At 44.4% G+C, this 127073-nt stretch overlaps 1 protein-coding gene across 1 annotated transcript; it reads left to right on the forward strand.

Annotated features, from left to right (window-relative positions):
* Window positions 1-12941: 12941 nt before the first annotated feature.
* Window positions 12942-78806, forward strand: KAT6A (lysine acetyltransferase 6A). The gene is made up of 17 exons (XM_088152146.1): window positions 12942-13077; window positions 14376-15275; window positions 39576-39684; window positions 41376-41491; window positions 42803-42884; window positions 43685-43820; window positions 45457-45773; window positions 46259-46377; window positions 50720-50835; window positions 51549-51690; window positions 52288-52449; window positions 56899-56992; window positions 60880-61111; window positions 63731-63935; window positions 64346-65062; window positions 66719-67016; window positions 73712-78806. The coding sequence occupies exons 2-17, from the start codon at window positions 14673-14675 to the stop codon at window positions 76333-76335; spliced, it is 6072 nt and encodes a 2023-aa protein (XP_088008272.1). The 5' UTR covers window positions 12942-13077; window positions 14376-14672; the 3' UTR covers window positions 76336-78806.
* The last annotated feature ends 48267 nt before the right edge of the window (window positions 78807-127073 follow it).

Below are 127073 nucleotides of genomic sequence, written 5' to 3' on the forward strand. Positions count from 1 at the left end.
CAGCGTCCCTTTTATTTTATTTATACCTTACTGTTTGAAACAAAAATAAAATAAACAACCATGAAAAACAAAGCCTCATCTGATGGTTGCTTAAAGGGGTCTGCTGCTGTTTCTTAATTGTCAAGCAATGCAATGGAAATTGAACCTCTAAGGCAGTGTTTCTCAACCTGGGCAACTTTAAGACGTGTGGACTTATTTACATTGAACTTTATGGGAAAATTTGATTCGGTTGGCGACCAATTCGGTTTGCGACCAGAATCGTGGAATGAATTAAGTTTGTGAACTGAGGTACTACTAACTCTACCTTTATTGTAAGGTTACAGTAACAGAATCTTGCAAGCCTGAAAGCATTTCTCCCCTCCTTTCCTTTTACTCTCCCGAAAACTAGGAAGGATCCCTTCTGAAATGCTTCCCACACCCCTTTTCCTTCTGGGGGCTGAGATACCTTTTGCATGACAGCGGTCTAGACTGCAGCCATTCCTCCTGTCTCCCAAGGTCATTCCCACCAACCATTACACATGCTGAGCAATTGCACTGCCGGAAGCAGCTTCTGAGTGAAAATCTCCATTCTGACTAGAGACCCTTTACATGTCCCTAGGATACCATGCAGGCAGCCGGGGGTTTTTTGCACCCAGAGCTCACTGACTTCAGAAGTGATGGGGTTCTGCTGCTGCTCCAGAAGTAATGGGAGGAAAGAAAATATCCTGTGTTTTCCTCTGTAGTGCCAGGGAGGTGTTTCCATATTGCCTGAATGCCTGCCTTGTCTCACTGCCCTCTGTGCACCCCCCGCCGAAAGCTGTTGGGGTTTCACCTCCTGCAGTAAAGGGACCATCATGCCTTGCTGCCAATGCAAGGCTGCTCTGATAGGTAACCTGGCCCCGAACCACCTCCCCTTCCAGTAGCTAACTGCTTCTGGTTTCGCTTTCTTCTGTTGGCTGAGAAATGCAAGGGAAATGACAGGGGTGTCAGCAGGGGCTGGTCAAAAAAGTCAAGATGGCAACTATAACAGTGCAACTGAAGCATTGCCTGAGGCCACGCCCTGAAAAAGGGTGGGGCTTTGATTGCACCATCGTGGCTACCATCCTGACTTTTTTTTACCATGGCCTGTGGACCCTCCTGGAAAAGGAGAAGAACAAGGGAGAAAACGGGGGTGGGGGGAGACTAGCTGGGTTTTAGAGCTCCCCCACTGGCTAGCCAGAGGGAAGACTGGCCGGCTTGGCATGGCACGCCCACACAAGCGCCCTACACAATCGAGCCAGAGGGGGGTGCTGTAGGTCCCCACTCCTGGGGCCATCGGGGCAGATGGTCAATGGCCTTCTCATAGCACCCCTTCCCTGTGGAACAACTTCTCCCAGAGGTCCAATTAGCCGCCATCTTTTTGGCAGACTGGTGAAAACGGTGCTCTTTTATGCGCTTTTGAACAGGGGAGTCTTAATTCGCAGCAGAGATTCCGGCGAATTGTTTTTATGCTGGAAAATGTTTTCGTGTTTTAGCATTGCTGGCGACCTATAGCCCGTGAGTAGGCAGCATGCAATTCTTTCGCAAGTAATTAAATAAATGAGTCGTTCAGGTAAAAATGCTCCTCAGAGTTTGGCAGAGGGGAGGCAGTGGCCCTGTGAAGCAAGCCTGAGACTGGCCAGGGTGCTCCGCTGTCCTGTGAGCGAGCGAGCGAGCCCCAGACCCATCTCCTTCACCTGAGGCTTGCTGGAGGAGTCACGTCTTCCTAACACCACGATGTTCTTTTGTTATTGCTGGTCCTGAAGGGCTGGATTTCAGTTTTTGATGGTGCTTCCAGGATCCCCAAACGCAGGTTCTGCCCTTCAGGCTTGACCTTCAGCATCTCTCAGGGCTCTTGTTTGGCAGGTCACCACGGTCTCTGCCTCCTTGCAAGAGCCACTTTTGGAAAAGGGAAAAGGGAGTCACATCACAAGGAGCCGAGCTCTGGAAGAGAGGAGAGGAGAGAAGGGAAGATGAAATGACAGAGCTGGGGGCGTGGGAGCAAAAAGAACAAGCAGAGAAGTGGCTTCTTCTAGGACCTAAAGAGGTAGAGACCGATGAACACCCATTAAGACTGGAAACAATTAATTTAATCTTTGGCGGCAGCTTCTAGCCTTACATAATTAGGAAATGAGGCAGTGGGAATGACCTCCGCTTTTTTCCCCTGTCCCACAACGTTAAACCTTGTTGGATTCTGCAAACCTCGGGACAAGATGGTAGCTAAAAAACAGAATGGAGGGGGAAAAAACTACTTCTTTGTGCAAGTGCTCGGGCTTCCAAGGCAGCCCCCTGCCCGCCCACCCACCCCCGTGCTAACGACGCAAGGCATGGCCTCTACTAACACCAGGTTTATGAGATGGTTAAGAGATCCCGAGGGCCTCGTGAATCCAATGTAAAAGCAGCCGGTGCCCTGAAGTGGCAGCCTGCCATTTACGTTAACTCTTGCTGTGCCGCGCCGACAGATGGAAGGGCACGAAACCTCTGTCTGAACCTGCAAGCCTAGAAGATTCCTTTGATGCCCAGGCCAGCCCTGGGTGAGTTGCAGTGGAGGACGGATCTGTAATTGCTGAGTAGACAAAGAAAAGGTTTCAGCAGCTGAAAGTCACACCTGATGAAACTGCCTCTGGAACTCAGCTGTTACAGGTAGAGACCTTTGGCAGGATACCTACTGTATTTGTGAAAAGCTATTAATGATGCTCCCTCGCTTTTCCTGCCCCCTTCTTTGTTCTTTCCTAGGGCTAGCTATCTGCTCCCCACCCAGCGAAGTGATAGCACCAGCCAGCCTTGGCTGCTCTTGAAAAGCTAAGCAATGTTAGACGGGGTTAGGATTTGGAGGGGAGACCAGCGCTGAGGCTAGACAGGAAAGTTGAAAAAACACCTGAGAAAGGCGAGCTTCTCTATTGTTGCCAAAGAACCAGATGTGGTTGTGTTCATGGAGTTCCCAAGGCTCAGAGGAGTTTTTATTTTTTAACCGTATGACAGCCAAATAGTTCAATCTCGTTTATTGCCTGCAGAGCTTGGATCCTCTCTCTGGCCCCAAATTTTTATTTTGCCTTGGCAATATCCCCCCCCCCTCCGCCCACCCACACTTCATATCTTACATTCGATTATATTTCACCAAGCAGGATATCTTTCACTGCATGATTAGGTCTTCTTTTTTTAAGGGAAAACAGAATCCTTAATGAAGGCAGTTACTTGCCGAATTAACATAGTTTGGTTGCACAAAGGTATCAGATGTGGCCTGGCCATCTGTAGGGTGGGGTCAAAAAAGGTCCAGGTGGTGGCCGCAACAGTGGATCGAATCCTTGCTCCTTTTTTACCTGTGTCACAATGCTTATAAAATCCAGGAGGGGAGGTTGATTGCATGGTTATAGCCACCATCTTGACTTTTTTGACCGCCTCCCCACAGACACCCCTGAAGTCCAGCAGTGGACTCTAGGGTGCGGTGTCAGTCATGCGTCAGCCATCATTTTTTCAGTTCTTCCAGCCATCTCAAAGAAGGTTGAAAGGCTGTCATTGCCAATGAAGATGAAGATGAAATATATATAATAGTATGATTGGGGTTCCCCCATGAATAGGCTCAGTGGGGACTTACCCATCCTTTCCCGCTACGCTTCCACTGCACATGGGTGGTAGAAAAATGAGAAGATGGAATTTCTGAGCACCGTTATGGGAGTGGGGCCTCTGTAAGACTTTCCCTGTTTTGAAACTGGGAAGAAGCAACTCTCCTGTTAGGGAATATGGCTGACCAGAGGACTGAGGATTAGTTAAAATTAAGCCCCTCTGGAGTAGTTGGGAGGGTTGGTGAATTGTGTGATAGCATTCAGTATTCAAACAACTATCTATGTCAGTGTTGTCCAAACTTGGCCACTTTAAGATGAGTGGACTTCAACTCCCAGAATTCCCCAGCCAGCCATGCTGGCTGGAGAATTCTGGGAGTTGAAGTCCACTCATCTTAAAGTGGCCAAGTTTGGACAACACTGATCTATGTGGTCCCTAGGAGTTGAAAATGACTTGATGGCACATAATTCATCCATCAATCAATTCAAACATGCCAACTCCCATCCATTGATGGGGAAAATATGTTGTATGGGCAACCAAAGCCTCCTATGATGAAAAAGCAGGAGCCTCACTCGACTCAACCAAAAATGACTTCATCAAGACAGAGTTGGCATCTACACGTGTTTTCAGGCTATCAGTGGGTCAGAACAGATCAATCAATCAATTTTATTTCAGTCATAGACCAGCATAAGGGTCAGAACAGAAGTGGGGCCAACCAACCAGAAAGGTTGCAATAACTGAACTTTTCTTTTTTATGGTATTTTTTAAATTATTATATTGCGAAGTTTACGTACTGTCCTACACTATATTGTTTCGATACAGTGGTATTTGTAGAATATTCATCAAGTAACCGAACTTGATTCAACAACAGACGGGCCCCCTGGGCTGGAGTTGCCAGGCAGCTTACGAGCTGGGTGGGTGACTCTGCGCCCGTTTCCTATCTCTCCACTCAAGCTATCTCTCAGGGTTGTGAGAATACAAGAGTAGCTTCTGCGTTGATCTTCTGAGAAGGACGCACAATAGAAATGAAATAAATAAGGAAAACATGAGATAAAAGGACGTCCTGGGGTGGCTGTCTCATTTGGGATGGGGGAAGTTGAAGCAGTTTAACCTTTAAACACTGGTCTGGTAGAGGTAACTCAGATTAGGAAGGCTAATCCAGGTTACTTCTGCTGGACTGATACATTGCTAGAAACCTTAATCGGCTTTGCTTGGTTTATATCCTTATTTATCACATTTATAAACTGCTTCACTCACTACACTTCATTCCGTGTGTTGCACTGAGGCTGCAACTGTGTTTTGGAAATTGGGGTTCAACCATCTAAGAGTGGTGGAGTCAATAAACAACTGTTAGGCAAATGTTAGCTATTCCATACATGCATTTATTTCTGTTTATATTTATTTATTTTCAGTTCTGCGCCTTGCTTTGCACCAGCAAGAAACATTAAGTAAATAACCAAAGGGTTAGTGTTTTTTTTTTCTTCTTCTAGAGAGGGAGAACAGTACAGCAAAATTATAATTCAAATGAAAATTATGCAAAGCCAAACAAATTACAGTGTATCTTTTTTAAAAAAGAATAATTTTTGTCTTTATTGACTTAATAAAAGAGAACAACAAACAGAAGAAAAAAAACAATAGTAAAATGAAAAGAGAAAGATAAATATGAGGCCTTACGTCCTCAGGGGATCGAGGACTTGAAGTTACTTGTGATTTATGAACAAATTGCTTATAGATATAGATTATATATGGATGTTTACAATTAAATATGGTAATCTTGCATTGAAACTGGTGTGTAACATTTCGTATACAAATCACAATACATCTTAGCATGCTGTATGAATTAAGTCAATGTGTCGGTAAGAAATAAAATATTTTTTACTTATTGTATGACACATAATCCAGAATCAGAGTTCAGCTCAAAGATTAGCAAAGAAGCTGGTATAACCTCAAAAGGTGGCTTAAGGAAACCTGAACTGCCACATTCCAGATGACTGCTAAGATGGCACAGATACCAGGCACACTCCAAACATGTTGCTATCATCTAACAGTTGCCAATGTTTTGCGGCCCAGATCTAATAGGCCTAAGTGAGAATTTGAGAAGTGATTTGCTTGTTCCATCAACCAATACAGTAAAGCAATTAATACAATGAGTATAGTGAAGCCATTTGTAATGGTCTGTGGGAATGACCTTGGGAGACAGGAGGAAGAGTTGCAGACTAGGCGACTGTCAGATAAGAGGCAGCTGAGCCCACAGAAGGAATGGAGGCCTGGAAAACATCTCAGAAGGGACCCTCCCTGGTTTCCTGGGCTGTAAAGGCAAGGGGGGAAGAGATGTACTTTCAGGCTTGCAAGATGCTGTTACTTTAAAGGTAATATCAGTACTCATGGCTGGTGCTTCTTGTCTGGACTACCTTGCAAGACTGACACCGTTGTACCACTTTCAAAGTGGAGAAGGTCATTTGAACATTTCAGGCAATGTGGAAGACATACACTGATCTACTTCATGGATACTGTCATTTGCATTTGGAGTAGTTTTACTTTGTTGTGAAAATCCAGCTTCAAAATCATGTTAGTTCATAAAAGCATTTCCCCTTGTTTTCTTTGATTATTCATTTCAAGCAAATGATAACTGGGTTGAGCTAATGAGGCAGTGACTCTCTTTATAATATTTTCAGTATGCCCAAATACATTAATGTTTGCATTTACATACTTTTAATTTACATAATATTAATAGACATATGGTATAATATATAGGTTTATCAAGTCTTCTGCCTGGGAAACACCCTTGTCTACATACCGGCTATTTGCATGGTTTACGCTGAATCACAAACCTATCCCCATTTTAGCTGAAAATGTGTGAACCCAGCTTGCATGGTTACTTGATGGTTTAGTCAGTGTTCTGTATACCCAGAAAATTGGGGTCCCTGTGTAAACCATGAAGTACAAGTAAATCTAGCAATACCAAATTGAACAAGAAGATGTAAATATAGGTAACTGATTCTATTACAGTGTACTTGTGAAAAATAAGGACAGACTTGTACTTGGTAGAACAGCCATGAAGTCCTTGGAAAATATTCAGATGCTGTGATGTGTCTACACCCCAAAATCAGAAGAGTACAAGCCATGGTCTTCCCTGTGATAATCTATGGAAGGGGAAATTGAAGAAGCAGGATAGGAAGAGTATTGGCCCTTTTGAACTTTGGTGTTGGAGAAGACTCCTGAGAATACCACAGACTTCCAAGAAAACAAACCAATGGATCATTTAACAAATCAATCCAGAGCACTCAAAGAACAAATGACAGCACTCAGATTATCCTACTGTACTTCAGACACTTCATGCGAAGGTCTAGCTCTCTGGAGAAAGATCTAATGCTTGGAAAGGAGGAAGGAAAGAGAAGACGACCAGCAGCAAGGTGGATGAGCTCAGTTACAGTGGCAATGGGTGCACTGTTGGGAGATTTGAAGCACCAGGTTAAGGACAGATCATCATGGAGAAAATCTATGTGGTCGCTAAGAGTTGACACTGACTTGATGGCACCTAATCAGTCAGTCATTCCCTTCTTGCTCCTAATCATGGCACAAAGATGCCTTTGTCTTCTTCTCATTCCCATCCCGTGAATGAGACAAGCTTCAGTCATCTTTAGCTGTGCTGAGGTTAGATTCGATGTTCACATTTATACTTCTACAAAGTTTAATACCCTGGAAGTTGTCCAATCCAAATTTATAAGAGCTATTCTTGCAGTTTCAAGATGCATCAAGAATGCTGACTTACAGAGAGAGATAGGTTTGGTTTCTGTGCATGCCAGAGCCTGGTATTATCTCATTAATTTGGGGTTAAAATTATTGCTTTTCCCTGTGGGCCTGGCCCCACTGGTTCTCATTTTAAATCAACCTGGCTAACAACAGCTAATAGCAAACTCCAGTCTTTGGGTCTCTCTTTGGAGAGCCTCTGCCCATTAGGGTTTGAAAATGCCAGGAGTCATCTTAAGTCGTGTATGTAGGATATTGATTCCAAACCAGTCTAACCCTCATATCCAACCCCACAATCTATGGATTTTTTTCACATGAGCATGTGCCACCGTCCAATCACTCCTCTATTCTGAAATTTTGCTGAGCCTTCAACTTGGCCAGGTTGGACACATTCCCCTCCACTGTCCTGTGGGGGCATTATAAAAACATACAGCAGTGCATGTACCCATGTGGGGATGGCTCCATGGAGTCTCCAAGCCACATGTTCCTCTGTTGCTCTTTTTACAGGGAACCTCAGATGACATTAATCTATCCCATTTTAAAGAAATACCCTGGCAGAGAGCACAATTCTGTAATGGTCTGTAGGAATGACCCTGGGAGCAGGAGGAAGAGCCGCAGACTAGACCACTGTCATGCAAAAGGTATCTCAGTCCACAGAAGCAGAGGGACCCTCCCCTCCTTTCCTTTAACTCTCTGGAAAACTAGGGAGGGTCCCTTCTGAAATGCTTCTCATGCCTCTTTTCCTTCTGTGGGCTGAGGTACCTTTTGTATGACAGTGGTCTAGTCTGCAGCTCTTCCTCCTGTCTCCCAGCGTCATTCCCACAGACCGTTACAGATGCTTGTCACTTCTTCCATCCAACAAGGATTCTGACACATCTTCCCAGTTCTGTGTCTCTATTTGCTCTATTCATCCCACCTATGACTGAAGATTAGTGCTAATCTTGATGATGGCCGGTATTATTAGTATTCTATTAATATTATTGTTATTTTATCATATTTTACGCCCACTTTTTATTCATAATGTTAGGTGTATGTAGTGTTTTCTGCCGTAATGAAGATTTGTTGTTGCTGTTGCTCATGTTCGTCTTTCTCTGCTTTTTCTGACCAAGAACAGCTTCAAATTGTGTAAAAATCTGTTTTGTCTTTGGCACCCAGTGTTTTGGAGAGCAGTCAAGGCAGTCACTGGGAAGAGAGGCAGTAAGGGCTGGACGTGGATTGGCAATGAGAAGAACAAATTTCAGGCTGATCTAGTTTTCTGCCAGTCCACGAATGGGTGGGGAGCAAGTCAGCCTGAGAAAAGACTCTATAAGCCTTGTTCCCCAAGAGTATCGTACTTTAAAGAGCCAGCCTGCCCATTCATGTTTAAAATGGCAAAGGATACCATTCTCTACAAATACATCTGTTTTGACGTTGTTCCAGGCATCCAGTATTCTCTGGATTTGACATTTCTGTGCTGCTGTTATTTGATTTTGTGTGCTGAGCAGTGATACTTTACCAGCTGACACAGGTGAATTTTAGAGCCTAGGTTTAATTCCTTAACACTCCCCTCCCTTTTCACTGATATGTATGTGGAAATAAGCTATGTTTAAATATATTTTTATTCTATAGTACAGTGAGATGAATAAACAAAAGTAAACAGTAGTAATACCATAATTACACATATGGAGATTAAAATGAACTAAAACGTCAAAAAAAAAAGTAAAGTTTCATATAATATTAATACAGGATTAATATGCAACCAGTCTTTTAATATACTATTAAAGCTAGATCATACAGAAATATACTTCTCCATCTTCTTATTTTTTGTATAATAAAACATTTCTAAAATCAACAAAAGATACTTTAACTGCTTTCTTTTTTTCCCACCTGCGCAGAATGATTCTGTTAGCTGAATCCCAGGTTCAGCAAAAAAGGCAGGGAAATTAGCTAGAGATGTACTTTTTAGGATGTGCTATTTATTAGGGTTATAAGCTCCAGGCTGCAAAAATCCGGAAGGCCACTACGGATTATGGAGCTGGAGTTCTTCATAAAGGGTCAAATTCCATATTTCTGGAATGTTTGCAGCAATAAACTAATACAAATAAAATAAAAAATGGGGCTACCAAATCTTGACAACCACAGGATGGCAGCAAACGGTCACACGTAGTGGCCTTCCGGATTTTTGCAGCCTGGAGCTTATAACCCTAATAAATAGCACATCCTAATAAGTACATCTCTAGCTAATTTCCCTGCCTTTTTTGCTCCAAAATCCTTGTATTGATGCTGGGGCCCCAAATCTTGTCACTCTGTGGCTGCATTCTCATAACGTACTAGGCAAGGCTGGAATGGGTTGGGTTGATTGTGGGAACTCAGCTATGGTCTTTGCGTGGTTAATGTGCCAGCAGTCACGTTAAAGAACTTGGCTGATTTGTCTGAACCCAGACCGTTATGCAAACATGGCAATGGGGCTTTGTTAATTTGGACGTAAAGTTACAATTTTGGGTGAATCTGGCCTCAGGCAGGTCACTGAGCTGCAGAACCCAGGACATCTGCTCCAATGTCCAATGTCCAATCTTTATTAGCATGGGCACCACCACAACCTCCAATGATGGAAGCAAGTAAGAAGTTCCTTTTTATTATTCTCACCAACCTTCTGATGATCTTAACAGGCCAAAGCATCCTCCAGCATGAAAAGAGAGCGCTCAAGATTTCCCTACAGGCCACGATTACTTGCACTAGCCTTGCCTTTCTCAATTGGGATAACCTAGATCCTGGATGAGTCCACAGCCTCTTCATGAGCACCCGCTAAATTTCTTGCTGTATCGGACGCTATTTTAATTCCCAGCCCCAAGTTCAAAAAATTAAATAGGACATCAAAGTGCAACTCTTTAGCATAATCTTTATTTACAAGATAATTTTATAACATTATTTAAAGTCTTTCCATTCTTTTGGGGAGCTGGTGGCCCATCAATACTGTAAATAAGTGAAATGAAAAAAGCATGCACAGAAAAGACAAAAAACGGTCGAGGTAAAGCCTGACAGAGGGCTAAAAAAGATAGAAAAGTGACTATTAGATTGCCTCCTAGTGAATGGTGGTTTGCCAACTGACCACACCCACAATGGCCATTTTGTGTGAACGCCCACAACAAACGGGCATTCAAATGTGCTTCTTGGGACCAACGGAAGATTGCAGACTACTGTACATCTGGTTAAAAATCCAGTCTGGTTAAATTTTTGGACACGTCTGAGAAGACCAAACTTTGCAAAATGTGTACCGTGGCATGTAAACTGCCTATTCCCGCATTAGTGACTGTGTTAAACGCAACCAGTTGCTCATCACCCATGTTATGCCAAGGCCAATGGAGAATCTGAACCCAAGACAGAGGTAAGCCATAATGTGTACACCAAGACTGCAGAAATGAAGCAGAAGTGGTTCCCACGGCTTCATGGTTAAAACTAAAAAGTCTGGAAAACTTTTCAAACTCGCTTGAAAAATACAAACCAGTTAGATGTGAGTGAGGTTTGGCTTTGAGATACCTGTTATTTAGATTGCTCATTGGAAGGATCGATAATGAAGCTCAAGCTCAGATATTTTGGCCACCTAATGCGAAGAGAGATCTCTTTGGAGAAGACCCTGATGCTGGGAAAGATTGAAGGCAAAAGGAGAAGAGGACGGCAGAGGATGAGATGGTTAGATAGCATCACTGAAGCAATGAGCATGAAACTGAGCAAACTCAGGGAGGCAGTGAAGGACAGGAAGGCCTGGCGCAATATGGTTCATGGGGTCACGAAGAGTCGGACACGACTTAACGACTAAACAACAACAACAATCTGGGCTACATCAACTGAGACAGCTACTAGATGGCCCCACTGGCACCCACTGACTGAGGGCCCGCCTGTCTCCCAGGGGGTCTTCCCATCCTGGGAGCTCCAAATAGCCAGCTGGCTTCCGAATCCAATACAAGGTGTTGGTTACCACCTCTGAAGCCCTACTTGGCACAGCTCCTAGCTACTTGAGGGACCACCTGTTTCCCACGCTGTCTCCCCATCCTGTGAGCTCCAACGGAGTTGTCTTGCTTTGGGCCCCATCAATCAAACAGTGTCATCTACCAGGGCCCAGGAGGGGGGCCTTCTCTGTCGCAGCACCAGCCCTTTGGAAGGGCATCTCCCCAGAGATTCATATGGCCCTCCCCACCGTACCCACCTCCAAGCTTTCTTTAAAAGCCCAGCTTTTCCGTGGGGTCTTGAGTTGGGAGAAGCCCTATAAGCTGGAGGGAGACGTGAAAGGCAGCTTCTGCACGCTCAGAGGTGGTTGCTGTTTTTAGGGAACTGTTGCTCTTTTAACTCTGCAAAGTCCTGGAGTGGGCTGGAAGCCTAATAAATAGCAAGGCACAGATGTTCCCCTCCTCTAGTGGCCCTCCAGATGTTTCCAGCCCAAATCTAGCACCCCTGCCTTTCCTAAAAACAGGACCCGAGCCCGGCACTCTCTTGAAAGCCAGCGACAGTCGGTGTACGGTTGGAACTGCGTTCTTTAGGATAACCTTGGATTATTTAAGTTGCGGAGACAGATGTGGTTTTTTTTTGTTTTGGCCTCCCCGTGGCCTTGATGTTACGCTGCCAAGCTTGGAAGTCAGTCCTGTGGAAGCTGGTGCGACCCTTCGGAGCAAAGGCTCCGAGTTCCGGGTGTTTCGGCAGGCGCCGACCGGCCCTCCCGGAGGGGGTCCGCGGAGCGCTTTCGCCCGCCGCAGACGCTCGGCGGGCGTTTCAGGGAACGGAGCGAGGCTCGAGCCCGCTGCAAATAAAGCCGGCCCGGCCTCGCGCGACCCCTCCGAGCCCCCCGCAACGCTGCACGCGCTTGCTCGAGAGTAAGGAGCGCCCTGGAAGCTCGACGGCTCCGGGGCTGCCGCGGGGAAACGGCCCGCGAGGCAGCCCTCCTGCAAGGGACAGGGATCCGGCGCGGCTGCCACACGCGGCTTGCTCGCGGGAAGGCCCGGGGCGATCCGCTCTCGCGTCCGCGCCAGGAAGGAGCCAAGGTCGTGCGCTCTCGCCGACGGGCGGGCTAGCTCGGGAGCGGTCCGAAGGGGGGCCGGGAGGTATCTGTTCGCTTACTCGGGGTGAAGCCTTCCTCCAGCTGGCCGCCGAAGAAGCACGGAGAGGGGCCAGCGACCCGGCCCGGCGGCCGAGGCGCGCCTGCTTTGCTTTGCTTTGCTCTGCTCTGCTTACTCGCGGCTGAGCAACCCTGGATGGCCGCGGACGCCTTACTCCCGAGTAAAGACGGGGAGAGGCAGGCGGCCCTTCTCACGTTGGTGCTGCAGGCTGGGCTGCCCTGCTCTGCCCCGCGGCAGGCGACTTACTCCCGAGTAAAGGCGCAGGAGGGGATCCGGGGGTCCCGCGCGCCTCCTCGCCCGCAGAGCCGCCGCTTGCAAGGCTGCGCGCTGCCCGGGTTCCGAGCCCGGGCCCCGCGCCTGCGCAGATTCCCGCGCGCCCCCTCCCTCCTTCCTCACCACCCTCCCTCTCCCCAACCGCGCGCACACACATACACAGACCGCGGCTGCTCCCTCAACCCGCCGCCCCTCCCTCCTCCCGCTTCGCCGTGCCGCTTTTCCCTCTCTCGGAGAGGCTGTTCCCACACCCCTCCCCCGCGGCCGGCTCCTCCCCGCGCGGCTGTTCCGCTGCCAAGGGCCTCTCCGCCCTCCGCAGCGCTACGGACCCAAGATGGCCGCCGTGTCAGTTTGGGTCTTCGCTGCCGTCCAGCCTCGGGCGCCTGGGCTCCGCCTCTCGTAGGCCCCGGTAAGTCTCGGGCGCCGCCGCGGGGCTGCGGCCGGCCTCGGCGGAGGGGCGGCGCGGCGGCGGCGGGCGCGGCGGCGGGCGCGGCGGCGGCGCGGCGGCGAGCCGGCGGCGGGGGGAGAAAGGGCCCTGCGCGGGCTTCTCGCGTCAGGCCCCGCGGCCTGTTCCGGCCCGGCCGACGCTCGCGCTGCGCCAGGCCCGCCGGGGCCGCGGCAGGTGCAGCCCGCCTTCGCCGAGCGCCGCCGCCGAGGGCCCGGCGCCTCCCGCCGAGCCGGCCGCGCGGCCGGAGCGTCCTCGGGGCGGCTCGCAGGCCGGAGCGGCGGCGGCGGCGGCGCGGCGCTGGGCGGCCGGGGCGTAGCGGGCGACCCGCGGGTTAGGCCTCCCTCCTCCGCCGGGGGCGGGGGCTCGCCCGGCCGCGCTTTCCCGGCGAGGACCCCCCGGAGGAAGCGGGATGGAGGCGCCGCAGGAGCGGGATCGCCCCGGCCCAGCGCGGGGGAGCGCGGCCCGCCCGCGGCTCCAGGCTCCTGCGTGGCGGCTCCTCCGCCTTACATAACGAGGCTGCCTTTCTCTGGGAGGGCATCTCCGGCTGGCAGGGCCGTCGGCCTCCGAAGGGCTGCTCCTGGCCCGCCGCCTCCGGAGACGGCCGCCCGGGGCTCTGCGGGGAGGCCGGGCGCCCCGGAGGGGAGCCGCTCCTCGCGGCCGTCCCGAGGACGGAAAGTTTCCCAGGGAAAGTTAGTTCCGAGAGAGCCTCCTGGCTTCTCCCCGCGTAGGAAACGCGGGGCCGCCTGGAGGAGTTGCGACAGTTCCGACCAGGCTCCGCGTCTTGCGATTCTCCCTCTATTCTCCAATTCAGGACGAGAGTTTAGAAAGTTGCCAGCTGGGTGGCCCCGATTTATTCGCTCTCCAGCAATGTGGATGGTGACACTTGTCCAGGTTGCAGTCTGGGGCTGATTTTCGAGTCTGCTTGGCATGTGGGTAGAAGGAGTTGGTTTGTCCTGTGGCTGTTTCTCCGGGTGTTTTGGAGAAGTTTGCCCCCGTTGTGCAGATTTGGAGTGCCTGGTCTTGATGAATGGCATCTGGCTGCCAAGAGTTCAGAGTTGCTGAAAAAGAGGGCTGATGCATCGCTGTTTAAAATACCAGTTTTGTAATTGCTTTCAGTTTCAGTTGTAGGCCAAGTATTCTTGGATGTAATTTTGTTTTTTTTTGTTTTTAAACAGGGCTGCTGTGAGATAACAAATCGTTCGGTATTTTCATGAAGTCTGATAAAAGTTACTAAACTATGTTTTTTGCTTTTCTTGCAGGTGCACAGTTTGCCTGTCAAACTGGGAATATAAAGCAGTGGAATGAAATGTATTGAAATCTTTTTACCTGTGTGATACATTTTTTTCATCAGTTGTTTGGAGGGGGGGTATTGGAAAACATGAACCAGAAGTAGGAAATACTCATGTTTGAAAAAAGAAGAGCAATTTGGGGCCAAAAACGTGTATGCTATGATTAACTGGTCCTCATTCTCCGATCATCTGTTTTCCCGTTGTGCGAAACTCCTTCAGCATAGGGATAAGGGATAACGACTCTATGGATATAAAGAATTTTTCACCATGGTAAAACTCGCTAACCCGCTGTACACTGAGTGGATTTTGGAGGCAATTAAAAAGGTCAAGAAGCAAAAACAACGGCCATCAGAAGAGAGGATATGCAATGCTGTGTCTTCATCCCATGGTTTGGATCGCAAAACTGTTCTGGAACAGTTGGAACTGAGTGTTAAAGATGGAACTATTTTAAAAGTTTCCAATAAAGGACTTAACTCCTATAAGGATCCAGATAACCCTGGGCGAATAGCACTTCCTAAACCTCGGAACCATGGAAAGTTGGATGGTAAACCAAATGTGGACTGGAATAAACTGATTAAACGGGCAATTGAGGGCTTGGCAGAATCCACTGGCTCATCCTTGAAGAACATTGAACGTTACTTGAAAGGGCAGAAGGATGTGTCAGCTTTGTTTGCCAGCAGTGCTCCTTCTACCTTTCACCAGCAGTTGCGGTTGGCTGTTAAGCGTGCTGTTGGCCATGGCCGACTCCTTAAGGATGGACCTTTGTATCAACTCAATACTAAAGCAGCCACAAATGCAGATGGGAAAGAGAGCTGCGAGTCTCTTTCTTGTCTTCCTCCAGTATCACTCCTTCCACATGAAAAAGATAAGGTAAGAAGTGCATGTTTGCTGAATCTTGCTAGTGGTAATGAACAATACTCAAGTCTACCTTGAAGTTGCTGCTTAGAAACATAACTTGTGAACTATGTACTAGAGTTTTCCAGTTCGGTTCTTGGTTCAGAAACTGACTTTGTATCAAGACCCTATCTTTATCAGATTATCCCATCTGCAATGTCAAGATTATAATGCAGTGCTACCTTGCAAGGTTGTTGAAAGGATTTTTGAGAATGCATATATAAATTCTCTAAGGTGATATATAAGTGATAGGCAGCCTGGACATCTATGTATGTATGTATGTATATAAATTGTAAATTTAGAATGTTTGGAGTTTTTTTTTAAAGGATGGCATAAGGGCTAAATTTATATAGTGCATAATTGTCACTGCTGTGGGCTGGTTGTTGCTATAGACTACACTGGGAAATCAAGATGGCAATTGCAAATAATTTTTATTTTATTTATCATATTTATATAGCCACCCATCTCACATAATTTTGATATTATTGCCAAGAATACCTAATCTTTGTGTCCATGTATCAAAAGCCAAGCTTGACCCAAAGGTGTCCTTACTATTAGTATTTGTGTATATTTTAAAAGAATATACTATTCACAGATATAATATTTGTTACTTGATATTTTTGAGTTATGTTATTGTTCAAGATGGGCTCTGACTTTTCAGTTTTCTCTGAGCTACTAACTTGCATAATGTAAGAAAACATATTCTGTGTTTGCTGTTACAATCTTTCCTCAACAGGACTCAGCTGAAACTGCATTTATAATTTTAGGTTAGTCCTTGGTTACCAGCCAAGTTAAAGATGTAGGTTTATTTTCTACATAACATGCTTTTAATGGTGTGATAAACATACTTTGCCCTGTCCTTCTCTGCCCTTAGTCTTTGTTTGGTATCCTTGTTAATGTTACTTAATAGTTATAATGGTGGCAATAAGTATACGGCTGTGTATTGCTTCAGATCCAGGTGTTTTGGAGCATGAATGTAGCACCTGCCTGCAACTCTTTATCAGCCATGACTTTTCCTGAGATCACATAGCAGCTGCAGAGGGCAATCATGTGATCCTGGGAAAAGATGCAGCTGATTTAAAGAGTACGGATGGTGCTACATTAACAGTGGCATGCAGCTGAAGCACTTCAGATCCAAAGTGCTGCACTTGAATTCCTTTAACTAGTCCTAAAACACAGTTGCTGTCAGAAGTAGGAAGCGGAGAAAATTGGGAGTATGATATGGTAGCAACAGAAGAAAGTTTGAGTGTTGTATTTGCTTGATGATCCCTAGATATAATTCCAGTAGAAGTGGTGTAATGGTCTGTAACAATTAGGTTGACAGCGAAGTGTCCACAGAAGGGAGTTGAAAAGCTACTCAAATCCTTTTGGAGCCCAAGCTTGTTGGATGACGAACAATTGGCTCCTAGACTCAGCTCGCTTTTATGTTGAGTAAGAATAGTATTGGGCAACCTGTTGGGCAGCAATGTGACCATTAAGAATTTTGATAGTGAAGGATGTATTTACTGTAGAGAATTTAGCAAGCTAGGGCTTGAGTGTACATATAGTTGACATGCATGATGTCATTCTGCTGAAGCAGTTTGAAATATTTACAATAGACCCATTCTTAGCTGTTATGGATCCCGTTTCCTTTGTAGAGTTTCACTTTGGGAAACCACGGTTGAATGTGCTGTTCTAAAGAATTCAGGAAGAGCTCTATGCCAATCCTTATTTGTGTAGGACTCTTTCTACTAGGTTAAATTATATTTCCAATAGTTATTTCAAAATGATGACTAATGTCTCCTTAATTTTTAAAGCACCATTGATCTCTGAATGATTTTTCTGTGTATGTCAATTATGGTGGCAGTTTTAAAGGTTGCAGATTCTTTGAGTCTTGATAGATTTGAAATCCAAGAATGAAGTGAATGAATTGCCAAGATAGTAATTGTCTAATTGAATTATGTGTATGGCAAATATTACTGTGTAATCCTGTTTGCAATTTTGGGGGAATGTTTATTTCTTCGTTAGATTTGTATTCTGCCTTCCTCAAGTCTTCTCTGCCTATCTCTTTGCTGGAGCAGGGAATGATGCTCAAGAGCAGTGATGTCCAAACTTGGCCACTTTAAGATGAGTGGACTTCAACTCCCAGAATTTCCCAGCCAGCCATGCTGGCTGGGGAATTCTGGGAATTGAAATCCACTCATCTTAAAGTGACCAAGTTTGGACAACACTGCTCAAGAGGGTGTCTGTCCTGGCTCTTGTTACATTTACTGTCCTATTTAAGTTAAACAGTTCAGTATTTCTGGAAACCTAAGATTCTGACCTTCTGCGGGGAACTAGATTTTGTATGTCAGGCTTATCTCGTTTTACCCCCAGTGTTACAGTCTTGTGAGGTAGATTGGCTTGAGAAATAGCCCTATGATTCACGAGTCAGCAGAATTTTGAATCCAGATCTCCTGGCTAAAACACTTAACTGCCATGCTGTTTTTCTTCTCTGCTGGTTAATTTCCTGTACTGTGGCAATTAATCCTAAATATTAATAGGGTATGATTAAAGAAAAGTATTAAGGAAGCACAGGAATTTAATTGAACAATTCACCTTGTTTTGTGGAAAGGTGGCCTGTACCTTGATGCCTCCATCATTCTGTTATATGTTGTAGCAGCTTGCTTCTGGGCCATATTTAACTACTTATTCTGCATATTTGTCCTGATGTCTGCTATGAAACAAGCAAAGTCTGTGGAATGATGTAGGATTGTAAAATTCCAAAATAGTTTATTTACCTTTTAGGTGTGCACCTATCCTCTGTGGCAGCAGCCCTGCTTCTTCTGAAACTCCCTCCTCCCTTTTCTCTCTCCTTAATGCTTGGAAATTTTTACTAAATGCTCCAGAGAAGAGTGAGAGTTTCAGTTTTGAGGTGGCCATACTGTACTGGTTGTATTACAGTACGCCCAGCAGAATACAGTTGTCATCTAGGGAGCATACGTCTGAGAAAGGAAGGATACATTGCTTTTTCTTCCTAGATAGAGAATATTGTATTAAGTTTACAATCCAAAAGTGTCTTACAGGAAAATTTATACAAGTTATCTCAGTGAATTATCTCTAAGAAGGCCTGCTTGGGATTTGGCATTATGGTGCTTGCTGTTTTTTAATCTAGATCAGAATATAATACTAAACTAAGATGTGGTTTGTTTGGTTTTGGTTTAGCGTGTTGTATGACCACAATCACATTGTTTTATAAACTATGGTTTATGGCTTGCTATACAGTATTGCTTGAATCCTACCATTGTGGTTTATTCAGCAAATTTTGTTTAAAACTATTTCTTAGGCAGTGTGGGATTCCAATCTATAGCGTTTAGGAATTATTGCTAGTCAGTGTAGTAGTAAGCTGATATTTCTCTGTTGGCCAGAGTGTAAAGACTTCTCTTTCCTTTATGGCTATCATGGAAACAAGTGGATGGCTGGAAGAATCTCTCCTCCACCAGCCCTGTCACTCATCACCATGGAATTCCTGTTTGCTTGTGGGCTAGCAGACAAGCTGTTAAAAACAAGCCTAGTGTAAACAGATGCTGAGTTCCAAATCCACATCCAAAATAATTGGCCTTTTATCGAACTGTTTCAAGAAGACACTGCTATACATCTTAGAGAACTGTATGTCTGAACATTTTTGCATACTTTCTGCTAGTCTGTGAGCAGCACCAACACTTAATTTATTATTTTGCCAGTTTAATTTCTCAATTGTCACTCCTTTGAGCATCTTGATACGGAGTTGTGAATGGAGCATGGTTGTGTTTTAAAGTCTAATATAACGGAACAAAGTCTAAAAATCCAGCATATATTTTTATTAACATTGTTTTAGAAGACCCCAAACAACCTCTTAGTAATAATTTCTTAAAGTCCAAGCCCTTAAAGGGTGGGACACGGCACTCACTTTTGAACTATGGAGTTGTCTGGCTGACAGATCTCATCTCCTTTAATAGTTGTGCTGATGTGTTTCGTGGGTTAATAGAGTTGGTCTAGAGTCAGGCAGTGCCAAAACTGAATAAATAAATAGATAAATAAATACTCCAACATAATTTTCAGAGTAAATTTCCCAAGCCTTTTCATTGCCAAGGGACCAGCTGTTAAACATGGCTTTTAAAAAATGTACTTTTGATGTATTATGTGGGACCATTTTTACAAAGTTTACATACTATAATTTGCAGAAATACTAAGTTGCAAGGTGTAGCTGAATTATAGTGTAGTTTGTACAGAAAATACTTGTTTAATAAATAAAACTTGGAAGTTGTTTATGCAAAACTATTTTGTGTATGTTGGTTGATTGGTAGTCAGGGTTCAAGTTCTTTTGTAGAATGATCTTGACATTTTTTAAAACCTGTTTAGATATATTGGATTATCTGAAGTGTGACAAATCTTGAAACTTTTTGATAGAATGTTTTAAATAATGGCATACTGAAGGTTCTCATACAAGGAAAGTTTCATTATTTTAAACAATGATATATTATTCCTGGATTCTTGGGGAAAATTATTTGTGAAACTGAGTCCCTTCAGTTATTTTGTGCATGGAACTCCCATGGTCTGTTTCTGTTGGAAGCTGTGGTCCATAACAGCTGGAGGGACCCATGTTAGGGAAGGCTAGCAGCTTGTATATGCTTGTGTTTTGGAAAACCTCTAGAACCATGGCTCCTATTTTTCAAAGTAAATGTTTCCTTTGGCCTCAGACGCTTCAGAAGAAGCACCATTAGTAAATTATGGAGAATGCATGTTTATGTTGGCTAATAGCTCCATTCATTGCCTGGGAGCCAATGTATTGTGCCAAGGCATAAAGACAACTCTTGTGCTTCAGAACTTAATTGACCTGAAACAGTGGTTAGATGATATTGCTATGTTTGGATCATTGTATTTCAGTTTAATAACCTAAACTAAACATGAGGATGCCTTTACTCTTTTCATGAACTGGCAAACAAACCAGGAAGTCTTCCATTAGCTATAGTTCTTTGTCCAGACAAACTAATAAATTATGATTGCCAGGATATTAATACTTTCCCAAGCCTTTAACTGTAGTTTTCCAGTTTAAGAAGTAGAAAATCTCCCAAGTTTGCTTGCTAGGTAATTCATACTTACCTTATTTCTGGGCTGTTCGTTGAACTGACTCAACTATTTCCAGCATTTCACTTTTCTCTGCAGTTAGTGAGAGTCCAAATATCTTGGATTCCCAACCACCCCAGACAGTATGTCCAATTGCAAGACATTAGGAGAGTTATACTCCAAAATATCTGGAGGATGCCTGATTGCCTTTCCCTGTTGTATGTGGTTGCGTATGCGCTACATACATTTTCTGATTCATTCTTAGTCACTAACCCAAGGTAACACAAAAGATTACTTTATGTGTCAAACCTGTTACAGGTAGCCCCCGGGTTAACAGATGACCCTATTGTAGCAAAATTCGAATTAAATACACAACGGTTTGAGTTAAATACACAATACTACCTATACAGTATTATACAATATTAAACAATAATACTGTTCCGGCTTACATACAAATTCAGCTTAAGGACAGACCTTGGGAACGGAACTCATTCTTAAACTGGAGAGTACCTGTATTCTTTAAATACTTCTAATAGAGTTGATTGAACATCTGAGTTCTGTTCTGTACATGTACTTTAGAACAGTTTTTAAATTACCTTTCTGATCATCTTAATTCCAGCATAGCATGGGGCACCAGATAGGGGAAGGTTGTTGTAAAATTTGACTTCTGACCTTAAGCAGATGTGCTAGAATAATGCCCATTAATAGAGCTATCTAGAGCCTGAAACTGCATTGCCTGCGAAGCTTGTCTTTGAGAAGATCACTACCAGAGGGGAATTATGTGTAGCTACCTACCATGGAATATAGTCTTTTAACATCTTCCAACTATTCCAAATGCTCTGTTACCAGTATAGTGACTTAAACAAGCTTCTTTTAGGCCCCAGCCATGTCCTTGGACTACTGTAGCTTTGAAGTCAAAGATTCACAAAGTCTTGCGTATATCACTAGTGCTTGGTTGTATCCTGTTTGTCAAAAGAACAAGGAAAGAAAAACAATGATGTTGGTCACTTGTAAGCGGTGTGTTTCAGTTTTTGTTGGGGCTACTCATAGCCATAGCCACCTTTGAGTTAGAAGCATAGCAGTCTCTCCCCAGGAATCTGAAATTAGTGGAGGGGGAAACAGGAACACAAGCAAAAAGTATTTTACTGTTTTGCCTCTTGCATTACATGCTCATCTCTGTTTTGTCTCTAAGGAGTGTCCAAGGGAAAGTGGAATAGTATGTTCACCGTTGTGGATTGTCATGAAACTGGGAGATGTTTGCTTTTATGGTCTTCAAAACTGCTGAGTAAATGCTTACTGAGTTTGATGATATGACTTTGTGCCATTAATAACAGGTTTTAGCATAAACTTTTTTTGGTATTCTGATCTGCCATTTCCAAGTGATAGTTTAACTTAATAGAAAGCAATTTTGATTTATTGAAAAAAGTATCATTCCACAGTATTTGTATTAATGTTGCAAGGTATCTGACGCCTCACTAACCTTGTGGAGAGAACAAAAGATAGGACGGTGATCCACTTGGAGAAGGTCTTGATAATTTTTTTGTTTCTGGCACTCTCATGTCCATTTGGTGTCAACTCCTGTTGGGTGTGCTGTAGCATAGTTCTTGATGATCTATACTACCTTAGAACACAAGTAGTTAAAATGGTAACAAAATATGTTGATTTTGAAAATGAATCAAGGCAACTTACCATATTGGCTTAACTGAGTCTAATTTTTCTAATGCATACGTTTCTTAAACAGGAAACAGATAAAGTTTCATTTGAGTAAAGCTCCATTCCCAGTGACTAAATTGAGACACCAGTGTAGTTTTCTGGCAAAATAGGGAAGTAGTTTACTGTTGCCTTCTTCCAAAATATTTTTTTCAACTTCTTGATCTCTGCTGGTCTATGACTGTAATAAAGACTGACTTGATTCAATTTCTTGATCTAGTCTACAGCCTTAGGATTTCCTGGTAGTCTCCCATCCAGGTACAAGCCAAGTCTGACCTTGGTTAGCATTTTGAGATTACCCAAAGTTAGCTAGGCCCTGTCATTTGATATATATGTTACAAATTAGCTATTATAATTAAAATGTTGTTTGCAATAAGTATATATTTTATATTTTTAATGAATATGATCCAAAATTTCTTGGCACACAGCCCTTTTGCATTATGGAACTACAGAATATTTATTGAGTGTATCTATGAATTAAAGATTTTTGTTTGGGTTTATTTGTGAGTTCTAGCAAAATTGCTTACTTAGTCTTTCAGTATGCAAAACTCTCTAGAACCTTAATTGGGTAAACCAGTGTTTCTCCAAAAAATTCTGTGTGTCTGTATTTTAACATATTTGTATCAGATTTCATTTTAAACATGATTATTAGAAGTTTCTTTTATTGGCTTTCGCTTAAAAATCTGTTTTAATCACCGTTTTTTATCCATTCTAAATGGTAGGATGGCGCAATGTTATTAAAATCTTCTGCCTTATTGGCATTTTTGGATGGGTTGCTTAGAGCTATTTTAAATGAACCATTCTGCCAGAGAGATCTTTAGTCATAAGACAGCATAATTCAGATAATTTCTATTCTTCCTAATGAGAGTAGTTTGTAATACAGCTGCAGTTCCTTTTGCCAAAAGGAGAATAGCTAATACTGCTTAGCCCAGGGAGGAAGTAAACAAGCTATTTATATCTGTACTTATAATGCTGGGGATTGCCTCTCTGATTTGACAGGAGAGGTCTTCTCAACCTTTGGACAAAGTTTCCTCAAGACACAACCTACAATGCAATATCTGTGTGCCTCTTAGTAAGCTCCATTTGATTCAGTTGGAATTACGTTTGTGTAGATATTTATAGACTCACATTAACTACAGTATGTCAGAACCTCCGCTAAACCAAGAGAAAATACATTTAGTTTGTGTTTTATTTAGAAGACAGATTAAGGGGAAGGCTTATAGCAGCAAAATGTCTCTTAAAATTAATTTAATTCTAATTTGAGTTTTTGTTAATATAGTAGTTATTAGTCTCTTACAACTGGAAGGCCCTAAACTGAAAGGTATTTTTTTGTGTTAAACTAGGGTGCAGCAGCCAGCCATCACTTAGAGGAAATAGAGCCTTGCACACTTAGCAGTAGACTAAGAATAGAAGCAACTGAAGCATTAGGTGGTTTACACAGCATTTTGAAGGCACTAGTGAGCTGCTTATTTTCTCATAGAAAGTGGAGTTACTTGCCATAAAACAACTATTTTGTGTTTATCCCTGCTGCTTTATTTATTTATTTAAATTACACATTATTTAAAGCCTGATTGATAAAATTTAACAGTCTAAAGTAATATTGTTGGTTGTTTGGACTAGATGGCTTAAATGGCCTATTTCAATTTTTTTATTCCTTTGTTTCCCTCTTTTGAGGTTGGAAGTTGGAGTATTGAGTTATGGTGGTTCTTACCATTTTCTGAGGCTTAGGTTTCCTATTTGTGGTCATGCAAAACTTATTCTTCTCAATAGTGATTGTTCTAAGGGTTCAGTATCCTCCTCACTATGATTTTAAACATATGTAGAAACATCTGGAGGAAATAGTTTTTGGATATAAGCTTCTGTGAACTGATAATTCTCCCTTGCATTAGATCCAGATGATCTGTTCTTATATTTTTGCTTATGATTGGTGGTAGACTGAGTCATTGGGCCAATAGGTCATACCTTCCTTTTCAGATCACCTTCACAGTCTGAAATATATCCAGGTTATGCTGTGAATCCTATTTAAGATGGTTTCTGCTGTCTTATAAGTTATACCTGCTACTGGAAGGTAGACCTATGCCTGGGGACTTCCAATTTAAATTGGAGGAATAAAACTACCTTTAAAAATGATTCAGGCAGTTTTGCTGGTTCCAAAGACTATAATTTGTGTCTCTGACACAATCAGAGATTGCTTAGTTTGTTGATTGTCCATGTATTTCCATTAGATTCAGTATATCAGTTTTGACATTTAAATAAACTAAACATGATTGGGGGGGGTGCCAATTAACAGAAAAAGAAAAGCTCTATATAATATTTGTATAACCATAATTTATGTATTCTTTTTTCCTGTTGGTGTTTGTGTTTTGTTTGGATTTCACTAATAGAAATACATTTTTTAAAAGTTTGTACCTTTCAATCTCTCAAGTTGCCTCAGTCCAAATTTATGGTAGAAAATGTCTCCTTTCTTAAGAATCACCCATTTAATTAAGATTTAGAAGTGAGGGGCTTTTCTTCATGGTCCCAACATTATGAAATTGCTTTCTGAGAGGGATGTATGTACCTCATTATATTAAAAGTTAGTTGCTAATTATTGTCCTCTTGTTTCAGAAAGCTTTTGATCCCTGATTTCTTCTGGTCTCCTTTTTTCTACTTTTTTTTAAAAAATACGTTTTCTCCCTGGTTAATGTACTTTAATCTGACTGTGGGAGAGAAAAATCAAAATTAAAATAAGCAAGAGGTTTGTAATGTTCTCTTGGAATTTTTAGTATTTTAAACAAGTAGGTCGTTCATCTCTATGGCATGTCTAGAATAAACTTTTGAAAATCTCCAAAAGACAGGTGACTTGTTGAAGGCATCTAAGTAATCTCTTGGTCTTTACATTTCCATATAATTAATGTTGCATTTCCTTTGTTTCATGAGCAAACTTTGGAGTCAATAGTTAACCTTGCAGAAAACAGACATACTGCTTAAGAAATAGTTTGTTTTGGATGGAGCCAATATAAAAATTATTTGTGGCTGCCAGAGGAGTGTAATGAGATGAGAGCAGACCTCACCCATGTGAGCAGGGTCTGTTCCAACCAGAGCAGGATTAGATGAGTTGCTGTATTCCAGCTTGTTTATCTGACAGGGGAGTCATGATCTGAACAGATGGCCACCATCTGTGCGTAACTCTGGAAACCCCAGTGCCAGAAAATTAGTCTGAATTTTCTTCACTGGGTTGGTGAACAGGTGAAATGATTCCTAATAACAAACACAATGTATTGTGTAAATGGTATCCATTTGTGGGTTCCCATAATAGTGACAAGAAACAAAGCAACAGGAGGAAGCATAGCCTGGGTGGAATTTTAAACAAAGAAGATGACAGCCCGCTGGCATTTAGTCAGAAAGGCCGAAATACACCCCATCCAGGCAAAGAGGCAGGAGCTGAGGTCCCAAAAAAGGGCACCTTAGAAAAATGCTGCTTTTCCTTGATTAAGGGAATTACTGTAGGAACGGAACTGAAAATGTTGCAGAGTAAAGTACAGTAGTCAGTAGTAGTGGATAAAAAGTTAGTAGGCTAGATAACCTCTTTTTAATAGACTTGAATGCACCCTCTTCATTTGTGGTTATTAAAACTAAGTAGGGAGGAGTTAATTGGAAGGTGATTCATTCAGTCTGCCAATAATTTGCAGTAGCCAACATAGTTATTTGTGGGGGGGTTGGCTGCTATCACTTTTTGTCAGCTATTAGCTTCCAGATTTATTTGCTGGGTTCTTTAAATAAGAATGAGCCATTTATAGAAAAACTGTTAATTGCCCTGTCTCCACCTCCCAGTGATAAGCCTGTTCCCTTCTATTAGCAGTAATTAAACCGGACTATCTGTGATGTATAGATAGTAACAAATAGTTAAGTGTGGTTCAAAACACTGCTTTTAGGTATATATTTAAAGAGTGTTTAATTAAAAACAAGTATACTCAACTTTCAATCTAAAAGATGCTAAACGATCTGTTTATTTCTATGGCAGTGTTTCTCAACCTTGGCCACTTGAAGATGTGTGGACTTCAACTCCCAGAATTCCCCAGGCACACATCTTCATGAGGCCAAGGTTGAGAAACACTGATCTATGGAATTGGACAGATCAGTGTGGTATAGCTGAATCTAATCCCAGGGATAGTTTCAGTCTACCCTTGATTTTTCCTCCATGAGGTTAAGCAGTCCTATGTCTCTGCTTCCTTCTTTACCACTATAGATATGTGAAGCAAAGCTGCACTCTGCCATGGTCATCTACCAGTGTTTTCTCTCAAATTTTTATGATGTCCTAAGAAAATTCAGCTTGATCATATGGCATAGTATATTCTTCTAAACTTGTACAACTTAGAACTTTTCTTTAAACTTTAAAGTTTAAAGTTTAAAGGAGTTATTTCTTCCTTTCAGTGTTCTGTGGCTTAACCATGGTAATTATGTGCCAAAAACAAGCCCGTTCCATGATATATATATATATTAGAAAATTAGGCCTATCTTACTGATTATTACTTTTCCATATTGTGTTCTGAGTGTTGTTTTGCAGTATAAAGGGGAATTGGCAAAAAAGAGGTAGGGTTGTAGTCGGTGTATGCAATATTGCGGGATTGGGAATGTAGTTACTTTAGCAGTTTGTGTTGTCCTCATGCTCTACAAATTCTGTACTTCTTATTTAAAAAGAAAAGGAAGGATTTATATTCCTTCTCTGTGCAGTAACAGCCAAATTACAAAATGGGTGTTTCAAAATGAGTGTAGTACTTTCCATCTGCAGTTTTCTGGCTTGTGTCTGCTGCATTGATAAGTAGTAGACCCTTCTAAATTTCTTTGCATGCCACAGTAAGGCTGGAAGAAGATTGTGGCAAGTTGTAGGAGTATCTTTTTAAAAATGGGCTGTAGTAGGCCTCTGCTTTTTTGCTCTTACATTGAGAATATGGATGGAAAAAAAGACACTTAAGGGCAGGTATAACACAGTGACCTTATCATGGCATTTGCTTTCCTTTGCTGGGAGAGGATGTGATGTTTGGAGTCCTATTCCTGATGTTTATGATTACCTTCTATTTGTTGATTCAGTATTTGGATGCAACTCTGTTGCTACGTGTGTGTGAAACAGCTCCAAGATCATGGATGTTGCACAATTGTCGGTCAAGGTATTGGAGTGCAGAGATGTTATGACACAGAGTAAAGGGGAGTTTAGAAGAAACAAGGGCGTAAGAAGTAAAGGCACCCCCAGTGAGGCTAGAGAAGATGCATGCAGCCATGTATTTACACAAGAATCAGTTGCAAGCTTTGAGGGAGTTAGGGCTTACTGTACGTGTATTGATGTGATAGTTATGCAGCTCTGCAACTCTACTGAGGATGTAGCCTGTATGGTCAGTAGCAAGAGATGATGTGAGCTTCAGGGCAGCATCATCTAGGGCAGTGTTTCTCCTTTGGCCCCTTGAAGATGGGTGGACTTCAACTCCCAGAATTCCCCAGCCAGCAGGCTGGTTGGGGAATTCTGGGAGTTGAAGTCCACCCATCTTAGTGGCCAAGGTTGAGAAACACTGATCTAGGGGGCTGCACAAGGAATCCCTAATATAGACAGTTCTTTATACTGTCAGATTTCCTGTTTCACACCTGAGAGTAGCTCCAGGAAAATAACGTGGTTTATAAAAGGACAGAATCACATGATGACTTGATGTTCAGTGTAAACTAGGCTACTGTAAAATGTATGTTTAAAGTACTAAGCTATCCTCTCTGTCTTTCTCTCCCCTCCTCCCCCTGCCTCCCTCCCTTCTACTTTATGGCAGTGTCATTACTTTGGATATTTTCTATCTGTTTGTTCAGACTGAAGTCCCAAGTTTAAAAACTAATTGTTCTTTCCTCATCATTGCCAGAGGGAAGCTCAGAACCCAGTTACTGTCAGCCCTAAAGTTGTTTTTGAGATGGTTGTTCTTTATGTGATAGAACATGTTCACTGAACCAGTAATAAATGCTTTTTATAGAAATAAGAAATGTTTTTCTCTTCTTGTTTGGCCCAGGAAAAGCCAGTTCATGTTAATAACATGCATCTTTGTTACAGCTGGAGTTAATTTTAAAAATTAACTTGAAAATCTTGGGGAATGTTTCAGTCTTTAGGGGACACATCTTAAGAACTGCAGCTGTTTTAGAAATAGCCAGGCTTTGGAAATCAATTGTGGGAATTAAAAGCAATAAATACCCATCCATTGGCACATAGTAGTGAAGTGACTGGTGCTAGTTTGGAGCCAGTGGCAACAACCCTTTTGTCAATGAGGGTTGATGATATTTATATAGATATCAATAGGATAATTGATAGTTTCTTAAATTCATGTTTTGCATGCTAGTATCTGAGTAAGCTATTGGTTAAATGGTGAAATGTTCATTGCATCCTATCTGTGGATCAGGCTGCTGTGCCCTCAATCATGGATAGGCAGCAAATGTCTAAACTGGCATCCCATTGCCCCAAATTTCAAGGATTCCTCTGCTTTCATTCTTACACGCGCAGCCCCTTTCTTCTGAACTGCAGTGCACTCCTATTGTGAACAGCAGTGTAAAGGGTTGCCAACTTCTTCCCTCATGTAGCGTCAGGGGAGATGAGAGTTAAAGGAGTTTTTCTCTTGGCTCATAATGGGCACTTGGTTCAGAGTGTGTCCTTTTTAAAAAAAAAAACCAGTAATTTAGCCTACCAGAGTTTTAAAATACTGAATGTTGCAGAACAATTAGGTAAACAAAAAAAGCAGCCTTTAAGTTTTTTTAATATAATTTTTATTGAGAGTTTTTACATAGATAAAAGACAAATACAGAAATACATAAAGAAAAAGAAAAGTGCAGAAAACAGTACAGTTAAAGAAAGAGAAAAAAGATAATTAAAGAAGCAACTTCCAACCTTTAGAACAGTTACAAACTCATTATCCCTCCTCCCTCTTTAACATTACAATAGTCCCTTCAGCCCCTTATTCAATCCATTTTCAATCATCAAATCCAAAAATCACCATTTTACTTTTTTTCCATTTTCACCAAAAAGTCTATAAAAGGCTTCCAGTCTTTTATAAAAGTACTTACTGTTTTGTCCCTGACCAAACAGGTCAGTTTTGCCATTTCTGCTAGTTCCGCAGAAATGCATCTTCACAATCCATTCCTCCATTGTGGGTGTTTTAGTATTTCTCCATCGTTGTACATATAATAATCTTGCTGCAGTTACCATATATAAAATCAATCTTCCATTAGTCTTTTCTAATTGACTACCCATAAGTCCCAGTAAAAAAAAAATCTGGTTTCATCTCAATATTAATCTTCAAAATTCTTTGTATCATCATAGGTATTTGTATCCAGATTTTTTTTTCTTTTTCATAAGTCCACCATGCATGGTAAAATGTCCCTTCATGTTTTTCACATTTCCAACATTGACTAGAAGTACCTTTATACATCTTAGATAATTTCGCTGGTGTCATATACCAACTGTACATCATTTTATAAAAATTCTCAAATTATAACACAATGTGAATTTCAGTCCTTTTAGCCACATTCCTTCCCATTGATCCATCTGTATATTACAACCAAATTTTTTAGCCCATTTTATCAGGCAACTTTTAAAGTTTATGTTCCTCTTCTGTTTCAAATCTCCAAAAAAGTTTATACATTTTTACAATCACATGTTCATCATTTTCAAATTCCATCTTGTGTTGTTCAATCTATATCAATCTTTTTTAATCTATATTAAATCTTTCTCTTAATTGTGCACATGAAAACCATTGAAAACTAAATCCCTCTGTGGTTAAGTGTTGTCTTGACTTCATCTTAAGTTGTCCATCTTCCTGTATTAATAAATCTTGATATGTTAACCATTTCTCTTTGCCTGCTGTTCCTTTTCTATAAAATGCTTCCTGTGCTGAGACCAGTAAAGGTATATTTGGGCACAACCTGGGTTTGTATTTGTTCCATATCCTTAATAAAAGCAGCCTTTAAGTTTTTAATTCTAACGTCAGACTTAAGGTTATATCTGTTATTTTAGGTGTGAAAAGAAGTTAATTTATAAACGGTTGTCTTGATCTTATAAAATAATTACAGGCCATTTTAAGGGAAAATCTAGGGTGCTGTACTCCAGCTTTTTGGTTCCATTCATCTGCCATATTCTGAAGAGTCTGTCAGACTCTTTTTGGAGATTAATAGTTGACTTTTTCCTTCCCACGAATTGATATTTCTGAAAATAAGAACTTTTGGTCTTTCTGAGAAAATTCTGTAGAAGGTGAAAGGCTGGATTTATTTCACTGAAATTATTGTATCTTTCATTAATGTTTGGGATACCTACAAGGAAGGTTTGCTCAGGGAAAAAGGACAAGCAACTGCTGCTTAGAATTTGCTGTTTTTTCCTTCATGTATTCGTTTTTGTATTTGTTCTGAGTGGGTATTGCAAAATCCCTGATGATGGTCTTGTGGTAAAATAAATCCAAAAGAGTATTTTTGTCTTACCCTTGTGCAAGAAAATTCCAAGCCCTCTATCCATTTGCTCAATCAGTGAATGATATATGGACTGCTGAAGGTGCAGCTCGTTTCATGAATGTGAAGTGTGTGAATGCTCTCAAACCTAGAGTGCTGGGCTCTAAGTCTGATGATTTTTCTAATCTGGGAAAAGGAGAAGGAAACTATGTCCAGCAAAGGGAGGTCAAAGTAGTAATTCTAGATTAGAGTGATTTGGGCCTTGGAAGGCAAAGCTTGTGTGCTCAGCAGCAGTCTAGCAATTAATTCCAATTGGCTGACATAATCAGTAGGCAACAGGATTTCAGTGAAAGGTGATTTAAATATATTTGATTTTTTAAAATGGATAAACTCCTTCATGTTGTACTTTACAGGAACCCAGAAACACAAGAATCCAGCTTTCCAGCTTTTGCATAGTTATATTTAGGTGGCAGTGTCCCATAAAATCCAGTTACGAAGCATACAGGTAGTCCTCACTTAGCAACTGCAGTACTGCAGTTGGGACTGGCAACTCTGTCGCTAAGCGCCATGTTCGCTAAGTGGAAAATCACATGACCATGATGGGGTTACAACCTCACTTCCCCTTTGGTCATTAAGCGAAGCACCACAGTCATTAAGTGAAACGTGACCGCAACTTAGATTTTACTTCTGCCTTCTCTATTAGCTCTGCTTGTTGCAAGCCAGTTGTGAAGCATGCAAATGGCAATCATATGACCATGGGACACTGCAACAGTCCCAAAGCTTTTTTTAAAAATACTGTTGTAGCTTCAGACGGTTGCTAAATATGGCAGTTGGTAAGCAAGGACTACCTGTACTGCATTTGGTTAACGTGAGTGAATATGTAAGGATTTATCTGGGAGAAGGAAGTTGACAGCAAATGTACCAGTCACTTGGAATTCATATTTCTACTGGCTTCAGTAGTGGACATGGCAGCCTTTGGACATATTTTAGACTTTTTAAAATTATACCAACCACAAGACCACCAATACAAGATGTGGGGAAAAAAATAGAAAACTGTAATTCTGAAATTATTTTAGGGAAATCTTATTTCTAGTATTTTATCCTGCTTTACAAATGGAAGTAAGTCTACCAAGTGACTCAGGAAAATAGTAAAACAAACAAAAATGTACAGAGTCTTCTGTCAGGCCAAAAAGACAAAGCATATAAGAGAAGGAAAGTACAGACAGTCCTCTACTTACAAACTTTTGAGTTACGAACTTTTGCCAATACAAACAAACCTCCAACAACTCCAACAATGAAGATTCTGGAGGGTAGGTCCTGGAAGTTTAAGGTGCACATGTGTACGTATGTGATGCACCATAAACTTCCAGGTGTACATATGTGGTGCACTGTGATTGAACTTACGAACAAAATGAACTTAAGAACAGCCTCTTGGAACGTAACCTGTTTGTAAATGGAGGACTATCTGTAGATTGAAAAGGCAGGTGAAGTTAGTCTGAAAATGCAAAAAAGAGTGAATATGCATTTTGATTGGGTTGGATTCTGGTTGATAGATACAATGTAGCTAGTAGTTGAACCCAGAGTATCTTTTTCTCTTATTTTTGCTTTTCCAATACATGTACAGGTAGTCCTCGGTTAATGACCACTTGTTCAACTGTTCAAAGTTGCGATGGTGCTGAATGAGTAGTACTTACGACTTGTCCTCACGGTCACATGATCACAATTTGGGCGCTTGGCAACGGCTTGCACTCATGACAGTTGCAGTGTCCCGTGGTCATGTGATCACCATTTGCACCCTTCCCTGCCGGCTTACCACAAGCAAAGTCTATAGAGAAACTGGCAGAAAAAGTTATAAGTCACTCCCACCACTTTTTCTCCTGAGGAGCTCTGCTACAGAATACGAGATCCCAGGGATCTTATATCCATAGTGCACGCCTGCCTGCAGCACCCCCTGTGTGTGCACCTGCTTGTTTGGTGCCATAGCACCCCCTCCCCTGCCCAGCCACACTTGTGTGGTGCTGCAGAACCCCCTTTCCCTGCTGCACTCATGCGCCATGACAGCACCTCCCCCCATCTGACTGCGCTCCATAGCAAGCCAGCCAGGATTTGAAACTTCGTGCTGGCTTCCCCATTGACTTTTCTTGTTGGAAGCTGGCAGGAAATCACAAGTCGTGGTCACGTGAGATCCTCGCTTAATGACTGGTGATCCTCGCTCAACCACAGCAGTGGGAACTGCTGAGCTTGCCCTCGCTAAGCGATGTCATATGACATCACGCTTTATGATTACATTGCTTAGCGTCGGAAATTCCAATCCCAACTACCATTGTTAAGCGAGGACTATCTGTCATTGTATGTAGTGTATATTCTCTTTATATTGGAATTGTAATGCTACTCATTGGATAGGGGGGAGGAAACAAGATGGCGATGAGGCTGCAGCTTTAACAACAAGCTCCTGCAAAAAGGTTCTCTACTCTTAAATCCACATATCCTTTAAGTTTTTAAGATTTATTTGTAATATATACTCATTGGATATGCTCATCACCAGCACTTACATTCTTTTCAGGACGTTGGTATTCAGAAAGGACTATTGATTTAACGATGTTTAATACCAATGGTAAAAGGCTGTACTTTCTTAAGCTTAGAATAGGGATGGTTTATTGTGGACTGAAGGTCACATGAAAGGTTCTTGTGATTCACTGAGAAATTGTTTTTGCAATGGAAAATGTTTTTTGTTGGAAGTTAAAATTGATCACATTCACATTGGTCACATTGAAAACTTGAATGTATCCAGTGGGCAGGTAAGCTCTTCCCTGTCTTAAATGATAGTGAGGAGCAGAAATGTTGATGATGTTCCTGAAATATCTGAAGACCTGTTGTGCGGAAAATTTGAGTACCTTGTTTTCTGTTGTTTCAGGGGAGAAGGGAGAGATTAGAAATAACACAGATTGTCCTCGACCTACAACCATTCCTTCAGTGACCATTCAAACTTATGACGGCACTGAACAAATGGTGGTTACAACCGGTCCTCTGAGTTCTGGCTGTCCCAGCACACCCGCAGTCATGTGATCGCAATCTAGGCACTTGGGAACTGGTTCGCACTTACGACCGGTTGCAGCGCCTCATGATCACATGACCATCATTTGCAACCTTCCCTGCTGGCTTCCCCAGAAAGTCAGTGGAGAAACTGGCAGGGAGGGTCACAAGTCGCTGGGGTAAGTCTCCCTCATCTGTGCACCTTCTTTCAGCCCCTCTGGACTTGCTCTGGCCACTCACGCACCCCTCCCACACCCTTGTACCCTTGTCTGCCGTACCTCTCACGCACCCCTGGCACCCTCATGCACCCGACCTGCACCATGCCTCTCACACACTCACCCAACCTCCGCACCTCTTGTGCACACCCTTGCGTAGCCTTATGAACCCTCTCCAAGCCTCACCGAGCCTCTCGCGCACCCTCCCCAACCCACACTGCATTTCTTGCACACTCCCTCGCACCCTTGTGCACCCTCCCTGACCTGTGCCACACCTCTTGTGCATCCCTCGCTCCCTCCCCCATCCAGCAGCAATCACTTACCTGCCTGCTGGCCTACGACTTGCAACTTCCTGCTGGCTTCCCCACTGACTTTGGTTGTGGGAAGCTGGCAGGAAGTTGTCTTGCCTAACGACTATGAGATTTATTTAATGATGGCAAGTGGGACTGCAGGGATTGCCGTCGCTAAGTGATGTGGTTGCACTTTATGACCGCATCTCTTAGCGATAGAAATTCCAGTCCCAATTGCCATTGTAAGTCAAGGACTACCTCTAATAATAATAGTAAATAAATAATAATAATAAATTGAGGGAAATAGATTTTGGAGGATCTTCTTAATGGTAAAAACTATTCGACGGTGAAGTAGATGTTCTCAGGGGATCATGGATTAATAGATTAATCCATGGATCCTTAGTGGGGACTTTTTTGGTATTCAACATTGCTAATTTCATGGAATATTTTCCCTTAGAGGGTTTCAGGAGAAGACTAGTTCATTTTTTGTCCAAGATGTTTTCCTGTAGCGGATCAGTGCTCGAAATAAACTCTTTCATTCTGACTTCAATTTCTTTGTTTATGACTGAAGGCAGCCAAGAGGTATTACATAACTCCTGCTTTATTGTATATTTTATTTATTTATCTGGCTATCATTCTGGTTGCTGTAAGAATGAAAAGTAGTTTAAAAATATTTTTATCCTAATTGTTTTCACCCTGAAATAGCAGTTGAAGTGATAAGGAACCCCATCAGGAACCTCATGTGGTTATATTTTCAAGGTGGAGGAACTTAGAAGTGCCATGAGAATAGCGCGTTTGAGAATGATGAGGAATTCACAGATTCTTTCAGTGACCTGTTTTCAGAAGCATTCTGTAAAGATTGAAGAGCAATTAGGCTAAGCATAACCTTACTGGACCTAGTGCTCTGTAGATGTGTTGAACTACAACTTTTGTCATCCACACCATGCTAGTTTGAACGATAAAGGTTGTAGTCAGACACATCTGGAGGTTCAGTAAAGTTATGCTTAGGCTGACTGCTAAGCGTAACTTTACTGCCCTCCAGATACAATTGTAATTTAACTTTATCCGGAGGGCAGTTGATGTAAGACTAGCACAGTGGATCAAGCAGTATCTTGTTTGATTCAAGAAAGAAGCAAAGAAGAAATGATTGACTTGGGAGGTTGCAGTTATTTATGAACTTATTGAGTCAAATATGGTTCTCTATAATGTATTTTAAAAGTACCTGGATTCCCAGAAGAGTTCTTCATAGCTACTTCTGAGGCTGTGGACCTGGTGTCAGAATTGAGTAGCATTTTATGTACCCTGCAGCAGGAGATAAAAAAGGGACTGATCTTAAAATCTCTGCATGTGAAAAGGATTCTGTAGTTTCCAGGGGTACAGTTGGCCAAGGAGAGAGTTCAGGCATTGTCAGAGTGTTCTGAGATTTATGATACTTTTAATCTTGAGACTTTAAAAGGGGATGTTCATTTGAAAAATTCGCCAGCTGCACACAAGCTGGTATAAAGACCCTTTATGACTTGGAAAGCAGGATCAATTTGAAGAAGCTAGCTGGCGATGTTTTCGCTGCCAGTCTTTCTAACCTGTCTCCACCACAATAATCTGCACTAATAGTAATGCAACGGCAGGAGAATTAGGAATGTTTTTTGATGATCTAAGTAAATCTTTGAAGAATGATGCATCCAAGGTTAAATTTCTACAGAGTAAAAGTGATATATAGGAGGGAGAAATGTTATATCTGCCCTCACAGAGTGACTTTCCAGTCCATACTTGTTTTCTGAGTACATAAAAGTAATCCTCCTCAAGGTACTTACAATGTGTAAACATTAGTGCCTGTCTTTCTTTTTTTTAACTGGGTGCCCAGACTGCCATTGCTCCCTCTTCCACTTCTGTTGTTTGCCTAAAGCAGTTAAGAAAACGGAAGGATGGAAACAGAACAAATGCAGTAAATTGCATAATGTGGAAAGGACCTCTTTCTGCAGGCAGGATTTGATATTCCAATCTGCATCTGGACTTATAATTCCCAAAATAGATGAAATGAGCCCTTACGCCTGGAGAAGAGAATTGTTGGCTCCTACCTCCATGCATACATTTTGCTTCCTTTCCATAAATTGTTCTCTTTTCTGCGTTTCTCTATGGGAACAGTTTAGTCTTTGCTTCTGTCAAGCCAGTGGGCTTCCCAGACAGCTTTTGTGTTATGTGCTGAGAAGCTGGCAATCCTTAAAACAGTCTCACTCTTTCTCTGTCTCAGACTCTTCCCTTTCCTTGTTCCCCCCTCCCATTTTCCCTTCAGCTCTGGTGACATTACATTCGATAGATGTGCTTGCAAGGAAAACAGCAGAGAGAGTTGAGTGCCTGCCAAACTCCCTTTCTGCCGTCCCTTGTCTTTTTTCCCAGGTCTTCAGTTGTGTACATTTATTTCTTTCCTCGGTGTCTCTAGATTTCTTTGCCGCATGCATATATCACCAGGGATATCTTATACCCCTTCCTATAATAGTTGATTCAAAAGATTACTCTCCCCAGGCTTCCTTGCCTACTCTCTGTAATTACATGTATCCTAACTGCATCCTAGTAACATTCAATACACTTTCCTTCTGAATGTACTGGCGTTGATTGGACTTGTAAAACTGTTAGTTTATTATTCAGTGACTCCCTTAGGGATGACAGCTAGAGGAAAGCTTTATGCTGTGAAAAATGTTTTCCTTACCCTCTGTTGTGAGTCTTTCTCAATTTCTCCTTCAGAGTTGCTTATTTGTTGGCTAGCTAACCAAAACAGATGGGAAAAGAGTCAGGTGAGGTGAAAGGAAAAGGTGAGATGGGAGGCAGAAGTTTTGATTTGACCTTTCCCAAGAATGTTTTGAGGGTGCAAAAGATAGGACGTTTACTTATTGCTATCATCAGTTGGTGGAACAGATCTGTTAGTGGTTATAGTCCTTCCTTCCTTGGCTATATTATGACCCACCCACTTGCACCTTACAAACATTTCATTCTGATCTTCCTGTAGATTTAGTTTGGTGAACTGCCTCGTATTCTACTTATACAGCAGATTTACCACCTACAAGGAGGGGAGATTTACAGTTTGATAAATGTTGGATTGGTATCACTATTTATTATCTTTATTAGAAATTCATCTATATCAGTAAGTTTTGGATGGGTTGTGTTGAAACATCGCATCACTGAGAATGAGGAAAAGGGGGACACCCAGATTCAGCACACAAATAACTTTAATATTGGTCCTCTGTATTATACAAGGATCGGTTTGGGGTTTTTTTTGTGGGTTCAAGATCTCCAGCAGAAATTAGACATAGTACATTCCATCTCTACTTTGTAGGTAGTGTTTTTTAGGAGTCATCCTCTTCTTTAAATGGCTTTGTGATTAACCCAGTGACACTGAGGTAGGATATATGGCTGATAGTATCAGAAACTGATTGATATGGCTGATGTAAAGTGCTAAACCATTTGATTTATAGCTAAGCAGAGTGAGCTACCTTGTGTCCTGCAGGCCACGTCTGTCCCATTATTAGGTACAAAGTGGCCTATGATTTGCCAAATCCTCCTCCTTGTCTTTAGCTACCTTTACCTGTGAGCCTCTTGAGTTAGGGGGAGAATATACTTCCTTTGCCAAGTTCTTGGTCAAGATAGTGCAGGTGCCATGGGAGAAAATGGTCTCAGGCTTTGGCTTATGTTTAAGCACTGTGCACAGGTAGTCCTCAGCTTACATCCATTGGTTCAGCGACCATTCAGTTATGGTGGTGCTGAAAAAATGGACGTGTGACCAGTCTTCAAATTTCCAGCCATGGCAGCACCCCTGCGGTCATGTAAACACAATCCGTGTGCTCGTGTGCCCAGTTTGCAATTAGGACATTGCAGGGAGCTGTGGTCTCATGACCACCATTTATGACCTTCCCTGCCAGTTTCCCACAAGCAAACTCAATGGGGAAGCTGGCAGGGAAGGTTGCAAGTTGCTGCTGTAAGTGACTCCTGCTTTTTCTCCCGCCCGCAGCATCCTGCCCATGCACAGACTGCGCTGGCCCTCTCAGGCCTCCCCCAGCACCCCCCATCCTCCCAGGCAGCACCTCCACACTCCTTACCTGGGACTCCCTCCACTTCCAGCTTAAAGACCCGCATGTCTTGGGTTTATGATAGCAATCATCCCAATTGCTGTTGTAACCAAGGACTACCTGTATTAAGTCACAAAAGACGAATGCCAGACGTTTACATAACATTAAAGCTTTTGCTTTGTTTTACCGATACTTTCTACCATTGAGTATGCCTTTTGCATTTACCCAGTAAAAAAGCTTTTGTGCCCTGTGACATCAATACCAGATTTCTTGCACAGGCACATCTAGTTCAGGTCCCATCAGTATTTATGTCAGTTAGGTTTATCATCCCCATACCTATAATTTGGCACTTGCATTTAATATCTTTTCCATTTGTTTCCCATTCATCCAGTCTACAGGAAGGCCATCTGCTCTTCTGTCTGCTTGTGGTTTCACCACTCTGAATAATTTAGTTATTAGAAATCTTTGCTATCTCTGTGTCCACCCTACCTCCAGATACCTTATACATGTGGAATAGTTTAGTACTGCTGGAATTACAGTTTACATTCTTCTACAGTGGAAGAGATCTATAAGAAAAGTGGGCCCTAGTGGCTGTGTGGAAAGCTAGCTTGGAAAAGCTGGAGCTACTTGTATGTCCTGGCTTTTTCAGTCTTTAAGTAGTTTTATAGGAGCATCTCAAAATATTAAGTAGTTGGACTATCAAATTTTAGGAAAGTAACCTTTGCACCTGACTTTTCACGTGTTTCTTTTTTGTAATAACCATTATCTCATGTATTCAACCTGCAGCTTTGAAGAAGAAAAAAAAGGATATAAATGTACAGAACTTACATTTATTTTGACCCACAGATCAAGTAAAAGCTCTTGGTCACAACAGCTGATGCTGGATGGCATATACTGAATGTGGATAGAGGGTGTGGCCACTAATCACATTTGTATCTCACTTTTCCTCCAAGAGTTTGCAGTGCAGCACATGGAACTGTACTTTGTTTTAATGACAACCTAGTGCAGAAAGTTGGGTTGAGAGCATAACTCTCTCAAGGCCCCACCTAGAGATTGGCTCTCTTCCACTCCCAGTTGGCATTTGTTGGTACTGTAATGATTCTAGCCAGAAATCTTGATTTATTATGTCTTCTCAAACTACTGACTTGAATCCTGCCTGGATTATGAGGGCCAAAAGGAGCCTTTTGCATTGAGCCAGCTTTCCCTTTGGACTGAGGTGCTACCAACACCTTTTTCCATATGTTTGCTCCTGCCATTGCTTTTTGGACCTAGCTTCCTTTAACTTGGGGTTCATTGTTAGGTACTTAAAATTTCAAAGTAAGAACCAGTCCTAGAACCCAAGTTCTTCCATCCCCGATTACTTTAGTGTGGAAGTTAGGCTTCTTTGCTGTAGTACCTTTATGCAGTATTTTGCAAACATGCTAATTAACGAAAGCCTGTGCTCTCTTTCTCCCCCCACCCCCCTTGCAGCCAGTTGCTGAACCAATCCCCATCTGCAGTTTCTGCCTTGGTACAAAAGAACAAAACCGAGAAAAGAAACCCGAGGAGCTCATCTCTTGTGCTGATTGCGGTAATAGTGGTAGGTGACTCTCTGTATTTGAGGCAATGAGATTTATTTGCACTGGTGACGTTCTGTCCGTTCATCTGGTTGGAACCACCCTATGTTTGGCCTTTGTACTTCCTTAGGCCTGAATGCAAGTAAGTGTTTCTAAAGGCAACGGGAATAATTATACCTTCCCCGCACTGTCGTAATGCTCTCATCTGCACTGATCGCTAGATGATTCTATATCTGTTGCAGAGAAGGACCAGACATCAGCACTTGTTTTAGCTGTATTATTTCCCAGCTATTCAGGGATTTCCATTTGAGTTTCAGTAGATATCATGCATGAATATACTAATGTATACTGTTTTAAGCCAGGTGTTGGTCCATTGTCCTTGTTGATCAGAATCCAGAAGTTATAGTTGTGCATCAGTTGATACAAGATAACTATTTTTGTTCTACAGGTAGTCCTCGACCTCTGACCCTTCGTTCAGCGACTGTTCAAAGTTACAGTGGCACTGAATGAATGGTGGTTACGACTAGTCCTCAGAGTTCCAGCCGTCCTAGCACACCCACGGTCATGTGTTTGTGATCTGTGTGCTTGGCAACCAGCTCGCACTTATGACTGGTTGCACGTCTCATGATCGTACAATTGCTATTTGCCACCTTCCCTGCTGACTTCCCTAGAAAGTCTGTGGGGATGCCAGCAGGGAAGGTTGCAAGTTGCTGGGGTAAGTCTTCCCCACCTGTGCACCCTCTCTTAGCCCCTCTGGGCTTGCACCACACTGGCCATTAGCGCACCCACATACACCCTCCCCGACCCATGCCATGCCTCTTGTGCACTCCCTTGCATGCTCACACATCTCCCTGACCCACACTGTCTCTCTCGCATACTCTCTTGCTCCCTCCCCCACCCCGCAGCAGCCAGTTACCTGCCTGCTGGCCGGCCTGGGACTTACAACTTCCTGCTGGCTTTCCCACTAACTTTGGCTTAGGGATTGCCATCGCTAAGCGATGTGGTCACACTTTACAACCACATGACATAGCGATGAAAATTCTGGTTCCAGTTGCTGTCGTAAGTTGAGGAGTACCTGTAATTATAAAAAAAGATACCAATTTACCTGCACCAACAGGTAAACAGAAAGGAGCATTGGATGGTCTTCAAACTTACAGCAAAAACAAGAAATATGGCTTCCTCAAAATAGGTGACAAGTTATTCCATTATGAGCAGTATTTTTAGTGCCAGAAAATGTTTCTCTGTCCAAAAGTACTGTGTACTGGAGGCAGGTGAAAAAAATAGATAAATTTAACAAATGTTACACGATTGGTACTTTAAATTTTTGCCAGATTAGGATTAGAAATTTTTAAAACATATGTTTAATTACAGTATATACCTCGTAAAAACTATTCTTTATACGCCAATATGAGTCTAATGTGAGTCACAGACATGTTTAAAGCTTTTGGGTTCAACCATTCACAAAAATCTTTCAGAGCTAAACTAGACTCATTAAACTAAAATTAAAGTTCTTGGGCAAAAAACCATTTCCTTTCAAAAACACTTCCTGTGAATTAATGCAAAGTGCTAAGCATGGGTTGAACTGTTCTGACAAACCAGGAGTCCTCTCAGGAAGTCAGGAGTGAACTGCGTTAGAGCCCGTAACTTGTGCTTTTACTAAGGGTTGCTGTTCTTCCTTGGCATCATGGAAACTGCTCTTGTATCCCTTGTACAGGTCATCCATCCTGCTTGAAGTTCTCCCCAGAATTAACGGTTCGGGTGAAGGCTTTACGATGGCAGTGCATTGAGTGCAAGACATGCAGTTCCTGTCGAGATCAGGGCAAGAATGCTGTGAGTACCTGGGCTGAATGTTCATCTGCAGTGTCAGTGTTCTGGAAGTTATATCAGACTATCTTGGTCTGGAGAAAACTTTGAGTAAGCTCTTTTACGGAATTCACCTGATGTGTACTCACACTTCTCTTTGTGATTTGACTTGGCAACCATCATGCATATCTCTGTAACATCCAAGTGAGAGCTCTCTCAGATGCTCTGGGGCTACTTGGAAGCTTCGACTGGCCCAGAGTGTGGTGAGAGTCTGGCTGGAGCTTTCTGCAGGAAACAGTTGTATTAAATGTGTTGCTCCCAGCGTGCTTCTGGATGTAATCCAGAGCTCTGGAGTTACTTTCTGAAGCTCTGGAGGGCTTTGTATCTTATGAACTGCTATATCCCCTGCGGGCCTGACCATCTTCTAAAATCATCAAATGCAAGTGCTGTTTTGTGTCACTCTGTGGTGAACAGTAGATGGGTTGGTTGGCACGAGAGTATTTTTGTGGCCCTTGTACTTAGTTTTTCCCAAGTGATCCTTTAATCTTTCCTTTCTAGAAGACATATAGTGGAGAAGGCTGGTGGATTCTACTCAGGGATTTATCTTCAGTTCTTTAAACATTTTCTTATTTAAGATGCTTTTTTAAAACAGAAAAGCAGTACACAAATATGTGAAAATAAAAGTTGACACTTTATAAATAGAGTTAACAAAATATTTCTCATACTTGTTAGTTTAATACGTTACTTGGCACAAAGGTGACAAATGTATTTAAAAGTTAATTTAATATGTAGTATTTCCAAAATAGTGAATACAGTGTAATCAGTAACAATAATAAATCAGTAAACCCATCAAACTGCAACATGAATAAGAAGGATTTCTAATTTTAACTGGTACAGACAGAAGTCAAATCTGAATGAAAACACTTGCAAGGCCTTCTTAATCAGACCCAGTTCTATATCTGGTGGCTCTCTTACTGAAGGTGGTTTTTCGTAGGTTTTCATAAAGAAGGTGGTCTTTGTGGCTGTTCTGCTGATTTTACAATATGAACAAGGCATATGAAATAAGATGTTATTTATGAGAGCGTGGGGGAGTAATTATGAAGAAGGCATCCCCTTAATTCATTAATTGGTTAGTTAGATGTATATCCTGCCTTTCTTCCAGGAGTGCAAGATACCGTGCTCCCACCACCAGTTTTATCCCCTCAACAGCCCCATGAGTAGATCACAGTGGCTCCCTTAGTATTCTGAGCCCTGGCCAAAAGTGTTGGTGACATCCAGACTATAACTCTTTGAGTTTGCACATACAAGACATTAACCAGAAACATCTGTGCTTTACAGGATAATATGCTATTTTGTGACTCATGTGATCGGGGCTTTCATATGGAGTGTTGTGATCCTCCTTTGACCAGGATGCCAAAAGGTAAGGAGGGGCTGAACAATGATGCAGGAGGAAAAGGTAAAGCTTTCCAGATTACATGGAAATCTTTAGCACACAAGATAGAATTGATAGGTAGAACAATTTATACATTTGCACTCCAACACAATAAAAGATACTGCCTTTATAATAAAGTAGCTAAGAAAATGCTCTACTTGCAGCTGTCCTTAAAAACTACCCAGAAATTAAAATGGATCCAAAATGCAGCAGCCGGCATACTTTTTGGCTTCCATTGTTGGGAGTATATAACTCTGGTTTTGTGGACCCTGCATTGGTTGCCGATTGGTTCCCAGGTATGATTTAAGGTGCTGGTTTTAACCTATAAAGCCCTTTATGGCTTGGTGCCTGGATAGCTGCAGGACCACCTACTCCAGTGAATAATGACCTGAATGATAGGGAGAATCTGTTACTGATCCTACATTTTCGGAAGATCTGGGGTACTAAAGCGAGGAGGCCCTCACAACAGCCTCCCAGTTGAGATCAGACTAGTCCCCTCATTGAAAGCTTTTAACAACAGTTGTTCCAGAGAATTTTCTCCTGATCTTAGCATGCCATTCTTCATTTTCTAACCTTATACTTGGTAGTTTTCTGTTTGGGTGGTGGTGTTTTACTGTTTTTATAGTTGTTATCCTGTGGATGTTTTACTCAGTTTTTATATTCTGCGTAAGCCGTCAGGAGTCTCTGGATTGCACCAAGGTAGAAATATGGAAACCAAACAACCAAGACTATATTGCTCTGGCCTTAGCTATATACCTGGTATTATGATGAGGTTCTGTATCTTGCAGGCATGTGGATATGTCAGATATGTCGGCCACACAAAAAAGGAAGAAAACTACTCCATAAAAAGGCAGCACAGATTAAGCGGCGTTACGCCAACCCAATAGGACGTCCCAAAAACAGATTAAAGAACCAAAATGCAACGTAAGTACTCTGAAGCTTGGAGTGTGATAGAGATGATGCAACTTTGTTGTTGGAGGTGTCCTCCTCTTTGCAAATTTAAGACACAAATGTCTTGGTAACTACTTTGGAAGAGGTTAGTATTATCTAAATTTTAAATAGGTTTTGCTTTTAAACACAATTTCCTATTTGCTTTTGATTCACTTAATTCTTTAATATTCAAAGTTGACATTGCTTTGGTTTCAGCATTTCTTCCATTTCTGGCTTTAGAGCTTGCCTAATGAATGTACTACCTTGGGAAGATTTAGGTGGGAAACACTGTCTACAGAATGACATCATTCAATATTGGTATTTCTTAATTCTCTCTTCTAAAAGAATACTGCTGCAAAAGGTAGATTTTGCAGAACTAGAGAAAAGCTACCCTTATGTTAAAGTCCTTCAGGGAGTTGGATTTCAATTTTATTTAGAGTCATTAGTGAGCGTTGATTTTTAGGAAGAAGATTTGAACATATACTCAGCTATAACAGCTTTTGAGTTAGGGATGTACATTAAGTGACAAATATGTTTTATTTTGAACTTTGAACAAAACAGTCCCACTTGAAACATTCCATCAGAATATTTCATTAGAATAGTGAAGTTGCATATGTTCTGCTAGAACAAATCTTGAAACAAGCTCTTAGAACATTCACATTTTGTTGTAAGCTTGGAATACTCGACATGGCCTGTCTTGAGGTTGGAACAGCTCTTTTCAAAGCTCTTAGAAAGAAAACAAGTTTTGCTCTGTGTTTGGAACACTCAGAATGTTTTCTGCACCCCTATTTTTTGAGGATATGTGTATCTTCTGTATTGCAACCCCTTCTAGCTCTCTTAAACAAGACCGAGAAGAGTTCTAGTAAGGTGTTGATCTCATTAAAGGAAACCATTAGCTTTCATGCAGCCATATTATCTCTCAAAGGCTCAAAACTTGCTGCAATGATGAAATCTGAGCAATACTTGGTTCAGTGTTGCATTTGAATGATTAGATGCTTGTCAGTTAATGCAATGCAAAAAGACTGGGAAGCTATGTAAAGGATAAACATTCATTCACGGATGTGCGAAACTCACTGTTCCAAAATGCATGCAGAATATTGCAAACCTATTCCTGTTCTGGATGAGTTACTTCTAGAAAGCTATCAAACCATCTCTGAACAGCTGGACTGGGACATTCTGGGAAATACTGGGATATTCTGTCCCTAAGTGGTTAGTTTTGCACACAACCAAAATCAATGTTTCTTAATTCAGAAGCCTTCTTTATGGATCCTAAGATGCTTGGTCATAAAAACACATTTTTAGTATCTTACAAAAAATGAAGTGTGCAACATTTGCTGCTGTTCAACATGTGGCTGTTGTATTTTATGTTTATTCAAAAGATCCATGAAAAATCAGCACCAGGGGCCATTTTGCACTTTAACATGGAGGTAATCTCTGTATTGAATATAGTTGGATTTGATTCAAGTAAATTTGCAGGGATTATAAAGTATAATTCTCAGCCCAAAGAGAAAATTTGAAAATATGTTCTGTGAGTCAACTACTGTTTGCATGCTTGGTTAATACCTTTGTGTCTTCTTTCTGACAGCTTTTGCTAGTAACCTTTCTTTTTCCTCTCCAATTATTTGTTCAGATCAAAAGCCCCCTTCAGCAAAGTTCAAACGGGACCTGGTCGGGGCCGTAAGCGTAAGACTCCCCTATCCAGTCAGTCAACTTGCTCATCAGAAGGGGGTTACTTGGAGCAAGTCGATGGTCTGGAATTCTGCGGGGATGCCAGCATCACCTTGAAATTCAACAAGAAAACCAAAGGGCTTATTGATGGCCTTACCAAATTCTTCACCCCGTCCCCTGATGGGCGTAAAGCTCGAGGAGAAGTAGTGGACTACTCTCAGCAATATAGGATCAGGAGAAAGGACAATAGGAAATCAAGCACTTCAGATTGGCCCACAGGTAGCTAACAGATATTAACTCTGTATTTTATGGAACACAGAGGTTTTCAGAGTGAACTGCTATAAAGAAACTGATAGCTTTATTTAAAAACTGGCCATTAGAAACAATCTGTTGTGTTATCATAGAAGAATGAGGGCAAATAATTATCTTGATTTATTGCTGCAATTTATTGTTTCAGTCAGTAATACTCTAAGAAGCATCTAAAGTTGGTTGGAATTACTGTCTTTTAAGTAGGGGCCATTGTCATAAATCAAGATAGGGTACAGGGCAGTTTTGATGAAGGGATTTGGTGGATGTAGAAGGAAGAAGAACACTCTCTTTTCAGTAACTAAGCAGAGTCTCCTTTCTGCCAAAATCAAGCAGGATCTGATTGGCATTGATAGTGGCAAGGAAAGGCATGGATGCCATTTGTAATGAGAAATTACTTTGCTTGCTGTTCAGATTGTTGATAATTCATAAAGGAATTCTAAATGTTCTGTTTTTAGACAATCAGGATGGCTGGGATGGAAAACAAGAAAATGAAGAGTGGCTTCTAGGAGGCCCAGATGTCATGGCAGAGAAAGATATGGAGTTGTTCAGAGACATTCAGGAACAAGCACTGCAGGTAAAGTTGAGTAAACTTCCATGCAATTTGTTACAACTGAAGAAGCTCACCAAGAAAGAAGTGCTTACTGCTGTCAAGGAAAGTGAAGCAAATCATTTACACAAGATTTTCTGAGAATCAATTAATTGTGATTTTGATGCAAGAAGGCAGAGTTCCAGGGAAAACTTAGAAGATACTATGGCATGGCTCAGAAACATGGGCCTGAGGATGCAACTGAATGGTGGTTTAGGGAGACTTAGCTTTTAACCTTCCATGCAAACAATAAATAATAGTTTTGCTTGTTGAAGAATTAATATGGAATTACTACTGTTGGGTTGAGCACACTTTGGTTGGGCACTTCCTTGCGCCGCCTTTTGTAGTGCACAGTGAGTTGTATGGGATCTCTCTTGAGATCTTTGAGTACAGTTTGCTTGTTGCTTCTCTTGATAAGGGACAGCAGTTCAGTAAAATGTTTGGCAATCTCTAGCATATTTCATGTTTTTGGAATACTTGCTTGACAGCCAGACGTTATCCTGTTTTAGTGAAGGCAGGATCGATCACATTGGAAAGCTATGAGAAGGGGGAAATTTTGGCTGCATTTGATGGAGAAGAGGTCTGTGACTTCATCTGGAACTAACACAAAGGAGGAAAAACGACTAAGCTTTTAAAGTATGCAGACTTGAATGAACTGGTTAAACTTGCAAACTTCTCCCATCTTTACTGGCCAAACAGCTGCAAGATGAAATACATATCTCTGTTAATGTGTGATGTCTAGTCCTTTGAAACAAATTGTTTAACATCTATAGCAAGGTAGAAGCATGGGGCTACTGAGAAAGCAAACACGTCTTGCAGCCTTTAAAAACATTAGGTCTGTTGCTTCACGCTAGAACGTTGCAAAGAGTCTAATTGGTTTGTTTTGGCAAGGACTGGGTTAAGTGCAGTTGAGTAGCTGACGCAGTCCGTCTCTAGGTAGAGCAGAGGGCCGCACCTGAGCAAAAGGGAATTCACTCAGCAAAAGTGCAAGAATGGCTTGCTGAATTGTTGGGGAAAGGCTGAGTTTGTCAGACAGGAATAATCTAGAGCAGTGTGTGTAGCCAATTTGGAAATTGGCCATTTTGATGGAATTTGGGCCATCTGGATGGGATTTGGGCTGTTGTGATGTGCAAACAGTTGTACTGGAACTGGGACTCCACCTTTATTTCGGATGTTCACTTGGAGGAGAGTTTTGTGGCTGTTGGGAAGGCACAAACTCATGAGCTGTTATCACAGGTATAGTGAGCAGTCTGCCTGCTTGAAGCATCTCTGTGTATGGCTAGAGTAATTCTGTTGGCCAAAAATAGAATATCTGCAGTTTCCTTAGTGGGATTATAGATTTATATTCTTTCTCATGGTTAAAAACAATTACGTATTCTCCATTCCTGTTAGGAATGAAATGGCAATTTATTTCAGTAGGGCGTATTCTACTGTTTGCTAGAACACTTGCACTTGAGCAACTAACTTAAAGCAGATTCTAGAATCAAACTGTTTTTTTAATTTACCTGTTCTGTGTCCCCCCACCCCAAAAAAGAGACTTTCTTAAACTGTGATGAAAACAAATTGTCTGGTTTGATTTGCTCTAACTTTATAAGAATAAAGCGGTCAATCCCTCAGGCTTATTTCTTTTCCTTTTCCTTTTTGTAAGAGGGCCCTGGGAATCAGTCGGTGAACTCTGGCAAAGAGATGACATTTGAAGAAACTGAATTTGCTATTGTGTGCAATATGATATAGTGACAGAAAGCTTTTGTTGTGCAGTGCTGTGAATAGGTCTAGCAGGTTGTATTCTAGTATATCAGGTAAGTGTGAAGGCAAGGCAAGGTTTTGCAGAGGCAGTGTTAACCTTATTGCTACTTTGAAATGTGAAGTAAAAGAGATGTAAGTAAGGCATGCCTATAAACTCTCATGGAGAAATGGCTCTGCTCTGAGGTTGGTAAGGGAATATACAGATTGCTTTGTTGGATAAGATCAAAGGTTATCTACTGTAGCATCCTTTTTAACACTTGTCAGCCAGAGGTCTCTAGCAAGTTTGTGAGCATGGCGTGATGGTGGTAGCTAGCCATTTCCTGTTTTATCCTCAGCGTATGACGATCAGACTTGCTGGTCCTAAATAGAAAAGCTACGTTTAGCTATTAAAAACCATCCTTACCTTTTAGGAGAGAAAATACAATCCATAGTTAAGTTACATAATGTGACATTAAGTTCTATTAAATTGTGAAACTGAATTAGAAATGCACTAGTATCTTAACCAGTTATTGGAGAAGCTCTTCCATATTATTCTATTAGAGGGTGTATGGATTATAATTGTCTTATCAAGGCCATTTATTTCAAAGACTCGTGCTAGGTTCTGAAGAAAACAATCTCAGTTTAATAAACCAGTGCTTCCTAGACTTAAGCTGAATGTTGTGGTCTCTTCACTCCTGCTTTATAATGGAGGATTTCTGGACTTATTAACCAGCATCCTGCCACATCCAACCCAGGAAATTTACTTTAATCTTGGACTACAAATTTGGATAGGAAATTAGGGAGTGAGGGAAGAGGGAACAAATTAGCACATTGTTCACTGTTGATCTACTAAACGTAGGTTTTATAAGATCTAGCAAAAGAAAGGGAGCAGTTTATAGGTATTTTTAAACATTATAGAACTATTTCTTACACCACCAAATTATCATTTGGATGGAGATCAGCTCCAGTGCAGTAATAATCTAAGCCCTAAAATATTTGCCTTTAATAGTCTTCTAAATGAGCCTTGCACACTCTAGCTTAAAGGATGATTGAATCCTGGGTTGAAGGGCAGTCTTAAACCTTTGGGGACATAGTAACTGTGGCTATGAAAATAATTCATGGAACTGAAATAAGAACAGTAGAGGGATTATATGAACACCGAAGGGTTGTTTTCCTGGTTAAAATGCTAAACAATGATTTGGCATGTCATTGTGGTTTGGTTCAGGGCATGAGGGTGGCGAAAATGTGTAGACCCAACCCTTATTCTTTTATTTGAATGTTTCAAAGTGCTCCTGTAATTCCTTAGAAAGAAAAGGGAACATAGAGAAAAAAAGTAAGAAACAAGAAATGGCTTTATGAGTTTCAGCTCTGCCTAAGCTGAACTAATTAGTCCCTACTGAGGAACCCTCTGCACAGGCTTCCTACCCTGAAAAAAAAGTGAGTGTGTGCAAAGGCTGGAGCTTCTGGCTTCAGGTGCAGTGTTTTTAGGGTGCAAGAACTGGACATCTGAAAACCTCTGTGGATTAAGAATACTTTTGGCATGAAGTGCTACACTTGGAGCTCAGATGTGAATACACAGTGCTAAGTAGGAAGACACCTTGGTATCTCAGAAGCAGCTGGAGTAATAAGAGGGAAAAAAACCCCTGTCACTAGGAAAAGCTGTAAAACATTTATAGTCTTTATTGTTTAAAGTTCTCAGTGCATGGTAGAAACTAAACAGGAAAGGATTAGAGGAGCCTGATTGGCATTTTCTCTTCACTTTTCTCCCTCTGCATGTAAGGGCAATTTGCAAGATACAACCATCTCTTGAGAACATCTCGATGGGAGAGAAGGGGTAGGTAGAGAGGAGAAAGAAGGGAATCCTCTGTTTTACAATAAGTAAAACTATAAGTAACCATTAAGGCCAAAATTATGTTGATTACTTGAAAGGCAGATAGATGACCCCAGAGTGCTTAAGATTTTATGGCCATGATTCTTCCTGCAGAAAAGCCTTTTTCTTTTCCAAATGAAGCGGCTTCCCTTCCTTGCAGGTGCTTGTGAGATTCTGGAGTTCTAATGTTGTTTTTACTGTCACAAATAGTGTGTGTAGAGATAGATATATTTAAAAAACTGTTTTCTTTTGTCCTTGTTTAAAAGTTGTATCTATATAAATTGATAATGCTGATTTTTTTCATATTTGTAATTGTGAATAAAGAAGTTATAACTTTTCCCTTAGAGACTTGAACCCATCTGATGGCTCTTAAATTGCATTCAGTACATTATGGCAGTTCCCTCTCAGGTTTATGCTGTTTATTATAGAAGCTCTTGCTATACACTTTTTCCTCTTCACTTTATTCCAGGGCATTTACTTCCTTAGACTGGTAAAGGGAATATCAGTTGCTTTATGATCATTGTTAGTCTGGGTCATTATAGTAGTAAACATCTCTAGAAATATTAAGTATGACCGGGATAAACTTTTTCCTAGCACACGTAATTTTTTACTTTCTCCATTTTTGAGCATTAGTGGAAATTGCTGTTCACATAAACCTTCTGCTTTTTTGCTATGCTCCCAGACCTGCGGAATGATATTGAGTGGGTTAAGATTATTTGTTTGTTTCTTTTACAGAAAGTAGGAGTGACGGGAGCACCTGACCCCCAAGTCCGTTGCCCGTCAGTCATTGAGTTTGGAAAATATGAAATCCACACCTGGTATTCTTCTCCATACCCGCAAGAATATTCCAGGTACAAAGCCCATTTTGTGATGTACCATGTATTGCTCAGTGGAACCTTTTGCAATTGCTGGAAATGAAGCAGCTGTTATTACAGATTTATCCTGATATGCTCATCTTTTAAGTTCTCACCCTCCCCTTTAGGGTGGCATGTCAGTTGGAGAAAGGTGTCAGCAGTGTAATAAGCTTAATAAATAAAGATGCAGATAACATGTTGGAGAGTAAAGTAAAGAATAGATGTTTGCTTATTTTACAATAATCTGTTTCCTAGATTTTTCAAAGATCTAGGGCTTTGAATACTTTTAGTAGGGGCTTTTATATGAGAGGGTAAAGAAGTATACATATTTGATTGTGGCGGTTGGTGTGCAGTTAAATTAGTAAGGTTTGGAGGTATCCAATATTGAGCCTCTGGTTATTTTCCTGTAGCCCTTTTGTGCTGCTAACTTTTGTACTTTGAAAATACATTTCCTACTTTATCTAGTTCTGCTTCCTACTGATCGTGGACAGCCTTGGGTATATTATGAAGTCATCCCGAGCAGTCTTTTGCTTAGGCCTTTGCATGTCTTCACCTGCTCTTGTGTCTTTTTGGTTCAGTACCGTCCAGCGGATATTCACTTAAGGGAATTTGTTGTAAGGGTGAGAACTGGAGGGATTATATCATTTTGCTCTTTTAAAGTGGCTTTTTTCTTTAACCCTGAGTGGGTATAACTACTTCATATTTTGCAGGTTGCCCAAGTTGTATATTTGTGAATTCTGTCTCAAATATATGAAAAGCAGAACTATTCTCCAGCAGCACATGAAGAAATGTGGATGGTTTCATCCCCCAGCCAATGAAATTTACAGAAAGAGTAATGTTTCAGTTTTCGAGGTAAATTTCAGCTGTTCTTAACTGTTGTTTGATTGCCTTAATAAAAGGTGAAACATGCAGTGTAGTCCACAATGAATTTTTCAGAGCAAGTTCTGATGCAAGGAGTAGGAACAGGCTCCAGAACACAGAAATACCGTTTGAATAGTCTCTGGGTGTGTTGTTTGTGGACTCCTGGGCAGTCAGCAATTTTTAGTGAGGAAACAGTGGGCGAGGAATTGGTTAATGCCCACATGCTGTTGCTTCTCTGCTGTAAACTTCTGCCTTCTAAATGGGCTTTTTAAATACCATTTCCAAAAAGAGTTCTGTTTCATGATTTAGGTGTAGCATGTTAGTGACTCTTTAAATAAGGTTATAAATTCTTGGCCATATAAATGAATCTAAGTGGTTGATAGTCTTAGGAACATGGGCTGCCTTTGGGGCCAAAGGTCAGAGTAGTGATGTTTTCCAATTGCTCTCTTTTTCTTAATGCTTGCAAAAATGGATGTTGCCCCTGTTGTTTGCTCTAATATTATTTGGCTTTGGTGGCCAGGGTGTGGTATAGTATTTCATGTGGTTTCCTGGTGAGGATACAGTGAATTAATCTACTTTTCTTTTAAGGTGGATGGCAATGTCAGTACTATTTACTGCCAGAACTTATGTCTATTGGCAAAACTCTTCCTGGACCATAAGACACTCTATTATGATGTGGAGCCATTTCTTTTTTATGTGCTGACGCAAAATGATGTGAAGGGTTGCCACCTCGTTGGCTACTTCTCCAAGGTGAGGATGCAGAGATGAAACCTGGGTTTTGATTTGCAGGGATCCTTGCAGGAAACCTGCATGCGTGTGTTCTTGCACGTCACCAAGAATTGAGCTGAGGCTTTAGTTTCGTTTTGCAGTGCTGGGCAGTGGCTCTTTTCTGATCGCTCAACAGAAGGAAATAAAGCTAGACCTGTGCTGCTTCTGTACCATAAAAACTGCTGTAAAATCTATGGGAAGGAAAGTGGAATTTGGAAATCCATGTAAATTAGGCAAGCTGTGTATATTAAAAGGCATTTCCTTATCTGCACATTTAAGCACGTATAACCATTTTTATATCCTTGTATTTTTGCTATTCATTAGGATAGTAAATGTAGTAAATTTGTAAATTTAAATTTAAAGAATTATTTTTAAAAATGTAGTAAATGATAATGTAGTGTCAAATCCCACACATTTTTCCCCTTGCACCACTTCTGGAACTGTGGCATGACAAGATCTGATGTGTGCAAGAAGATAATTAAATGTTCTTTCCCTATCTCTGCCTTTTTCTTCCTGTCAGTTTTCCATACTATAGTTCTTTGTTGTACTAAGCCGCCTGTCCTGAATCTGTATCTCTGGAAATTACCTTTGAAATTAGTCTGAAGTGCATTCTAGTGGCTATAATTGGGCTGGTGTTTTCAGTTTAACTGGGTGAACTCAAAAGCCAGTTCGAAGTGGTTCTGCAGTAATTCTTCCAAAACTCTGCTGGATTTTAACTACATAAGGGACTTCTGAAGCAGTGGGTGCAATTTTCAATACCCCTTTTAAAACTATGTCTAGACAAATCCAGGGAACTGAAGCAGTTAACATGGCTGGCTTTCTCTTCATCCTGTCGAACTGAGTGTATCCTCCAAGGAGCGTGAATTCCAGCTTAGCAGTTCTGAGGGGAGAAGGTTTTAAATTACTTCCTCATCCCTTGGGTAGTGAAGAGTACAGCTAGTTGGTGAAGTAAACATTCATTGTTAGCACCACCGAGCTCGCTGCTCCTCAAATCAGATGCTGATCTCATTTCAAAGCTTTTGTTTGCACTCTGGAAAAGATGCAGTTGAGACCGAACGTGGCTTTCGTATTCCTCGTGCATAGACAGGGGTCCAGGCATAAAGATTTAAGGGCTTGCCTTTGCATTCTTTTCCCTCCTCCCCACTCCCCCAGCCTCCATCCTTCCATGCCGAAGCTGTTTTGCTTGGAGAAGAAATGTTCAGGGGAGAAAATCATACCATCTGAATCTGTAGTTTCGCTAGTCTACCTACAAAATGGGATATGCACGCTGGATTTTGGTTCTGTCTTAAGGGTTCTGTCTAAATCCTCTGTTTCTTTGGAGGCTCTGCAGATTTTAAATGTTTACTCTGAAGTCCTCCTTTAAAGACAGGGAGGAATGTGTGTGATGGAGATTTGCGTATTTATTTCATTTATAGGGCTGACTAATTGAAATGGCTCAAGGCAGTGTTCAGTAGGTTAAGAACTTCATTAAAGAAAACAGGACATCAGAATCGATGCAGGGCAAAGTACAATAATAGCACTTCAGGAAATACACAAACATTCAAATAGCAACCGTTCAAATGGTTCACAAATTGCCCTAGAAACACTGTTTTCCTAGAGGTTAGCTGGGGCAGGTAGACCTGGGGAGGGTTTCAAATGGGCCTTGGGGAGAAATGCTACTCCAGAGGGTAGAAGCAACAACAGGGAAAGGACACCTCCAGGGTCCCACAAGATGACATTATTTTATAGATGGGCCTGGGGTGTGCCCACCATGCCAAATCGTATAGGACAGGCTGGCATAATTGGAGGCCAGCATTCCCATAAACACTGAGGCCTAATCCTTGAAGGGCTTTATAGAAGACAACCAGGACCTTGAATTGGACCCCAAAACCAATTGGTAATCAGTGCAGCCTGCCAAGTAGAGGTGATATGTGGGTGTACTACTCACATAGTTTCATTCTGGACTAGCTATAGTTTCTAAGTCTACATGAGGCAGCCCCGTATATATCACATTGTGGTAGTCCAAGTGGGAGGTGCAATGAATGAGTGACCCTGTGAAGGGTGTGTTGATCTAGAAAAGGATTCATCTGGTACACAAGCTCTCCCAGCCATAGCTACCATATGCTCTTCCAGCAACAGCAGTAGGTCCGGGAGGACCCCAAATTGTGCATCAGTTCCATCTGGGGAAGTACACAATTTCTGTGCACCAGTTCCTACTTCAGAACTGAAAATAGAAAATCCATGGACAGAACTGATCTCTGAACCCAAAGCTACTTAGTCTTGCTAGAGTTGAACCTGAACCTGTTCTTCCCCATCCAGACCCTAAAAGGGGATCCCAAGACTCTTCTGAATTTCAGAATTCAGCAGCTTGGTTTCCTCCTCTTATGACTACATGAAAACTGATGAAAGCTGTAGAGTATATTTGTTTGTTTATACAGGTACTTCTATGCCACTTCAGTCAAGTGAATCTAAGTGGCTTACAAGTCTGTGATAACACTAATATTGTGGTGCATAACTAAATAATCATTAAGCATACATATCACAATTAGATTAAAAATACGCAGTAGACTACCGAAGCATTCATCACTCATCCCAGGGTTGGAATAATACTTCTCAGTCCCCCTATATCTCTGTGGAACAACCAGGTCTTTACTAATTTCTGAAATGCCCTCATCCCAGGGGTAAGCTACTCCACAAGGAGTGAGCCCTCAAAAAGAGTGCTCACCTCTGGAATCCCCCTGCTGCATGTCTTGGTGGGTACAGACTTTTAATTTCTGTCTTGGACAGAGAGATTCTCTGGGGAGAAAACAACCTGGAAGATAACCAGGCCCAAGCCAGATAGGGCTTTACAGGTTATAACCAGAACGCTGGATTACACCAAGAAACAAACCAGCAAGCAACTCAGCTTCCTGTACTACCATCATATAGCAATAACAGGTTCTTGTCATGCTAGGTTAAATGGGTTTACATTAATGAAAACAAAATATTTTCCCTCAAACAGGTGAAAATAGCATGTCTTGACCTCACTCATAAAGTTGACACCATTCTGTCCAATTGATATTACTGCCCCATTCACTATGGCATCTTGTTTTTTTACATAATAATCCTATTAACTAGTATTAATACTATTAAACATATTAACTACTACTGTAAATATAAAAAAATGAATATAGAATAGGAAAAGGAAGAAAAAAATTAATAAAATTGTGCATACAGTGTAAGAATAGTAGTTGCCTCTAAATGGTTGATAATATTGGACTGTTGGTTTAGTCTCCATAAAATCTTTTTCTCATTCAGCCTTATTGGAGTTTTAGAATCTGCTACGGCATTTCGACCAAAGAAAAACTCTGAAAGATATTTTAATAATATATATATTGTCATTTGGTTGTTTTTGGTAAAATACATTCCTTTTGTAATCTTTCAGAAGTCTTTAAAGTATCAGTAGTAATTAACTGATTAACTGATCAGTAGTTAATTACTGATTGATTAATCCAAAAAAGGTTTCCCCCCCACGCCATTTTTAAATTAAAGGTTATTCCATATTGTCAACTTCTCATGAGATCTAAGATCAAGTTTGTTTTCTACATAATGATGCCTAAATATATTTAGTTTGACTTAAGAAATATAAATACCTCAAAATTCTTACTGTAACTGAAACCAAGCTCTTCTCAGGATTTCAAGGGTGTCAAATAATAGCTCTCCCATTGGGCCCATAATGGTGCACGTTCAGTCTAGTTTTCATTCCCCTATATTAACAAAAGTTAACCCATCGATACAGTTTTTTTTTTTAATTGGAGCTTCTGTTATCAGACATGAGCCATTGTTTTGAGCGAGAGCTGCTTGGCACTTGAGCCAAATCAACGTGACCGCCCCTCATTTTCATTACGTTTATTCTTCTCCACAGTCTCCTGGGTATTTTCATCCACTTCTTAATATCCCCATTTATCTGCTCCATAGCTTGAGATAGCCCCATCTACTGAACAAGGTATTTTTCTGGGAATAATTATCCTTGGGTATTTCATAGAATCCAAACAATAAACATTTCCCAGTTTTTCTCCCCCCCCCCTTCTTAAGTAGGGCACGTTTCTATTTCCATTTTAGAAAGTTCCAGAAAGCGGGAGTGGGAAGACCCTTAGTGACAGACCCCACCGAGCCACAGTCACTTGGAATAAACATTGCTGGACTAGGTATTTCAGTGACCAAACCATATTTAGTCATCTTTTTTTTTCCCCCTCCTTCTTCCCGAATAATTAGAGGCTTGCTGTTGTTCTTCCATTGGAGACGTGTTTTTCACCTGATTTTCTTTGACTTCCCAATGGAATTACTGCTGTGTCTTTGGCTGGAATATTCCCTCTGTATTAATTATTGTCCCAAAGAACTTCTCTTCCGTGTCACAAACCCATGCTTTTAATGACTGGATTATTTTTTTCCTCTTTCTCTCTCTGTTACTAGGAGAAGCACTGCCAGCAGAAATACAACGTTTCCTGCATAATGATTCTTCCCCAGTACCAACGCAAGGGCTACGGCAGATTCCTCATTGACTTTAGTAAGCCCCTTCTTGTTTTTCTGTTTTTTTTTTCCTTCTAAATTTTGTTTTACAATTTATGGAGCTGTGCAATTCTCCTGCAATGTGATTTGGCTCAATATGACTTCAGGAGAGTTATTTATCTGAACTGGCTCTGTTTTGGAATTCTAGAAAGCCTTTTTTTCCCCCTACTGATTTCTGCAAAAGCAAATGTTTTCTTTATTGCATGCGTCTTACATCACTGCCTTCCTTTTTTTCTCCTGTTGCACTTCCATTCAGCAAACATTTAACAATCTTCCTGCTCTGGATCTGAGTCCCATTTTTATCCAAACATGCATTTTGGTAAACAGTTGCTAATTTGTATCATATTTATGTAATAGTGATGGTGCTGTCACATCTCTGTTTAGGTCCAGTTGTGCCCCTTCCACATGGGGAGGCTGTGTTGGTCTAAGATTGGCAGGACTCCCTAAATGTTCCCACAATATTGTGGGGCTTGGGTGCAGGTTGGGACATTCTTGTGTGAGAGGAAATGATGTAAAGACAGTTTTGTGGCATTTCCTCTGGAGCTGGGAGTGGACAGCTTCCCGCTGGTGGGAACTCCTACCTCCAAGCTTCTTCCCTTGTTGCTCTCAGCAGTTGGGTGCCTCTTTTTTTAATGTTTTCCCCTTGCCATAAAAAGCAGAGATGATGAGAGAGCAGAGCAGAGCCTGGCAGCCATTCTGCAATTCCTACTGGCCATCTGGTGGGGACACGGAAAGAAGGAACATCAGCCATGGGGGCTGCTGAAGAGAGTATGAGGGGAGTCCAGTGGCTGGTTGGAGACGCCCTGTGATTGAGTACTAGTCCCAGCCTACCGATCAACAGTAAAAGATTTAAATCCTGTTATATGATCAGAACAGTTCAACTGGAAAACGATAACATTAAAAGCTGTTAATGAAGATGGAAATTAAAATTTCTGTTCAAATAGATGATAATATAGAAGCTTGAACTTGTTAATGAAAAAGATTGAATTTTCACATTATATTGAACATTTATTGTTGAAGTAAAATGCTTCTCAGTTTCGGTATTGTCATAACCGACTGCTGATCTCTGCTGAACTTGGTGTTTTAAAAATGATGAGACTAATACAGGGTAAACAAACAAACAAGCAAACAAACAATAGGCCTAATTGTAAGCAAGACGAGGCAGGCCTTTCCATACCACATTCTTACCACAGAGCGAGTCCTTTCCCCTTGCCTGCCAGGATTCCTTGATAAAGCCGCATGTGGGAGAAAGTTTTCTGTTCATTTCAGTGAGCTGGATGCCTAGAAATAAGTATGCCTTATGGTTATTATTTGCAAACAGATCTCAAACTCTTAATTTGGTGACCAAATCAGATGTTCAGCAGGGGGCTGATGAGGTGTTTGGAGCATGAGTAGAAATTACAAGATAGGAAGGCATGTCCTGCCCTTACATTTGTTTGTTACATAAACAGCCTCTAGAAATAGTTGGAGTTCTTGTGGAACAAGGATTGGGAAAGCAAGATGTCTGGCAGACACAGAACACAAGGCGATTGTGAACCAGTCGGATGGATGTGGTGTAAGGAAAACAGGGTTCATGTTGAACTGGCACAGACAAAACGTTTTGATGGCTAATATTCCATAGCCTTTGATTTGTCCCAAGGCTTTGGATTAATCCAGCTTGTGAAGGAAGAATCGGTGAAATTGTGTAGTTCTGCCTTGAAACCATCGCCGGTAGAGCGAAGAGGTGGATTTAGAGTCATAAACTACTGCTGAGCACAGGAGAAATAAATGTTTGAAAGCTCACATACTGCTTGAGCAGAGGCTTTGGCATTATAGACTTTGATAAAGGAAAAGCGTGCTGGTCACCCTTTTCAGTTGGCCTCAGAGACCAGAAAATCTGATGCAGGTGGACTTTTTAGTTTTTAAGATTAAAAAAAAGAGGCATCTTGGATTGTGCCTGGAAGCCCATTAGTAGCCAAATCCAGTTAGACAGCAAAAGTACCTTGTCTGACCTTGGTGGCAGTGACAGGAAATATAAAGGCAGTGCTTTCTGGAGAGGAAGAGAAGTCCCGTTTTCAAAGCCAAGCCAAGTACCTGTTTACTAAACGTTTCCATCTTTAAATGAGAAGATGCTCATTTGTGCAGACAGCTTCCTATGCAGTGAAAAGTGAGCCCCACATTATGCGCCCTAAAGGGATGTTGACATTTCCATGCTCATTATCTGAAATGAACTGATACGACTTCTAGCTGGAGTTCCAGTTCTTTTCACATTCTTTAAGTAATGGCTTGTTTACCGTCCTGTTGCTGCCTAGTCTGCTGGAAAGCTTGCTGGTCACTCATGATCCCATGTCTTCCAACAAGTCTCTGAACTGACTTTATTATCAGTTTGCTCAAGGTGAAGTGTGGGTTGAAGGCTGGGGAGAAAAACCCTCTCAATTATGAGAGCTTCTCTGTGTTAACTCTGGAACGCTGACCTCGAGACGGGAGGCAGCAGCCGGGGTTTAATTTTTATAAAGCCGGAGTGCGTAATGAATGATGGGCCCCTGACTTGAAGGAGAAGAGTCATTCTAGTTGCTCACCAATTCTTTGTGAGGCCTTGACCCTACCAATATAGCCAGAAAAATCAAGCAGCTGCCCCCCCTTTTCTGTGTGTGTGTGGGTATGCTTGCATCTAGTGACAGTCGCTTATATTTCATACATTGAGAGTTTGACCGCAGTAATATTCTAGACAGGAAGCTGCCCTTCGGGACTTGAAAAAGCAGCCCCTGGCCCTTAATCATATAAACCCTGCAGCTTGCCTTCTGAATTAACCCAGGGAGCTCACCCTAAGGCGATTTGACAAATATGTTTTTTGCAACAGGTTAAAGATTAGCACAGTCACCACGACATAACGCTTTGGTGGCGTGCAGGCCACGCCATTGGTTGCCCTGAAGAAATAACGCGAGCAAAATGCAGATGAAAATGGCTGGCTGGGGAATTCTGGGCATTGAAGTCCACACCTCTTCAAGGGGCCACGGTTGAGAAACCCTGCTCTGGAGTATCAGCTTTTAGAAACAGGTCCAGGAAAGCTTTCCCTTCTACTAGCTCTTTACAGAGAATATTGCTTTCGCTCAGCTGGTCAGCGCCTACAAAAGAGAGGCATTGAGAAAGAGAGAGAGATCTCGAGGCTTACAGATGTACTACAGAATTTTAAGAAGAAAGACTAAAGGGGGCAAAAAGTGATCACGGAGTAGCATATTAAAAGTTAAGCGCGACCATCGTCTCGGGGAATGGAATGTACTGGAAAAGAGGGAGCCCGGATTTCTGCTATTCAGCCAGGCTGCGTTTTGGTGGTAGGCCGCTAATCAGAATGGGAAACAGCTGCCCCCTAGTGGCTGTGAACACAGCTCAGATGCAGAAATGCGTTCTGTCCTTATAACCCACCTGGACATCATTCTCCAGCATTTGCTTCAGTAGAATGGGTGCCAAACCCCTCTCTGTGGCTTGGAAGAATGGCCTTCCTTGGAAATTGAGATTTTGGTTAAAGGGTGTCTGTATCGCTATGGTTCTGCATTTTTGTCCATCTTCTGAAAAATACCAGCCATTATTCATGAAGATCCCTCTTCGGGTCTGGCTGCCTTTCTTGATGGAGCAGCGGGGAAGTTTGCATTTATTTCTGTTTGTTAGAGTTTTATCCTGCCGTTTGCACAGGAGCTCAAGGTGGCAATAGGAATGATGTTGATGCTCATAAGGACCAGAGTAGCAGGTGGTTGGCCATCACAATGAGATAGTTTCGTGTTTTTTCCCAACAGAGAGGTCACTAGCAGTCCTCTAGGGGCCCTGAGGTGCTCCCAACTCTGGGTAAAACCAGGAGAGTGTTGGTGGACATACCAAACCTAGTCCTGAGCGCTTTCTGCTTTCTCTTAGGTTATCTCCTATCAAAGCGTGAAGGCCAGGCAGGATCCCCAGAGAAGCCATTGTCTGATTTGGGTCGTCTCTCCTACATGGCGTACTGGAAAAGCGTAATCTTGGAGTGCCTTTATAACCAAAACGACAAGCAGATCAGCATCAAGAAGTTGAGCAAACTGACCGGCATCTGCCCCCAGGACATCACCTCGACTCTGCATCACCTCCGCATGCTTGATTTCCGTAACGATCAGTGAGCATCACAGCCTGGTTCCTTCTCTCACAGCATCGGGTGGCCTCAGAAAATGGCAGGATTATGTTCAGAGCTGATATTGTGGATACAGAAATCCTGAAAAACTCAAGCATTTTTTTTAAAAAAATCCAAGTTTCTAGCCCTTGTGCTGTGGAGATTACCCTCAAGAGTTTGTTGAAATCTCAGAAATTGGGTGAATTGAGAGACCCAGTGCAGTGACTGAGGGGTTGGACTAGGAGTGGAGAGGCCTAGGCTCTTGGTCTGCTAGGAGAGCTCTTTGGGAAACTTTGGGGCAGTCCCTCCCCCTCAGCCTAACAGCCAGTCTGGTCTGGTGGTGGAGGTGCTGGGCTAGGGGCAAGGAAGCCCAGATTCTGCCCCCCTCAGCCATAGAAGCTCCCTGGGTGGCTTTGGGCCAGTCATACTTTCTCAGTCCAACCTGACTCACAGGATTGTTGTTTGGGGGGAGGGAGAATGGAGGAGGGGGCACTAAGTGTGCCAACTTGTATTTCCGAATGAAAAGCAGGGTATAAATTAACAAACTAAACAATGATAATGTATATCCTGCCTTGTCTAGATATGTGTGCTTTTGAGGCAGCTTCAGAGTAGTATCAAGGTACATTAATTGAAACCTAATTAACAACATCAGTAGTTAGTTACTGATTCCTTCCATTGGGGAAGTGGATAATAAACGGCATAAACGCCATTGGGGAAGTGGATAATAAACTGTATAAAGTGGGACAGATGTTTCCTTCTCCGGTAGCTAGTAGAAGCAGAAGAATTATGCAAAGTAATGCCAGTGGCAGCATTACCCAGTGTTTGCCGTTTGAGAGAGATGTCTGCCCTCTTAGGTGGAGAATTTGATTGCCTGGGTACAGAATGTGGGCACGTGTGGCAGCGATCAGGAGTTCTCTTGGTGGAACTGTCTCACGTCAGGCTGACAGAGGTTGAGCAGGGTGAAGTGCAGGAAGGCAGTTCTGTAGCGTTAAGGAGTGAGCCTTTGGGGTGGTGGAGGATCACTTGGTGATCAGACAGCATGGGGAAGAGGGAACCATACAGAGCTGTGTCCCAGGAAAGAGATGGCAAGTCCTACACAGCTGATGGCTTCCTTATGCTGACTAGTAGACCAGCTCTGGCACATGGGGCAAAGAGCACAGGCTCCACGAAAGCAGACATTTACTATTCGAGAGACTGTTACATGTTCTCATTGTGGAGGCTAAGCAACCTGCAAAGTTACGTCTTATACCCAGGCAATAAAAAAAAAAGTTTAATTCTGCAAAGTGGAAAGCTTGATCCTCCCAAACGGCATAATTTAAGCACTGCTAGTTACAGGAAAGAGCAGAGAACCACAATCTCCACCATATGCTGTCTTGAACTCCTGAATGAAAGTGGGATGTAGCCAGAGAGAACTTGGTGCTCCTATCTTCAAGAACCAGAAAATAAGCATTTCTACAGCATAAGAGCCAGAATCTTGCCTTTTCTTTTATTGAAAATGTTGAGATTTTTAAGAAGGTGAATTTTGTATCCCTGGCCATTCTTGCAGTTTCTGTATGTATGTTTTACTTTAATATCTTTATGTTGTCCTTTAAAACAAAAATGCACAGAACCCTACCACATACTGTTTTCATGCAGTCTCTTAATGCAGTACAGTAATTTTCCTGGCAGATACTGTTTTTTGGTAAATTTTAGAGATAAATTGTTAAAACTTCAGTTGCTTATTAAGTATTAGCATACAAGAGTTCCTCAAGCTTGGGGGACTGAGGATATTAAATTTCTTGTTTCAGGAATTTAGATTATTCCAGTGGGCCATAAGTCTTAATGTATGAATCGCAATTGCTTGGGTTCACACAGCACTCTCAACCATAAGCCTTAATGTACGTACCAGAGTAGACAAGGTCCTACATTGTTCCAATCCCACACAGTATGGCTTAGTGCGTTTTACGAGCCCAACCAATGTAGGCTAGATTCCACATCAAGAGTCTCTGTGACATTTTTAAGGCAGTTTTTATGGTGGGGAGCTACAGGTAGTCCTCGCTTAACGACCCTAGTTGGGACCAGTAACTGTTGCTAAGTGAAGCGGTTGTTAAGCGAAACATCTCGTGACCACCCCTGCTTAGTGACAACAGTTCTAGCAGTTCCAGTTGTGATTGTTAAGCAAATCACCCACGGTCGTTAAGCGAGACATCACGTGACTGTGACTTGCAACCTCCTGCCGGCTTCTCCATTGACTTTGCTTGTCGGAAGCTGGCTGGGAAGGTCGCAAATGGCAATGTGACCGCGGGACGCTGTGACCATTGTAAATGGGTGATGGTTGCCAAGCACTCAAATTGTAATCACATTACTGCGGGGATGCTGTGACCGTCATAAGTATGAAGATTGGTTGCAAGTCACTTTTTTCAGCACCGTTGTAACTTTGAACAGTCGCTAAATGAATGATCATTAAGCGAGGACTACCTGTACTAATGCAGTGCATCAGTGGCAAATGCTTAGTAATGCATCCCTCATTTGGGTCTCCTTTCCACTGGATGTCCCAGTAACCTTTTTTCTCCCTGCATTTCCATCGTTATAACATGAACTTGATGTCATATGACCAAAGCCACTCATTCTTCCTTCCTTCCTCAGATTTGTGATTGTTAGGCGGGAGAAACTTATCCAAGACCATATGGCAAAGCTGAAACTGAACATCCGGCCTGTAGTCGTGGATCCAGAATGTCTGCGCTGGACTCCTGTCATTGTCTCAAACTCGGTGGTTTCGGAGGATGAAGAAGATGATCCTGAAGAAGCAGAAATCGATGTCCCACAGCAGCCACGGGAGAGAGACATTGAGGTCAGGGTGTGATGCATTTATGCATGTATGAAATTGTGGAGTAGTTTATAGCATGGCACCTACGGGTTTGTCTAGCACAGTGTTTCTCAGTCTCAGTGACTTTAAGATGTGTGGACTTCAGCTCCCAGAATTCCCCGGCCAGCATGTCAAAAAGAGGTCTAGTAAATTTTCAGGAATCTGAATGGAAGCAAAGCCTTTTCCATTTTTTCCTTCAAGCTCACTTTATTTGCTGACCCCTTGGAGGGGTTTTTAATTCCGACCTTGCTCAGTGTGATACTGCCCTATCTCCCATGGCTTTAGTTGCCAATTTCCCTAACCCCATTTTTAAAAGATTATAAGCCCCTGGTCTTCAGGAATTAGCGTTTTCACGGAAGCCTGAAAAACAGTGAATTTCTCTTTGTGCCCCCCAGGTAATAAAATGTGTCTCCTGGGAGAGGAAAGAGCGAGAGTCCTGCTTTCTGCTGGAAACTGAAAAAAAACCAGAGGTCCCTCCCGTCAATGCCCTGCGGGCTGGCAAGCAAAGTCTTCCCCTGAGCGGTCTTCCTGCCAACAGCCACACGCCGCGCAGGGGCCGGTGGAGCCGGAAGAACAAAAAGCTGCGGGAGTCCTGCACTGAGAATGACCCGAAGCTGATCTTGGAGGAGAAGTCAGCAATGGCCAGGGGGGGCCGTTGCGGCGAGTGCCAAGAAAAGGCGGCCGCGGCCGCGGCGGCAGCAGCAGCAGCGGCTTCTCGAGGGAGATTTGGGGACAGTGAAGAGAAGATGGCTTCCTCCCAGGGACAGTGTGGCAAATGTGAGGAAAAGACCCCGACTCCGCGAGGGCACTTTGGGAAAGAGGAAGAAAAGCCTGTCTCCTCCCAAGGGCAGTTTGGCAAGGGCGAGAAGCCCTCCATCTCCCAGAGGCGGTGCAGCGAAGGCATGGAGGTGTGGAAAGGTCAGCTGAAAGCCCTCGAGCCCCTGAAAAGCAGGCTCTCCGAGCAGTGCGACAGGATAGCCCGGCGGCACAGCGAGGGCGACCGTGCGTTGCTGAGGCATTTCAGCGAGAGTAGCGAAGACGAAGACGAGGAGCCGGCCAGCCCCTGCTCCAGTTCCCCGCCGGTTCTCACCAAGCCAGCGCTGAAACGGAAGGTGCGTTTCTGCCTCCCCACCCTTTGAGGGCTCAGGAGACGGTGCAGGAAGAAGTGCCAGTGAGCAGAGCTGGGTATAAGTCTGCCAGTGTGCTCTTGGGCACACAGTTCTTGGTGATTTTCATTTCTCCTCCCCAAAGGTTGGTTAATTGGGGTAGGGGAGCAGAAGGACCAGGAAGTGATCATAGTGTTTCTACTGGCAGCCCCTGGCCACTTCTCTAGTATATCTTAAAAGTGGTAAAGGTTAGCAATTTGATATATTCAAAAAAAGTAAGCAGAAGTTCTCAGGAAGCTGAACTCTGCAGCCAATATCACTTTGTTTTCTTTTCTAAAGACTTGTAGCATGCACAAAGATCTGGTATTGCCTTGTTTGCCTATTGTGAATTACACATCTCTACTGTACATTTTAGATGTCAAGGAAAAGCCAGGGGGCTAGATTAAGATGGAATTAGTCGCTCTTAGGTTCCACTGAAATCAGTGAAATATAAGTCATTGTTAACATACTCTATACATCCTGTTGGCTGGGTTCATACAACATGCTAAGTCCTAAACCACCGGGTTAAGAAAGCATAGCTGGGTTCGTAGAATTCAGATAAGCCTTGTGTGGCTTAATATGTTCGCTTGCTTTATACAACATACTAAGACAATGATTGGGCTGCTGCAGCATGCCGTATCACAAATTAGTGAATCCTGGAAGAGGGGGGAAATAGGATCACCTCCCAAAGGCCTTGTATTCCCATATAGCAACATTGGGCATTTTGACTGCTGAAGGGAGTCATGCTTCTGGGGGCTGGAGGTTGCCTGTGGCTGCGGGTCTTTTATGGCTCTGACGCTCAGGCTGTAGGCAAACCAAAAGCCTGTGGGAGGAGAGCTGTGATAGTCTATGGTGACAAAAAATCAGGAGGAATCTGGTAGCACCTTTTCTGACTAATAGAAGCTTATACCTTTTAATAAATGTGTTAGTCGGAAAAGGTGCTACCAGATTCCTCCTGATTTCTTTTGTCAGTGTATTTCTTGGCTCCTTATTTTGAATTAAGTTCTGTTCTACGAATGAACTGTATAAATTGTACCCTCCCCGCATGCTTTCTGCTGAAACTAAGAGGTTTTACAAACCTGGGATACAGATAGAGGCCGCTTGTTTGAAAATAAGGTAAATGTGGCCGTAACCCCATCTAAGCTTCTGGAAAGATGAACTGCACCTCTCTGTTCCTTTGGCCTATCTCTTACGCCTGCGTGGACGTATGCCGCAGCTGCTGCTTCGCCTGCTCTGCTCTGCGCAGCGAAAGCTTGCTCCCGAAAAGAAGAAACAGTCCCCTCTTGCTCTTGCTTGTCCTGCATGTTTGTGTAAATGTCTAGAATCAAGAACACTACAAGTTCCTAGGAAACTAGTACTAAAGGACGTGTGAGTCCAGATTTCATATATGTGATAAGCTTATCAAGTACATACGATTTGGAAAACAGGGTGGCTTTCCCCTGTTTTTTGCCCCTTGTATTGCTGTATCTTTTATTACTGTTTTTAATTGTGAGGAGATCCCTGTAATTGGGTGGATTAAAAAATATAAACAGATGTCAGTGAATTATCAAATAAAATGTGGAGACTTTTTCACCTGTTCCTTCTTTTTTTCCTTTCCCTTTTCCTTTTGGCTGTCTCGTGCAGAAGCCCATTCCCCGGAAGAGACGGGTCCGTAAGCGAAAGTACCACAACAGCAGCGTGGTTACCGAAACGATCTCAGAAACGACAGAGGTCCTGGATGAGCCGTTTGAGGACTCTGATTCTGAGAGGCCCATGCCTCAGCTGGAGCCCACCTTTGAAATGGAAGATGAGGAGGAGGATGAAGAAAGCGAATTGTTCTCTCAAGGATATCTTCGCCGTCTCTCTCCACAGGATTCCCTTAGGCATAGGCCCTCCTTAAAAAGAGGAGATCAAGAAGGAGAGGAATCGGATGATACAGCTGGTATGTTTCCTGATACTTTGACTCGCTGTTTATCTGAACCCAGGATTGTTGATGTCCTCCCTCCCTTAGTATTCATCAAGAATGTCCAAGCTTGGCATTCTGTAAATGTCCAGTCAGTTGTTATGGGGTTTGTGGGCATAGCCTGACCCTATATAATGGTTTGTGGGAATGACCTTGGGAGACAGGCCAAAGAGAGACAACCAAGGGAACGGTCAGATAAAAGGCAACTGAGCCTGCAGCAGGAATGTGGGTGGGTCAAGAGGCTCAGAAGGGACCCTCCCTAGTTTCTTGGGCTGTAAAGGAGATGCGGGGAGAGATGCACTTTCAGGCTTGCAAGATTCTGTTAATGTAGCTTTACAGTAAAGTAAGATTAGCTCATCTGGTCGTATTTCCTGTCTGGTCTACCTCGTAAGGCTGACACCCACCTAACTGCAATCCCCATTCTAACAAAGTTAGTTCTTCTGTTTTTCAACCAAGGAAGAGTTGAAAGATGTCTGCGGGGGGGAAATACGGCCAGCTGGAAAGGGGGAAAAGTGAGAAGCGCTGCTGGGTTGCCCCAAATAAGATGGGTAGTAAATAAAAGATGGGAAGAAGCAGGGAAGCAAGGAGGAAGTGACAGATTGAGGGGGTAGCCAAGATACAGAACTTGGGAACAGGGAAGATCTTGCCCCTACAGGGAGGGAGGCCTGCTGAACTTGTGGGGCAGCAAGAGGTACAGTCCAAAGAGCTGCACTGCCTTCAACACCAAGGACCCTCCCCTTTCAAGGGAGATAGGGAAAACTGCAAGAAATAACTAGCCAGCTGGAGATGCACCGTGCTGAACTCACTGAGGTAAACTCTCCTGCTTGAGGGAGGAGAATTAAAGCCCCCAAAGCAGCTGCACAGTCCAAGCACGAGTTCTTCTGACCTTGGTTCCATCTGATAAGGTTACCAAAACCATTCCTGCCGGCCATCGTTCCCGGCATTTCAGCCCAAAGCTGCTGCTTAAGAGGCCCAGAACGGTCAGGAGCAGGCGTCTCCTGCATCCCTTGGCCTTAGGTTGCCTGTAGATTTTGTTGAGATCCCCTGAAAACCTTTAGAATTAAAATATTGCAAAAGCTTTCTTAGAAAACAGCATACAAAAGATGAAACTTAAGTTTCTACTACAGGTTAGATAGTGATGCCACTGAAGAAAAGGCCCAAGCATATTTTGCACCTATCTCTGTATCCATGTGTTCCTCTTCCTCCTCACTCTGCAACCCTCATCTCATCTGTAACTGAACTATAATTAGAAAGTAGCATGACATATTTTTAGTCCAGTAGAATGTTGCCTTCAAATTACGTTTGTTCAGATCTTCCAGGCAGAACTCCCCTACCAGGAGAAACAGTGTGGGGAAGTTGATCTTCTGTTAATGGGTCCTAGCCCTTCCCCGTGGTTTCCACCCCAGTCTTTAACTGACATCTCAAAACAAACGGTCACTAACCCCTACTGCTTTCTGGAATAAACCTGTCAGGCTGAGTTCTTGGTTTTTTAACTGAGCTAGTCCACTGCACACAAATTGCGTGTGTCAAATTAGCTGTTTTTACTCACACACACACACCAAAAAGTTGTTTTCCATTGATAGGTGTCTCTCAGTAGATCACTTATAGATTGAAAGAAGTTTGGAGCAGCTGCGATCAAGATGGTTTTATGTGGATTGAATAGGTAGAGCATTAATGCATAAGACTCCCACCTTGTAATTTGGCTTTTGATGGATTTCTAGGTCTACCCCCTAGTGAAATGCTGAATTGTTTTCCTGGCTCTTCCCCAACCCCTTACTTTCAGCAATGCCTGAATCATAACACGTTAGGAAACTGTAAAGATGACTCTTTAGATGATCCTCTTGGTGCACTGGTAATACGCTAAATCAGTAGCAGTGTGCCATAAATGTAGATGTAACACCATGTCTGAGAAAGCATTGCTTCACTGCACCTACGTCTATGTTCATATGCAGTCTTTGTGTCTTGGTATAACTGTTTCAGAGACTGCTCTTCAGCCAGGCCTTTGGTGAGGGTTAGTGCCACCCCTTCATTTCATCACACTTGCCATCTTTTATCTTTATTTTTCATGTTTTATTGGTTTTATTGTTTGTCATGAGCCACCCAGAGTTATTGAGAATTGGGCAGCATACAAGTTTAAATTATTATTGTTGTTCAGACAGTCAACCAGATGTTTAGACTGGATTTGGCATTTTTGTCCACCTATTGAGTCCTTCCCACGGACCTGGGATAGGCAGATGTTGTTTGATGGTGTTCAAGGCATCGTCGCAGGATGTGAGCTGTTCCAAGTCAAGCTGCCTTTTGCAATGGACTGATGGTGATTTTGTCAATGCCAATGGTCTTCAAGTCGTGCTCCAGATGTTTTGGGATTGTACCCAAGGTGCCTATAACTATTGGGACTATCTTTGCTTTCTTTTGCCACAGTTGTTCTATTTCTATTTGCAGATCTTTGTATTTTGTGATTTTTCTCCAGTTCTTTCTCTTCTATTCTGCTGTCTCCAGGTATTGCAACGTCCACTATCCAAACTTTTTTTGTCTTTCTTATCAACAACTGTTAAGTCTGCGGTGTTATGTGGCAGGTGCTTGTTGTTTGAATTCTAAAGTCCCAGAGTACTTTAGCTTCTTCATTTTCTATTATTTTGTCTGTTTTGTGGTCCCACCAGTTCTTGCTTGTAGGCAACTGGTATTTCTTGCAGATATTCCAGTGTACCATTGTTGCTACTTTGTCATGCCGTTGTTTGTGGTCAGTCTGTGCAATCTTCTTGCAGCAGCTGACTAGGTGGCCCACTGTTTCTTCCTCTTTGCAGAGGCAGCATTTGCTGTCTGTTGCTGTCTTAATTCTGGCTTTCTGTGCATTTGTTCTTAAGGCTTGGTCTCAGGCAGCCAGAATTGGCCTCTCTGTCTCCTTCTTCAACTTTCCTGCTCTCAGCCATTCCCAGGTCTTGTTATCTGCTTTGCTGCTAGTTTGTTTGTGTACTGACCATGTAATACTTTGCCTTCCTATGTCTCTTTTCTATTCTCCATTTGGTCTTTCTTGAAGGCCAGTTTTGTTTCTTTGGTATTCAGTAAGCCTTCATGGTGTACTAGCTTCAGTGCAACTTCTTCACTGTCCTTCAGATATTCTTCCAATGCCCTTTTTTCTTCTTCAACTGTCTGGTGTACTTGTAACATTTCAGGCCCACCTATGCTCCTTGGTAAGTAGAGTCTGTCAACATTGCTGCATGGATTCATTGTCATTATTTTTCCAGTCTTCCTATCCAGGGCTTTTAGTTCAACTTGAGTCCAGTCCATTATTCCAGCTGTGTATAATGACTGGAATTGCCCAGATGTGAATTGCCTTGATGGCATTTCCTCCACTGAGTTTCGCTTTTAAGATTTACTTCACTCATGATGTATTCACCACTAACCTTCTTTACTTCAATGTGCTTGATGTTGTCAGCTTGAAGGATTTGTAGTGATCTTCTTCATCCAGACTCTTGATGTTATTTCCATAGAGCATCTTGATTTCAGTGTTCACTATTTTTCCCCTGTTGATGGTAAGGGTGGCACATTTGTCCAGTCCAAACTCCAGTGCAATATCTTGGCTGTATATTCGGACAGTGTTGAGCAGTGATTCTATTTCTGATGGTGTTTTTCCATACAGCTTCAGATCGCCCATGTAAAGGAGGTGGGATAGCCTGGCAGATGTTTTTGATGTTTGATAGCCATGCCCTGACTTGTTCAGTATTGTTGACAGTGGAATCAATGCAATGACAAACAGTAATGGTGATAGTGAGTCTCCTTAAAAGGTTCCTCTCTTGATATTAACCTCTCCTAGTCTATCACCATTGACCAGCAACTGTGTCTCTCATTGTGCCATTGATCTTTGCACAAAGCTTCTGATGTTTCTACTGACTCCTGTTATTTCTAGGCACTTGATTATCCAATCATGTGGCAGGGAGTCAGATACCTTCTTGTAATCAATCCAAGCTAATTCAAGTTGGTCTTCGTTCTTTTACAGATTTCCAAAATAATCTTGTCAATTAAGAGCTGATCTTTTGTTCCTCTGCTATTTGGGCAGTTTCTTTTCTGCTCAGGTGGAAAGAGCTTGTTTTCAACTAGATGCTGTTGGACTGTATCAGCTAAAACACCAGTTAGCAATGTGAAAGTTGTTGGCAAGCAGGTAATTGGCCTGTAGTTGCCTGGTGCCGCCCCTTTTGCTGGATCTTTCATTATCAGGTAGTTTTGCCAGATGTTAACCAATCTTCAATTTCACCCCCTTGCAGTATGTTGTTAAGTTGCTTGGCAGTGAGTGGGTGCAGAGCAGTCAGATGTTTCAACCAAAAACCATGCAGTTCATCTTCACCTGGTGCTGATCAATTCGTGATCTTCCTTGCCTTTTTCTCCAACATTTCTGCTGTTATTACAAGTTTTTTCATTTCAGCTTCTTTTTTATTTGTATCCACCTCCTTTATCCAAGCTGCATTCTTGTAGTATTTCTTTGGGTTGTCCCATAGCTGCACCCAGAACTGCACTGTTTCTTTTTTGTCAGATATTGACTGGTTCATTGCAGTTTCTCCATTGATGGATTGGTAGAAATGTTTCTAATTCAACTGAAATTGGAGATTCTACTTACAGTGTGCAATTTGAGCTTCGTATCTGCTGATCATCTTGGCTATGACTGTTATTTGCTGCTTTATTATTTCCAGTGCTTCTTTGATCTTCCTTGTGATATTTCTTGATCCGGTATTTTTTGGTGGTCTTGTTCTTCAGCTTCTTTTCTTTCATCTGTTCTAGCTCGCTTGCATGCTGATCTTATTTTCCAACCTGATATTCAATTTGGTGGTATGCTGTTTGGCTTTTTTTCTTGTTTGTTGATTTTGCATCCAAGGTATTTAGTTATAACTGCAGCTGTGCTGTATATCAGTTGGTTTGTTTCCTGCAGTGAGCTGGTGCTTATATTTGATATTACAGTATTGGCATCTTTTAATATTTGTGCTAGGTATTTCTTTATAACAAGCTTCAATGCAGACAACCTTATTCCGTTGTTTTTCTGCTGTTCTAGATTCTTTGTTTCAGTTCCTCTTGTATTTTAGTTAGCTTTGTTCTTTCTGAGGAGAAGGTAAAGGAGAGAGTGCCTGATTTGGGAATGAAAACAATTCAATAGCTATGCTAGCTTCCTCTACTGCCGACTCCCCCTGGTTTGCCTCTACAATCTGAGTTACTTCTGGCAAGGCTTCGATTTCTGTGCCCTGGGTAGATCTTTGTACAGTGGTACCTCTACTTACGAACGCCCCTACTTACGAAATTTTCGAGATACGATCAGCTCCGGCCCCAAAAATTTACCTCTACTTACGAATTCGCCTCGACTTACAAGCCATTTTCCGCCCGTTCCACGTGGTCCGCGGCCATTTTTCCGCCCGTTCCACGTGGTCCGCGGCCGTTTTTCCTCCCCTGACACGTGGTCCGCGGCCATTTTTTCCACCCTGCCGCGTGGTCAGCGGCCGTTTTTCCGCCCCTGATGCATGGTCCGCGGATGCCGGAATGGATTAACGGTAATTATATTGAACCTTATGGGAAAATTTACTTCGACTTGCGACCAACTCAACTTGCGATCAGAGTCACGGAACGGATTACATTCGTAAGTAGAGGTACCACTGTAGTTCTTCCAGTTCTACTTCTGTGAATACTTTATTTTGTATTATAAATCGACGTTGATCTGCTAGCCTCTGTTCTGTTATTTCTGATTCTGGATGTTCTTTCCAGAACTGGTGTGTTCTTTTCAGATATCCTCTTCTTGTTGGACTTGATTTGTAGTAGCAGATTGTTATTTCTTTGTTATCTGATAACAAAGAAATAAAATACAAATTGTTATTTATATTGTTGTTTACTGTTGCAAATACTTGTATATTTGTGACGGGTAAACAACTTTTCTTCCAGTAGTCCTGAGTCCTGTAGCCCACTTGTCACCAGATGTCCAGGAACTAGAACACCTAGCGTGGTCCTTGTTGACCTGGGCAACGACTGATCTGGTAGAGGTTTCTGTAAATTACGTCTCACCATCTTGTTTATGGGAGAGACCCTCTTCATCTGACTCCTCTGATGAGACCTGTCCAGTGTGGTTGAACCTCTTCTATAGCTCTCATCCTCCTTGGAGCACTCAGGCCCCACAACCAAGTCAAGGTAGTGCCTCACTGGGGAATTATTATTATTTTCTAGAAATGCTTCAGTGTCATAACTGTTGAGTGTAGGGGTTGACCAATCTTATTTGCCCAGTTTCAGACCTTGAAACAGTTGGACAATCTTCCTAGTCACAGTGGCCCAGATTTTGTGTGATTTTGTGAGAATATATAGGGGTGAAAAGTTTACTTAATATGCTCACACTTTACTCAGACAATAGTCTTCAGCAAGAGTGAGAATAAGGGGCGTAGTTCTACTCCCCAAATTCCAGCTATTTCAGACTAAACGTGTCTCTGTCTAAGAAAATGAAAAAGACAAAAATGAATATGATAACAGTGAATGATAACATTATTTCACAGATTTCAGGATTTTGAGAAAATTACCTTATTGAGTTATTACAAATAATCCTCAGTATAAATGAACATTATTGATCAACTATAGAATTTGGTAACGCTAACAATAAGTAATAGTGGATTACTGTTCCAAATTTGACCCCCTCTGTTTTGTATTTTCTTCAGATTCTCCTACTTTGAAACCAGTTTCTATGCTGAGAAAATGTGAAGCGATAGATTCTCCACTCCAGCCTGGCACTTCTACCCCCATGAAAAAGAAGAAGGGCTGGCCCAAGGGTAAGAGCCGCAAGCCCATTCACTGGAAGAAAAGGCCTGGGCGCAAGCCAGGCTTTCAACTGAGGAGGGGAAAAGTTTTAGCATCTGCTTCAGAGGAGACCACAGATCACATGGAAGCCACTTTGAAATCAGGGCGTAAAACAAAAGTGCAGGAAAAGGAAGAGCTGGTTGAACAGAAGGAAGAACTTCTGCCTAGTGCTGAAGAAAGGAAAGATGAAGATGGGCCTCCAGAAGTAGGTGATTTGGGAGAAGAGGAAGATATACCTACTAGAGAAGTGAGAGCAATGTCTCCTGTAGACAGCAGTAACAGCCCAGGAATGGAATCTAAAGAACCTGAACTGGAGGAAGACGTAGAGAAGCCTCAAGTCCTAGAAGAGCAGAGGCCGTCTGAAGAAGAGCAGCAGGAAGTTGAAGAACCTGAGCATGACCAGGAAGAGGAAGAAGAGGAAGTTGCAGCAGTAGCTAACCAGAATGAAGATCATGATGCAGATGATGAAGAAGATGATGGCCATGTGGAGTCTGTCAAAAAGAATGAGCTGGAAGAGCAGGCAGAAAAGGAGGTACTGAAGGAAGAACCAGAGGTCCAGGAGCCTTTTTTAGAAACAAGCACAGAGGACGGTAGAGAAGATGATGCCAAGAATAAGAGTGAAGGAGAGGCAGATTCTGAGGAGGATCAGATATCCCATGAGACATCAGTAGGGTCAGACCCAGTTCCTGGTTCTGAAGATGACCAAGAAGAAGAGCAGCATCCTAAGGAAGGGTTAATTGAGCTCAAGGAAGAAGAGCCGATCCCTCACAGTGAACTGGATCTTGAAACTGTCCAAGCAGTGCAGTCCTTGACCCAAGAGGAAGAAAACCACGAGCACGATGTGGCTTACCAGGACTGTGAGGAGACCCTGGCTGCTTGCCAGAATCTGCAGAGCTATACCCAAGCTGAAGAGGACCCGCAGATGCCGATGGTTGAAGACTGCCAGGCCTCAGAACACAACAGCCCCATCTCCTCTGTCCAGTCTCACCCCAGCCAGTCTGTGCGCTCGGTCAGCAGCCCCAGCGTGCCTGGCACCCTGGAGAGCAGCTACACGCAGATCAGCCCAGAGCAAGGCTCTCTTTCCGCACCTTCTATGCAGAACATGGAGACCAGCCCCATGATGGATGTGCCTTCGGTGTCGGACCACTCCCAGCAGGTGGTGGACAGCGGCTTCAGCGACCTCGGCAGCATCGAGAGCACCACCGAGAACTACGAGAATCCCAGCAGCTACGACTCCACCATGGGGGGCAGCATCTGCGGCAACAACTCCTCGCAGAGCAGCTGCTCCTATGGAGGGCTCTCCTCCTCCAGCAGCCTCACCCAGAACAGCTGCGTCGTCACCCAGCCGATCGCCAGCTTGGGCAGCAGCTGCAGCCTCATGCCGCAGGGCAGCGTCCAGCCCACCGCCAGCTGCAATATCAAGTCTCCCCAGAGCTGCGTGGTCGAGAGGCCCCCGAGCAACCAGCAACCCGCGGCGCAGCCCCAGGCGCAGCCCCAGGCGCAGCCCCAGCAGCCCCCACCACCGCCCCCGGCGCAGCAGCCGCCCCCGCCCCCGCCCCAGCAGCAGCCGCCCCTGTCGCAGTGTAGCATGAACAACAGTTTCACTCCGGCACCGATGATCATGGAAATCCCGGAGTCTGGCGGCACCGGCAACATAAGCATCTACGAGAGGCTCCCCGGCGACTTTGGGGCCGGCGGATACTCCCAGCCCTCGGCCACTTTCAGCCTAGCCAAGTTGCAGCAGCTGACCAACACGATTATGGACCCCCACGCCATGCCTTACAGCCATTCTTCTGCTGTGACTTCCTATGCAACCAGCGTGTCTTTGTCGAACACGGGCCTAGCTCAGTTGGCCCCATCGCACCCCCTAGCCGGGGCGGCCCAAGCACAAGCCACCATGACCCCCCCGCCAAACCTGGCCTCCACCACCATGAACCTTACTTCGCCCCTCCTCCAGTGTAACATGTCCACCACCAATATCGGCATTCCCCACACCCAGCGGCTGCAGGGCCAGATGCCGGTCAAGGGGCACATTTCCATCCGGTCGAAGTCGGCCCCCCTGCCCTCCGCGGCTGCCCACCAGCAGCAGCTCTATGGCCGCAGCCCTCCCGCCGTGGCCATGCAGGCCAGTCCCCGGGCATTGGCTGTTCAGCGTGGCATGAATATGGGGGTGAATCTGATGCCCACGGCCCCTTACAATGTCAACTCCATGAATATGAATACCCTGAACGCGATGAACAGCTACCGGATGCCCCAGCCCATGATGAACAGCAGTTACCATAGCAACCCCGCCTACATGAACCAGACCGCCCAGTATCCTATGCAGATGCAGATGGGAATGGTGGGGAGCCAGGCCTATCCCCAGCAGCCCATGCAGCCCAACCCCCACGGGAACATGATGTACGCTGGCCCTCCCCATCACAGCTACATGAACGCCGCCGGGGTCCCCAAGCAGTCTCTCAACGGACCCTACATGAGGAGATGAGCAAGACGCCCCCGAAACTTCTCGCTCCATCAAGGAACCTTTTATACTGACAAAGCAGAGACAATGGACCTTTTTCCAGTTAAATATTGCTGTAGATCTTAGATAGGGTTTTGTTCCCTTTTGGTTTATTTTATTATTTTATTTTATTTTTTTAGGGGGCCTGGTCTTTTATTCTTTTCTTCTTTGTGGGGCGGGGGGCGGGGTTGGTTCTCTTGTTTGGCATCTTGGTTTTCCCTTCCACAATCTGGAAACGCTTCACCGTTCAGACCCATTTTGGGAACTGGGCTTTGGGATTCTTTTTCTCTTTCTTTTTTGTCGGGGGGCGGGAGGGGGATTGAAAACGTGCACACCGTTATTCCCGTCATCGAACAAAGAGCCTTACTTTGCCAACGACCACCCGGGCAGAGTCCGCGTAAAACAGGCCTCTCGTTTTTAGACGCTGGTCTCTTTCTCCCCTTGTCCCTTGTGCACAGCTCTGAAGGTGGCCCAACCTCAAAAGGTCAGACCCTTCCCATCTTTCTGTGCCCTCAACAGGCAGCTCTGTTGCAGGAACTGGGAGTGGTGCACGGAGCCCAAAGCAAACTTTCGGAGCCTCTTTTGCCCTTTCCCCCAGATATAGGAACTCTGAATAGTTTATATTTTCTTCTCTCTCTCCTCTTTCTCTTTCTCTTTCTCTTTCTCTTTCTCTTTCTCTCTCTCTCCTTGGGTGAAATGAAATACGGTTTAAATGTAACTGAAGTGCACCCATTGCATATATCCAAGCAGGAACCATGTAGTCTAGTCCAGCCGAGTACAGCCAAAACGTGGGGTAGGAGAAACGGAGTTCTCGAGGCCTGGAGGTCAACCCAAAACCCAGCGGCTGGACTTTGCATGGTGAATCTGCTGGAGGATTAAGTTCCTAGAGGCACTTGTGCAAGGCCGTCCCACCCCTGGAAGTTGGGATGTACATTTAAATGGCTGTCGCAGTCGCTTCACGTATATATTTTTAAATTTTTGCTGGCCTGGTTCTAGCATGTGGGGAGAAAGTGCCAGAGGTAGGACTTCGTCCTCCCGGCACCCCCCGCCTTCCCACCCCCTTCGCCTCCCTAGCATCTTTGGAGATTCACTAGCTGGGGTTTTTCCACATTGCCTTGTGTGTGAGCATTTTGGGGGGGGGGCGCGGGAGGATCCCCACATTGCAGTCCATCGTACTGAACCATGAAGGACGCAAGGCCTGCGGGCACGCCATCCGCCGATTACGAGGAGGAGAAAATGTAGCTTATCCTTCTAATGTAAAGTTTTCTCTGTATATTCCTGTAGAGCTACAGACGCACTTAGATGGACTTAGATGTGTAAAGATTTTTTTTTTCTTTCAAAGAAACCTGAAAGGCAGTTTGGAAGGGCCAGAGCTTCAGCTGCACTCGAACGGACTTCCTCTGTACCCTTGAGTATAGAAAGGCAGAATCCTTTGGGCTTCCAGCCCTCGTTTTCTCTGAATTCTTGAGCATGTGTACAAGGCTGTGTAGGACCCAGGACCCTGTAAATATCCACCGATCCAGGCTCACTTCATCTGTGTTGAAAGGTGACCCAGCCCGTCCCCTTCGTCCCAGATCCTCCGCGTTGGCATTGCTTGCTAGCTGCAGATGGGTAGGGGGCTGGTTGGTTGGGGTGTCGAAAGCAAAGCTGTTGGCACGAGGGCCGTAAAATTATTATATATATATATATTTTTTTTCCCGTCTGCTGTTACCTTTTTTTCCCCCCCAGTTTTGGATTTTTCTTTTCTTCTTTTTTTAATCAATTGGGCAGCTCCCTTTTTTCCACAAACCTTTGTGACTGTAGAGCTATTGTAGAGAACCGATGTTCTTTTCTATATTATTAAAAAAAAAAAAAAAAAGTATCCAACACAGTAATATTGGTACCTGTCATTTTTTTTTCCACTTCTGTTTAAGAAAAGAAAATAATAATGTATTTTTAGCAAAATAAACTTGGGTAATCTTCTAAAAGAAATTTTAAAAAAAAAACTCACTGTTAGTGACTTTGATGCCTTTTAAAAAAAAAAAAGAGCTTTTTCATTTCATTCCATCTTTAAAATTTTTTATCTTTGTTGTAGAATATTAAAGACTATTTTAAGAAAGATGAAAATTCTCTTTAAAGAGATCTCTAGAATGTGTGACTAGAGCTCCAGATGCCTCTAAAGCCGCATGTACAAAATGAAGCCGCGTCTATTCCTGTCTGTTTATATTTGCTTTTCCTGTTTTGTAACCTCTTTGTACTTTGTTCTTGGTGACTTGTAAGCTTCAAAAGGGGAAGGGGTGCCTGGGTGATAACCCTTTGTAATTCTCCATGTCATGAGCTCCTGGGCCGGCCGGCCTCTCTTCCTCTCCTTGTATGTAATATCACTTTTTCCCTCCCCCCTTTCTAGCAAGTACTTTCAAAAGAACTCTGTACATTTTAACATAAAAAAAAAATAAATTATGTTGAGCCATTTTGGAGGTCTGGTTTTGCACACGGAATCTTTCTTCCTTTGGCACGTTGAGTCTGGCAAGGGCCCCCGAGTTGCCCCCTTATACATAAAACTGGTCTCTTTGTTGCTGTTGAGGTTTGCCCCTTGTTCACCAGGAAAAATAATCTCAATTTTTCCGTCCCTCCCTTTTGCCCTCCTCGTCCCAGCTGCCCCAACTTAACAGGGCAACATGACGTAGTTTGAAATCTGGTAAAGTTTAAAGGTGCCTGCCTGGTGAACAGACTGACAGCTGCTGCCCACTTTGCTCAAGAGCGTTGCCATTGGGTGAAGGTGGCGTGCCTTTAGCAGAGGTGTTTTCGTTCTAAGTTTTGGAAAATGTTCCTTTTCATTCAAAGTGCCTGTTGCTTGCTTGGCCTCCTGAACCCCCAGTATGAGTAGAGGTTGGAGAAGAACACCAGCTTCAAATGTGAGATCCAGTGGCAGTTTGAAGCCTGTGGAAAGGATAATTACTGGATCAGCCATGAAATGCTGCTGGTCGTTTGCAGCCTCTCCTGCCGTACACCTTGTAAGCCATTGCAGCTGGTGTGGGTGCCCACCTTCCCTGTGTGAGTTATGGGCAAAGAGCACAGACGAGGAGCAGGAGAAAGCCAGGGCGCACTTCACAGGGATCAAGGAAGAGGCTTTTTACGCATTGCTTGAAAAGGAGTTATTTTCAATGGAAAGAATCAGATTTAAAAATGGCATAAAAGAATAACAAAAGCCAAGCATTTGGGACAAGTATTCAGATGTAATATAAGTGCATTAGTTCGTAAGGAGAAGTGTGAAAGTTTTAGACTTTCTTTAGTACAAATAAAGGAAATATGTTAAAAAAACAGAAGGCTAAGAAATGATGGCTAATTCTTAGTAAGACTATTGTAGGTTGAAAAATTACCTTGAGACCAAGAGACCAGATACAGTGCCCAGTTCAATCCAGACTCTTTATAAATGCCACCTACTGTCAGGAGATGGCTCTGAAATGTGAAAAGGTGGCCACTGAGAGGCATCTTGTTTGAAGAAAGAGTGGAACCAGCTAAATAACACAAAGAATCTTTAGTCTTGAATCATGTTGGCTAGGATTTTGGGGTGGCAGGCTCAGCCTATTCAGAGAGTGCCAATTGGGAAGGCTGGTTCAGAGGACAATCAGATTCAAAGGAGAAGTACGTCTGGTGGAAAAGTGTCCTTAATTTAGGCTCACGGTCTGTAACCTTGCTGAGTCTTGGGCACGTCCTGCAACCAAAACTGGACTGCCCAAGCTTAATTTTGCAAGAATGTGAAGAAATTAGCTTATGACTAGGGATGTGTATTTGCATTGTGAAGCAGAGGGGGATTTCATACGCAACTTTCTGGTGTGAGCCAAAAGTTTAACTGGAATCATGGTCATATCCAAAAAGCTGGCCCATATCTCAACCCTCTAAATTACATAAGAATGGAGTATGGAAGATTATTAAGTAGCGGTGATGATGCATTCAGCACATTAGAAGGTACAGAGACTAAGCGCCAATGGTTGAGCAGCAAGTCATATTTACAGGCCTTGGGTCATGATGACTGACCAAGCCAAAACTCACTCACTCTATGGGTTTTTTATGGTAGAAAATATACCTTTTCTTATTTCAACCACTGTCTTCCTTACAAAGTATGTTGGCAAGCATTTTTTTTTAATTTGTAAAATTAAACCTAATGCTCATCAAAAGGTAAGCACTAACCACAAAATTAGGTTTGGTGCTTTGGAAAATAGCAGACCTTTACTTGGATTGAATCAAAGGTTGCGCATGTAAACTTGGGGCCCAGATGGAGGCAGGATTTGTGCCTTCCGTTGATTAGGGTGAGGACACCTTCGCTCCTTTAAATAAAAGGGAGGGTCTTTTTTTTCTTTTCAGTGCCTCTGTATTTATTGGCCAAAATTAGCTGATGTTTGCTTGCATAAGGGTCCCTCATGTTAAATTGTAGACTTTTTTTTCCATTTAAATGTTGTTTTTGCAGAAGAAGTCCTTACAAATTGGGAGGAAGGATGAATTTCTCTCTCCTCCTCCCCCCCGCTTTGGCAAAGTAGATAGGAGAGATAGATGATTGCGCCAAAATATTCTTGAATAAATACAAAAAAGCTACTCCTATGAAAAGTAATTAGAGGGGCATCATGAAAACGTATCGGATCGTTCCTAAAATAGAGGGTCATGTCCAGTTCTGGGCACATTTTAGCAAAGACAAAGTCAAGCATGTCCAAAGGAGAGCAATCAAAATTAAAAGGAGAAAAGAGGAACCAAAGGAGGTGTGCAGGGAAGACCGCCAGGAGATACGACAACCGTTTTCAAGTGTTTGAAGGGCTGTCAAGGAGAAGATGGGGCAGAATTGTTTGGGGTTGTTCCGGGGGACAGGACAAGGAACGACGACAAAGATGATTTTGCTGTGATGTCAGAAAAAAAAAATCCTAATGGTAAAAGCTGTTCAGGGATGGAATAGATGCCTCAGGAGGGGTGGACTCCCTTTGCTGGAGGTGTTTCCATGGAGAATTGTGGTTGGTCGCACAATCAGCCAGATGTTTAGACCGGATCTGGTATTTTTATCCACTTATCAAGTCCTTCCCAAGGACCTGGATAGGCAGATGTTGTTTGATGGTGTTAAATAGATGATGATGATGATGATGATGATGATGATTTAAACTTGTATGCCACCCAACTCTGAGTGGCTCACAACAATACGGATGACCGTCTGTCTGAGATGGTGTCGTCGTAGATTTCTGCACTGGGCACTAGATGATCCCCACGGCCCCAGCCCTTCTGTGACTCTGTTGGCACTGCCAATAAGCTGTCAATGATTTCTCTCATCTGTTAATAATTAATTGTTTCAGTTAGGGGGGGAAAAAGCGCATCAAACAAATCTTTTGGATGAGAAAAATCAGAAATGCTGCAGCAATATAGCTCCGGGGATATTTATTAGTAGAAAAAGCTGCCGTTCCACCACCACCACAGCTTCCCTTCCATTTCCACGGCTGTTCAGGAGGTGCCATTACTTCTGAGGGAACAGAAGTGTAAGCACAGGAGCAATGCCATCTGGCCCAAGGACAGACCAATGCCCTATGGGCGGGTGGGGGGCATGCATGGGGGAAGAAGACCTGCCAGGGCCTCATTCTTCCTTTCATGTATAATTTCCCCCGGACAAACTTTTGTAAAAAGTTATTTGGAACCCCTGGCTTCAATGACTTATTTTGGTGGGAATTATCTGCTTTTGGTGCTCGAAAATGAAAATACTGGCCAGCATTTCCTCTCCCTTCACACCACGTCGCTTTGCAACCCAGGACTGTGAGTAAGCAATTCTCCTCTTCAGCTACGAAACAAGGCTTGCATGTATGAATCGGCAGCACCAGTTAAAATCTTGAAGTACCAGATAATTGGGGGGGGGGGACTTGACTTAGCCTCCCAGAAGAGGTGGGGATGGACCCCAGTGCCCATTTTCCCCAGCCAGCATAGACCATGGCAGTTAAAAGTCCAACACGGTGCCTTCTGCATACGTCCTGCAGGGATTTTAGCCAGTGATGGACCGTTTCCATTTCCTGCCGGACTTCGAGGTGCACAGAGCTCCCTTTGCAGCAGGACCGACTGCTCATCCTTGCACAGCTGCACTGGAGCCACCAGGGGGAGGCAGCGCTTCACGCACCAGCTGCCTGCATGGCGCTGGCACCCCTCCCTCATCATTAGATGCTCCCAGGACTTCTGGGAATTGTAGTCCAATGTATCTGCAGCCCCCCCCCCTCGTTGGAGGAGGCTAGTCTGCAGACCACGGCAATGAACACATCTGGATAATTCAGTCAGGCCGTTGGTTTTCTGCAAGCATCCTTAATTCCCCCCCCCCCAATTTTCTTGCTCCCTTAACTGTAATTCTTGGGGGGTGAAAAGTGACAGAAAAATACATTTTTATTCCCAGTTGTTTCATTCTCTGTACATATGAACAAATTTGGACCGGCCTGTTCCTAACTTTAATCCTATCCTCTTGATAGGCCAGCACACTTCATCCAGTTAATAACATTTGGGACAGGGCAATATTTAGATCTGTACAGGGGTGTCTGCAGGGGAGGGAGCAAAAAGGTCAAGATGGCCATAACCCTGCCCCCTTTTACACGCACTGTAATCTCATGGTTGCGGCCATCTTGACTTTTTTGCCCCCTCCCTACAGATACCCCTTAATCCGGAATTAAGGGTTAGAGTTACGACTCTGCCTCCGCTGTTTCCCTGGGAACAATTCTCTTTTTTTCCAAAGTCCAGATTGCACATTATGAAAGAAGGATGGGGGTTGCTTGGGGGACATCACTAATTGTATTTGTTTGCTCTTTATTCTGCTTTTCCTTCTGGGGCACATTTTTTGTTATTAACTTAATGCACTCGTGAGTATCAGGAAGACAACGTGCTTGCGAAACCTTCAGATAGCCCTAGGGCAGTGTTGTCCAAACTTGGCCACTTTAAGATGAGTGGACTTCAACTCCCAGAATTCCCCAGCCAGCCATGCTGGCTGGGGAATTCTGGGAGTTGAAGTCCACTCATCTTAAAGTGGCCAAGTTTGGACAACACTGCCCTAGGCGTATATGCTGCCTTTCACTCTTCCTGCAGGCATCTTGAAGTCCTTTCCCAACTAGTCAGTAGCCCCAAGTGATAGGAGATGAAACGTAGCTGGGAGAAAGAACCTGGTTTAACAAGCCTAAGATCTCCATTCAAGCCCTGACTTTTCCATTTTTTTTAAAAAAAAGAAGACAATCCGATTAGCAAAGGATGGGACAAACCAAAATTTCCCTTAGCCCTGCCAAGCCAGTCTCATCAAAGGCTGAGTTCATGCCACACATTCAGTCCTAAACCCACTTCAACCAACCGCAATGGCTGTGTTCTCATCAAATGTTATGCCCTCTTCCCCAATCACCATATGGTGGCTTAAGAAGACAGTCTGATTTCATGCAATTTTCTAAGGCGATGGTTGACTTCCCATGACGCACTGAACCACAAACGACCCAACCTCTTTGAGGCTAGACCGATGTGTGGTGCCAACTCGGCCACAGTGTGTAACGCTGGGCTGCCTCTGTGAGCTTTAAGGCGGCGTCTCAAGATCTCCATATTCTGTCAAACTACACAACTATTTCATGGAAATTGATGGCTGGACAACAGAAATTGATTCTCCGTGTCTCTTTTATTGCCAAGGACTAGTTCTCCGACGTTGGAAGGATACATCTATGTCCCCAATTACCCAGCGGATTGAAGATTTGATGTTACTCGAGACTTATAAATGGGTTGCTTATGGACAGATTATATATGGATGATAACAATGAACCATAGTCATCCTTTACTGAAACTGCTCTGTAAAGTCTCCATGTGCACATGTACGAGAAGCTAGATAAATTGTTCCTCTTGTTCTGGTGCTGCTTTATTTTTACTTTCCTTCCATTTCTCCCAACTTTCTTCGATGTTATTAAATAATTTTTAAAAAGTCCTTAGTGGCACGATCAACAAAAGGGCCACTTGCAGTAGATCAGGCAAACAGTATAATGTAACCCCCCCCCCCATTAACCCCTTCTGATACAGAACCTTTGGCACATTTAAAAATAAGCAGCACATTTAATTCCGTGAAGTGAAAATCACGAGGATTGAAAATTTACTGGAAGTTGAACATCCATGCTCTTCAACAGACAGAATTCTAAGCATTCAATATCTGTCTTAAATGTTTTCCCTGACCCATTGAGTTAAATTTAAATTGCCTTTCTGCAAAACCCACATTTTTAAAAAAATTTAGTTTGTTGTTTTTAAAATCATGGTTGAAGAGCTGTAGATCCAGCTGGGAGGGTAACTGCCTAGCATATCTATTTCAATAACATTCAAATATAATTTTAATTGACATTGTTTTACAGGCTTAATACACCCTTAATGTATTGTTTCTCACATTTATAAATTACTTCCACTGTCTTATCAGGAGTCTAAGGAGCTATGCCAAGTATTAATATGACTGAAATGTCTTTAAAGCTTTAACTGAACTTGAATTGTGAAACCCAAAATTCATTTACCCTGGTGATTTGAAGGGTGACCTTATGCTGGTCACCAGAACTTGTGTTATTTGCACAAGTAAGTTGCTTGTTGGGTCAACAATCACATTGTTGAATTGTTTATGCACTTAAAAGTTGAGTTTAAAGACATTAACCTGCTTTCTGGCTATCAACAACCCAGCCGTGGGATAGCAGCCCTGTCCCCGATTATCCATTTGTGCTAATCTCCCCTTTCTCAAGAATTTTAAGATGCTTCCAGATATGTCAAAATTCAGTTCAGACTGAGTGTAAAATCTAAATTCAACACTGTACAATTAAGCACAATCAAACAATCATTATCTGGATCAAGATGCAAATTAAAACACATCCTCGAAAGCAGGCTGAAACACGCACGAATTCCAGGTCTCTGTAAACGCTGGAAGCAGGGGTGGTGGACAGGTTAAATGTGGGGAAGTTGACAAGGTTTTCCCCAGCAGCTCAGCTGCTGAATTCACTTCCAGATGTGCTGGACCCCCCTCCCCTGCTGGCTGGGAATACAGCAGGTTAGTCTAACGCAGCTGGACAGACACATTTAGGGGGAGCTGTTTTGGAGGGTTACATTTATTTTTGTCATCTTTTCTGGCTAACTGCACTGGCAAGCTATCCTGTGCCTTTGCTTAGAGAAACAGCAGTGTGTGTGTGTGTGTGTGTGTGTGTGTGTGATTAGTTGTGAGTCAGCAAAACAGACATTTAATTTGTGTTTGTCAGTTTGGTCAACCTAGTTGACTCACGAACTGTTCTTCCGTGTTGGACTACTTGGAGGTGAAAGTTGATTTGCAAAAGAGCCTTGAACACTGACAGTGCCCACTGGTTGGGCTTCCCTGTGGGCCTACTCTCCAATTTACATGGCTGGAAGCGTCCCAAGAAAGAGTAGGTGTGTTTTCCAACTGGTGTGCAAGACACTATTCCAGACACTGGAAACCAGGAGACTGCGAGTTCCAGTCCTGTCTTGGGCATAAAGTCGGTGGGGTGATTTGAGGCCATTCCTTCCCTCTCAGCCCTAGGGAGAAGGCGGCGAGGACCAACCATTTTCTCCCCCCAGAAAAAAGGTTGCCAGAAAAACCTGCAGGGACTTGTCCCGCCAGTCACCAGAAGTCAAGATTAAGTCAAAGGCACAAAAACAAGTAAAGGATGATAAGATAGAGCCAGTTTGGGGTAGCGGTGAAGGCCCCAGGCTAGAAACCGGGCGACTGTGAGTTTCTAGTCCTGCCTTGGGCACAAAGCCAGCTGGGTGACCTTGGGCCAGTCCCCCTCTCTCAGCCCTAGGAAGGAGGCAATGGCAAACCCCTTCTGAAAATGTTGCCAAGAAAACCGCAGGGACTTGTCCAGGCTGTCTCCGAGAATCAGACACAATTGAACAGATTAAAAAAAAAGAGGATGATAAGTAACATAGGCAGGTATCAAAAAAATTGTGGCTGTGTTCCCAAGTACCCCCCAGCCTCCCTACTCCATTTACCTCTGCCTCTTTAATTGCCAACCTCCCTCCACTTCCCCTCCACAGCCTCCGGCATCCTTGCTTACTTTCAATCTGTTTTTCTGGCCAGGTGAGCAGACTTCTGGGCAAATCGCTGGGAGTTGAAGTCCACACATCTTAAAGTCCCTGAATTCGAGAAACATGGTTTTAGGGCAAAGTATGTTAAAGTGAACAGGACTGAATTACAGAATGCTTTGGGTGAATGTGGAGTTGAAGGTTAGTTGCTGAATTCGGTAAGAGCAGTACGTAATGGAAGAAAAGCCTGTTGAAGAATAAATTGGAATGCTTCGTGAACGGTTCAGGATTGGACAAGGAGACAAGGTTGTCTGATGTCCTCATGGGGGTTTAACATATTTGTACCTAAATGTATAAGAATTATGATTGTGTTGGCATCAGTGGCCAGCCAGTACTGAAGAAGTTGTAGGATTCAAAGAAAATAAGCTATAGAGCAGGGTCAGCAACTTTAAGATGGGTGGCTGGCTGGGGAATTCTGGGAGTTGAAGTCCACCCATCTTAAAGTTGCTAAGGTTGAAGAACCCTGCTATAGAGGAATTTAGCTGTGGTCTTGAGAAGGAGCGGAGACTCAGAACAGACCCACCTTTAAGATCCTTAAAAAGGGGGCAGTAAAGGCTTCAGGCAGACCTTGTCAGGTTCAGTCCAAAAGACTCCATGGGACAGTTCTGGAATTGCTCAGTTACTTTATTAGCTTACACCTGCTAGACAGAATCTCACCAGACTAACTCTAACTCCCAAAGTCTGCAACTAAACACTACGAATTGCTTAGGGTGGTGCCAGTCTCATCCTCTTCACTTTCACACACTCAGGCTGTGGGCTGAGGAGATGCCTGAAATTCCTCCCCATGATCTTGAATCTCCTCATCCAAGTCCTCCATCACAGACCTTCAGGATTCGGTTAATATAACCTGCAGCCATAAAGTAGCATTCCTGAAATTCCTGCGGTGTCTGTTTTTGGACCTGGCCTACCTTGAAGGGTTGGCATACCAGGGTGAATGCCAAGGAGGCTTTTATTTACCTGTAGATTAAGAGAGTTAGAGGAAAAAGAGATTCTGTAGGTCCCTTCGGCTTGTCGGGAAGCACAGGAATGCAGGGGACAGACTCCCTGGAGCTGGCTAGCTGATCCTATTCACTTTAACATACTCTGCCCTAAATCCATGTTTCTCAAATGTGCATAGCACCTTCTGGGATCTGCAGGTCTGTACGGAAATTCAAAATATCTGGGGTTTCTTGCTACTTTTTGTATATTGAGTATAGACAGTGTAAATAACACAGTGCCTGGAGATGGTTTGATGGTACATCTTATCAATGACTTGGATAAAACCCAAATGTTTGAGGAGACATTCCAAATAGGATATTTATTTATTTATTTATTTAGTAGGCTTGTCCCTGCCCATCTCCCCACAATGGGGGACTCTGGGCGGTTTACATCAAATTAAAACCATAAATACATAATTAAAATTTATAAAAAGAGAACCACACTTACACAGATAGAAAAAAGATTAAAAATCCAAGAGGCCAATATAATCTTTGGCATCTATGTACCTGCATTCCCCTCTCCAGGTATCAAACTAGGGAATATTATTAGAATAAACATCATCTTTACCAATTAGTTTCAAGCTATCATACAGATAGGACATTCAAAAGATACTACAGAGGTGAAGGTGGTTATAACGTAACCTTTTAGTGAAAAACAAGGTAGAATTTTTTATGGCTTACACTTTATGTCTCTCTGTACATGTCTTATGTATGCAGAGAGAAAAAGTGGGCCACATTGCTATACCTCCTTGTCATATCTTCTGCAATAACACAACAATGATGTGTTTGTTGGGGCCATGGATGTTCCTGTATTTCTGTGGGCAGACAATGCTGGCTGAGAAACCAAATGATTTGCAGTAAATGTTAGATAGATTGTATGATGCAACAAGGAGTCTGAATCTTAAAATTAAAACATCGAAGTCCAAAGCAGTTGGTTCTGGCAAGAGAAATGGAGTAAGTGATGCAAGTTATACATAAATGGCAGAAAACAAGACAAGTAAATGAATTTCTGTATCCTGGCAGAATGTACAATATACTAAAGATGGGAAGGTGGAGAAATTTCAAGACACGTAAATGCTAGAGTAGTGGGAAGCATCTGTTCTATTGCAAGGCATGAATGCTTGTCAAAACAAGCCATGATGACTGTGTCTAAGAACCCTTCATTATGTGGCAGTGAGAGATGACTCTTTTAGAAGTCAGCCAAATGCAGTGGGAAGAGATTACTTAAGAAGTGTGTCTACTCAGACCAGAAGAAATATGGGTCAGGAATGGATGGGTGCTGAATGAATGGGAGCTGAATGCAAAAACAAGTGATTAATAGGAAAGGAATACATTGAAGTGGCTCGGCCATGTAAGAAAAATGAAGGAGGACTGAATTGCAAAACAAATATGTGAAGGAAGAGTGAATGTGTGGAAAGGAAGAGGAAGACTAAGAAAACTGGTTGGATGGAGTAGGTGAGATTCAGAAAGAGAAAGGAGCAAGGAGTTTGAAGAACAAAGGCTTGGTGTGAAGTGGGTGCAGACACGATGGGAGTAAGGATGTGGGCGAGGGTAGAAAAGTATGGAGTAGGAAAGTGAGTAGTGTTGTTGTAGATCCGTTTTAGCTCTGTTTTTTCCTATCTCAGCTGGGCCCTTCATTTCATTCCATGTCTTTGACTTACTCATCCTTAGTCCTTCGCTGTGCTGTCTGATGTGGCTTAACAGGAATGGCACAATGGGTATGCATGGATGAGAGACAGTTTGGTGTAGTGGGTATCAGGCTAGAAACCAGGAGACCATAAGTTCTGCTCCTGCCTTAGGCACGAAGCCAGCTGGGTGACCTTGGGCCAGTCCCTCCCTCTCAGCCCTAGGAAGGTGGCTAGGGCAAACCATTTCCAAAATCTTGCCTAGAAAACTGCAAAGATTTGTTGGGAGTCCCCAGGATCAACATTGACTAAAAAAAAAAAAAAAAAGATATACTGTATATAGGTTAACCTATTTAAAGAACATACTTGGTTCATCGATCCAAATGGCTGGTGCTTCTCAGAGAGGTTTGCCCATTGCTTGGCACCAAACTATTGAACTGAAGGTAGGAATGGACTTTGGATCTTCTCTGTGCCAGGCTGAACTCTCCCATCTAAAAAAACCCCACTTTCTTAAAAAACAGAGCCAATCCCTAAAGTGAGCGAACAGGAGTCAGACCGGTTTGCTTCCTTGGGTGTGGCCAGGGTTTTGGAATCATTGGCCATAGCTTCAGGGTGCTGGGGCAACAGGAACGTGTCTTGATACGCAGATGACGACTTCCAACTTCAGGATGAGCTGGCATGGAGTCAGGGTCAGGATCAACCTGGATGATTCTTCTCTTGGAATACAATTACCTTTAGGCAAGGATTATGCAGCTGTTTTCATGAACAAATCATTCCTGTCTTTTCCTCCTAGCAGTTCTCATTCCATTTGGCTGAGAATAATTTTTGGAAAAAGATAAGAGATTCTGCTGAAATTGCCTTGGGTGCACTCTGGGGCTCTTGCATGAGCGTAGGTTGAGGGAGCCAAGGGGGTGTGCGTGTGTATCTGAATCTCTTGACTCTCCTCTCTGGTGGATCACAGCCTTTCTGGCTTCCCATATTTTCACTCAATCCCAAAGGAATTCTTCCCAGGAGCCTCTGCAAAAGGACATGGCGAATCCCCGTAAGGGCCGCTCTTCCGTTTGTACAATTGTTGGAGAATTTCTCTTTCCCCTGATGAAATTCCCAGCCGTATTTCGCTGCCCGCGATATTGGTGCAGAATTTCAAAGCGCCATTTCCCCCACCGTCACCCCGAGCTCCAGTCTTTTGCTTGGTTGAAACAGAATTTGAGTAACTCTTGGAAAAATGTAAACCCTGCCAGAGTCACTGGGAGTCAGGTGGCATATAAATGATGATGATGATGACGATGATGGTTGGTTGCACAGTCAGCCAGATGTTTAGACTGGATTTGGCATTTTTGTCCACCTATCGAGTCCTTCCCAAGGACCTGGGATAGGCAGATGTTGTTTGATGGTGTTAAAGCTTTCGTCGCAGGATGTGAGCTGTTCCAAGTCAAGCTGCCTTTTGCAATGGACTGATGGTGATTTTGTCAGTCCTGATGGTCTTCAAGGGGTGCTCCAGGTGTTTTGGGAATGTACCCAAGGCGCCTATAACTATTGGGACTATCTTTGCTTTCTTTTGCCATAGTCATTCTACTTCTATTTGCCGGTCTTTATATTTTGTGATTTTCTCCAGTTCTTTTTCTTCTCTTCTGCTGTCTCCAGGTATTGCAATGTCCACCATCCAGACTTTTTGGTCTTTCTTATCAACAGTTATTAAGTCTGGGGTGTCAACCCCACATATCTATTCTTCTGATAAAGTAAACCATTCCTGAGCTACACCAGGGCATAGGAGTGTACCAGGAAGAACATGTAAGTGAAATAATAAAACCCTCCTTTGAGCCCAAAGCTGCAAATTAGAGATGAAGCTCTCTGCTGCCTCTCTGTAAGATTCACCGTGCTAGACATCTTTTTTAAAATCTGCAGCTGCAGGAAAGATGGCCTTTCTGCAGCACATCTGGCTGGCTCTCACCTCTTCTCTGACCACTATTTCTAACAAACAGAAGGATTTAAAGTACTTTGCATTTAAATACATCCAGTCAATTCTGACAGAGAGTGTGGCAGACATATTCAGTCAACACACAAGCCATTGCTTTTTGGCACGAATGCTCTGCATTTACTTTTCCTGCTACAAAGCACACACAAGCCATTAATGCAGAAAGGCATTAAAATATTCTACAGGCAGCCCGTTGTAGGTTTTGCACCCTAGACGTCAAATGTGCTTCCAATGTTATTTCAATTCTTTAAAAAACAACATCACTCAGATCTGCAATTTTAGGGACATCTGCATTTTTATGAAAAAGATGGCAAGGAAAAACAGGGTTTCAGTTCGGGGTTTATTCTTTAAGAAACATATTGTGCATTAATTTTTTGCTAGTAAGTGGTTTCTCACTGGCAAATCAATTTTTGGCAGCCCAGAGCAACCTCCAGTGATGCATATCTATTGATTCAACACGCTGAGGATGTTTACAACATTTGTCACGAGCCTAATTTTGAGTGATCCAACTGCTGAGCTGGTTCGCAAGCAAAGATTTGAACCGCAGCTCTAAATGCCTTCTGCTCTGATGGGAGGTGGCAAAGATTTTCTTCTCCTTCCTACCTGTCATGGGGCATCTCAATCCTGCACGATCCATTTGACTTGGATGTTGAGAAGACTGGACAGGCAAGCAGAGTCCCACTCATTGCCCTACTTGTCTTTCTGTTCTGTCCTCTACTCTGAAGTAGAATCAAGTATGAATATGAAACTTTTGAACGTAATAAAAAACTTCTGCAAACGGGGGGCCTTCAGATCGAAGGTTTGAGATAACAGGAGCTGGCCCAATAATCCAAAGCACACCAGGTTGGGAGGGTTGAATGTTGATAGTGAGGCATGGAAATTAAGTTGGATGTTGAGTTCCTTCATCACATCCATGGCTTTCCCCTTCCACACTGCAGCTACGTGCACATGGGTTAATCAAAATATACCCTCCCTCAAAGAAACAAACTTAGCAAGAAAATAATTGTGTGTTTGTGGAGTTCTTGGCGCTCTCTGAGCTTGTTTGATTGCAGGTGTTTCATGACCCAACTAGGTAACCTCATCAGTGACTCCCACAGATGATGTTACCTAGTTGGATCATGCAATGTTTGCAAAGCTCAGAGTGCGCCAAGAACTCCACAGTTCAACCCTGAGCTACATATCGTATATGCTCTTCCACTGGAATTGTGTGACTGTGTTAAGTTTAACAGTGCAACGTTGTTTTGCGCTTCACTTTGCAGACACACTGATGTATTCCTGTAGAAAAGCACCCTGCAATTATTTTTTTAAATACAGCCAAACACACCAAAGCTGCGTCTCTGCAACGCTTAATCAACACAAGGGCTGATGGTGGGGGGGAAGAGCATCTTGTCTAGGAACTTATTCCTGCTCAGTCCCTTGGAGCTGTCCAGGGACTGACTAGAAACTGGCTGGTTCACACTCAGTAAAACATAACGTGGTTCAGCTTTCTGCCTTATTCCTCAATGTCTGTTCTGTAAGTCAGGAGTTGCTTGCTCAGCGACTCCAACCTAACTGTAACATCAACAAACCATGGCTAAAACCGAGGGTGGACAACCTTTGGGAGGCCATTCTTAACATGGGAGGTAGAGCTGGGGCTCTTTTTGAGTTATGCCCCAATAATAGTCATCCACTTCCCCCTTCAAAACAGTAACTAGTTGCTATAAATCTTTGTTAGTCATCATAGAGGGGGTCCCAAGACTCACAAAACCCTGGGAGCAGCATACAGCCCAGGACCTACCATTTCCCCACCCATTTCCTACAAGCCCTGCCTTAACATGACTCTGGTCCTTGGGTCACTGGCTATGATCCCTGGATCAGGCTGACTGAGGCTCTCCAAGGGATCAAGCTGGAATTATTTTGCTTCAAGGTTTGGTTCAAACCCATTGACTGTCTGCATAGGCAACTCCAAGTGTCACCCCTGAGTTATAGCCATTGTTCCTATTCTTAAAATGATGGTCTTCTGATCTTCACCACAGAACCCAGGAAGCCCAGAAGGAACCAAAGCATCAGGAAGAACTTCCTCATGTAGCCTTCCCCCCAGGATTGCTAACATTCCTGGCACTGTTTGGGACCCCCACCCCAAATCCTGATCTGGGCTCCTCTGACATCTTCAGAATACCTGCTGGCTCTGAAGTTATCCTTCACAGCAGGGCTTGATAAGGATGGACAACTTGGTCTGTTGGATGTTCTCCCACATTTGTTTCCCAACCTGAGTTCCTTCCTATTTACTAAGATATCTGTGACACTGATAGTTCTGATGGGGGGGGGGGACCTCATATAAAACTGAACCAAATTTGTACTCACCAGCAGTAGCCAGATTCAATAGGTCTAGTTCCTTGGTGTCTCTTTCCTAAGTTCTTGTTAAAGTTGAGGAGGTTCTTAAAAAAGGTCCAACCCCAACTCTGCCTCACAATGGGGCTAATTTCTGCCTAGATGAACAAATCCACCAATTCTGCTTTTGGCTGTGTTTAAGCTAAATCCCCCCCATCTACAGCAAACTGGGAATAGGGAGTGAAGGGTGGCAAAAATAAGAATTATTGAGAGGCAGCAGCTGGAGGCAGTCTGAGACCCGTCTTCCCCCTCCTCCTCCTCCTCTTCCTCCAGTCCAATGCCCTTGAGTAGCATCACAGGCCAGGCTTTGTGATGAACAAACTGAGGCGCTGAAGCTCTTGTTCCTCTTCTTTCCAAGCAGGGGACTAAGCACGCACCTGCAATTTCACCTGGGTGCAACCAGCACGTTTTGGTGGAAAATTCAAGGCGTCTCTTCCTTCCCATGTCATTAATACAAGTTTGTCCTTGATTTTAAGCCGCTGCCCCATTTTTGCAGCACCAGCTAGTCTGCAAAGCACACAGGCAAGCTAATGAAAACTCCCTGACATGTGGGGGATTTATCTGAATCAGCTTGTGTGGTTTCCGGTCTATGGATATTTAAGAATCTAAACAACACACATGCAGGCTGGATGCACACAAAATCAAGCAAATCCTGTTACAGCTTAGCGGCCAGTGGTTTGCAAACCACAGTTTTAGGCTCAGTGTGTTGCGTGAGCCGGACTATTGTGCCTTATCCAATAAATTCTGCTCAAGGCACCACTTCATGCAATCCGCAAACCTAGTCATGACACTCCCCTGCCGTTGAACGGATTCACAATCCTTTGAACGGTCTCTTTTACGGACTGCCAGCCGCGGGGAATTTACGCTTCTGGAACCTGGAAAATGCTTGCCTTACCACATGACAAGATCCTCGGGATTAATTACGCTGGACATTCCCCCACCTCACCCCAGTGTCAATCCTACACCAGTCTAGCTACTCTATGCATCCGACGCGCTAAGCTGCAGCTCAGGAAAGCTTCTGCCTTTGAATCAGATTTGTTAGCTGGAAAAGGTGCTACCAGAGGCCTGATTTTTTTCTGCTGGGCATTAAATGGGTCTGTGCATGCAATCTACACTCCAAACAAAACCAAGCAAAAACCTGGACACAAACAATTGCATTCGAGGATGATTGCAGATGTGGGGGGACTGCGGTTCCAACAGCTGCTTCCAAGAAACTGTTCGGCGCACTGGGAAGGTGGACTCTCCCAGGTGGGCAAATCTACCTGCCTTTGGATTCTGTTCGTCTCACCCTGGGACTAAAAGCTCCCTTTCTTTATCTCAGAAGCGGCAGCACTGGAGAAGTGCTGAGCGTCTGCTCGCCTGCACTCACCGAAACACAAGAAACAGACTCCTTCCTTTAGGAAAAGGGGGAAAAAAACCGAGAGCACCAAATTCCCCCTCTAATTAAGCTGTGCACGATCCTCAGTCTTTGAGGCTATGGGATTTTCAGGAATATGACCTGCACCCAGGACTCTTTCTCAATCAGCACATTACCATTCTTTTCAGAAGGTTCAGACCAGTGTTTTCCAACCTTGGCAACTTTCAGACGTGCGGACTTCAACTCCCAGAATTCCCCAGCCAGCATGGCTGGCTGGGGAATTCTGGGAGTTGAAGTCCACACGTCTGAAAGTTGCCAAGGTTGGAAAACACTGGTTTAGAGCCTTCATAAACATGATCTCACTAAGCCCAACATCCGTATGAAGTAAAACATAACGTCCCCTTCAAATCAAGCTGAACTCCTTGTAACTTTGTAGACACCCCTACCTAGTTCTCTTGGCAACAATACAGAAAACTAGTTTGCCACTGCCTTCTTCCAGCCTGGTTTTTCCAGCTGCCCCCGTATTATCTGTCCCCCACTGAAGGTCACTGAAGGAGCTGGCGTCGTAGAATCCCCTACCCTGGTTAACAGAATTAATCTGAAGGCCTGAGGTCACCCCAAAAAAACCACAGAACCACAACCCTGGTTGCTCAACAGACAGACAAACCACCCCACTGTGGCCTGGTTGCGTGAACCCGGCTGGAGTGGTGGATCTGCGGTTCAGTGTGGCGTGCAAACCCATCGAAGTGGCTTCATGCCAACCACCGTTAAGCGAACCATAGACCCGAACTCGTAGCTCAGTCTCGGCTCTTAAACCGCAGCTGAGCGTGTGATATTCTTTTCTGAGTTAAGCAGGGTTTACTTCTGATAAACAGTGTTTTCGAAAAGGAGTCCTAGGATTGTGGCCCTGGTTGCTCTATTGCACCAGGGCAGTTTCTTTCTACGGCTTCTCCAGAATTTGGGCTCTGAGATGAGCCGGGGGCTCTGTCCACACACAAGTCCAAACCGGCTGGGATTCTGCCCCGCAGCGCAACTTTCGGAATCCTGCACAAGATGGAACGCAGACCCCCCCCCAACGAGTCTGCTGCAGCTGAAAATCCCGCGATCAAACCATCCGGGGGGAGGCATAAAGTTGCTACCGATGTTGAAGTTGTAAATGTGGTCGGGGGAGGGAAGAGGCGGCTCGCTTGGAGCCGGGCGCCCGAGGCGCTGAGCGGGCCTTGGCGAGTCCAGAGCAGAGCAGCGCTGCGCGGCCGGACCCGACGTTTGCTTTTGCCCTTCCGGGACCTTCAAACGCTGGCAGGGCAAAGCACCCTCTGCACGTGCTCAGAGACTGCCTTCTCCCCTTCCCCGGTCTCGCCTGCCTGCGCCCAGGCCCTACCGCGTTGGAAACCCGCTTGGCCGGGGCCGCACCAGCCGTTCAGCCCACGCTCCGCTCACCCCTCCGGGCTTTGGGCTGCGAAGCGGCTCCGCGAGGCAGGCAGGGGCGACGGCGGAGGGCGGAGGGGGAAGCGGGCGCTGCCGCCGGGGCGGGGTGGGTCGGTGGGCGGCCTCTGCTCAGCAGAGCCGCAGCTGCAGCGGGCCGGACCCCCCCTCCGCTCCGGGCCGCCGCCGCCGTTGCACGGCTCGCGCCCGCGCGGGGGCACAGAGCGGGGGAGACGCGCCGCCGCCGCCGCCGCCGCCACTGCAGCAGAGGCGCCCTGCCTGCTTTGGCCGCGCTGCGCAGGTTGCGAGCGGCGCCCGGCGGAGGAGCAGCAGCAGCAGCAGCAGGAGCAGCGGGAGGCGGAGGCGCGCCCCGGGCAGGGGCCGCCGCGGGCAGGAGCGGGTTGAGGCGCCCGTGCCGCCGGCCATGCCGCGCGCCCCCCTCCGGCCGCCCCGCCAGGACGCCGCGCCCCGCCCGCCGCGCCGCTAGCCCGGCCCGCAGCGCCCGGCCCGCGCCCCCGGCGGAGAGGCTGCCCGGCGCGGGGCTGCTCGACTGCAGCGCGCCTCCCGCCGCGCGCCATGGCTCAGGCGGCCAAGCAGCTGAAGAAGATCAAAGACATCGAGGCGCAGGCCCAGCAGGAGCAGAAGGAGAAGGAGGAGTCCAGCCGCAAGCGCCGGAACCGCTCGCGGGACCGCAAGAAGAAGGTGAGCCGGGCGCCGCCGGGCCACGTGTCGCCGCGGGCCGCCGCCGCCGCTCGCCCGGCTGGGGTCGCGCCTGGGTGGCGCCGCGGCTGAGCCGCCGCCTCCTCCCGCCTGCGCGCTGCGCGGCCGCCCTGCCCGCCGCCCCGCGGCTCGGCCCGCCGCCGCTCCGGCCGCCCCCTCGGGGGCTGCGGCGCCGCGGCCCCGGGCGGGCCGGCGGGCGGCTCTGCCGCTGCCGCTGCTGCCGCCGCCGCCGCCGCGCTGCCGTTCCGCTCCGCTCCGCTGCCGGGCGCGGCCAGTGGCGGGAGGCCCCCCGGCGAGGCAGGACGGGCGCCGCAGGGTGGCGTTGCGGGGGTCCTCCGGGGCCAGTGCCGGGCGGCGGCCCGGGGCTGCGGGAGGAGACCTCGGGGTGCCGGGGAGGCCTCGGGACCCCCTTGGTACTGCCCGGAGCCGCCGGGCTGGCGGTCGGCGGCTTCCGGAAAGGGAGCTGACCAGCAGCCGGCCCGGCCCCGGCCCCGGCCCCGGCCCCGGCCCCCCTCGAGCGCCCGGCTGGGCGACTTCGGGCTTTTCTCCAACCTGATGTCTTCGGGATGCGTGGGACCGCATTTCCCGGCTGGGGCTGATGGCGTTTGTAGTTCAGCCCCCGGGGGGGACGGCGAGTGTGGGCGTTGTGCGGACACAGCGAAGCGCAAGCCGGGTGGGAAGTCTGCCTCAGGCTCTGCTGGAAGCATCCTGGATGCCTCCGGGAAGGCGAGAGCTGGAGGTAAAGAGGGAAGGGGCCATCCCTGTGACTTGCTCCCAGCAGCTGCTGATCGGAGGTAGACTACCCCTGCCCCTGGAGGTTCCATTTAGGGAGAAATGGCTTGCAATCATAGTCCCACAGGTTTGGTCTTTTGTTCCTAGGCTCCCTTGCCGTTTGCTTGACTCTAGAGGGTCCTGTGCCTGCAAGCCAAGCGGGAGGGTGCTGAGCTCTCCCCTCTGGTGAAGAGTCAGGGATGCTCTTTGTACCCAGCCCCTTCCCAGCCTGTCCATCTAAACCTCTTTCCTTCATGGGAGAAGGAACCAAGCCTCATTTTGAGAGCTAGCCGAGAGGTTTGTAATGCAGTCTGCAGAGGTCAAGTGAGGTGAGGCATATTTGGTGAGGGGGGAGGATGGATTTTTTGGTGGGGGGATAGAAGTTTCCTCCCAAGTGTAACTTGATGGTTTGGGATGCAGTTTCTAGCATTTCCAGAAAGGATAGGGAAAAAGTAGCCAGAACAGCTTCCATAATGGACCAAGGACGAGTTTTTTCTAGATATTCCTATAAATGAGGGACGTGCCGCTGAAGGTCCAAGGCCCCATGCATTCTCCAGTGGGGGTGTGTGTGTGCTCAGAGCCCCTTCAAATGCTAGGAATGTGCTTTTTTAATTGGACAGAAAGGGAAATTGTTAATGCACGGAGAGTAACAAGGCAGGAGATCCATGTTAGTTTTTGGTAGCAAAACCCCCCCAGAAGGAATCTGGTAGCAGCTTTTCCAGTGGGGAGCAATGCTAATTCTTTAATTAACTGAAGGTCATATTTAGTTAAACTGCACTTTGCTTTGCTGGTGTCCTCCCTACGTTTTGGAGAGCAGGCCCCCACATTTACTTACTTAGTGATGCACCCTGCAGGCCAGGTATGGACCTTGACCTCACCCCCAGAGCCCCACACCTCTGACGCAGCTGGACCCAGAGCTGCTCTTTCCATGCAGGAGAACTTCCTCTCGATTCCTTGGGATGCGAGGAAAAGGTTGTCCTGTCCATAGCTGGGTTTTTTTTGGGGGGGGAGTTTTTGTCCTCCACTAAACAGCTCTTCAGGCTGGATGTTTACAGATTATCTGGTAGGAGCAAGAAGGAAAAAAAATAGGCATTTCTTTAGGACGCAGCCTTTAAAATCCTTCTCTATCTTTTTTCCATCTTTTTTCTCTGGTGGTAGCATCCAGCTAGATGTGTGTGTTAGCCTAGAAACTTATATGCCACGGTTTAAGCCTTGTTGGTTTCTGATAAAGACATCATTTTACATAACACTGGATTTGCTCCAGCTGTCCGACGTAGCTCCATCTACAGAAGCGGCTGAAAGAAAAGATGGACAGGATTTTACCAGAATTCTCTTAGGAATGTAACACTTGAGACAAACCAGGCTTGACCAGGTTGTGATCTCAAGTCTGTGAAGATGTCCTTTGTATTAGAGCAGGCTTATGTATACCCATTCACCCGGCCATCTTTGCAAAGTTGCTAGGGAAATAGTCCTTGGCACTAATCACAACGGAGTTTTGTTGCACCCTAACAGTGGGGTTTGCTAGTGTTTAAGGGGATGCTTTGCTGTTTAATTGATGAGCTGTGTTGCATGCAAATTCCATCCACAAATGCAATTTAGATTTATTTATTTTTCTTCAAGAAAGTTACTTGCTTTTCATTTTTGTATCTTGGAATGGGATGCAAACAATTTGGGACAGAAATGCTAGCATCCCCCCCCCAAATCCCAACAACAACAACTATATTATGTTTTATATAGATTTTGTATGGTAACTGGATATGTCCTGTCCAGATCTTTCTGGTCTGCTATCCTCCAGATAGGGTTGGACTATAAGTCCCATCAACCTCAGTCATTGGCCAGCCGTTTCATTGCAGAGTTGTATCCTGAACACGATCGCTGTAGATTGGTGCTCCTTTTATACTTGCTTGGACCTCATGAGTTCCACTGATTCGTTTCTCAAAATCTCTCTCTGCCTTGAGGAACACCAAACCGTTTGTAAAGGAAGGAATTGTACTGTACCCCCATCAAAAGCAGTGAAGATCTTGACCATCTCAGAGTGTGGCCATTTTATACAGTATAAAGTTTTTTGCAGCAGAAATGATTTTGATAGGCGCCTGAGAGGTTCTCTCGACTTTCAGATATATAAGGCTGTGTGCTTGTAATTCAGAGTTTCTTTTTATTACATTTTTTTTTACGTCTGATGAATTAAATTGCAGTCCATAAAAACGTATGCTGTCTTAATATTTAAGCTACAGCGAAATGTTCTGATTATATTCATGTATTGCTTCTCTTCCATTTCACTGCATGAATATTGTGTAACGGTACAGCAGAATTTCTCTGCTCTTTCTATGTTGTTCTGTACCTTCTGTATGACGAGAAAAACAGCACAGGGAGTCCCCCAGGTTAAGAATGCCCGGGTTCCAGATGACCCATAGTTAAGAACGGAGCCTATGGTAGCAAAATTCAAGTTAAATACACAATGATTTGAGTTAAATACACAACGGTTCGAGTTCATTACGCATTACAACTTATGTAATGCTATACAATAATACTGTTCCGGCTTACGTACAAATTCGACTTAAGGACAGACCTTGGGAACAGAACTCGTTCTTAAAATGGGGACTCCCTGTATTTAATCTAATTGTCTTCTATGGCTGTACCCCTGAAAGGAGAAAGAATTGTAGCTTAAGAAAAACTGTGGGGAAGTTTCATCAAAAGCTGAATGGCATGAATGAAATTGGACCAGATGTGTTCTTCCTCCTCTTAAATTTCACCTAGATAAAACGTTAGAAGGTATTGTGATATTTCTGCTGTGTGACTTATCCACCATAAGTTTCTTGTTCGATAGCCCCTTTTTTGCCTAACTGCAAAGAAATGATGCAATATTTTATGCAGACCTATATCGTGGCTCTGGGTTTTATTTTGCCATGATCCATGACTACCGATGATGAAGGCAGTAATAATAGCAGTGATAAAAATAGGGATGGGAAAAAGGTGGAGGAAGTAGATAGAGACACTTTCCCAATTATGCTACATTCCTGTCGCAACCAATGGATCGACATTTGGTTGATCTGAAAAAAAAAGCAGATCCTGCACCTGCGGGAAAAGAGCTAGGAAGAAAGAAAAACCAGAGTAACCCAATTAAAGTGACCATCATTAGATTCAGGAGAGATCTGCAACTGCAGTCAACTTCATACAACTCCTAATTAACACACAGAATCCATTGGCATAAGCTGTGGTGACTGCTTGTGGTTAAAGATGGCTTTAAAAATGAATTAAATAGGTTCAGACCAGATTTCCTCCATATTATCTGAATGGATCGTCTATATTTAGAAGTAGTGTATCATCTTCCAGAATGAAACAGAGGGGAGACACAGTTGTCTTCAGACTCAAATTTGGAAATATTTGATTGTCACCTTTTGGGAAGAAGCTGTTGGAAGTGCTGTTTTTGCAGTCAGTAGCTTCTAAGCCTGTTCTTTGCTCTGATTTACAGGTGATTCACTCTGTTGGCTTTTAATTATTTTCTTAGTTCTGTTGCTCTTATAAACGCCTTGCAATGCAGGTTGACGTTCTCTGTGTTCTGGGTTTAACCCAGTTTCTTCAGGATGTTGCACGTCAGGGCAAGAACTTTCAGTGATTTGAGGACATGGGAAAAGTTAAACATGGACAGAATGGAAAATATGGCAGAGAAAATGTTTCGGTAATGAGAGGACAGTTGTTAATTTTGCGTATTTCCCCACGAAAGGATTTTAAACGCTTTTCAGCAGCTTTGCTGGATAGGGTTTGCATAACAGACCCATCCAGGTCAGTTAAACTGTTTTTCCAGCTCCTACAAAGTTTGCTTTCCTTATTTTGTGGCTTAAAGCTCAGCTTATGCTCCAGCTGTGCAGCTGCTCTGAAAATACCTGCTGAGCAAATGAATAGGTTTTAAGGCATTTTGTGAACTGGACCACCATCCGTGCTAATCTGCAGATGAAAGGACGGGGGGTCCACGGAGGTGTCCCCACAGGATTTTGCCCACGGCAAGCGATAGATTGGAAACTGACATCGGTGTTTCTGGGACCGGGGAGTTGGCCCTGAATGTTAAATGCAACGCAGTGTAGAAAAACACTTTCCAGTTGTTTTCAATGAAGTTTAACATTTCCACCTTCTTCTGAACTGCAGGACTCATCGCTGAAACACCTCGGGCTAATTTTAGGACTTTCCGGCTTTTGATTTTTTAAAAAAATCATCTTACTTAATGACGAATTCTGGAGAACTCAAAAACTCACACAAGTGTTTATGCCGTTTTGCTGGGTTCGGATAAAGGGGTAATCCAGCTACAGAGGTCAGGACTCTCTGCTGTTTCAGTTATTCTCCAACTTAAACGTTCCCAGCCCATGTTGTCTGGGGCTGATGGGTGCTGTAGTAATGGGATGGGAAAAGCAACTTAGAAACATTTCAGTAGCTGCAGTTTGGGGCTTAGAGGAGAGTCCATGCCCCCAAATTGCTGAAGCATCTTTTCACTCCCTGCTTGTCAAAATGGCACGCAACTTAGCCGTACCGTCTTTTTTCCAACATTTCAAATGTATTCCATGCAGAGGATGCTTTATGTTTAATATTAAGGTGATCAATATATTGATAGGTAAGGTGATTGATACATTGCAGCTAGGTGGGTTTTTTGGGCGGGGATTCCAGCTGTACATTGCATTTCTAAGTAAAATCATCAGATGGTGTCTTTGTTTCAGTTGCATAAGATCCGGTTGCTTTCTCCATGGGGATCTGGTAGCTGCTGGGGTTGGAGAGGGTGGAGTCGTCGGTGGGGATGGCAGTTTGTGATTCTCGTGAAATGCTCCATCACTGAAGGACTGATGCTCTGGTTCATGCTACCATAAGTCCCAGAGGGACTTAGGCTATTTTAATTCTTTTCATGCTGGAGATGAATCAAGCAGATGGGTCTAGCACGATATTGCTGGCCCATCCTTTTAAGCCACAAAACGGAACGGACATTTTGTGGGACCAAACAAGGAGGTTGCAATCTGAAACAGTTGTGTGGTGTGTACAGAAACTGTGCCGCGTTGTTCTAGAGTAGGATGGTGCTTACAGTCTCCCTGCCCTGAGAAAGCCTCAGTCCCAAGCCCTGAGGTTGAGGGAGACCTGAACATTTGACCTGGTTACAGAGGACATCTCGTCTTTACTTCAAGACCTGGAGATGGTGCAGTATGGCTGTTATTCATTGTTCAAGCAGAATTGGCTGGAAAATGACATAAAATAATGTTCTTCTGTTGACTAAGAAGGAGACGGATAAGCACAAAGCCATTGTGGTGTGTGTATTAAGATGTTGGACTAAGAACAGGGAAACTCCAGTTCAAGGCCATCTCCAATCATGGGAACTCCCTGGAGGTCTTTGGTCCCGTTACCTTCTCTTCAACCAACCTACTCCAGAGGGTTGGTGGTGGTGTGGGAAAAATTGAAAGGGGAAGTGCTGCATAACATCCTGGAGCAAAGATGGGATGTGACTGTTAACTAATATATAAATAAACAGACTTTGAAGCCAGAAAAGTGAATTCCTAGTCCAGCATTATTCAACCTTGACAACTTTAAGATGTGTGGACTTCGACTCCCAGAATTCCCCAGCCAGCCAGGCTGGCTGGGGAATTCTGGGAGTCGAAGTCCACACATCTTAAAGTTGCCAAGGTTGAGAAACACTGTCCTAGTCAGTTGCTCAGCAGAAGGAAAAAGTGGATTTAGAATGCAGCTAAGGAAGGAGGGAACAGAAAACTCTTGGTTTTGAGGAAGTTTGTGATCTTCAAGAGTCTGCTGTTCCATGTGGGGAGCTGATGATGCCTTAACATGTGCTTTCCAACCTGCTGTCTTCCAGAGGTGGTTACAAGACCCAGGATTTCCATCCTAATGATCATACTGGCTCACAGGTCTGAGAGCTATAGCCATAATAAATCTCAAGGGAGATTTGAGCCGTAGGGACCTTGTTTTGAAACCCATCTTCTTGCTTTAAAAATTGCTCCTCATCCCAGAAGCTGATTCTCTGTAGTATCTTCCCTGGAACGCCCTACGGACTTTTCCCTTCGCAGCCGAAAAAGGCTTGGAGGGGCGAGTGGTTTGTGACTAAGGCAGAGCGGCACAGTGGGTAGGGCAGATTTCTAGGAGCTAGACGTTCTGGGTTTTTCCCCCATGAGTAAGGGCTAGTTAAAGACAATCATCTTAAGCTTATTTTAAGGATTATCCTTCCATTTTCGCGTGATTGTTGCTTTCAAAGGTGGGGAAATCACGCCACCAGTTTTCAGCAATGATGATAAAAAAGGGACTCAAATCCAGTCATTTGGGTGCCCATTGATGGACTGTTAATGGCTACTCTGGATAGTTTTGGGCAGATGGGCTGTGTGAGAGCATGGTGTAGAGGTCCAGATGCTAGATTAGGACCAGGGAGGTGCAGGCCGAAGCCCACCCTCAGCCATGAAAAATCTCTTGGTGACTTCAACCCAGATATTCTTCCTGAGCCCAACCAACCAGGTAGGATTGTTGTTTTGAGAACGAATTGGAGGAGACGGTGTTGCCTCACTGTTCTAAAGGGAAGGCAGTTTAGAGGTCTGAAGGAACAGTCGTACTTTGGGTTTGCCAGATCATACAGGTATGTGTGAAAGTGGAATATCATTTGCACCTGGCCATTCTTGCAGAGTGGGTCTTCTCACCTCCCGAATAGGCAGTGACTTGAGGGATGGACTGGCACCCCAGCCAGAGACAGTCCCCTGGGTTTCCATCCTATTTGTAGGCATTAAATTCCCATCATGGGTTCTGCTGTGCTTTGTGAGGCTGGCAGATTCTACTTATAGCCACTGGCACCAGCAATAAACTTGGTTGTCAGGGGATCTTATTAAAATTATGAGTGGCTCGTGATGGTAATTGACGATACAAAGGAATGACAGGTTTTAAGGACGTCCTGAAGGTGACGAAGGCCCATTGGCTCTCTGGCACGGAGTGAATTCCTCCAGTCCAGAGATCTTCCCAAAGTAGTTATTATAGCTGGCTCCCTTGAGAATGGAGCAAATAAGCAAAGATCTGTTCTTGGCGTTGCATTAACCTTGGCAAAGCGTCCAGTGAGAAACATTTAAAGGGATGGGGGTGACTGGGGAAAAGAAAGTGGCTGTTCTCTCTCTCTACTTTCACCCAAGTGTTGACTTAGCCCTTTGGGGTAGAATCTTCTGGTCCTGCTCCTCAACCATTGGAGAGCAGAAGGCAGTGGGAAAGCTGAGAAGGGCACAGAAATGCCTCTGAAGTTGGATCAGGCCTGAGGCCTCTCCAATCCAGCATTCTGGGCTCTGTAGCGAGTGGCCAGTCGGAAAATTTGGAAAGTTCGGAGGAATGGCCTGGAGGATCCCAGCAGTGAGACAACCAGCTGAAGCTCCAGAAGAATGGATGCGGTCTGCAAGCTAGCCAAGAAGTGTTGAGACTAGGGCTTCTTAACCTTACTGTGTCATGGAGCACTTTGAGAGTCTCAGAAAAATGTATTTAAATGCATATAATAAAATACATAGGTGCAGATTATATTACAAGGGAAACCAATATGCCCGATTATAGTTAAAATATTAAAAAAATAATGATTATGCAATATAGTAAAACATATGCTTCTTTATTAGTCTGTTACAGCGTTTCTCAACCTTGACCACTTTAAGATGTGTGGACTTCAACTCCCAGAATTCCCTAGCCAGCCATGCTGGGGAATTCTGGGAGTTGAAATCCACACATCTTAGAGTGCCCAAGGTTGAAGAACACTGGTCTATTAAATCCATAACAAGATCAGCTAAAGTTAAGTTAGAAGCTAATGAAAATAAAGTTGTATTTTTTTTCCATCCACGTTCACAGACTTCCTGAAATCCCAGGTTAAGAGCCCCTAATCTAGACAGAGCAGCATGGGGGTGGAGGATGCCTCTACAGTGGGATGAACTGACTGGTGTTTGGGGTCCAGGAGACCCCAGGGTTCGGGCAATACTCTAAAATAGTTGGGGTTTTCTTTTTCTCTAGAGCAGTGTTTCTCAACCTTGGCCACTTTAAGATGAGTGGACTTCAACTCCCAGAATTCCCCAGCCAGCCTGGCTGGCTGGCTGGGGAATTCTGGGAGTTGAAGTCCACTTATCTTAAAGTGGCCAAGGTTGAGAAACACTGCTTTAGGGGGTACTAAGGCAAATCAGGACGACTAACATCAAAACATACAAACATATGACAAACACATATAACAGGGGGTTCCCTCCACCCTATCCCAAGCCAGGCCTTTAAAGTCATCAGGGTGGGAGCCATGTGGCTCTCATAGGGGACCTCATTCCAGAGGGCAGATGCTGCAATGGAGAACATGCATTTCCTAGCTTCTGAAAGATGACACTGATTGAAGGAAAAGGCAAAAGGTTGCTGACCTGAGCCATCAATAGACACATAAAGGTAAATCACATTTACAAACCATTCAAAAGAGACAATAAAAAAGCTAAGGAGGAAACAAAAAGACCAGAATACGTCCTCTCCAGCAGCCTACACCCAGATAAGCAGGGATTGACACCAGACGAACAGTCAAGCTGAAAACTGCCCTAATCAAGGAACTACCAAGGAGAAAACCACACCCCCACCAATACTGGCAGGGCAAGCTACTGTGTATAAACGGGGCAAACCCCACACTCACCAGCACCGATGATGTTACCTAGTTGGGTAATGAAACGTCTGCAAGCAAACAGCTAAGCTCAGAGAGCACCAAGGACTCCACAGTTCCTGACCTTGGCTGATCTTACGGGAATCTTTAATTTGCAGACCCAAGGATGGAAGGGTTATGTGGCTTCTCCACTTCAGGATGGACACCTGCCCTCCACCATATTCCTTCCTGCTCTTTTTGCTTTTTCTCTGTTAGGCCCATTATAATGATTGGTGTTCTGCTAATCCCATGCTTTGCCTTAGGATTTCGTTTGCTCAGATACCTCACCATGTCTTGTATCGCCTCAGGATCCTGACTGCGTGGTCCATGTTTTAGTGTGAGGTACCCCTGCCCTCCTCAGCCTGACTGAAGCTGGCTTGGACTCTTGGCCAGCGGTCGTCAGCAAGACTGTATTCCCTTCGCGCATCTGTCGGAGGGAGGCATCTGGGTGCGGAACAGGCCCTGGGCTTGGGAAGAAGGGAATTAAGTCATTAATGCTCCAGAGGACTCCCAAGAGTCAGGAGAAACACAGGAGACACAGAACCTCTTCATGTCATAGCAACATGTTCATGATCTCCGGCCAGCTTTTCCATTTATTTTTTGCAGCTGAGTAATTTGTACAATCTGCTGGAGCATCCGTGCACTGATGGGAGTAAGTTTTCTTTGTTAAGCACTGAAGTTAAGTTGGCCTGGGGCTTGCACTGCTGGTCTAAAAGTAGCACAGAGGCGTAGCTCCCTCCTTCTCAACCGCTGGTCCTTTCTTCCCCAGCTAGTCCTCTCCAGGTGTGCCTCCAAAGAGGTGCTGCATCAGAGATGGGTCAGAGCTGCCCACCCAAACTCTCTTTTGCAACCCCAGAAAGGACTGATTAAAGTAACTCTTGATCTTTGATTAAGGTAAAGTCACCTTCAGGCCAACCTTGACTCCTTGTATTTAATAGATACATTTGCTCATTTTCTTGGCAGGTACAAAGAAGGGTTTGGCACTGCCTTTGGGATTTTTTGGACTTCTCAGTCTAACCTACAAACCTGGCATCCCCTGGTGGTCTCCCATCCCTGTATTAATCCGCTGGTTAGCTTCTTCAGGTCAGGCAAGGCTAGCTAGGTGCTGCCCCTTATCTGGGGACCTACGTAATGTCTCCTTTGACTTGATCTCAACTCCTGGTGATTTAAACGTGCCTGTGTAGTTTTCTTGGAAACAATACATGCCATTTCCCTTCTGAAATTCAGTAGCAAATTTTCTAATATTAGTAGTGCAATCAGAATGATTTTGCTGTGACTCTCAGCAGGAAACCAGTATTGAATGGATATGCTTTTCCTTGATGTGGTATCACGTCTTTGCTCTCCACCTGCCATTCGTCGAAGGTTATGAGCAGGGGGGTCTGCTGGGTGTGGTCAAAAAAGTCAAGATGGAGGCCATGACGGTGCACTTGAAACTCTACCCTGGCCACCATCTTGACTTTTTTGACCAGTAGGCACCCCTGGTTATAAGCATAAAATGTGCAAATGTAATTGCAGTCCAAGGTCCCTGTGGGTCAGAACATCCACTTGTTTTATAGTGTGCGCACATGTGGTGTAGTGATGCTCCTTTTATGCCTTTGAAACACTGTTCCTCCTGTTTTTTTTTTCTTCCTGTTTTTGTCCGTCCATTTATTTTTCTAGGCCGTTGCTCCCGTTGAATGCCAGCTCGGAGCGGCTGCTGGGTGCTTTTTGAGTTGGAGAGTATCTTGCGGGTGCTCTCGCAAAATGGCTGCTGGAGGAGGCTTGCCCAGGCCCCAGATAGGGGTGGCCAAGGGCAGAGCCAGCCGCTAAGCACAGAGGCACCGGGGAGCAGAAGGAGCCTTCGCCGAAGGGCAGAAGCTTCTGTGCTCTGCAGCTCGCTTCATCAGATCTCAAAAGCTTTGGCCTTTTAATACAATTTGTTAGCTGGAAAAGGTGCTGCTGGACCCCTTCTGGTTTTCTGCCACAATAATGTCCCCTTTCTGTCTCTCCCCTTTGGAGGAGTGCCTCTAATTTTCCAGGTTTGCTATCTATATATCTATATCTATATCTGTATCTATATCTATATCTGGATAAGTTAGCCTGTTCTCCTATTCCTGAGTTGTTTTCTAGCATGGTCAACAGTTGAAAAATTGAGAAGGAAAAACAATTGGCTGTTTGGGGGGAACATGTGATCCTGCCCCTTAAAAGAGACATACACCCCGGCCCACCTCCAAAATTAGGATTAACATTCAGGAAAGGCTTCTCCATGGCTGGACATTGGAGGGGGTAGAAACGTGCCCCCCAATCCCCAGTTTGATCTGTAGATGCCAATCGAGGATGCACTTCGGTTTCTGACATTGCTGCTGCTTAATTTACCTTTTACCAATATTGAATATTGATTGTTTTGATCCTTGAATTATTTATGTAAGCTTTTTTTTACCCTTGGCTAAAAAAGATACAAGGTGCTTTAATTGAGTAATAGGATGGAGGGAGGATGAAAAGACACAGAATTGCGAGGTTGGAAGGACCGTCCAGTTCAGCCCCCTGCTTAGTGCCGGACCCTTGAAACTCACGGCCTGCGGGCCGTATGTTTCCGTCTTCAGAGCTGCACCAGTGCTATCGCATGGGACCCCCCGGTTACTTTTACAAAGTGGCTAAAGAAGGGGCTTTCTTGAAAAAGCCCTTCAGGAACATCACCTGCACTTCTCGTTGTTCTTACGATTTTTCTCTCCTTCGGTTTTGATTTGGTTTTTTTTAAAATACTTTTTGTTAGAGATTTTAACAGTAGTAAAATTGTTGCAAATGATGCAAATTAAAATCAAGAAGAAAGAAAAGAATAGAGAAAAGAAAAATGAAAAGTGCAGAAAGAAAAAGAGAAAAAAGAGAAAAAAGAGAGAAAACGAAAAAAGATTATTAGAAGAAGGGTGGTGATCTTCTTTACAACCTGTACGAGCAAACTTAGTATTTCTTTACTCCCTTTGGTATTATATTACATAAATCACTTCTTCCCATATCCCAGCCCGCTTCAGTTTTGATTTAGACTGTGTGTGGTTGAAATTCTGTTGTGACGTTATAATTGCGGAAAGTCATCAGATTGTAGCAGGGTAAAAATCAAAGATAGGTAATTGAGTTGGTAGGCAGGCAGGCAGACAAACAGGTAGATAGACAGAAAGACAGGCAGGCAGGCAGACAGACAAACAGGTACATAGACAGGCAGACAGACAGGCAGATAGACAGACTGACCGACTGACCGACTGACCTCCAAGTCGTCCTCTGTGACTTGCAACAGAACTTCTTGGCTCCGAGGATGTTGCCCGTCAAAGCCAGGGTGCGAGAGATGGGTCCTGGCTGTAGCAACCCAAGGTCCTGCCTGGCTGGTCTTTGGAAAGAGGGTTAGGGAGGCTGCCCAGCACCTCCCCCCGGACCCCCTGCTCAGCCTGGCACTCCGTGGGGAGCGCTGTTGGAGAAGGGGCTGGTCTGTCTGAGCAGAGGCAGGGCTTGGCCTGCGGGGACTGGCCAGGCAATTGGGGTGAGCTGCCCAAGGAGGAGGTGGCTGAGAAGGAGGGCCAGGTCTGGCTGCCTGATGCCAGAGGTCTCTCTGCCAGGCAAGGAGGAAGCCAGTAGCAAGAAACGGGCAGAAGGAGACAACCAGGAGTGGGGTGGCTCATGCAATAAACGTTTAATGGCATGCTGTGATTGTCTTCAGCGTACTGGAGAGGGGTGTATCTATGCGTGAAACAGCTTCAGGGTTGCAGCCCCTGGGCTAGCAAACTAGGTCCCCTTTGGCCAGAGGTGTCATGGGGGTGTCAGAGGGGGCCCAAGTGACAAAAGCAGCATGGCACCGGCATGCCTCGTGCCCTGTTCCTTTTATAAGTGCATCATGACGTCGCAAGCGGTGAGAAAAGGCGTGGAACTAGTGGTGTGATGGGGTGACGCCGCTCTGGATCTGCTGATGAAAGAGCCAGGCATTCGTGAAGATTTGAGTTTGAGAGCCTGGTCTGTCTCTCCTTAATGCTTTTGGAAAGAGGATGGGATGGCAACCTCTTAAAGCCCTTTTCTAGTTCTTACTGCTAGAAGCATTAGACCAGTGTTTCTCCAACTTGGCCACTTGAAGATGTGTGGACTTCAATTCCCAGAATTCCCCACCCAGCGAATTCTGGGAGTTGAAGTCCACACATCTTCAAGGGTCAGGTTGGAGAAACACTGCATTACAGTAGGCTATCTCAGGAAGTCAAGATAGCTCTGTAGCTACATGGTCAAAACACCGTCCCATTTTTAAATGCACAAGCAATGCATTGAAAAGGGGCGGGGCTCTGGTCATGTGATTGCAGCCACCATCTTGATTTTTTTTACCTTTCCACAAATACCTCTAGTTTAACATTTAGCCAGAAACTCCCTCACGTTCTCCCTCCCTCCCTCCCTCCCTCCCTCCTCCTTTTCCCCTCCCTCCCTTCTGCCCTCCCTTCCGCCCTTTCTGCTGGGGCATGTCTGCTTCCTCCATGAAAGACCATCAGCTGTTTAAAGATACTTAAAGAGGCCATGTTCACATCCTGCACAAAGCCCTGGTTTGCTTGACCGCGTTTTCCTGACTGAGCCCCAGTTGGCTAGAGGAATATAAAGCGTTAAGTCCTAAACTGTAATTTATAAGCACAGTGGCTTTGGGTTCACACAACAGATCAACAAACCACATTTAGGCGTAGAACATTATGTGAACCTCTTATCACCCTCTATTTTCTGGCTGAATTCATGCAACATCCTAGATGAAAGTCTAAAATGGGATTGGGTTTTTTTGTGATTGAACGGCATGGAGGGTGTCGTGTGAATCATGTCAAAGCATTGTTTACACTGGCTTTCCTCAAGATGGTGTCTTCCAGTTGTGCTGGACCACAACTCCCAGCACTCAATGGCCTTGCAACTGGAGATGGTAGAACTTGTAGGCCAACACATCTGTGGACCATCTGATCAGGACGGCTGGTGGGCATCGGCTGACAGTGGCACCCTGGGATTTCAGGCAGAGGTCCCTTGTAGCTAGCTGGAGGTGCTGGAGATTAAACCTAGGACCTTCTGCAGACAAAGCTGGTCCTCTGACTTGGAGCCGCACCCTCTTTCTCTTCTCCCCCCTGCTCCCACTGTCTAAAGTGAATGTGAATGTCATTTCAGAATAAGTGTATCTGTGCGTTTATTTTTATTGCCTGGAAATGACTGTGCAAGGGGGAAAAAAAGGAGAGAAAGCTGGTTGGCCAAATGCTAAAGTTGGCAGCCAGATGGCTAGAGGAAAATCCATTCTTTCAAATGGTGCTGCTATTTATTTTTGTTGCTCTTAATTTGAAGAGAGTTCTACAGCCCTGGGGTTTCTCCTGATCCCTCTTTATGATTGCTCTGATAAGTAAGCTTTCAAAACTCCTCTTTGCAGAGATCCATCAATCCAGAAAGTCACAACCAATGAGTTTCGAGTTAATTTAGCCGGACTATGGAGACGCTGCCTGCAGCCCTCTAGGTGGGGCAGAGCGGATCTGATTTATTGGAGAGACCCACACCTTGCTGGCCGTGGACCTCTTGCAGGCATACTCGCAAAACGGCATTTTGGAAGCGGCTGTGGGCCTCCTTCGAAACCAACCAGGTTTCCTTTCCATTTCAGAAGAGGTGAACCGTATGGGTTTTGCCACGCTTAGAAAGCGGCACGGGCGCGCTTGCTTTCCAGCAGTAGCGAGCTGGAAGAAAACAAGTTACAATTTTAATTCTATATCTGTCTAGTAGTGTTTCTGTTCCAGCTAGCTAACTTGACAGGCATTATTTAGGTTCATTATGTTACTAATTAATTTTATTCTAAAAACAGACAGTGCTGGGCTATTTTGGGGTAAAAAAATATCCACCCTGCATCACTGAATGAAGCTGCTGAAGCCGTTCTTCCTTGGTGGTGGTTCCACACAGTGAATAATCCTCCGTGTTCTCTGCCGATGGGCAACTGGATGGTGAATTATTTGCCCTGTAGCCCCAACACCTTGGACACCTAGTTTAGACAAAGATTGGGCTGATTCACATGCCAGGCTAAACTATAGTTTGTTGCATGTCATAAGGATTGGGTTCACCCAACAGATTAAGCTTTAAACCATAATTTGAAAACCTTAATGGCTGGGCGTATTCTTTTAAGTCAAAGAAACCAGATTATGGTTTAAGCAATGTAGGAAGCTCGTTCTTGCCCTAATCAGCAGCAATATCATTTGCCTAGTCTCAGCGTATTGTTTCAAGCTGGCAATTTCTGGTTTATTCGTCAGTTGTGGTTAAGCAATCCATAGCTAAGCGTAAGGCCAGATGTTTTCTGGGCCAAGGGCATGCTTGGTTTTTGAGTAGTGCCAGGGGTTGTCCTCCAAAAATAGTGGGTGAGACCAGAATAAGGACTAAATGGTTAGTTATTTCTCCTGCCTGATACTTTAAGCATTACAGTTTAGTGACCACTTGGGGTAGCCTCTGGAAGATATCATGCTTAAGACCGTGACCTTGGGTTGGGCGTCTTTGACTTGGCTCAACGTCTGAATTCTGCTGTTGATACCCAAGAGAGTCTTTGTCGGGGGGAATCTCTCTTGAGCTGAGATCATCTCCTGTTGACCAAATGGACATCGCTGTGCTGGTTTTCTTGGCAACCATATGGAAGTGGTTTGCCAGGGCCTCCTTCCAGAAGGTCAAACCAGTTCAGCAGCTGAGGATTTTCCTGGTGGTCTTCCATCCCAGTATCAATCTGGCCCAACCCTGCATGGTTCCTGAGCCAGATATGGTTGGTCTGATGCTGTCACTGTGTGAGTCAGTGAAGTTGGAGTTCTGTGCAGGCCATTAGAAAATTAGCTTTGAGACCCCAGTTGAGCCCAAGAGATCTATCCATGGTCCTGAGCTTCAGCAGTTGCTTGTCCTCGTGTAAACTCATCCCCCTGCTGTTTCCATTAGGCTAAGAAGATGATTCTCGATGAGATTATGCAAGCGTTCATTGACACCTTCCCCGACAAAAACTGCGTTGATTCACCAGCCAAAACCATTTTTAATAGCTGAGGCTGCAATTTGGGCATTCTTGCTTTTAAAAAAAAATCGATTTGGGGTCTCGTGATTTACTGTAACAAGGAAGAAAAATTATGTCATTACTAAATTATGGTTTATCTCCTTTATTATCTCATAAAGACACTCACATCTAGGGTTGAGTAATATGAAACTCTCTTTAGCTCAACCTTGGCAACTTTAAGACCTGTGGACTTCAACTCCCAGAATTCCCCAGCCAGCCTTGCTGGCTGGGGAATTCTGGGAGTTGAAGTCCACAGGTCTTAAAGTTGCCAAGGTTGAGAAACATTGCTTTAGACTTTTGACAGAGAGATTTGTTTCTTTAAAAGCCAGTTACAATGAAATGAACAATACGGTGTCTTAATTATTAGCAGTGGGACTTTTCCAGCCATGGGCATTTCCCTTGTTCCTTAACGTTGCTCGACTGAAGCTCCTCGGGGCCAGAATTCCTCTGTTGTATTTTGAACCTTTAATAAACCACGGTTACTTGCAGGGAGGATAAGGGGGCACATAACGAGACGAGCATCGCAACACAAGCTCTTCCTTTTTTGTATGTGCGTCATGATGCTGCACGCACGCACATAAGGGGCAGCGCTTACGTTGCAGTGCCTGTTTTGTCATTCTAGCAAAACCGTGGGCCTCGGCTGATGCCTCTGGACTAAATGAAGAAAGATGGATGCCTGTGAATTATGGCGCTGGAGAAAATGGTTCAGAAAACAAGAAGAATGAATAATTCAGTCTTCAATGAAAAAAACGCTGGTCACTGGAAGCACAGAGAATGAAGCTAAAGCTTAAATATTTTGGATGTATGATGCAAAAGCAAGAGCCGTTTGAGAAAGCCCTTGGAAAAATGGAAGGCAGCCGAAAAGGAATGCGGGAATGACCTTGGGAGAGAGGAGGAAGAGCTGCAGACTGGACAACCATCATGTAAAAGGTATCTCAGCCCACAGAAGGAAAAGGGGTGTGGGAAATGCTTCAGAAGAGACTCTTCTCTTCCAGAGAGTAAAAGGAAAGGAGGGGAGAAATACTTTCAGTCTTGCAAGATTGATATTAGCCCTTTGAGGTAGTCCAAACCAGAAGCACAGCTATGAGTACAAACCTGATCTTTATTGTAAAATGTCTGGCCTAGCCCAAGGAACTCCAAGAGACAATGCAGATTCAGTTCAGCTATGTTTATTAGCTACAACCTCTAGCAAGAATCTTCCCAGACTGAAACCCCAGCTCCCAAGCCAGCCAGCCACAACAGTGTGAATTCCTCAGGGAGGTGCCAGTCTCATTCTCTTGTTGCTCCCACACTCCTCCGGTGAGCTAAGAAAATGTTTATCTCCCTGAGCCTGGCCTTCATAATTCCATTCCATCACAAAAATTACATTAACAGAATCTTGCAAGACTCAAAGTGTTTCTCCCCTCTCTTCCTTTTACTCTCCGAAAAACTCGGGAGGGTCCCTTCTGAAACGCTTCCCATGCTCTCCCTCCTTCTGTGGGCTGAGATACCTTTTGCATGACAGTTGTCCAGTCTGTGGCTCTTCCTCCTGTCTCCCAAGGTCATTCCCACAGACTGTTACAGAGGCCAACAGAAAGCAAGGTGGCTAGATCCAATCACTGAGGTCACAACCACCTAGGTTACAAGAACTCAAAGCAGCCGCTACTGACAGTCCTGGTAAACTGATATCCATCAGTCAGAAGTGAATGAATGACTAAACAATAATTGGAATGGATATTTGTAAGTGGTTGTTTAATATTGTTTTAGAGCTGTGCTTAGCCATGCTGGAAGACAGTATAAATCGAAGGGAGGGCATATAAATCTATGAAGTCAAATTCCTGAGAATTGGTGTCATTCAAACCAATGATTCCTCTTCAGCCCAGACCTCTTCCAGAAGTTACTGTTAAATCGTCGTTTTTCACATGATACAAACATTATGAAATATTTGGGGCCTCATTGTTTTGTGTAGCTTTTCATGCTGCATGAAGTCATGGGTGGTTTAAACACAGTTTGAGGAATAAGGTACAGTTAGCTGGTTTCACATAGTGGCATCTGCGGAAAACTGAAACGGCAAATGTGCGTTGACCTCATGACGCAAATGCTGCCATTTTGTACTTGCGTCCTGATGTCTTTAGATCCCCCTGCCTCCCACGTGGATCCTTATCAGTTCACACGTCATGCTAAACTATAAACTGGTTTACAAACCATCATAACTTGGTTTATGGAATAAGCTAAACCCAAACCCAGACAAACCTGATAATGGCTCAGTGTGAATTCCAATAGAAGAGAATCTCTGTAGCTCAGGGTTGAACTGTGGAGTCCTCGGGATTCTCTGAGCTTGGCTGTTTTCTTGCAAACATTTTGTTACTCGGCTAGGTAACATCTTCAGTGCTAGAAGGGAGTGGGGTTTGCTCTCTGCTTATATACAGTAGCTTGTGTGAATTGCTAAATCCAGTCATTAGGTGAAATAAATAAGGAGTAAATTCTTCTTCAGGTCAAGCTCAACTTTTGTTCCCTGGAGATACATCCCTGTAGTTTTCTTGGCCACAATGTGGATTGGCCTTGCCTTCTTTGAGGATAACTTTTTTTTTTTGACCTTCGCACTTGCCTGTAACCTTGGGGGTTTCTGAGTGGTCTCCCATCCAGGTTCTAAGCTGCTCTGACCTTACTGAGCTTCCAAGGTCAGCTAGGTGCAGCCATGTGACTGGGCAAGGCCACTCATTTCTGCGTTTAATGTAACGTGCATTTCAGACATACATCAGGATTACTTGTCCTTGTCTCGTCTGTTTTGGGGGAGTGCGGCTCCCGGCATGCCTTTCCAAGGCCCAGAAGGTTACGTCCTCCCCCCATTGCACCTTGGGAGTCTCCACCCATCCCACTCACTGCTTTGCTGTTGTTTCCAGGAGCTTCTTCGTTATTTTGCCAAGCTGGGCGTCTGCTTCAGTGCCTGGCCGTTTTTCTAGGAAGACGCTTATTCTCGGCTAAGGAGAGCTGCAGGAATTGTCTCTCCAGCAAAACTTCCCGAAATTACTCAGTCACCTTGTCGTAAGGCAGTCAGGAGCCCGTCAGCCCCTGAATAATTGAACAGGCTGCAGATCGGCGGTGCAGTGCAGCCCGGGCTGGCCGACCCCATGTGCTGCAGGAACCTCAACATCATCAGCCTCGCTCGCTTTGTAGTCCTTTCTTCCCTCCTCCCCAGCCGATGGAGGGACAGATCCAGCCCAGCCCCCCTCTTTGGGAAGGGCAATGCAGGTTTCCTTCTCGCAGGTGGGATGCTCTGCCCTGGTGAGGGAGCGTGCGCATGCAACATGCACAAAGGCCTGACCCGGATAGGCTTAACCTGGTGCCCAGCATCGGCGGTTGGATTCACCTCCTCTCTTAAGCTGCGTCCAAACTAACCCAAGGCGAGTCTAGCTGAGCTTAGCCAGGTGTGCAAATGCAGCCATTTGGTCCTGCAGGTGTTGTGCAAGTCCTGTCTAAGCGTCTCCACATACGGGCATCTGGGGTAGGGCCCCACGATGTAACCGGGTCGGTTGAAAACTCAGCAGCTGCCTTGGCGCAACCCACAAGTGTGATGTCTTTTCAACCTGGTTCGGGGTTGGGTGTCTGCATCTGGCTAGGTTGTGGTTCGGAATACCCAGAAAAGATCGATTCGGGGAGAGGATGTAGGAGGTGGGCAAACGGAGGCCATGCGATGGTCCCATCCATGGTGTCTCTTTAATTATCCTCAGAGCAGCAAGGTAAAAGTAGGGTGGCTTTTTCACTTCCTTCTGAAAAAGGAGGAGGTACGTTGAAGGTCAATACAGGAGCAGTCCTTATTTGGAGCAACGATGCCCCTGTGACTTTGGACACCCAGAGACCACAGAGCATGTGCTTCTCTCCTGCTTGTACTACAGAGACGTTCACACGAGCCCCATCTAACCATTGCTACATAAGCCCCCAGGAGGCCCAAGACAATTTTACACCACCCTGTGGTTTTCAGCTGCCAACCCTGCTACACCACACAGCAGTGTTTCTCAACCTTGGCGACTTTAAGACCTGTGGACTTCAACTCCCAGAATTCCCCAGCCAGCCTCTGGGAGTTGAAGTCCACAGGTCTTAAAGTCGCCAAGGTTGAGAAACACTGCCATACAGTGTTGCCAGGCTCTGTGCAGCTGCGCTCAAACTTCATTGAAGATGGCTTAAGCTTGGGGATCAACTTTATAGAGTGAACATTTGCCATATTAGGGTAACTTGTAACTTGATAAAGTCTGTCACATCCTAGCTACCTTTTATGCTCCCCTACACCCATGTAATGCTTCTACCCCTTTGTTTAGACTTGTCCTTTATATATCCTTTTAGTTTTTGACTGCCACGTCATTTATATCTGATCGCTTTTCATCATTCTTGGGAGGTATATTTTGAGATCCCCTATGCTTTTTTTCAATGAATACCATCCCTTGCCCCTCTTAAGTTGGTCTGTGACCATAATAAAGACTTGATTTGGTGTGATTCGGAGGTGTGTTGGTTAGCACCACTGTATGTCTGGTGAGTTGGGATTGATAAATAGGTTTTATCGCCATTAGAACCCACAGTCTCTTCTTCTCCCTGCAGATGTCTGTTTAGAATCCAGCTCTTGGCCTTTGTAAACCATGGCTTATGACTTAGGAGTATGTGCAAACCCAGCTAGGTGTGCCTCATTCATTACCCTTTGGGTAAACAAACTATGTCTTAGCCTATATGAACCCAGACTATATTTGTATATGTTCCTTCTTGATCTATGGTTCTTGATTTCTACCCCGGACAGTGTTTATACAGGCAAAGACAATCTATTATCTTTCAACTGTACATGCTCTTAGTTGTGTTTTTTTGAAAGCTCCTTGTCATGCTGATTTTTAAGCCAAGATGTGGTTTAGTCTTCCAGTATTTTGCAATAATAAACCCAGCCACTAGCAACTGGAACCGAATCCATTTCTTAAGCTGCATCTGTCTGTAGGCTTTAGGGAATATGGGCGATAAACCAAGATCAGGATTCATGGGGAAGGACTATTGGATGAGCTACCCAAGTAATTCTGTATTTACATATTGCCTTTTTGGCTTGGCGTGAGTGGCATGTCTGGGCATGGGGGCTCCCATCTTTTTATTTCCGGAAGAAAAACTCTGTGAGGTGGGTTGGGCTGGAGTCTCCTGGAAGTGGGTTTGCATCCCACTGTTTGAGAACCTGCTATGAGGGTATTTGCTTAGATTGAATCAGTCGGTTGACAACCTGAGCCTTGTGCAGGCTTTTGAATCCTGCTGGTGGGCCAGAAAATGGGGGTTAATTCGCTGAGAGGCATTGTAAATAAATTCTGATCCAAAACTGGATCAGAGAATGCAACGACACTTTGGTCTGAATCGTGGTTTGTTGCATCAACACATTGGCCTGAGTTGTGGTTTGTTGACTAAGCCATCATGATTGAGTTATCCCATAATGTTGAGTCACATAAACCCTGGTTGACCAGCCACAGTGGCTGGGTTCACATAGCAATGAAACATAAACAGTGGCGGCTGGGCTACATCGCAGGCAACTGGAACAAGCCAGAATTATGTGCAACATTATGCAGAGTACACGAACTGTGTAATTTGCAGTATGGGGTAACACACATGTCGCTTACCTCTCCTTACTGCCCCTGTGTACACCCATGTAGCCCACCATATGTAGCAAGCCTGACTCATAGGGTTAATTTATGGTTTGGGGTATTGCTCAAACCCAGAAAATTCCCATCGCTGTTGATGGGGGGGAGGTCTAGCCCCCGGCACTTGCTTTTTGGGGTGCCGCAGGGCTCAACGCTCTCCCCATTCTTGTTGAATATCTACATGAAGCTGCCAAATGAAGCCGTCCACAGGTTCTGTCCTGTTTCTGGAGGCTGTGGGGCTTTGGATGGGGAAAAACAAGCTTTAGCTGAACCCTAGCAAAACTGAGTGACTCTGGATGTAGCCCCCCTCCCCCTCCCCAATTCTAGGGATCTTCCATCTCTTGTTCTGGCTGGGGCTGCGCTATCCCAGACAACACTGGTGCGCAATCCGGAGGTCCTCCTGGACTCGTGGCTCCTGTTCAAAGAGCTGGTGGCGGCTGGAGGCAGGAGGGCTCTTGCACCGCTTTGCGATGTGTGCTCATGGCACCCTTCCTTGGACTGAGAGGCCCTGCTCAGTCACTCATGGCTTAGTCAGCTCCCAAATGGATTACTGCAATGCACCGTACATGGGGCTGCCCTTGAAGCGCACCCAGAAGCTCGACATTCAGCAGAGCAGGTAGATATGTGCACTGCTGGATTTACGCACATTATACTGCTTCTGCTCCACCAGCTTCCGGTGTGCTTCTGGGTGCAGTTCAAGGTCCCGGTGGTTACCTGTCGAGTCCCACCTGGCATTGAGCACAGTCATTTGCAAGATCGCCTCTCCCTGATCCCTGCCTATCAGTTCCATCCGATCTGGCGGGAGAGGCATGCTCCCGGTCCTGTCGATTAAAGAGTGCCATCTGGCGTTCCCTCTTAAGAACTTCCTAGGGAATTTATGGAGGTATGAGAAGCCAGGGAGGCTGCAAATCCCAGAGAGAAGATGGTGTCACGAATAGTAGGCCCTTCACACACCCACAGACCCCTCAGCCACCCTGCCATTGAGAGATGCAACAGCTTTCAGCCCACCCGTGATAATTTTGTTGAATTTTTTATCTTGGAAAAAAATATCAGAAATGTTTCTCTTTCCATGAAAGTGAGAGGCTTGGGCAAAAGTGCAAGTGAGAATGTTGGTGCAAACTAGAGCAGACTTGTCTAGCTTAGTAATATGAACATTGACTGGGAGCAGTTCTTCAAAAGTTATGCTTTTAGAAGATGTGAAGGACTGAACCAATAGAAATTCTGATTAGCAAGGATATCCTATTTACCCCAATCTTCTGAGAAATACCCAGATGGGTTCAACAGATGTCTTCTGCCCTTGATCTTGTGCTTGTCCTTTGCAGAGTCCCAACTTCCTGTCCACTGGATTATGTACTGTACAATCCAGAAGAGCTATTTGTTATTCATCTGTCCTTCCCATCTGCCCAGCTAGATGGCAGTGCCTATTTGACAGATTTCAGGAGCGGAGAAAGATGGGACTTTGCGAGTACTCGGATGGGAGACCACCAAGGGTTGTAGACTAGACTGGAAAGTAAAAAAAAAGAATTAAAAGAAGGCAACAGCAAGCTATTTCTGTACAGCTTAAAAAATCTGTACGGACACATCGGTGTGGTCATCAGGAATCCAGCTTGCCCCCATTGAAAATTACTTTTTTACCTTCCCGACTTCCTTACTCAGTGTAAAGGCCTCTCTTAACCACTAGCAGATGGTTCACTAACTGATACATGTTGATGGGGGGGGCAGGGATGCAACACACTCCCACGCAAACACCGCCCTACACGATTGACCTGTCCTGTAGCAATGAGGTCGGTTCTCTTTGTTTTTGCATTGCAGAAATAGGTTATAAAGTCCCCCAGCTGCAGCACGCCTGTTTTTGAAAAGCAAAGGAATTTTTTAAAAAATGGAAGAGAAAATGATGAGCAGCCAAAATATTAAAGCAGGATCCATTAATATCCGTGGAAAAGAAATGGGGCCGTCCCAACCGTGCGGGTGTTTTCAGATCTGGGACTCTGTGGCAAATGAGGCCTTCGCTAGGTGAAGGTTGCGCAAAAAATGAGGCCGACCCCCCCCCCCCCCCGGGATTGTTGAGCAAAGAGGAGGACGGGCAGGAGGAAGAGAGGAGACTTGCAAGCAAGCAAAACTGGTCTCTGTGTGCGTGTGCGTGTGTGTGAGCGCGTGCTAGATTTGTGCAGGTTTTTCTCGGTGTGCATTTGCATCTCTGGGGTCCGTGCCTGGGACAAGGTCCAAGTAATTGCACAGACGCCTTTCTGAGCCACTACGCACTGCAGTGAGGCAGCGCAAGCGATCCTAGGCGCTTGCAAGGAGCAGCGACCGGCTTCCCTCGCGGGCACTGAGGCTTTGACCCACACCCTTGCCTGATCCGCGGCCACAGCCAAGCGGGGAGGGGGGCGGGAGAGGGGAGAGGCTGACTGTGACAGCGGCCAGATAAAACTGCAGGAGAAAGAGGGGCTGCGGGGCTGATGGAGATTTCTCCTCCCTGTCCCCCGCGAGGGAGCCCCTGATTCTGGGCACCGGCAAGATGGAGAGAGGAGAGCAAGTTAGGGCAGATGCTGGGGCGGAGGGGAGAGTTGGCAAGGGGCATGGGAGAGGAAGAGATGCTGCATTTTCAGCCTTCCCCCTTCTTTCCTTTCTCTTAAGGGCTTGGCATAAAGGGGCAGCCAGCTCCGGCCTTCAGCCCTGATCCTTCGTCCTCTGAGGCTCTCCTCCCTGTTCAGGAGAGGTCTAAGACTGCTGTCTTGCGACGTGCCTCCTCTGCAGAAATTCCAGAAGCAAGGATGGACGACCGCATGGGCCGGCGACCCTGTTGGCTTAGATGGAGCGGGGGGGGGGGGGGGGCTTGGGATGAACCAGCACCGCTGCTCTTTCTCTCCAGCTTGTTTTCTTGGAGAGCTAGGCAGGCAAAAGGGGTCCATGGAAGGGCTTTGGTGCACCCAAAGCACGGCTGACTCCATTCTTAGAATAATCCTATGCAAGAGGGGTCTGGCTGGGGCTTGCCTAGCCCCCTCCCCCTCAGGATTAACCGGCGGAGTCAGCTAACTCTTCGGTACTTCCATGCCACACTAAGCGCTCCTATCTTGACCTGGCTAAACGTGTCATGGGAAGGGGCCAATACGTTTTACAAAAGCAGAATGAATGGATGTTTTCGAGCTGAAATCAATTCCATCATTTTTCCCCCTCCCCTTACAAATCACGATAGCTGAGAGGAGCTTTTCTCTGTTTTCAAACGGCTTTCAGTCAACTTTAAGAAACTTGGTTGATTTTAAAATCACTTTTTCGTTTGAGAGACATTCTATGGCTTTAAATGCGCCTAACGTTGGACTTTAATAAATACGGTTGCTTTATTTTTGCGTCACTGATGCCTCTTCTGTCTTGGGTTCATCTGCTGCATGCTGAATACTGAGTGGCATGAGCTGTGCCTGTACATCAAAAAGAAGATAACTAGTTAGAAATGGGTGGTGGAGGGTCAACTAAAGAGGTTTTCATTGAGATTCGGTCCACTCCCCGATTGGCTGCATTTTCAGAGCAAAGTTCAGATGGCAAAAGGACTGTTAGTTCAGTGGTAGAGCATGGTCAGCATGTGCAGAAGGTCATAGGTCCCCCCCAACCCTTACATCCTATGATCCCATGGTCTCCAGAAAGAGTTGGGAAAGATTCCTGTCTGAAAGCCTGACAGGTGTTATGACTGGTTCACACGTATCCAAATCCCAGCATCGTTCTTTTGGTTTTAGCGCAGAATTTAGTGTGAACCCAGCAATTGCACGTTTGTAATTCAGGGCTGAAGACTTCATCCAATGTGCAAACTAGCTGGGTGTGCTCAGTCACGGTTAAGAAAAACCCTGGGTTAGGACAGTGTGTAAACCAGGTCTAAAGAAGGGAACTTTTTATTCATTCCCATCTGGTCCAACAAGACCCTGTTGGCATGGAACATTTTTCATTCTGAGGACCGCACTTGGCTTTTTGTGATCCAAGAAGCGGGTGAAGCCAGGGCCTAAGACGTGGATGAGACCAGGCTGAAATCTGAATGGGATGCGATTGAGCTGATATTAAGATTAGTTAATTAAGTTAGTGAATTAAGTAAGGAGGATTAATATCCTCAGGTGTGTAATACTTCCCACTTCTACCACATTAGAATTACAGATCAGCTACAGCTTTTGGAAGGCTCATTCACTGTTTTTTTTGGGGGGGGGCACAGGAATCTCTTTCACGTAGGATTTGGGGGAAGGTCTTGAGCATCGTACAAGTTCCCCCAGGTGCATTCCACTATAGAAGGAGACGCTGGTTGCATCTGGGAAAATGGAGCTCTGAGCATTGTTTTTCTACTCCATGGGGACAGGCAAACATTTTGTTCTGTTTGCAAAACTGGTAGTCTAGGTGGTTGCAGTCTCAAAGGCTGAGCCATCTGGCGTGGGGGGGGCGGAATTGGTTCGAACCAAGTAGAGGACTAGCCCCAATCCCCTGCTGGAAGACAATCTCTGGGGCTTGTGCCATGGAGCAGGTTGGAGAACTTGGCAGGCATTGTCTATCAAGGCGGTATTGGGAGGGGGATGAACAGCAGTGATAGGTCGCTTTTTCAAAAACCATCTGCCTTACCATTTTAGAGGGTTATTTTTATACTTTGATTTTGTAACACGGTGTAATCTGTTGGAGTTGTTTTGGAAGAGAGGAGACTTCAGAAAGGGAAGGAGGCCACTTTGACAAAGGTGCCCTCTCTGCAAGCTGTAACACAACACAACATCTTGGGAAGGTCTCCTGACTCGCCCCATAGCATGAGGACTCTATGGGCACAGGCGGGGTTGCAGGTCCTGCTCCTTGGAGTGTCTGGGCTTGCACACCATGCTAATCCATGGGGGCGGGGGGGTAACTCTTCCCATACTGGATCCAGGTAACCCTCCACACCACTCTTGCCCCTTTGATCTCCCCTGGAATGTGTAGAGACAAATTATTTGAGTAGTGCAGAATAAAGGTCTTAAAACCCTCCACACTCAGGCCAGTTTCCTCACTTCATGGAAGTTTGAGGCAAGGGATTTAAGAATGAAAGAGGGGCCTGCAGGAGCCCACCAAAAATATTCGCCTCCCCCGAATCAGATGAATTGTTCTGGCTTGTGTATTTTAAAGGACTTAGGTCTGTGCAGTGCTTAAAGCAAGCTTTAATCCTTACAAGAAAGAGCCTCAAGTTTGACCTTCGGCAATGTTGGCGGCATCACGTTCTCTGATATCCCACAACCTTTGGAGATCCAAAAAGAAGTTGCCCACTTCTGTGCTAAACCTGGTTGCACTCTGTGTTTTGGGACAGTCTAATGCAGTGTTTCTCAACCTTGGCCACTTGAAGATGTGTGGACTTCAACTCCCAGAATTCCCCAGCCAGCCATGTTGGCTGGGGAATTCTGGGAGTTGAAGTCCACACATCTTCAAGTGGCCAAGGTTGAGGAACACCGGTCTAATGTGTGAAGCCCAGCAGGGTGGTTTATTATCATGGTTTATGGCTTTTCCGGCCAACTGCGATTTATTCAATCAACCGTTTGAACAAATACATGCGGGTGATGCTTTTCAGACCAAACGTGTTTGCTCTACATTTCCAGATGGTTCTTAAATTGCCCTTTCTTCAGGGCAGGGTCCTGAAACAACAAGCAGGGTCCCTGGATAGGGGCTGTGGGTATGCCCCTATTTCCTTGAAAGCTGGGCAGTTGAAGGCTGGGGAGAAATGAATTTGGTTTGCCAACAAACTCATTCCAAGCCAGCAGACAACGTGAAAGCCACTGAGGGTTCATTCTGTGGTCTGCTCCGGATTTCGGGCTGGATGTCTACAGGCAAAAGCAGACGTACGTTAAAGAGAAGTACAGAACCGCGTTTATTAGCAAACACGACATACAGTGTGGAAACCTCGCACCCCGGGGCAAGATGCTGTTTCAAATGCCTGCTTTTGGAAAAATGCACGGGCAGGAAATGGCAAACTGGTGAAAGCGGCAAAAGAATGTCAGCGCATTTGAAAAAAAAGAAATGGAGAGAAACTAGAACAGGCAGGCTGCTGATCTCCGCTTTTTTCCCAGAGCAGCCGCAAAAACCGTGGCCGGTTCCTTCTTCCACATCTTCTCTTGCTGACACGGAGCTGCTCTGAAGGACATTTTGCAGAACCGGCTCTGAATGCTGCCGAATCCCCCACCCACCCCCGGCGGCGGCTGGAGGAAATTAGGACAGAGCGGATGCTCGCGCCACTGCAGTGGGCCACCTCCAGCCTGGGGCAAGGGAGAATCGGTGTTCTCTTTGACGAGTCGGGGTCTGCCGGCTCTGTCGGAGGGGCAGGCGGTGGTTTCTTACGCGATCCAATTTAAAGTCATCCTGTGATTCCATCCGAGGCCAGTTTAATGCATGCTGTGTTCCAAAGCTAAAGCTACGCTTTTGAAGCCCGGGGTTTTGAGGGTGCCGAGGGCGAAGTAGGCAGGGAGGTGGCCAGTGATAGGTCGGCTTCATGCCTTGCGCTGCCCCGTTGGGCAAAGCATGGCAGCCTGCTTCGCCCAGCGCTGCGGCCATTTCCACACAGAGGGCCGACAGCAACAGCAAGCGCTGCCCTGCCGGACCCAAAGCCCCGTTCCCACTCGGGATCCAAATATTCCACGCCTCTAGAGTGGTCCTTTCTGGGGACAGACTTTCCTTCCGGGCCCTGCAAAATGTCCTCCTCTCCGAATTTCCTCTTGGGGCGAAGCTGCTCTCTTTGGTGCACAAGGGAGTTTGGGCTTCAGGAAAAGCTAGTTGAGTCGCTGCATCGGTTTCACAAAAGCTGTGACGGTTCTTGGATCTTGCAGCCAGATGATGCTTCTTTAGAAGCCGCCAAAGTTCCTTAAAGGGAGTTGTACAGTATTCCACTACTCAGGTTTTTAAAATCTCTGCCTGTCTAGGTGGTTGGACAGTGTAGCTTCCCTCGTGGTGGGAATCCATAGTTCTGATATTTGTACATTGAATGTCTCAGAGAAAGAAAAAACTAAATATGCTGCCCTTCAGGGAACCCAGAAAACAAACTTTGCTATTCAAAAGCTGGATTCTTTGTGGGGCTAGAAAGTCAAGCCATCTATTTTATTTGGCGTTCATTTCCGATAAAGCCAAATCAAGAAGTTTCCCAGGAAGTGATAATTGTATCAACGTGATGTGTCCCGGATTTTGTGTGCGTCTGTGATCCTGAGGTTGGGTGGCATTAAAAATAGGAAACTGAGCGGTTTGGGGAAAACTCAGGGCTTGATGGGTGGGGTGGGGGGGAAGGGTTTCTGCTTTTGCAGGGTGTGGTCAAAAAAGTCAAGGTGGTGGTCACAACAGTATGTTTGAAGCTCCACCCATTTTTTATGTGCCGTGGGAAAGTCTCTGGGTGAAACTCTGGAAAACACCTGCTACGCAGAATAGGTGAGGCTCAGAGATGCCTGGACAAGGGGTTGCCTGCATTCACACATGACACTAAACCCTCACGGGGTTTGTTCGGTTGGGCGCTTCAGCCACTCAATGGCTTCCCTTGATCCTGCATTCCCATACCTGTCCCAGATGTATCCTTGAACTTCCTCAAGTCATCTCCCCAACCCTAGTTGAATCATTGAGCGGTGGCTATTAGTATCAAAACTTTGCATGGGTGTGCATTGCTTGATGGAAATGTTAGCGTGTTGTAATTCTGCTCAAATAAATGAGGAATCCACGTGTGCAATAAAAAGTAAAACAAAACTCAGAAATCCAGGCGATTGCTCATCCATGTATTAACCAACACAACCTTGCTTAGCTTTTGAAGTTCAGCCAGGGTCAATGGGAGGCTGCCCCTTAGCTGGGCATGAGAAGTTGTTTTCAGAAATCCACATCTCTTTCCTCCCCACACCCAACTGGCTGTCTCCGCCTTTTAGTAAAGATTTAGCTGTTTTGCTTTTGCCCGTATTTAGCTGGCCAGTTCTTAGCATTGATGCGTCTTCTTTAGACAGCCAGACCAAAAGCCGGTGTTATTTCCCCGGTTCTCAGGACCGTGACTTGCCTCTGGGACCTGCAGGGGAAGGCACCTTCAGTGGGCCACTCTTGCACCCCAACCATGCCCGCTCATATTGAGCTATCCACTTGCAACTGTTTTGTGCCTACAACCTCCTGTCCTATACTGATGGACATG

This window comes from Python bivittatus, unplaced genomic scaffold, assembly GCF_059951505.1.
Source record: "Python bivittatus isolate LINGU-HERP-01145 unplaced genomic scaffold, Pbiv_v1 ctg000680_np1212, whole genome shotgun sequence".
NCBI lineage: Eukaryota > Metazoa > Chordata > Lepidosauria > Squamata > Pythonidae > Python > Python bivittatus.

What these genes read in the sequence shown, in the direction of transcription:
- KAT6A (XM_088152146.1), top strand. Translation starts at nt 14,673, where the DNA reads ATGGTAAAACTCGCTAACCCGCTGTACACTGAGTGGATTTTGGAGGCA. An exon ending in CACTTCAGATTGGCCCACAG is followed by an intron (nt 45,774 to 46,258) that starts GTAGCTAACAGA and finishes TTCTGTTTTTAG; the next exon opens with ACAATCAGGATGGCTGGGAT. An exon ending in TACCCGCAAGAATATTCCAG is followed by an intron (nt 50,836 to 51,548) that starts GTACAAAGCCCA and finishes CATATTTTGCAG; the next exon opens with GTTGCCCAAGTTGTATATTT.